Here is a 144,179-nt window from a genome sequence, read left to right as displayed (position 1 = left end):
TGTGTGACTCAGGGGGCTCAAACCCGTGCTCTGTGATGACCTGGGGGTGGGGGGTTGGGATGGGAGGTGGGAGGGAGAGTCAAGAGGGAGGGGACATATGGATACATACAGCTGATTCATGTTGATGTATGGAAGAAACCAGTACCATATTGTAAAGCAATTATCCCTCAATTAAAAACAAATAAATTGAAAAGTTTTTTAAAAGGCCCTGTGCTTGATGTAATGCTATTCTGTCATCATCTTGGAATTCTTAATAACTTTTTAACAAGGGCCCCACATTTTCATTTTGTCTTTGGGCCCAACAAATTATGTAGCTGGTCCAGGGTATTAGACTTAGACATAATTTTAAGAATCACATGGAAATGCAGAATTCTATGGCTAATTTTTGTTCATTTGTTTGTCCATAGAGTTGGCCACAAATATTTACTAGGGCCAGGAAATAATCAAGAATAAGACATGTTCCCAGTCTAATGGAGCTTATACTTAAGTGCAGTGTTTTTCAAACCATTTTTGACAGTGACTTAGCACAAATATGTGTGTATATATGTATATAGGCATGGGAGGAGCAAGAGAGACAGAAAGAGAAAGAAACAGTTGCTTCACTTTCACATAATACATGACATTTTAAGTTTATCAATTTGCATATTATATATATACATTTATATTAAATAAACTGAAGAAAAATGAAACATACAGACACCCTTCCTATATGAAATGAGCTTCAATTTTTTTAATTGAACTATATTTGATACAAAGCAGAACTCTGATTTGTGTGTGTGTGTGTGTGTGTGTGTATTATCTTTTTCTTTTAAACAGGACTTCCCTGCTGCTCAATGGTAAAGAATCCAACTGTAAGGCACGAGATGTGAGTTCAATCCTTGGGTCAGGAAGATCCCCTGGAGAAGCAAATGGCAACTCCCTCCAGTATTCTCACCTGGGAACTCCCACAGACAGAGGAGCTGGACAAGCTACAGACCATGAGGTTGCAAAAGAATCAGACATCTCTTAGTGACACAACAATAATAAGAAATTATTTTAAACACTTTTGGTGTAATTTACTAATTTGGTTTTACAACCCACTAATGGGTTGAAAAACTGTTGTACAGGAGTAACTGATGAATAAATGAGCAACTATAATATGTGCACTACGATAAAATGGGGGAAAACTGAGTACCATAGGAACATTGTAAAATGAATATGCAGCCTCTTCTGAGATCAGAATAAGTCAGACACTTAAGCATACAATTAGTATATAAAGTCCCTTGACAGAAATATGCACATAAACTGTGGACTGAATCATGTTAACAGGGAGAAAGAAGTTAGTGGTGGTGTGAGGCTGGTAGGGAGGGGGGAAAAGATTTTGAGCAGATATAGCATTTATTCTAAGTCTTGGGTAAGAAACCATGTTCTCAAGCAACTTTAAGTAATTCAGTAGTGCCTGGTAATTCTGTGTGGGAGGGTGGGCAAAGCAGTAAAAAATTGTGGGGGAGAGGTGGGGCTTTTGCTGTTAACTGAGGTCCTTGCATTCTATGTTCACGTTTTTCTGAAGGGCATTGATGAGCCATGTAAGTATTTAGTAAGCATTTTGGAAAGATTACACTGATGGAAATATGGAATTTTCACTTTAAGGCAGCAATCCTGGAGGTTTAACATTATGTACATAGTTGGAAGTCACTGAAGAGTCTATAAACATCTAAAAACATATTGGAAATGACAGAGCCAAAAAGCAAATTGCATTCATTCCTGTAGAGATAATGACAAATCCAGTGTGACTGTCAACCACAATTAAGGAAAAAGTTATAAAGAAATGAACAGGAGGAGCTCAAGAAGCCATTGGAAGTAGATCACTATCTTTATGCTTAACATCTGTAGAAGTCAGCCTTCTAAGATGCCACAGCAATCCTCAAATCCTGATATTCACATCTTTGTGTAATCTCCTCCCCTTGAGAGTAGTCTGGACCTAATGACTGCTTTCTAACAAACAGCATGTGACAAAAGTAATGAGATATCACTTCTAAGATTAAGTTACAAAAGACGGTGGTTTCTGTCTTGCTGGAATTCTCTCTTGCCTCTTAGCATGTTAGCACTGAAGAAGGAAATCATCATGGTATGAGCCATCCTCTAAATAAAGAGGTCCATTTGGCAGGAAACTAAGGACAGCCTTTAGCCAATAGCAAGCAAGGAACGAAGCCTGTCCAATAGCTGGGAGAAACTGAATCCAGCCAACAGCCACATGAATGAGCTTACAAGATCTGTCCCCAGACGAGCCTTGAGATAACCTAGCACTTTGACTAAAGACTGGGAGCCCTAGAACCAGAGCACCCAGCTAAACCTCACCAGATAACTGACCAGAAACTGTGAGATAAGACCCAGATATTGGTTTAAGTCACAAAAATTTGTGGCTAAATTTAAAACAGCAATAGATAACTCACATAGCATCTAAGCCCATAATTTCTATCCCTTCTCCTAGCAGTATTATAATGTATTGATGCTTGAAAGCTTTTGTTTTTTTGCAACACAGATCTTTCTACCTCCCCAAATGTATACAACATATATTCTTTTTTTTTAAGATAAATAAAAATAATTTCATCTTGATGCAGTGTTGGAAATTTAACCACATCTTTTGAAGTAGTTAGAGAAATTCTGTAGTATCTTAAACTCAGGGTCTATAATTTTGAAAACTAAAATGGACTAAACAGACTGTCTCTTCTTTTTCAAAGATGTCTAACTAACTAGAACATTGAGTCCAAAATTGACACTTGCAAATTGCTAGTTCTTAATTGAAAATCAAAATGTAGTAAGGATATTCCTACAAGTTACCATAGACCTAAAGAGTTCAGAATTGTAAATAAGGAGGGTGTGGGTCCTTAGTATCTTACCAGGATAATTCTTTAATTCAGAAAATACATATTTATAAATACGCAATTTTTTTTTAAAAAAGAAAACATTCTTAAACTCTGGTAAACTGGGTCATAGCCCTGCCAAAATGGTCACATCTAATCCTTGGAAATTGCAAATAGTGAAAGGAACTTTACATAGTAAAAGTGTGAACGGCAACTTTAAGCTCATTAGTGGTTAGGGTATATTTTTAATGAGACTTTTACAATCATGAGACTTTTATAATTAGTGAGACATTTTTTAAACCTAGGATCTGAACTTCTCCAACAGTCACAGACTTCCTTATCGTCATCTTTCTCTGGTGAGTGAACTTGGATGCAAGAAAGCATCACAAGGGGAAGCTGATTACAATCCAGTGATGGTAAAACATACTTCAAGGGGACAGTGAATAGATACAGTGGTACCAGAGTCACAGTGGAGAGGGGATTGCATTACTCTCCCAGGGCTACCATAACAAAGTACCACAAACTGGTTGGCTGAAACAACCAAAATGTATTGTCTCACAGCTTTGGGGCTTCAAGTACAAAATCAAGGGCCATGCTCCCTCTGAAGTCTGGAGGGAAGGATCTCTTCCAGGCCTCTCTTCTAGCATCTGCTAATTCCTTGTTATGGCAGCATCATTCCAGTCTTTACAGGGTGTTCTCCCTGTCTGTGTGTGTTTCCAAACTTACCCTCTTTAGGAAGATACCAGTCATTTTGGCTGAGGGGCCCTTTCTACTTCAGCGTGACCTCACCTTAACTCATGACATTTGGCATATTTCCTAATAAGTCTTCGTTCCGAGCTACTAGAGGGCTTCCCAGGTAATGCTAGTGGTAAAGAATCTGCCTGCCAGTGCGAGTTAGACGTAAGAGACTCTGGTTTGATCCCTGGGATGGGAAGGTCCCCTGAAGGGGGGCACTGCAACCCACCCCAGTATTTTTGCCTGGAGAATCCCATGGACAGAGGAGCCTGGCAGGCTACAGTCTATAGGGTTGCACAGGGTTGGACATGAGTGAAGTGACTGAGCGTGACACACACTGAGCAGTTGGAGGTTAGGACTTCAGCATATGAATTTCGAATTTCTGAAGGACAAAATTCAACCCACGATAGGGATGTTAGTCCCGGGAGACTAGAAACAAGGCTTATCAAGGAGGTGGGCAGAGCAGTGATAACAGCTAGCTTCTCAGGTGGCTCAGATGGTTAAGAAACTGCGTGCAGTGCAGGAGACCCAGGTTCGATCCCTGGGTTAGGCAGATCCCCTGGAGAAGCGGATGGCCACCCACTCCATATTCCTGCCTGGAGAATCCTCATGGACAGAGGAGCCTCTGTCCATGGGGTCACGAAGAGTCGGACACAACTAAGTGACTAACACTTTCCATTCTCACAGGTACTCTCTGAGGTTGGTGTCTGGTTCAGCTTCAGAGATGAGGAAACAGGCTGAGAGGGGCTAGGCAGTTTCTCTGAGTTCACACAGTTGGTAGGGCCAGAACTGGGTGTGTACCCAGGTTTGTCGGGCTCCAAAGCCCAAGCTTTTCATCACTTTGCTCTGCCATCTCCAAGAATAGTTGAAAGGTCAGAAGAGCCAGATTCTAGGCTCAGTGGGTTCCCTGTTAGCTCAGTTGGTAAAGAATCCTCGTTTCATGCAGGAGACCCTGGTTCAATTCCTGGTTATGGAAGATCCCCTGGTGAAAGGATAGGCTACCTACTCCAGTATTCTTGGTCTTCCCTTGTGGCTCAGCTGGTAAAGAGTCCTCCTGCAATGTTGGAGATCTGGGCTCAATCCTGGGTTGGGAAGATCCCCTGAAGAAGGGAAAATGTTACCTACTCCAGTATTCTGGCCTGGAGAATTCCATAGACTACAGTCCATGGGGTCACAAAGAGTCCGACACAACTGAGCGACTTGCACTTTATTCACTGCCATATAATAAACATGAGACAGCCAATAAATCATTTAATTTCTCTAGGGCTTAGTTTTCTTTCCAGTAAAATGAGCCTAATAATAATATCTGGGCAAGTACAAGTACTTCATAAACTGTAGAGCATTCTGCCACTGAAATAAATGTTATTAAGAGCAGCATCAGCATAAGAGAAAGACAATTAACATGTTCTCAGTGGAGAATGATGATATATTTATGTCCCCTAGGTTTTTAGTGTTTATGTTTATTTTATGACTATCCACTCTCCCTACATGGGCCCTCCAACAGTCCATATATACCTATCTTCTGATCTCCCCACCAGTTCAGACCACCTGCCTTTAGTGATGATGATGATGACAGTTAGTTGCTCACTCATGTCCGATTCTTTGTGACCCTGTGGACTGTAACCCACCAGTCTCCTCTGTCCATGGAATTCTTGGGCAAGAATACTGGAGTGGGTTGCCATTCCCTTCTCCAGGGGATTTTCCTGACCCAGGAATTGAACTCCTGCCTTGAGCAGGCAACTGAATTCCATTCAGTATTTAACTGAATACTTAAAAAAGTTTCCTATGTTAAAATTAGTGTTTTATTGAGACAGTTCTTCCGGCAATTGTGAAAAAATACAGTATCTTAGTTCAAGCTGCTAAAAGTACCTTAAGTGAATGTCGTTCAGTCATGTCCAACTCTTTGGGACCCCTTGAACTATACAGTCCACGGAATTCTCCAGGCCAGAATACTGGAGTGGGTAGTTGCTCCCTTCTCCAGGGGAATCTTCCCAACCCAGGGATCAAACCCAGGTCTCCTGCATTGCAGGCAGATTTTTTACCATCTGAACCACCAGGGAAGGTGGCTTAAAACAACAGACATTTATTTCTCAACATTCTGTAGCCTGGGAAGTCCAAGATCAAGGCATCAGCAGACTAGATGTCTGGTGAAGGCCTACTTCCTGGTTGACAGACTTTCCACTGTGTTCTACATGGCAGAAAGATTAAGAGAGCTCTGAGTTTGTTTTTATTTTTTTTTTAAATATAGGCAACTAAACCCATTCATAAAAGTTTCACTCTCATGACCAAGTCACCTCCTAAAGACCCCACTTCCAAATACCACTACTTTCAGGCTTAGGATTTCCACCGATGAGTTTTAAAGGGACACAAACATTCTGTCTATAGTGAACAGAGAATGAAGTGTAGTTCTCTTTAGAAGTTTGTTAAAGATGTTCCTGTCCTTTGCAAGTTGAAGATCTATTACCAAGCTGCTAAAAGCAAACAAAACACAACTAACTAAAATACAACCAAACAAAAGATCAATTAACCCACTGGACAATAAATAAAATTTTCACATACATCTTTTTTATAATTTAGCTTTTGTCTAAATTTCTGATGTTGGCTAAAGTACATGTTCATTATAAATGATTAGAAGATATACAATAATTAGAAAGAAAAACCTCAACAATAAACCCATATCCCATATCCCATATTTATTTCCAAGAGAAAATGACTGTCTACATTTTGATTATTTACAAAGAGTTGGATTTTCACCAAACATTTTGCTTTTTAACTAGTATTATAAGTACTATTTTTACATCTTGTAAAATTCTTTAAGAACATGATTTTTAATTACTACATAATATTACTACATAACACTTCAGATGTGTTATTACCCATTTAACTAGTTCCTTATGGTAGAACATTTGGATCTGTGTTTTTGCTAATCTGAACAGGGCTTAGAAGAATATCCTTTTATCTAAATATGCACATTTCTTGTTATTTATGGGATATGTCCTGAGAAGTAAAATTACTAGATTGGAGAGCTTTCTTTATGTATTACTATACAAATCAAGCAGCAGAAAGCACTGCAGGAATTTAGGTACTGGTCAGCCCACAAATTGGTCAGGAAAGCTACACTGTGAAGCTTAGCTAACAGGCAGGAGTGGACAAAGTCTGTGCAACCAGAGCCCCGGCAAAGCCTTCGCACAGAGCCAGTGAGGCAGGACTCCTCAGCGTCACCATTGAGGCGGTAGGGAGCCTTCACTGGTTTTGCTGCCACTGCTGGCACCGGGCCAGGACACAGGACGCTGGACATCAGACACCACGCTGGCACCTCTGCCCCAGCAACTCCTGGAAACTGAACGTTGCTGCTGCAGCCAGGAGTTCTGTTCTCACCCAGGTTCTCAGCATCACGAGCAAGTGACACATAATCTTGGGTCATCACATCCGAGTGCCCCAGCCTAGGGGATGGGGATGAGAGTATCTGGTGTTTGCACCTTTCATAGAGAGATGAGCCTTGTCTGCCACCAGGATTTGCAAGGTGAGTCCACTCACTGCCAGCTTTATGGCAGTGAGAATTAGCACTAAGAATAGCACTTAGAATATGGCCCTAAGAATTAGCACCTTAGTCCTACTTTAATTTTATTTGTTTGCTAGAGAGGATGGACATTTTGAATCAAACTGTTGGTAGTCTGTGATACCTTTTTCATTGACTGCTTAATCATAGCCTTTGATGACTTTTCAATTGGAGCATAAAAGTGAAAGTGAAAGTGTTAAGTCTCTTCCAACTCTTTGTGACCCCATGGGCTGAAGCCCTTCAGTCTCCTCTGTCCATGGAATTCTCCAGGCAAGAATACTGGAGTGAACAGTCATTCCCTTCTCCAGGGATCAAACCTGGGTCTCTTGCATTGCAGGCTGATTCTTGACCGTCTGAGCCACTAGGGAAGCCCACTAAGAAAAAAATATCCTTTTTGTGAGGGGCTCTTTAACAGTAAGACTGTCAGACTCGTGGACAGCCATATATGCTTCATCTTTTCTCCAATTTGACCTTTAACTTTGTTTAGGACTTTTTAATTTTAGCCTTCAGAAGTTTACCTATTTTATAAAGTTAGGTCTATAACCTTTTTCCATTATGTTTTCTTACTTTACATTCAAACTTACGCCTTCCCTAATCAGATGTCAAATAAATATTCGTCTACATTTTCTAGCTAATCCGAATAAATATAATTTATAAATCTTCAGATGAATTGGTTAAGCTGCAGAAGGGAGATCTACATCTTAGAATGTGTTTTCACTAGAATCCTAGAAAGTGAATCCACTAAAATTCAGTAGAGGCAACACAGGAAGGAAGTCTTTTCTCTTTTGCTGCTCCTGATGGCTGTCAAAACCCCCTGCAGAAACCTCACACCAGAACCAGATTGATAAGTCAATAACGCATTCTATTAGGACTATACTTTAGTCAACTTCAGTGTTGCAAGAAAGTGAAAAAATAAGTGGCTTCTTACTCAGGGTAGTTTTTTTTTTTTTTTTTTTTTTTTTTTTTTTAAGGCATACTGCTATATAACTGTCTGACATTTGAGTCTGCATGGCAAAAACTCCCTTCACTCTCAGGAGATGTGTAGGTGACCCTCAGGATGGTGGAGTGGATGTAGTAAAATATTAAAGAGGGTTTGGAGAACACTAATGTTGCCAGAGAAAGAAAGGAAAATACTCAAATATTATTTTGTGTAGACCTGGAAGAGGTTGCTTCTGAATTTTGCCCACATTATTGGTGGTGTTGTAAGAATTGGTAACGTGCTGAGTGTGAAGAAATGAAGGTGGGGAAATAGGGGAAAAAGCAGCCCATAGCCCTCCAGAGGGGCCGCAAGAGGAGTGAAAAATCTGCAGGAAGAGTTGCAGCTTAGGAGTGCTGAGAAAGGGCACAGAACAACTTTACAAGATCCATTTCAGGAGTGGTATGGGCATAGCTGTTTTAATCACTCTCCTTTCACCCCATCAGTGAGGGAGGGATTCCCACCCTGGGATTATGCAGATGGCTGAACACCTGACACCCCACACTGAACAGATGAGATCAACCTCAGTTTATTAGTCATTTACAGTAAGTCCCCTACATACAGACGAGTTCTGTTACAAGCACGCACTTATAAATCCAAAGTATTTGTAAGTCCAACAAAGATACCCTAGGTGCCCAAATAACACTGGCTATATAGTAGCGTATTGTAATAGGTTCATAATACTTCTCACACAAATAATACATAAAAAACAAAAAATAAAGAAAACATTTGTAATCTTATAGTACAGGATCTCAAAAAGTATAGTAGTACAGTATAGCAGCTGACGTACAGGGGCTGACCTTGAATGAACAGGCAAGACGAGTTACTGACTGGGGGAGGGATAGGAGGTGAGCGATGGTAGAGTTGAAGGATCTTTAGCGAGAGGAGACAGGGCAAGCTGCAATTTCACTCACTCCCGATGTGATTGGACATGTGAACACACGTTGGCATCTTTGATGAAAGTTTGCAACTTGAAGGGGCGTACAGAGGGGACTTACTGTGTACTGAAAGCCTGGGGGAGGAGAACATTGCTTGCCATGTAGGGCCACATGGGGATTGCACTTGAGGACATGTGAACACAGACACAGAGTGTCTGTGAGAAACAGGTATCAAGTGGGTGTGGTGCCTCTGGATTCCCGCAGAAAGATGTGATTGGCTTGTTGGGATAATTCCGTGAGCTGGCGGGAATGGAAACCTGCTACCCAGGGATAACCATGCACTGTGCTTGGTCCCTTTGATAAGGAGTGTTGCTTGGCTAGGCGACCTTGTCCCCACGATTAGCGTAGGGAGGGGAGCTTGTAGTTAAGCTATCTGAGAACCCCTGGATTTTACAAGATATCAAGGCAGCATATAACATTGAGCCTTAATTTCAAGACTTACACCACAACAGCACTTCAGGACATTAGTTGATGGTGGGCTTCAGTGGTTAGAAGGAGAGAAAATCCCAAGAAACTTGAGTCTTGGCCAGAAGTCAATTTTTACCTTCAGAAATCAGAGGTCTCAAAACAAAATGGCAGAGGCAAGACAAATTATTAAGACAAGTTGGGAGATGGGTAGAGTGTGGGCAAAATGGGTGAAGGTGGTTAAAATGTACAAACTTCTCATCATAAAGTAAACAAGTCTTAGGGATGTAATGTACAGCATGGTGACTGTTGTTAATAAAACTGTATTGCATATTTGAAAGTTACTAAAGGAGTTGATCTTAAAAGTTCTCATAAAAAGAAAAAGAATTGTAACTATGTATAGTATGTAGGCATAACTGGATGGATGGATAAGTGTAAACTTCAGATGTTCCTTGTCTTACAAGGGGTTATGTCCCAATATACCCACCATACATTGAAAATACCACAAGTCAAAAAATGCATTTAGTACACCTAACCTAAGAAACACCATAACTTAGCCTAGCCTAACTTAAATGTGTTCAGAACACTTAGCTTAGTTGGGCAAAGTCATCTAACATAAAGTCTGTTTCATAACAGAGTGTTAGATATCTCATGTAATTTATTGAATACAGAAAGCAGAATGGCTGCAGGGTATAGAATAGTTGTAGGCTGGTGGGTTGTTTACCTTCATGATCACGTGACTGATTGGGAGCTGAGGCTCAAGGCTGCTGCCCAGCATCGAGAAGATCGTACCGCCTACTAGTAGTTTGAGAAAAGATCAAAGTTCCAAGTACAGTTTCTACTGAATTTGTGATACTTTCTCACCATTGTAAAGTCAAAAAATTGTAACCTGAACTGTCACAACTCAGAGACTGTCTGTAGACTTCATGTGATGATCTTTTTGAATCTGTTTACCTCAGATTGGGACTCGAACCCACATGGCTGGGACTTGAACCCAGTCAAAACCTAGTTTGGGACTTAAACCCACATGGTTGGGACTCAAATCCAGCCAAAACTCTTCTTGGGACTTGAACACAGGTGGCTAGGACTTGAACCCAGCCAAAAAACCCTGCCCGGGACTTGAACACACGTGGCTGGGACTCGTACCCAGCCAAAACCCCACAGTACCTGGTTTCAGGACTTAATGAAGCTCAGATTCTTGATGTCTCATTACAGAAAGAATTCAGTGAGAGACAAAGTGATTGGTAAGAAGTGGACTTATTCAGATAGAGAGAAGCGCACTCCACAGACAGAGCATGGACCATCGCAGAGGGCACATGCAGCCTCGAAATTTGGTGTGGTTAGTTTTTATAGGCTGGGTAATTTCATATGCTAATGAGTGGGAGGATTATTCCAACTATTTTGGGGAAGGGGTGGAGATTTCCTGGATTTAGGCCACTGCTTGCTGCTTGGTCTTTTAACAGTGCCTTGGAACTGTCAAGGGCTTCCCTAGTGGCTCAGCTGGTAAAGAATCTGCCTGCAATGCAGGAGACCTGGGTTTGACCCCTGGGTTGGGAAGATCCCCTGGAGAAGGGAACAACTACCCACTCCAGTATTCTGGCCTGGAGAATTCCACGGACTGTATAGTACATGGGGTCGCAAAGAGTCGGACACAACTGAGCCACTTTCACTTTGGAACTGTCAGGGCACCTCTGGGTGTGTCATTTCACTTGTTGATTGAGGATTAAGGTCTAGTCTTGTCTCATCTTGGTTTAATTCTAATTGCTTGTGTCCTTGGGCTATGCCATTCTTTCAAAAGTTGCGCCCTGCCCCTTTCCCTCCTGTTACAATTTCACAATATATGCAAATATTAAATCATTAGGTTGTATATCTGAAACAAATATAATGTTGTATGTCAATTATATGTCGATTAAAAAGCAAGAGAAGAAAGGGGGAAAAGTGGGTTTGAAGCCAGATGATTAAGATGATTCCCACGCATGGTAGCAGACAGGAGGCTGCTTATGGCCCCAAACCCACACCCAGTGAACTGAGTAGTGGAGACAGTGTCTGTCTGCAACCTAACCTGCCTTCTACAAGAAGGAGTCAACAATGTACATGCTGCACTGTGAGGAAAGAGGAAGAGAAAATTAATCCCATCAGTCTGGCCTTTAGAGACCCACGTATCCTGTCACTTAGGTGATGGCTTCAATAGAAAGCAAACAGAGAAATTTCTGGGGGCTTCCCAGGGATATTTTGTCATAGTTTGACGTAAGGTGCTGGGTGGTACTTTCCAAGGCAGCCCTATCGTGGACACATGGCTAGCAGCATAAAGCACAAGGTACCACATTATTCAATATTTCATCAAGTATTTGATGAGCCCCTACCACATACCCAGAATTCCGTATAGGACAGAATTCCTTTCCTCAAGGAGTTCCTAATCTTCTTGGAAAAGTAACATAATTTTATAGGAAAAAGAAACTTCAAGTATGTAAATATTTTCCAAGATGAAGCACATGGAAAATATAGTATATTTTTCTTATAATTACAATAGGCCCTTTGTATTGCCAGCTCCACATCCACAGATTTAACAAACCACAAATTGAAAACAATCAGAAATAAAAATTACAAAAAGTTTTGAAAAGTGACTCTTGAATTTGCCATACAATGGCAACTATTTACATAATATACATTGTATTTACAACTATGTTTACATAGCATTTATATTGTATTTAGAACTACTGACACAGTATTTATATTATGTTAAGTATTGTAAATAAACTAGAGATATTTAAAGTATACAGAATGATATTTATAGGTTATTTGCAAATATTATGTCAGTTTATATATGGGACTTAAGCATTCACAGATTTTAGTATCCACAGAGGTCCTGAAACCAAAGCTCTGAGAATGCCAAAGGACGACTGTATATTGCTTACATTCTACACCTCAAATAACTTATTATCCAAGGCACATTATGTGGCAAGACACTTTCTCGACCTATAAGCTGAGTCTCTCATGTCCCCACAACCAATCGTAGCTAAAGTTTCCTGTTGCTTTAACATGTGTCCATTTTAGTTCAAGCACGTACAGGCGCAGTTAGGGCGGGCAGAGCACAGAAGCCTCCTCACTCAGTTCTCACTTTGCTCTGCATAGACTGCTTGACAGTTCCTGAGCCTGGGGCTGTTCAGTCTCTCCAGTCTATCAGCCAAACCCGCTTGGCCATTCTCCTTGATCTCTCCCACCCCCACCCCAACACCCTTCAGAGATACCTGGGGGCAACCATTAGAGGAATAAATTGACTTTGGGTCATTTGGAGGATAATGCAGTTAAATCTAGAAGGTCTAATCCATTAGGGGACTTTCCTCATATAACTTTTCCAACTTCAGACAAACTCCTGTCCAAGGGTATGGTTTGGGTAGGTTTTTGTCCTTGTCATCCACAGAACATGGTCACATCAATGTTAGCCCCAGAGTGCTCTGCTGTAACTCCAGGTTGGTCTTGGTCCCTAGATCAGTGGTGGACAGTCTCCAGAGGAGGTTTTACCTGTACAAGCCCCGTTGCTGTCCCTGCAATTGCTGATTAAGGAGTCTGAGGCTGGTCCAGCAAAATCTCTATGTGTCAGAGTTGAGATGAAGCACAGGCATCCACTTAATATAAAGAGAAACTTCAAGCAATTATAACTGATCAATAATGTAATCTTTTCTGTCAACTCATTGTTACTGGAAGTTTTCCAGCAGAGGCCGAATTTATGAACAGTTACTCCTTTTCCTTCATCATAAAACATAACTATACCCTAAAACATCTTTCTACATTTCCTCATTAATCTGCACACATGTCCTATGGGATAGATATCATTATTATTCTCATTTTGCAAATGAGAGAAGTGAGATGCAGGGAGTGTAAATGATTTGCCTAAGATCAAATAACCAGAAAAGATGAAGGCAGGACTAACTAACCTAAGGATTATTCCTGATCTACTACTCCATGTGGCCTCAAATCTGAAGACATGCATTGGCCCAGGAAGGTGGCTGACAGCCTAGGCCCACTTGTCAGTTTATTCAGAGACCCTTAAGTCTAATTGGAGGGCAGAGGGTGAAGGGCTGGGGTCACCACAACCAGAGATACTGATGCAGTCTTTCTTTGCTAGACCTTCCTGCTTATCTACCTCAGGCCCTTCACCTCTTGGTAGTCATTGACAAAATGATTGCTGTTGTTTATTAAGGACTTACTTTCCATGTGCTTTGCGATCTGATTTATGTGATGTCACTTAATCATTACAACAATGCCAGCAGGAAGGTATTAGATCCACTTTATTTATTTATTTTGTTTTTTGTTTTTTTTAGATCCAGTTTATAGACATAGAAACTGAGGCTGAACATCTTATCCACAGTCAGAGAGCAAAGCCATGGATCAAAGTCAGATGTATGCACGTTCAAAGGCTGTACCCTACAGAAGAGTTGCCTCTGGGGGCAATGATGCTCTAAAGAACAGGTAGGGTGGAAAGGAATTAGTTGCACCCTTGAGGTCTCCCACCACCTCCCTGTGTAGGCTAGTGGGTATTTGCATGGTTAGCCCAAGGGAGCACCCTGAGGACTGTTTCAGCCCCAAAGATGACATCTCATTGGGGCGTCTCCAACCAGAATCGGTACCAGATATAAAAGCCTCCAGGATTCCTGGAACTCAACTGACTGAGGCTTCAGCAGGCACAATATACACTGTGCCGAGATGGAAAGCAGTGTGTGTCGTGTGTGTGTGTGTACTCATACACACGCACACACATGCACACAATTGTCCAGGGTAGAGGATGTCAGGACACTGGGTTCTGGCCCTGCCCACCACTCTACGTTTAAGTCCAGAGAGGAATTAATGCTCTTTGAGGACCTGCTTTTACTCCCCAGATGAAGCAGGCCACAGGACTCTGAGATCTTCTAAAAAGCCTGGAAACCAACACCCCTCTTCTCAGCCTCCAGTAGCAAACACACTTTGGCAGCTAAGAATCCCCTCAGGCCACATCCATATCACCAATCTCTGTCTCCGTAGGCGGTGGAGGCTCACAGAGAGGGTCTGGGGTCTGCTGTGCTGGCGTGAAGGCCACAGGCTTATACTCCTGGGGTGTTTAAAAGCCTTTCCGGACTCAGAACCATAGGGAAATCAAGACCTCGAAAGGGCACTGGGCTTCCCTTTTCCGGTTGGTAGTCCAGCCTAGTCTATGGCATGAAGTGGAAAATTGTGTCTGTTTCGGGGGGACTTAGAATTGTACGTCGAGTCCTGAAGGGTGGCTTTTGCTGTCCTCCTCCCGTGCTTCCTGACGCTGAATGTGGCATCTGTGCTGGGCATTCTCCAGCCACGACTCCCCCAGGGCACAGAACCTTCAGGAGCCTGGTGCGCTGGGAGGGAACGCGTAGTGTCACAGGCTTTGTGGGCAGGCAGCTGTCTTCAGGACTGTGTTACTTTGGTGCATGGTTTTGGATTCACACAGACTTTGAGTTTAAATCCTGATTCTGCCCCCGAGTTGCTCCTGGGAAGGTCACTTGCGTCTCTGACCTTTGTTTCCTTTCCTGGAAAATGGGGCACTAAGGCCTGCTATGCAGCCTGGGATCTGGCAAACGCTCAAGACAGAGGTGGTGTGATTTCAGCAGCAGTGAGAGGGGCCCTGGGGCCAAAACAAACCCTTCCCCAGCCAGCTTCCTGACACGTCTGGCCTCTACCCACCTCCTCAGCCTCCACCAGGAAGAAGGCTCTCACTCTTTCTTGAATTAGCACCGTGCTTTCTCCTCTTGCTCAATATCTGTCCCTGTGGCCCCTCTTTCTAGAACGTTGTTCTCTTCAAACCTCCTCCCCATTCATCTGGTTAACACCTGCCTTCAGGTGTCCTCGGTCATCCGGAAGAGACTCAGGGCCACCCTGGTTCAGTGATACCCTTGCTGGTGTGATTATTTTATTAATGTTTATCAGTGACTTATGTAATTAACTATACAACAAATGTAGGGGAGATAAGCTAATTAAAGAATATAAGCTTCATGAAGGTGATTATTTTACTCATCAGCGCTTGGCACATACTAGGCCTCAGTAGCCATGTGTTGAAAGAATGAATGAATAAGAGATACATTCGTTTTACTTGCAGAAACAGGTTTGCCACAGAGCTAGCACCCCCTGAAAATGTTAAGTTATTCTAAAGAAACAAAGCTGGGGTAAAACACTCAGGGTGAAACAAAGTTAGACAGGTTCCTTCTGTGTGGGGCTTCTAATCCTAATGTGGATTGTGAATTTCCAGGAGGATGGTCAAAACCCAACAAGCAAACACGTTTATCACTTATGCCTCATTGGGAGTGAGTTTAATCAAAACCTGACCCAGAGAGTGAGTAATGGGGGCATAGAGATTGTGGGCTCTGAACATAAGGAACTCTGCTTATCGCCAGCCTGCCCTGGAGCCCCTGGACTCCTGGGAGCAAAATCAAGTCAAGTCTCATATAACTGAATCAGGTGGGCTGTTCACGTCTCACCCACAAATCCCCCAACAGTAGAATCTTGGCCCAGTAAATCTCAGCCTGGACCCTAGTTCTCTTTACTACTATTCTTACCAAGAGACGTCTAACATCAGCGATGAAGGGATTTTATCTGTTTGTCATCTTCAATAAAAAGTGACGCTGGCAACAGTGTAAGGTTGATGTGTCCTAAAGAAACAGACCTGGTCTCTGTCTGGTTTTGTTTTCTTTTATTGCTTTTGAAATCCAGCATTCCTCTTCTTGTTGCTGGCTACAGGGCAATACTGGTTTTGCTCAAGTGGAATATCCATTTGGAGATGATTGAAAAAACAAAACTGGCTAAAAGAAGGGTCAGACCAGGCGTAGAGATAATTACAGTAGAAACAAAAGGGTGACACATAGACTGGATGGGTATCCAAAACCTGATTGGTTTCTGTATTTCAAATACTGGCTTCTGAGAAGCTGTGTTTGAATGTGAGCATGGGGCAACGCCTGAGATCTCACAATGGATGCAGCGTGTAAATGAGGTTAAATAGAACGGAGCTGAAATGCTGGCTCTGAATCCCTGGTGCTTCCAAGATGTCCCCGCAGTATCAGGAGAGTGTTTACAGACAGCACAAAACTGACAAGTAGGAAGAGTTTGTCTTCAGGGCCTCTTTCCCACATTCAGCTGGGGAACTCAGCCTACCCCCTCACTAAAGAGGTGGGAGCTGTTTCCCACCTTAGCCTGCCTTAGCAGCTAACTTCTTTCCATCCCCTTCATTCAAGGTCCTGACTGCTTTTAAAACTAGTGGTTTGAACATGTGACTTTCTCCTCCGTAAAATATTTGGATTTTAACAAGAGTCTTCTGGCTGAAACCAGGCGAGTCACTCTAGAGGCAAGTCAGGCAATAGAATAGATACTTCACAGCAGACTGTGCTTCAGTACCCCTCAGGCCCTACCCAGAGCAGCTGTCTGCTCTGGCTTGTAGGACTGGCTCAGCTTCAGCTCTTTGCTGTGCCGTAAAGGTATGTTAAAGGGCAACAGGGCGCCAAAGGCAATGAGAATAGAAAACAGCACATGGAAATGGTATTTTGTCCATGGATTGGGGATTACTATCCTAAGAAGCCAGAATTTTTCCAATAGAGTTTTATACAATAAAATAAATGTGCTCTACACTTTTAGTGTTTAAATAAACATAGAGGATTTATTTCCAGCCATAATGTAAATTGGTGATGTGGAAAGTTACAAAAAGAGAAGGCATGCTAAAACTTCAGACCTCCTGGTTTCTGTCACTGCTCTGTGTACTTAAACAACACTGATTTCTACATAAATAACTGACCTCTTATACAATATTTGTAAGATGTTTTTCTCTAAGAATTATCCCCTTTCTCAAAAGGTACTGTTAGTATGAACTGAAGTTTATGGAAACTAACATGAGTAAACTAAGGGCAAAGTGTAGTATATGTATAGATTTATTTCATTTTTCCCCCACTGAAGCTCTTGATTTCCTAGATTTGTGCTTAAAACTACAATAGAACACTGTGACCCAAGATATCGCTTCCTAAAATATACCCTGAAGTAGTAGACTTCCAATCTTTTTGACTTTGACCTGTAGTAATAAACCTATTTTACTTTATGATCCCCCCAACACACCTGAAATCAAAGTTTCATAAAACAAAGCTTATTCTTGTTACATGTTGTATACTCTAGTATTTTCTATTGTATTCACTTCTATTTATTTTACTTTATTATTTTTCTTAAAAAAAAATTGACATTACTAACCACAGGCAACTTGGGACCCACAGTTTCAAAAACACTGCCTTAGAGAAACTCTTGTAACATATATAAAAACATTCTTAGCAACACTATTAGAAAAAGCAAAAAAAAAAAAAAAAAGAAGTGGGAAAGTGCATATGGCAAATTATCAACATTGTGTATAGAACCCTGGCAGGGGTTGATATTAGGAAAGGGCTTTCTGAGGAAATGACATTTAAATTCAGACTAGAAGACAAAGCTTGGCAAAGAGTATTGTACACTGATCAGGACTTGAATAAGCAAAGAACTTGGTACCCTCAAGGAATGGAAGGAGGCTAATGTGGTTGGGTCAAGGAGAGAGACATCTGATGAGATTGGGATGGTAGGTTGGAGAGAGATAAATTATGCAATGTTTCAAAGGCAATTTTAAAGATAGTGGATTTTTATCCAAGTGCAATGGGTAGCCACTGACGCACTTAAACTGGGAATGGCATGCTCAAGTTATCTTTACAACCATTACCCAGTTCTTTAGTGAAGAACGGGTCAGAGAGTGGATAGAGGAAAATCTGTCAAGAAGCTGTTGTAAAAGCCTTTGGTGGCTTGGACTGGAGTTAGATAGAAGCAGAGAGAAGTAGAGTGACACAGGGAATATTTTAGAGGTATAGTCTATAGGACTTAGGGATACCTTATTTGGGATTTAAGTTGAGGTTGAAGGAGGGAGATGAGATTGAAGATAAGGGCTATGTCAAGTATGACCCATCCACTCTTCTAGCAAGAACATCTGAGTAGATGAAGGTGAAACTTACTGATACAGAAGACCAAAGGGGGAGCACATCCGAGTGAGTCAAAATGAAGAGTTTGGTTTTGTAAATCTTAAGTCTGAGATGCTTGTGAGCTGTTCAAATAGAAAAATCAAGTTAGTAATTATCTGTGCAAAGCTAGAGCTTGGCAAGCAGATCAGACTGGACATATACATTTGAGAGTTAGCAGCCTGTACAGATGAGATCATTCTGGGATGACAGAGGAGAGCACAAGAAGAGAGCCCAGATGGAACCATGAGGAGCCCTGATATTCAGAACCAGCTTGAGAAGGAGGAATCAGAAGGAGTCTGTGGAACCATGGCCACGGATAATAAACCAGGAGTGTGTGGTCTTATAGGAGACAAATAAAGAGAATGACTTAAGAACTGGTCGGTAATCAACAGTGTCAAATGTCGCTAAGAAGTTAGATATGATGAAACTGAGGAGCATCTGTTAGATTTAGTAACACAAATGTCACAGTGACCTTATCAAGAGCTGTTTTTTCTAGATTGGTGGGGTAGAAGAAAGAAAGGAAGGAGAGGAAGTAGAGACAGTGGGTGTAGACAACTCCTGTGAACATTGGCTGGGAAGGAGAGAAGAGCAATGGGAATACTGGCAGAGAAGAACGTATAATCAAGGGAGGTATTTTTGTTGGTTGGTTGGTTGAGGTTGGAAGGTCTAAGAGGATGTTTGAATGCTCTTTGGAAGGTCTGGGTGGAGAATAAGAAGCTAAAGATGCAAAACAGAGGAAGAAACCACAGCAACGTCCTCAGACGGAAGGCAAACATGGGTGGCTGAATAGCTTTGGATCAGAGGAGGGATATTCTTCTCCATTGTGGCAAAAGGAAAGAGAGAGTGTGTGTGGGTCCAAGAAATTCTGTGGAATTGATGGTGGGCAGTTACTGTTGGATGAATGCAAAGTGAGTCAGTTTTGCATGGTTTGGCTGCAAGAAAGAGAATACCCAACCCAAAGCAGCCCAAGAAACACAAAGGTTTATTTTTCTCCCTTAATATAAAGTCCAGTACCGAGCAGTTTAATTGCTACAATTGTTAAAATTGAATATCTTCATCTGAAATGATGCAGCCAGCTTCATACCCTAGGCTGAATTTATTGTCCTATGCAAGCATATAGGTAGAAATTCTACTTTTCAGAGTGCAGTTGAATGTACTTTGTGAATAGTTACAGGAAGTAACAGAGAAAGAGGGGTGGGAGATAGAGGGCTCTTGTAAATTCAGTCTTACAAAAGAATCATTAATGATTGTTGCTAACAAGGCTGCCTAGGAGGCTGTGTAGTGTTGCAGCATTAGTTGTTAGGTGCATAGTAGAATCAGCTACAAAGTCCTGTGGAGATAGTTCAACCCAGGGAAGAGGACGGTAGGTATAAATAAATTAAGCAAGAAGTGTTGCTGGTAGGTATAAATAAATTAAGCAAGAAGTGTTGCTGACAGCCAGTAGGAGATGTTCCTTTAAGGAAAAATGAATGTGGATTTAAAATATCCAATAATCTGTATAAATTTTTTCCTACCAGTCTGAATAAAAAAAAAATACACACATTAACTTTGACCCACATTCCTTTTACTCTAAGCTGTCTTGTTTACCTGTGGGATGTCAGCATGGAATTTGTCACCTCTTCCTCCTTGAAATCCAACAAAAGATGCTACTGAGACACAATCATAGACACAGATTAAGGGAAATGTTCATCTGACATTTTCTCACTGGTGTGAATGGTGAAGATTCAGAGACTAGCTCTGATGAAGCTTAGTGTCTGCTAGCACGCTCTTTGCAGTCTTGACTACACAGATTCCAAGACATGAATACTGGAGCTTTGTCATTTAATGATATGGAAGAAATACTGAAGATGGTATACCTTATTTTGTCCATGGCAAAGCTACAGGATTTCTGTCTTGGAATTCATATAGACACATCAATATAGGCCAAATGCCCCATTTCTAAAACGATGCTTCATTCTCTTGAAACTTGTACTTTACCATTTGTAAAATAGATAGCCCATGGACATTTGCTCTATGATTCAGGGAGCTCAAACCCAGTGCTCTGTAACAACCTAGAGGGGTGGGATGGGATGGGAGGTGGAAGGGAGATTCAAGAGGGAAGAAACGTATATATAACTATGGCTGATGCATGTTGATGTATGGCAGAAACCAACACATTATTGTAAAGCAAAGTATCCTCCAGTTTAAAAAAAAATGAAACATCATTTTGAAGGATAAATACTTTGCTGTTTCTAGAGACTGGTGCTATAGATAATTAAAGTTTTGATCATTTTGCCTCTTTTATTACTATTCAAAGTAAAATGACTGAAGCAACACACAAAAATAAAACTATGCTTCACTCTTAATGGAAGTGTGTTATAAAGATATGAATCCCATTATGAGTTTATGGTGGCTTAATTAAGGAAAGCTTCTCTGATATCAAGATTTTGAAATATCCCTTAATTAAGCATATCAGAGCTTATATCACTATATAATTTCCCATGTTTAAAAGGTGAAATGTAAAAAAAAAAAAAAAGGTGAAATGTATTCATTTCTTATGCAAAATTAAGGAAGGGTAATCGTGAGACAAGAAGCAGAGACAGAGGACCAATAGAACATTTTTCAGGTGAATTAGTTCAGGAAAATTTACAAAAGGTAATTCCCAATCCATGATGGTATTCGCTTGGAAAGTCTTTGTGTTCTCCTGAAAGTTCACATAATACTGGTTAAAAGCTATAGGCTTAGCCTAAATGTGATTCCCTGTCACTGAAATAAAATTATAGGATTCTGAACAATGGCAAACCTTCGATATCTACAATAGGTGGTTCTTTGGGAGGGAGGGGGAAGGAGTCAGATACATTGTCAAGTCTTCTGGATGGCTCAGCTGGTAAAGAATCCACCTGCAATGCAGGAGACCTGGGTTCGATCCCTGGGTTGAGAAGATCCCCTGGAGAATGGAACGGCCACTCACTCCAGTATTCTGGCCTGAAGAATTCCATGGACTGTATAGTCCGTGGGGTCACAAAGAGTCAGACACGACTGAACAACTTTCACTACTACTACTACTAGAGAACAAAAGTAAGACTGCTGCCATGTAGACCACCCTCTGAAATCTGTAGTGCAGACTTTATTGCAATACCAATCTGGACTGATTTCATGATTTTTATGACACGACTGCAACCCCATGGACTGTGTAGCCTTCTAGGTTCATCTGTCCATGACATGACTGAGCAATTAACACTAACTAATCACTCATCAACAAACATTTATTAAGCATCCAATTTGGACACAGACTACCTTAGCAGCTTTGATCATAGCCTAAAACTGAGATCATTGTCTATAAGCAGAGCTCTATAAACTGTCATTGTGGGTCTGATCTGTAAAGGTAATTTCTGGTATTCCTTAAAGTAAAAAGCACATCTTATTAATATTTGACATTGGATAAGGAGCAGGTGGATGATCACAAAAATGCTCTCAGAGGCAGTATAATATATCTAAGAGCCTAGACTTTGAAGTAAGAAAGATTTAGATTCAAATGGACTTCAGGCAAATCTAATCTCTATGCTCTCCAATTTCCTCATCTATAGATTGAAAATAATACCTATCTCAGAGTTGTTGAAATTCAGTGAGGTGATATCCATATAGTACTTTTAAAAAAGTGCTTATTAGATACCATGATGCCATGGAAAAATCATTATTAAAGTAGAAAGAGATAAGACTGATAGCACTCCATTACTCCTTCCTTGCTTTCTTTACTGTCAAATTCAGTAACACTTTGAAAACAAAGCATATAAAAACACACAAATGCACATACACACAAATTTGTGAATCCACGGGTCAAGTGGAGAGCCCTGACAGCCAGTCAGGTTCATGTAACCTCTCTGACAAAAGGCTTTTTCCATTTTACTAAGGAATGAGCTGTTCAGAACACCAGTAGTATAATTCTGTTAGTCATGTATGGATGTGAGAGTTGGACAGTGAAGAAAGCTGAGTACTGAAGAATTGATGCTTTTGAACTGTGGTGTTGGAGAAGGCTCTTGAGAGTCCCTTGGACTGCAAGGAGATCCAACGAGTCCATCCTAAAGGAGATCAGTCCTGGGTGTTCATTGGAAGGACTGATGTTGAAGCTGAAACTCCAGTACTTTGGCCACCTCATGCGAAGAGCTAACTCATTAGAAAAGACCCTTATGCTGGGAGGGATTGGGGGCAGGAGGAGAAAGGGACAAGAGAGGATGAGATGGCTGGATGGCATCACCGGCTCGATGGACATGGGTTTGAGTAGACTCCGGGAGTTGGTGATGGACAGGGAGACCTGGCGTGCTGCGATACATGGGGTTGCAAAGAGTCAGACACAACTGAGTGACTGAACTGACTGAACAGAATTAGGGTTCTACTGGTGAAAAGCTTTACCTGGACTGAGAAAGCCATGGGTTCACAGTCAATAGTGTCAGAATTCTGCAGTTTTCAGCGGGTAGGTGCTTCAGTGTAAGACGTCCTGGCTTCCACCTGATAATGGTAACAGTGAGTGGAGGTTGTTATTTTCTATGGGTTAACTAGTACATTAACTCTCCCTTGAGCAGAGGCTTTACAAGTTGCCCACACATTGGAATGGCCACAGAGCTGTTAAAAAGTTTGGATGCCAAGTCCCATCTCAAGAAATTCTGACTTTACTGGTCTGGGATACAGCCTGGGCATAAGGATGTTTTAAAGCTGCCCAAGTGATTCTAACAAGCAGCTAAGGTAGAAAACCCCTGCCCTAAGCTCCAGCCTAACTCACAGGAGAGTTCTCATCTATATTGCATGCAGCAGATGGTACCTGACTGCTCACACACACACACACACATACACACTCACTCACTTCAGTCACCTGCTATCCTGCAACCTCACTGAGAAGCCACTGTCTGTGGTTTTGGTTGGTGTTTGGTCAGGAGGGAGGTGGAGTGCAAAGCTGAGGGTTTTCATTTCATTGTTTAGCGTCCAAGGAGCAGAGCTCATGGTGTTATCATTCTCAGATTTTCTCTTGAGCTACAATTACAAAAGTGCCATGAGCAACAGCAGTTGCTCTACTCAGTTCACATGCTCGGTTCAGCATGTGAAAAGCCATCAGAGTCTTTTCACAGGCTACGGTGAAGACAGGGCATATGGACTGTGAGGTCCAGATTAGTGGCAAGGGCTGGACAGAGGAGGTGCCTGTTTGTTTAGGCCATGGGAGCCCTCTTACTTTGCTCAGAGTTAGACATATTTCTTTCTAAGGTTTATAATGGGAAGCTGCTGATCCTCACTGGTGTAAATGATTGCAAGAGTGCAGAGTTCAGACAATTATGAATGTAGAAATCTTCTGGGGGGACTCAATAGAATGCAGATTCCTGAGCCTTCCCCTCTCTTCCCATTCTGATTCTTTAGCTCTGGGACAGGGTCAAAGAGTCTGCATTGTCACAGGTATAATAGGTGGTCTTTATACAGATGATCCAGGATTCACTGATGTTGGAGGGCATTAAGCAAATCAGTTGTCAATGATATATACATACATATATTCTAATATTTTATTTATTTATGAGTTTGCACTGAGTCTTTTTTGTGGGGCATGGACTACAGGCTAAGTTTAAAGGTTCACTGAAGTCAGGGGAGAGGTGATATCTTTGGGGACACCTTAAACAGAGAAATGAAGAGCCAGGGCAGAATGATGGAGAATGATAGAGAAGGAGCAGTGAGAGAGAAAAGAGAATATTCAGAAAGTGTGTGGTCACTAAAGGCAATATAAGAGACATTTCAGGAGGGAGAGGATTTACTTTCAGTTCAGTTCAGTTCAGTGACTCAGTCGTGTCCGACTCTTTGCGACCCCATGAATTGCAGCAAGCCAGGGCTCCCTGTCCATCACAAACTCCCGGAGTTTACTCAAACTCATGCCCATCGAGTTGGTGATGCCATCCAGCCATCTCATCCTCTGTCGTCACCTTCTCCTCCTGCCCCCAATCCCTCCAAGCAGCAGGGTCTTTTCCAATGAGTCAACTCTTCTCATGAGGTGGCCAAAGCATTGGAGTTTCAGCTTCAACATCAGTCCTTCCAATGAACACCCAGGACTTATCTCCTTCAGGATGGACTGGTTGGATCTCCTTGCAGTCCAAGAGACTCTCAAGAGTCTTCTCCAACACCACAGTTAAACTCTGGCAAAGAGCTAAGGGAGGGTACCACAGAGAAGGCGCCTTACCCGGTGATGAGGGCAGGGTTCTTAATGGCAAACAATGTTAGCCAACGTTGGCTAATTTCAGCAGAAAAAGGTGTATTGGAAGAATATTGAATAACTCAAGACAGGAAGAGTGGAGAACTAGGCTGAGAACCTGGTAGGAACCGAAGAAACTTGGAATCATGGAACATGGCTAAGGTCTTGCCCAAGAAATTGTCTGGTGAAGATATCACCACTGGTTCCCCACTCTGGGGGAGTCACTGCATTCACCAGAAACTTCATGGCGCCCTTGATGCTATGACTAATCTCTAATTGAGCTTGTGTTCTTGCTTCCCGCTCTCCAAAAGCAAAGTTCCTTTTGCATTTTTTGGCCAATCCTACTGGCCAAACCTAGATCATGTACTTAAACTCTAACAGAGAGAAAGAAAAGTGTAGTCCTCTTCAACTTTCATAAAAGGCCAAAGGAGTCCACATCCGCACCCACCAATCCACATGAATGGGAGAGTTCTCACACATGAAGCTGTTTCTGTGATGAATATCCTGGAATGGCCATCATATCACTTGGGACATTTGAAACTATGATTTTGGAAAAGGCTCTAGTGACAAAGTCTGGTTAAAGAGTGAATGCATACTAAGGAATTCTTTACCTTGGCATAAACTGTCCCCCAAAAGGGAGGACAAAGTGGAAAGAAGAAATTCTTTAGAATGGTGAAAGCCTGAGACAGTTTGTATGCAAGAGAGAAGGTATTTACAGAGAGAAAGAAGTGATGCAGGTCTCATTTGCCCCTGGATTTGCAGCACTTAGAATAGGAAGACAGCTTCCCAGGTGGCACTAGTGGTAAAGAATCTGCCTGCCAATGAGGAGATGCAAGAGACATGGGCTCAATCCTTGGGTCAGAAAGATCCTCTGGAGTAGGAAATGGCAACCCACTCCAATATTCTTGCCTGGGCGATCCCATGGACAAAGGAGCCTGGCAGGCTACAGTTCACAACATGACTGAGCAGCTAAGCTCACATACAGAACAGGAAGAATGAGGGAGGGAGGAAGAACAAGAAGAGAAAGAAAGAGGGCCGTAAGAAACAAAGATGCGTAGACTTATGAAGTCTACTTGGGAGGAAAGAAGATGCAGTTGATGTTAAGCACATATTTGTTGGATTCCCATTAGCTGAATTTGTGAATTTCCTCAGCAGCCACACCTCAACACTGTCAAGTATGATCAAGCTTTTGGTTGGGATTTTGAAGATTCTCCTACCCTGACTCAGCACATTTTCAAGTCCTTTTTTTCCCCTTCTCCTATCGATTTTACAATAAGTACCATGGCCTGATTCTCAGTCTAGGCCAGTTCAATGGGCAGTTCATGAACTGAGCATAACGAGTTCTGATTTGCTCTGGCCTTATGCTGCTACTCTTCGAGTGGGGTCAGAAAATCTTGCCAGGTGCCATCCATATGATCTTGGTTGAGCTTCTCCCAGTCTCCAGCTTTCATTTATTAAGTTTAGTGGGGTTTAAAGGTATAATAGGAACTGAGGAAGAAAATTCACCTAAGTAGTCCGGGAAAAGATTACACTCAAGACTTTGGGTGCGGCACAAAGGGTCTCAGAAGCTCTGAACCAGATTCAATTATGTGTTTCAAAATAATCAAGTTGAAAAGAGGGATACTTTTCTCCTAACTCATTTTCACCAAAACAGTCTTAGTTCAGTTCAGTCGCTCAGTCGTGTCTGACTCTTTGCAACCCCATGGACTGCAGCACGCCAGGCCAGAGCTTGCTCAAACTCAAGTCCATTGAGTTGGTGATGTGAGTCAACCATCTCATCTTCTGTTGTCCCCTTCTCCTCCTGTCTTTAATCTTTCCCAGCTTCAGGGTCTTTTCCAAGGAGTCAGTTCTTCGCATCAGGTGGCCAAAATATTGGAGTTTCAGCTTCAGCATCAGTCCTTCCAGTGAACATTCAGGACTGATTTCCTTTAGGATGGACTGGTTGGATCTCCTTGCAGTCCAAGGGGCTCTCAAGAGTCTTCTCCAATACCACAGTTCAAAAACATCAATTCTTTGGCTCTCTGCTTACTTTATAGTCCAACTCTCACATCCATACATGACTACTGGAAACATTCTTGAGAAAGATTTAATTATAAGACAACAAACTCCAAACACCTAGAGCTTCACTCCTTTGTTGTGGTAGTCCTTTCATGTACACTTCTCACGTGCCAGAACTTGTTATCCGATCTCCTAGAAAGACTTCCTTAAGAGATAAAGAAAATTTGAAAATCTCTTGAGTTCCCTATTAACTTAACAAATGTTCCACACATTGAGTGATGCAATCAAGAGCAATAGGAGAAGTTTAAAATGCTTCCTGATAAAAGCTGAACACCACCAAAAGTCATGGCAAAAGATATAAATAAGGATGGGAGATATAAAAACATATAGTAAAATTTAATATGTGTATGATTTGGCTTAGCAAGTATTTTCTAAGGAAATTAATAATCACTTCTCGGCCTTTTGGCTAAGATCAAGTGTAGGAAATTAATGTTTTGGGAGCAATCAGTTCAAGAATAATGTATAATAGAAAGAAATTGTAATGACCTAAATACCCATCACCTGGGTCTGTTGAATAAATTATGGTACAGAAAATATAGTGGAATACTATGGAACCACTAATAAAGATGATGAGTGCTACATTTATTGAGACAAAGAGGTGTCCACAGTATTATGTTAAGTAAAAATGCTGATGAAAGAACAGTGTGATACAGTTTTGAAAAATCTAGAAGAGACCCACTACAATGTGGTAGGATAAGAAGAGAACTTCACTTTCTTCTTTTCTATGTCATTGATTTTTTTACAATAATCATTCATTGCTCTGACAGTCAGCAGAACCACTTAAATTTTTCCACTCACAACCCCCATAACATAAAAGAAATGAAAAGGGTCTGTGTGAGTTAGTAAGCATTTACATGAAAAGTGAGTTATGCCTTTTATCCCTGATATTGGAATCCAAGGTCTGCACCACTGTGGCAGTGACAAATGGGGGAAGGCTTGGTAAAGACATGATGATCTGAGAAGTTTGTTTAAGAAATTCACACGCCTGAGATTCTAAGGAAAGTCTAAAATGCTGTCGCCTTTTATGGTGCTATGTGTGTATGTTTCATGCCCTTAGACATAGGTTCTCATGCATGTTTTCCAGTGAACCTCAAAGCCTCTGGGTGAAGTCAAGGGTGTGGACTCTTTTCACATTCCCTCCCTCCCTCCCTGATCCCAGAGGAGGTCCTCCTTTTAGAATACTCAGCTACACTCAGCATTAGTCCTGGGAAAAGCTGGAGTAGAGGAGGCTCTCCCCACATCCTCTCCACAGACCCTCTTCCTCCTCCCAATCTCCTCTCTCGCCACCCTCTGTCACCTAAGGCTATGGTCAAATTGCCTGCTTTTGCCAGCTGTGGTCTCCCACCCCACGTACCTTCCTCTAAGAGCCCCACCTTCTCCCCAGGCTCCAAAGTAGCAGTGCCTTCTATTCCTATCTCCCTGTGGGACAAAAGCACCTCCTATTATCTCAGGGCTAGTTTCCTGGTTAGGAAGAACTGAAGTCACACTAGTGTAGATAATCAATACCCTGGCAAGTATTATGTCACTAGGTTTAGTTTCGATTAGAGAGTTAACCTGGAGTAATCAATCTCGAATAGTGAAATTTTAACCAGAGTTACAGACTAATTGAAAAGATATTTTTTTTTAGGCTGGGAGGTGCTAGTTAGCAACAAAACAAGTATTAGAAGCCTCGTTTCCCTGTTGCCCAGTCCAAGACGCCCCTCCCGGTAATAGTTCACTGCCTCTTGTTTTCTCATTTTTTAAGATTCAGCACTCTCAGCACTATTTTATAATTTAAAGAAAAGTGCATCTTTCATCACTTTAAAGGGATACAATATATTGTCATAGAATATGCATACAAAGCTGATTTGAACAGTGTTTTTAGTCATCGTGGTGTCTCAAAGTTTCATCACATTATACTAGTATTTCCAATTTAAAGCAAAAAAATTCTAGATAATGTTAATCCCTGCTAAAGTGACAGATAGTGAGCTCTGGAGCCAAAATGCCTAGATTTGGTTGAGTGACAGCTAGCTGAGCCACAGGCCAGCTTTGTGACCTTGGGAAAGTTTACTTCACCACTCTATACTTCTATTTCCTCTTCCATAAAACACAAACAGTAAAAGTACCAGGGTCACTGCTAAGCACGGAATGATCTGATGTAATAAAAACACTTAGAACGGTGCCTGGCACAAAGTACTCAGTAGATATTCCCTACATAATCAGCAGCTGAAAAAATAGTGCTCAAACTACCGCACAACTGCACTCATCTCACACGCTAGTAAAGTAACGCTCAAAATTCTCCAAGCCAGCCTTCAGCAATACGTGAACTGTGAACTTACAGATGTTCAAGCTTGTTTTAGAAAAGGCAGAGGAACCAGGGATCCCATTGCCAACATTCGCAGGATCATCAAAAAAGCAAGAGAATTCCAGAAAAACATCTATTTTTGCTTTATTGACTATGCCAAAGCCTTCGACTGTGTGGATCACAATAAACTGTGGAAAATTCTGAAACAGATGGGAATACCAGACCACCTGACCCACCTCTTGAGAAACCTATATGCAGCTCAGGAAGCAACAGTTAGAACTTGACATGGAACAACAGACTGGTTCCAAAGAGGAAAAGGAATACGTCAAGGCTGTATATTGTCACCCTGCTTATTTAACTTATCTGCAGAGTACATCATGAGGAATGCTGGGCTGGATGAAGCACAAGCTGGAATCAAGACTTCCAGGAGAAATATCAATAACCTCAGATATGCGGATGACACCACCCTTATGGCAGAAAGTGAAGAGGAACTAAAAAGCCTCTTGATGAAAGTGAAAGAGGAGAGTGAAGAAGTTGGCTTAAAGCTCAACATTCAGAAAACTAAGATCATGGCATCTGGTCCCATCACTTCATGGCAAATAGATGGGGAAATAGTGGAAAGAGTGTCAGACTTTATTTTTTGGGGTTCTAAAATCACTGCAGATGGTGATTGCAGCCATGAAATTAAAAGATGCTTACTGCTTGGAAGGAAGGTTATGACCAACCTAGACATCATATTAAAAAGCAGAGACATTCCTTTGTCAACAAAAGTTCACCTAGTCAAGGCTATGATTTTTCCAGTAATCATGTATGGATATGAGAGTTCGACTATAAAGAAAGCTGAGCACTGAAGAATTGATGCTTTTGAAGTGTGGTGTTGGAGAAGACTCTTGAGAGTCCCTTGGACTGCAAGGAGATCCAAACAGTCCACCCTAATGGAGATCAGTCCTGGGTGTTCATTGAAAGGACTGATGCTGAAGCTGAAATTCCAATATGTTGACCACCTGATGCAAAGAGCTGACTCATTTGAAAAGACCCTGATGCTGGGAAAGATTGAAGGCAGGAGGAGAAGGCAACAACAGAAGATGAGATGGTTGGATGGCATCACCGACTCAATGGACATGAGTTTGTGTAAACTCTGGGAGTTGCTGATGGACAGGGAGGCCTGGCGTGCAGCAGTTCATAGTCGGACATGACTGAGTGACTGAACTGAACTGAAAGAAATCGAAGCATAGATTATATCTACATATGCATTTAGTTGGATGCTTGAGTCAGCAAAAAAAATCTGTGAAAATATTGGCAAATATATTCAATATATAAAAGGCAAAAATAGTCAGGAGAACTTTAAAATGAACCATAAAAAAAAGAAGGATTGAATTTCCAGGCAATGTAGGATATACTATATATAATTATATATTATAATATATAAATAAATTCATCAATACAATCAATGAAAGTGAGACCACTGCAACAGTAAACAGAACAATGGAACAGAATAGAGATCTTTGAAAGCAATCCCCAAACACACAAGAATTTAGTGTCTGAGAAAATCAACATTTAAAGTTTGGTAAGAAACACTTAACTTCCCCCAAAATAGTGGTGAGACAAATAGTAAACAATAAGAAAAGTTGTCAGATCTATTCTTTACAATTTACACCAAATCCAGATGGATTAGAGAGCTAAATGTAAAAACATGAAAGTATAAAATTATGAAAAACAAATATGAATGACAAAGTTAAACTATTATTAAGCCATTGGGATGAGAAAGGACTTAATAACCTTGAAACAAAAGGAAGAAGCTACAAAAAATAGTTTAATTTGAATACACAAAGATGTATTTATACATTCAAATTTTTTAATTAAATAAAGATTTGCCTGAAGTAGGAAATGGCAACTCATTCCAGTATTCTTGCCTGGGAAATCCCATGGGCTGAGCAGGCATGCAATGTATAATATATAATTTTCACAGTAGTATTAAAAAAATAAAGATCTTTCACAAAATATTTTAACTTAAAATTAAAAAAATAAAGATTTGGAAAAAATGTTGCATATGGGATTAAGAGCCTTAATACATAAAGCTCATTTACAAATCAATAGGAAAAGACAGTGCACAGTTCAGTTCTGTCGCTCAGTCGTGTCTGACTCTGCGACCCCATGAATCGTAGCACGCCAGGCCTCCCTGTCCATCAGCAACTCCCAGAGTTTACACAAACTCATGTCCATCGAGTTGGTGATGCCATCCAGCCATCTCATGCTCTGTTGTCCCCTTCTTCTCCTGCCCCCAATCCCTCCCACATCAGGGTCTTTTCCAATGAGTCAACTCTTCACGTGAGGTGGCCAAAGTACTGGAGTTTCAGCTTCAACGTCAGTCCTTTCAATGAACACCCAGGACTGATCTCCTTTAGGATGGACTGTTTGGATCTCTTTGCAGTCCAAGGGACTCTCAAGAGTCTTCTCCAACACCACACTTCAAAAGCATCAATTCTTCGGCGCTCAGCTTTCTTCACAGTTCAACTCTCACATCCTTACATGACCACTGGAAAAACCATAACCTTGACTGGATGGACTTTTGTTGACAAAGGAATGTCTCTGCTTTTTAATGCGATGTCTAGGTTGGTCATAACTTTCCTTCCAAGCAGTAAGCATCTTTTAATTTCATGGCTGCAATCACCATCTGCAGTGATTTTAGAACCCCAAAAAATAAAGTCTGACACTCTTTCCACTATTTCCCCATCTATTTGCCATGAAGTGATGGGACCAGATGCCATGATCTTAGTTTTCTGAATGTTGAGCTTTAAGCCAACTTCTTCACTCTCCTCTTTCACTTTCATCAAGAGGCTTTTTAGTTCCTCTTCACTTTCTGCCATAAGGGTGGTGTCATCCGCATATCTGAGGTTATTGATATTTCTCCTGGAAGTCTTGATTCCAGCTTGTGCTTCATCCAGCCCAGCATTCCTCATGATGTACTCTGCAGATAAGTTAAATAAGCAGGGTGACAATATACAGCCTTGACGTATTCCTTTTCCTCTTTGGAACCAGTCTGTTGTTCCATGTCAAGTTCTAACTGTTGCTTCCTGAGCTGCATATAGGTTTCTCAAGAGGTGGGTCAGGTGGTCTGGTATTCCCATCTGTTTCAGAATTTTCCACAGTTTATTGTGATCCACACAGTCGAAGACTTTGGCATAGTCAATGCACAATGAAACAAACAAACAAAAAATGGTTAAAGGACATGCATGTGTGCTAAGTCACTTCAGTGGTGTTATTTTGGCTGAAATGTTAGTTGAGATAGTTATATTCTTGCAGCATCTTGGTTTCCCAACCAGTGAGCAAATCTAGGCTCTGGTAGTGAAAGCACCAAGTCCTAGCCACAGGACCACCAGGAAGTCTTATTCTGTTGTACTCATTTGCATGTATGTGTTTTGTGCTAAGTCATATCTGACTCTTTGCAACTTATGGACTACAGCCCGCCAGGCTCCTCTGTCCATGGGATTCTCCAGACAAGAGTGGATTGCCATATCCTCCTCCATGTTATGTTTAGTTCTATATAATTTATCACATTTGTAATTTCACGCATCCACCATCGCAAGCAAAATACAGAACAGTTTCTTTACTGTAAGAAATATCCCTCCTATCTTTTATGTTTGTCTGTTTTTATTTTTGGCTCTGCTGGGTCTTCTTTGCTGCTCTGACTTTTCTCTAGTTACAGTAAGAGGGGGCTCCTCTCTAGTTGCTGAATGTTACCACCCATCCTTCTGATCTCTAACCCCGAAAATCACTCATCTGTTCTCTATTCCTAAAATGTTATATTAAATAAGTTAAATAAATGTTTAGGTTTGTTTAAGAATATAAAACATGGAAGCTTAAATAAATAGAATGTTAAAAGTTCATAATGTTAAAATATATATATTAAATATCAACATGTTAAATGCTAACATTTCAATGTTAAATAAATAGAATCAAACTGTATGTAATCATTTAGGACTGGCTTTTTTCTTTCCCACTCAGCATAATTCCCTAGAGATTAATCCAAATTGTCACATGTATCAGTAGCTTTCTCTTTCTTTTTGGCTGAGTAGTATTTCATGGTAAGGCTATGTCAGTTTGTTGAACTATCAGCTGCTGAAGGACCTCTGGACTGTTTCCAGTTTGGGGCTATTATGAACTCAAATGTTATGGGTACACAAATGCTATGAACCCCTGTGAACATTTGTGTATAGGTTTTCGTTTAGACAAAAGTTTTCATTTCTCTGGGGTAAATGCCCAAGAATAGAATTGCTACATCTTATGGTATTTGTGTGTTTAGTTTTCTGAAAATCTACTAACCTGTTTTCCAGAGGGTTGTGCCATTTTACTTTCTCACCACCAATGTAAGAGTAACTCAGCTTCTCTGCATTCCTCACCAGTATTTAGTGTTGCCACTAATTTTTATTTTCACCATTCTGATGGGTGTATAGTAGTATCTTATTGTGATTTATTTTAATTTCTCCAGTAGCTAATGATGCTGAACATCTTTTGATGTCCTTATTTACCATCTCCAGTGAAATATATGTTTATGACTTTGACCTATTTTCTAGTTGGATTATTTGGGTGACTTTTTTGTGTTGAATTTTTATTTTTATATGTATTTAAGATATGAGTCTTTGCTGGATATGTGGTTTGCTAAAATTCTCTCTCACTTTGTAGCTTGTTTAACCGATTCACATGGTCTGTCATGAAGCTTCCTTTTATTTTTCCATAGGAATTTGATAGCTCAGCTGGTAACGAATCTGCCTGCAAAACAGGAGACCCTGGTTTGATTCCTGGGTCAGGAAGATCTGCTGGAGAAGGGATAGGCTACCCACTCCAGTATTCTTGGACTTCTCTCCTGGCTCACCTGCAGTGCGGGAGACCTGGGTTCGGTCCCTGGGTTGGGAAGATCTCCTGGAGAAGGGAAGGGCTACTCAGTCCAGGATTATGGTCTGGAGAATCCCATGGACAGTATAGATCAGGGAGTCGCAGAGTGGGACATGACTGAATGACTTTCACTTTCACTTCCGATTTATTTAAAAATTGTCCAAAGAGCATTTGAGACTTTCCAGGTGGGGCAGTGTTAAAGAATCAGCCTGCCAATGCAGGAGACACAAGTGACACAGGTTCAATCCCCAGGTTGGGAAGATCCCCTGGAGGAGGAAATGGCAACCCATTCCAGTATTCTTGCCTGGAAAATTCCATGGAGAGAGGAACCTGGCAGGCTATAGTCCGTGGGGTTGCAGAGTCAGACATGACTGAGCAACTGAGCACAAAAAGCATTTAAGAAACTAGGTATTTTTTGACAATGCTAGTGTAAAATTGCCGGGTTATATACAAAACTTGTTAATGTCCAAAAGGCCATACCATAACCTCTGGGATTATCTTTTCCACCAGATGGAACTTATTTGCATCTCCACCAGATAAGAATGTATAAATTCACCTCCACTCCTACAGTTTTGTAGGTAACCCATACAATAGATTTCAAATGCACAGGTAACCAATACAAACTTAGGGTTCTTGGTAGATTGTTTAGTTTAGGGCAGACCATCCACTTGATGACCTATCAACAAGCAAATTGCTAAGCATTTGCTTTCCAAGTCAGTTTGAGGAGGATTCAATAGACTTCCCTTAAATTTTCCAGGGCATAAATTTATAAGCAGGGCAGTGAGTCAGGTATCCTCACTGGTCATGGCAAGATGTAGTGACAACTCTCTTCTCCTCACTGTTCTGTCATTCTAGGTTCCATTTAAAATTGTTGGTATCCTGCCTTCAGGCTAGCAGTCCCTGAGACCATTTTTTCCTTCATCTTAGATCAATTTCATGGGCCACCAAGCCCTACAGGGATTGTTCAGTTAACACACATGCCTGCATCCATGACAGTGATGGACAACCCAACCCTAACTCGGATCCAGAGGCTGCAACATCAACTTCTCTGTTGTCCAGAGAAGGCTGTGGCCGGAACTAAAAGAGGTGTCCTTCTCCTGGGGCACCAGCCTCCAGGACCTGCAGGGGGCTCTCATTTCCACTGCCTGGAGCTTTTCAAAGGCACAGTTCCTGGGGGTCCATCTAATACTCTGCTTTGGGGAATTCAAAAACTTACATTTATTCATTAAATAGTGTTTCTGAATCATACTCCTAGATAAACAGATCCTGGGGGTGGCTCCATTTCATTAATCCAGGTCTCAACAAATTCCTCCACCCTCCAACTTCTACTTAGAAGAATTGAAAGTGGTTTCTGTTTCTTGAAGAAATGTCTTCTTAACCGCCTTACTGACACACGAGTGTCTCCTTTCTTTTTTCAAAACATAAACTATCCTGTACACAAAGAAAGAAGTGCAAAACACAAATGTACCACTGTTTAATGTGAAATTAAGGAGTGAAAAATCTGCCAAACACCGCTAATCAAGGAAGAACACTGCTAGGCCAGAAGCCCCACTATGCCTCTTTCCAAACACAACTCCTTGCCCTCCCCAGAGGGAACCACTATCTTGACATTTGAGTCCATCATTTCCTTACTTTACTTTAGAGTTTTACCAATTTTGTAAGCATCCCTAAATAGCATAGTGTAATTTTGCCTACTTTTTAAACTTTTTATGAACAGTCATACCACATATCTTGTTTATGAGCTTCATTCATTTTGTTGAGTCTAAATGTAGTTTGTATACATTCATTGCTATATAGTATCATGTGATGACACCATGCATTTACTCATTTTTTACCCATTCTACTGTTGATGAACACTGGCATTTTTTTCAGTTTTAATGAAGAGGAATATAAACTATAAAGATTATTGTACACATTTGCTGCTGCAAATGTGCCAATAGTTCTTCCAAGGTAAATACCTAGGAGCAAAATTTCTTGGTCACAGTGTAAGGATAGCTCTGACTTTAGTAGATAATGCCAAAGAGGTTTGCCAGTTTCCTCTCTCACCAGCAGTCCCCATAATTTTATGTGAGTAGTTATATTTTTAGAGCTCTGATGGAAAAGACTATGTGGCTAGTGATTTTCTAGAGTGATGCCTTTTTTCTTTGCTCCTATGGATCCATGAGCATCAAATGTAGCCAGGTTCCCCAGAGCCCAGATTGAATCTAACTATGCCAAACGACAATAGGTGTCAAAAAGTCATCCTCACTGAGCAGTTGATGGTACTGCCACAATATCAAGGACACGTGGTCAAAGAAAAGATATTATTTTAACACTTAGAAGATAATTTTGTAAAGCATAAAAATATTTGTTGCATTAAATGGCCTTCACAGAAAATAAGAACAAAATATTTATTGACAATTCTATCACTCAATGAATCATACTGTCTTTCTGTGCTTCCTCCCAGACCTGGCTCAATTTACTATTATCATTTTTTTACATAACTGTAGTCACAACATAGATATAATTTTGTGCTTTGCTTTATTCCCTTAACAAGATACCATGAGCATTTTTTCATACTTTGCTACATAAGCTTCCTAACAATTATTTTATTCACTGTGCAATATCTGCCAAAAGTGGCAGCTCTGGAGGAGATAATTGAGGTAGGTTTTAGTGCTACCCACTCCAGTATTCTTGCCTGGAGAATCCCTGTGGACAGAGGAGCCTGGCAGGCTACAGTACATGAGGTTGCAAAGAGTCGGACATGACAGCAACTGAGCACAAAAAGTACAATCTCATTCTTCATTTCCCACAGAAAGCCTCAAATAAATATTCAAAGGAAAAAGAGTGCACACTCTATCTAAATGGAGCTTTGAGTCCTCTGACCTCCCGCCGACAAAATTGTGTATCACAAGCCCTTCCAATGCAGCAATGCTGCGATTCTACTGACTACCAAGGGTAGGCTGTAACTCAATTGTCCCCTGTTGCTGAGCATTCAGATTGTTCCTAATCCTTTGAAATTTAAAATCATGTCCATTCACAGGGCCATTTTCCTTCTTTTGGGCTATTTCCTTACCATAAGTCTTAGAAGAGGGTTAATGAGTCAGAGATGAATGTTTTTAATGGATCTTGATACCTGATATTCAATACTACGGCACTTTACAAAAGGGGCATTGCAATTTACATTTGCATGAAGGATGTATGAATGTGCACGCTATGTTAACCAAGGTCTATAGTTGCAAACTAAAGAACTTACTGGCCCTTCCAGAGGTTCAGTGAATATGTCTTGGAGGCTCCACAGCCATAAAGGATGCCTACACCACATTATGCGTCAGTTCCAGAGAAGGTTCTGTTGTCATCAGGAGACACTGCTGCGGCCTACCTGCTGAGTCGGAGTACTGGTTGATGATAGAAACTCTGCTGTCATCTCCATCAGAAAGTGAATTCTGTGAAAATGAATCATGTCTCAGGTGGTGTTTTTTGAACAAGACAGACTTTACCTTGACATTTTTGTCCCATCTCCATCATGGATTGGTGAATATATGAATACACATTTGCTCTTCTATATCAAATTCTTAATTGGATGCATTTGTAAGTTACATGTCTATATCCTTGTTGCAAAGGAGCTTGGGGAAGTGAGTTCTGTATTTTTCCTTAAGAGGTAGGATTTAGAACTTGACAACTTCCCCTAATGTACAAAGATAGTTCAAAAGATGCTGGTGGCCACAGACAAAATATGTCTCACCTTCCATAACTACCAGCATTAGATAATTAAATTGCTTTTGGTAATCAGTTATAAAATAGTTCTTTTTTCATTTATTGGATTACTTATTAAATTTCCTTTCAAGTTTCCATATACCAATTTTATATCCATTCACATAAACTATCTATGCACCTTCATCTTTTAGAACCTGTGAATATATTTATTAATATATTTGTCATGGATGTGTAGGAACTTTCATAGGCAATAGTGATTAACCCTTCTTGTCAGTGTTTTCATCTTTCTTTTTTTTTTTGTTTTCATCTTTCAACATCTAAATATCTCAATCACTTCTATGCAGGGTGAAGGGCAGGTAGACTCAACTTATTTGGCCTCTGTGCCTTTTTATTGCCATGATATTTAGTCTAATAAACAGCTAGTCTCTTGATACATGTCCAGAGAATTCCAAGTAACTCTAGAAAGAGAAGAAAAAATGAATAAAAAAATCACAAGTATTTGTTTTAAGCCTTTGTACATTTCATGGATCTAGTTATTCTAGGAGGGATGAGAACACTGTGCGTTTAAGTAACTGAGATGGATTCTAATCATGTCTCGGGTGGTATTTTTTGAACAAAACAGACTTTACCTTAACATTTTTCTCTCATCTTCATCACGGATTGATGAAACAAAGGAAATTATATTTATATTTGTTCTTTATGTCTCATCTTTCATCCAAAGGATCATTAGTTTACAAACATTGAGCTCAAGTTGAACCCAAGCTCTAATTCTACACTCTATAAGTAATCATTTTACATATGGGAGGAACAGCTAAATCATTTTATTAAGCTTATAAACACTTTATCAACAGAGGCAGAAATTGTCTCTTTCTCAATTTTGATCCCTTACTATTACTATCTCATATGACCTTTATACAGAATTATACAACAGCCAAATCACATCCTCAAGAGCTAGGGCATTCATTACACAGCATTCTTTGGGGCCCTGGAACATTATCTTTTCTCCTCTATCAGTAAAAGTACAAAAGGTGCAGTTTACCTCATAGACCACTGGACAAATGCCTAAATCTTTCTGGGTTAGACCTGCCCATGTTTTCTGACACATGTGGACTTGGCCCTACTAGTGCTGCCCATGATTGGGAATGTCTCTGGAAGGACTTTGTCGGATGAATGGCATTTTCCACTCTGTGGTGAACTGTGTGCTCCCATGGATAGTAAAAGTAAATCCAGCCAACGGGACTGCATTTCAGAGAAGGGTGATAGAGGGACGAGCAACCAACCACAAATATCTAAAGTACCAAATTCCATTGCAAAGGAGACATCTTGCACATCCTTGGTTCTGCTTCCATGGTAGTGAGGGTTGCTTAGAATATTCAAACGCAATTTAAATGCATTTAGGCCACAGCTTACAAGAGGATCAGCTTAGGAAAATCAGAAGTGAGTAAACATTAACTGCTAGTAAAAATAAGCAGTATGAAAAACACACTCATCTTGCTTTTTCTTTAGTAAAAAATAAAAACCATTTTCAACATCTGGAAACTTATGTTTGCTTCTAACTTGGGTTTAGGATGACTCATTTCAGACAGTACCACAATTGCCATATGCTGGAATACAGAAATTTGAGGCTGCTTATTTTTTAAATTTAATTTTTAAGCACAGAACTATTAACTTACATTACCATTTGCCCCAGGGCCAGCCTCAGGAGTGCACAGACCAGATACAGGAAATATCTCCTGTACTGAAAATACAACTCCTCACTGATATGTCGGTGTCAGAGCTTCATTTCTTTAAGCTCTGATAACTTCTTAGCCTCTCATAGTCTCTGTAGAATTCAAAGATCTCTCTGAGAAGAAGCTTAGACTGGCACCTTCAAACATTACCAGTTGTCATCTGCTAACACCCTGGTAGGAAGCTGGAAAGGGGGCTCAAGATGAACATGGAAAAAGGAAGAAGGGATTGAAAGAAGGAAGTGCAGTAGGAGAGACAAAAAGCCTATTTCTGAATTTTTCCTGTAGGGCATTGCCTGATTGTAATAATGGAACCAAAGCCTCATGTTGCCTTGTTTATTTTATAATTTTTTCTAACAAATATTTTCATAGCACTTGAAGATGTAAGACACTATTCTTTACACTATGCACTTTACAAATATTTGCTCATTTATTTCTCATAACCACTTTAGGAAACAGGCATTTTTATGATCTCAGTTGGAGAGATGAGGAAACAGACACACACAGGCTGAGGTGAGGGTACAAGGGTCTTCCAGAGCCAGGAAGTGGCAGAACTGAGCTTCTGGATCCAGGTCCAGATCTGGCTCCAGCATCCCTGCTCTTGACTGTTCCACTCTGCTCGTATACAAACTATGAATGGTTTCAACTTGGTAAGGGATGAAGATGAGGAGAGAGGTCAGGTTAATGGTGACAGCTAACTCCCAGAATTCTGCTCCCAGGTGGAGGAAATACAATAATGTCCAGGTGGAGACTATATAATAATGTCTACAGAGGACTCGGGAGATCTAAGTCCTGGAATTTGATTCCTTCCTCTGCTTTGTGTAACGTTTTGAGAGCAACCCACTGCCTCTGTATTCATCAGTGAATGGAGATTTTTGACATTGATTGGATAAGAATTTTAATATTCATATAAAAGAGAGGGTGAACCCTCCCCAGGGGGCAGTTGGGCATTAGCATGAGGACCTGTGAAGGAAACTTCACTTTTCATTCCTTTGAAAGCAGAGAATAGTGGAATATGGGACTCAGAGTATTTTGTGGAATCTGAAACTCTTCTCTGGGACTGGGTATCATGGGAATTTTCTTGGCCTGTGCTGTAAAGGTAGCATGATCCTCTCTCTATGAAGGATGTGGGTTATTCACTATTTTCAATGGTACAATTGCTTCATTATGCCCACACCCACGTTTTTCTGTTTACAGCCAAAGAAAAGGCCCATTGTTGATGCCAAATCAGCACCTGAAAACAAATGTATCATAATTCGCCTAAAACCTCTTAGACTCTTCTGTGGAACAGTATATTTTATTTGAAACTGAAAAACCATTTTCAATCATCTCTTATTTAAGAAAATGGTGTTAAATCTTTCCAGGGTATTAAAATACCTAGATCTTTAAAGGTATTCAAGCTTTAAAGATATTGCAAACAATCGTCCACTACCCTCAAAATTCTGTTTTCCTTTAATAATGTTATGTGTTTTTGCATATTAGTAGTTTATCCACAGAAGCCTGGGTGTCTAGCATTTGAGAGCTGCAGAGGGCTGAAGTGGTTGTCAGCCATCATTCAGAGACAATTGAATTCCAAAGCCTCGGTGAAGAGTGGTTTTGGTCCCTCAGGGGACATTTCCGTGGCTGTAAACGGAAAACTGGTGCTCAGATGCTGTTTCCGGCATCTAGTGGGCTGAGGCCAGAGATGCTGCTAAATATGAACAGTTCCCTGAACAGCTGAGGAATGCCCTGAGAAGCTCCCCTACAAAAAGAATTATACAGACCCAAATGTTGATCGTGCAGGGATGAAGAAATCCTGCAATAAAGATGTTCAAAACATTATTTGTAGGACTTTTTACATATGCCCTCCATTCTATGCTGCTTGCCTTACAAACCTCCTTTATACATAGACAGTCAGTCCATCTTGGAGCTTATCAGCTCATAAGGGTGCCCACAGACCTCTGTGTTCACAGAGGATCAGAGAAGGTCTATTTCAGGGCTTCAGGTTCCAAATAAGATTAAAAACAGTTCTGTAAGCTTGTCCAAGAATCTAACCTTCATTTATAACTTAGAAAAAGTATTTGTTAAGTCCTAGTCTTGAAATGAACTTTTAGAAGGTACCTGTTTGAAAACTGGGTGCTGCCTCGATGGCATTCCTTGGTTCAGGTCGTTGGGAAAATAGAAGTGTCTGCATTGTTTAGCTTCATGCGCTTTAGCTCCTGGAATTACTAGGAATGAGTCTCTGCTAGTAAGATCTCTGAAGGTGAAGAATCATGGGGGTGGGGGGGGCGGGGTAAGATGGTGGACTTTGGAACCAGTGTCATCACTTTGGGATATGTGGTCTTCCTGGCTCTAATCCTCAGGATACTCACCTGAAGGTACCAATTTTTACAGACTTGCTTTTTTGTTTTTCCTCTTTATTGTTTATTTGGCTGCACTGGGTCTTAGTTGTGGCATATGAACTGTTACTTGAGGCATGGGGGATCTAGTTTCCTGACCAGGGATGGAACCTGGGCCCCCTGCATCGGGAAGATGGAGTCTTAGCCACTGGACCACCAGGGAAGTCCTTTACAGACTTGCTTGAACATGAAATGATTTATCCAAATCATGCTCTCCAATATCTGGCACATAGCAGATGTTCATTTAATGCTAATTCTCTTCTCCCCACCTATTTTTCTTAGGGAGAACTCTTCCCTTCCTCTCCTCACTCGTAAAAAAATGAGACATCCATGCTTTTGGAAGCAGTGAGTAGGGAGTTTCCAGCCTTTCTTCCATCTGTTAACATCTTCTCCAAGGGAGGGGAAAAGATGCATCTGATTGGCGAGATTTGAGGAAAGGATATATAATAGGGTCCCATGAGTCCACATGGAGCTTTTGTGCAAATGAGACCAAGGTTCCACTCTGGATGGACACAGCCATCTAAACAAAGGGCTCACCAAGCAGATGGCATCTTTATTCAACACAGATTCAAGCTAGCATGCCCAGCTTAGCTAGCAGAATGTGAGCTGGATTTCAGCATCACTGCCTTCCTCAGCTGGCACCAACAACTTGCACTAATACATGCATTCTCAGTTTTAGAACTGGCCTCCCTGCAAAAAGCATACATTTCCCTCTGCCCTGGATTCTATGGGAAAGCACCTGGGTCAAGGCCAATGGACAAGCTTCCGGAAGCAGATTCCCTTTACTCTGCATGTGATAGACATGAGGCAGATGACCATTTCCCCTGTGGGATGATGTCTGCTCTTGTCTGACTTCCAGGGTCTAGAAATCTAAACTTGGGGGAGGAATAGGAAGCCTGATCCTGGCTTGTGGGTTCCCGTGACATTCTCCATCTGACTCCTAACTCTGCTGCTCCATAAGGGAAAGAGGTACCATTCTGGCAGCCCCAAGAACATATTCATTAATCCTTACCTCTATTCATTTATTCCACAAATGCTTTTTGGCATATTTACGTGGCGAGTACAATGTTAGTACCTGGGAGTAAAACTTTGAATGACACAATCTCTACTCTAAGAGTACTCACAGCCCAGTGGAAAAGAGAAACAAGTCACAACATATTAAAATCTATTCTCTAATAGACATATCTATGGGAACATGGGACCAGATCAAGAACTTAACTTAGCTTGAGAGGATCAGAGAAATCCAGGCTTTTCCCAGGAGAGGTAACATCTACTGAGTCTTGAAGGCAGAGGATATTTTTTTAATGTATATTTATTTGTGTATTTTTGGCTGTGCAGAGTCTTCGCTGTTGCATGGGCTTGTCTCTAGTTGCAGAGAGCCTGGGATACTCTAATTGTGGTGCTCAGGCTTCTCATTGCGGCAGCTTCTCTCACTGCGGTGGGCTCTAGGGCATGTGGGCTTCAGTAGTTGCGGCACATGGCTTCCGGGGTCTAGAGCACAGGCTCAATGCGTGTAGCATGTGGGCCTAGCTGTTCAGTGGCATATGGAATATTCCTGGACCAGGGATGGAATTTGTGTCTCCTGCATTGGCAGGCAGATTCTTTACCACTGAGCCTCCCGAGAAACTGGCAGAGGAGTTTTATAATACACACGTGTAAGTGAGCAAGAATATAGCACCTAGGGTGATGTTCAGGTGTTTGATTTGGACAACTAGGTGAATAGCAGTAGCAGTAATAAGGGAAGAAGACATAGAGGGAGAAGAATTTTAGACATTTTGCTTTGAAGTGATGACCTGTGTATCACCTAGAGTTGTCTAGTAACCTAGTTACTAAAAGAATCTGGAGGAAGAGGAACAAGGGAAAACCATAGTTTTATTGAAAACCAAATATATGCCAGATACTAAGTGATTTACATGCTTTATTTCATTTAAATTTCCTCACACTCTATGATTTATGTCTTATTATCTCCACCTTGCAGATAAGGAAATCAAGGTCTTTCTCAAAGCCACATAATGGCAGAGCTGGAATTTGAATCCAGGTTTTTTAGGCTAAAGCGATGATCCTTCCAGGATTTGAGACTGCTTATGGGAGAGATGATGGGGGTCAGGGTTGTAGGGTCTCGTTTGGGATCTTTAATCCAGAAATGATAGCTTATTCTGGTTTCCATTTGTCTTATTAAGGCTGTATCCAGATGTTCTTGTTGGGATAATTTAGGCATATATTGTAATTTACATTAGGTATTCTTTTCTTTTTCCTTTTTTCCCCCTTCTAAGAACTATTCATGTGGTAGCATCTTTTAATTACTATTTTTTTATAGGTCTGAATTTGGACTCGGTATCAGTTGTTTTTCATGCTGTTACTATGTTGGATACAGCAGTTTACTGGTTGACTCCCAATCAACCATAATTTAATTTTGTTTTGGTAGAAGTGTAACATTTTCACAACAGGAAAACTGATCATTATAGTTGACCAAGCTCACAACTTAAATTTTGTCTCAAGAAGATACAAAGTTAATCTCATGAGCTAGAATTAGTGTACACATTATAAGAACTGCAGCTGATGATGTCACAAAGAAAGCATTTACTTGAGTTTATTTTTGAGAAATAGATGGGGATACAGTGGAAACAGTGTCAGACTTTATTTTTTTGGGCTCCAAAATCACTGCAGATGGTGATTGCAGCCATGAAATTAAAAGACGCTGACTCCTTGGGAGGAAAGTTATGACCAACCTAGACGGCATATTAAAAAGCAGAGACATTACTTTGCCAACAAAGGTCCATCTAGTCAAGGCTATGATTTTTCCAGTAATCATGTATGGATGTGAGAGTTGGACTGTGAAGAAAGCTGAGTGCCAAAAAATTGATGTTTTTGAACTGTGGTGTTAGAGAAGACTCTTGAGAGTCCCTTGGACTGCAAGGAGATCCAACCAGTCCATCCTAAAGGTGATCAGTCCTGGATGTTCATTGGAAGGACTGATGCTGAAGCTGAAACTCCAGTACTTTGGCCACCTCATGCGAAGAGTTGACTCATTGGAAAAGACCCTGATGCTGGGAGGGATTGGGGGCAGGAGGAGGAGGGGACGACAGAGGATGAGATGGCTGGATGGCATCACCGACTCGATGGGCATGAGTTTGAGTCAACTCCGGGAACTGGTGATAGACAGGGAGGCTTGGCGTGCTGCAATTCATGGGGTCGCAAAGAGTCGGACACGACTGAGCGACTGAACTGAACTGAACTGAAAGTAGGAAACCAATACTCGTTTACTCTGATGAGAACTGGCTCTCATTCTCTGGCACTCTATCTGTCTCTGTCTCCCTGTCTCTCTCTGTTTCTCTCCCTCATCTCTACCTCTGTCTTTCTGTCTGATTCTTTCTCTTTGATGTTAATGCATTGGAATTCATTTTCTAAACTTTCAATTCTCAAAATTAGAAAAGGAAGCCCCCCTTTTGAGAAACATATTATCTGACCATATTAATAAGCATGGAGGAATATCCAGACAGCCTGAACATCTTGGTTTCCATGCATCTTTCTCTGAAATTCAGTGGGGGGTGGGGGGGCGGGGGAAAGAAATCAAAAGATTCTACTTAAACCAATCCACCTGCAATGCGGGAGATCTGGGTTCCATCCCTGGATTGGGAATATCCCCTGGAGGAGGGCATGGCAACCCACTCCAGTGTTCTTGCATGAAGAATCTCCATGGACAGAAGAGCCTGGTGAGCTACAGTCCATGAGGTCGCAGAGTCAGACACGACTGAGCAAGTAAGCAGAGGATACAGTTGAGTAGTAAACACAGATTATCCAGTAGAGGGCGGTGCCGACTTATTCATGGATACCTTCAACAGAAGACACTAAATGTAATAATGAAAGCCTTTTTTTTTTTTTTTTTTTTAAAGGAATTCCCTGATAGACTGTAGGTAATTTTACCTTAGATGCTGAAAGTTTGTTGCTGAATCACACAAAGACGCCGGGATTCTTGGCCTCCAGAGAAGAAGAATTCAATCTGGGGCCAGAGACGAGGCTTGATCTCTCAGAGTTTTTGTGTAATAAAGGCTTATTAAAATATAAAGGAGATAGAGAAAGCTTCTGACACAGACATCAGAAGAGGGTAAAAAGAGTATGCCCCCCCAAAAAAGAAAGAGTACCCCCTTGCTAGTGTTAGCAATGGAGTTTTATATACTCTCCAATGAATTCAAAGAATGTCTGGAGGTTGTAAAGACCTCACCAGACCTACTCCCATAATTTACATTTTAACATAACGGGATTAGCCAGAAGTTTTAATCCAGAGACTGTCCTCAGGCAGGACACATTATTGTTATATAATCCTAAGGAATGTAGAGGAAAGAAAAATAAAGTTAGTCCTCCCTTCCTCCTTGAATATTCCAGACCCTTCTCTCCTTGGGCACCCCTAGATTTCTTATCAACCTGCCTAGGAAATGACTCTCTCAATGCACTGAATTCAGCAAAAATGCTTCTGTTGGAAAGAAAAAGTGTGGTCATCAGCTTTACCCTCTGAATACCCTGGTTTCTGGGCTACCTCAGCCCAGGTTTGCTTTGACCAGTGCATTCTCTTGGCAAAACTCTGTTAGCCTTTGGCCTACTTCGTTTTGTAGTCCAAGGCCAAATTTGCCTGTTACTCCAGGTATCTCTTGACCTCCTACTTTTGCATTCCAGTCCCCTCTAAAGAAAAGGATATCTTTTTTTGGTGTTAGTTCTAGAAGGTCTTGTAGGTCTTCATAGAACTGTTGAAATTCAGCTTCTGCAGCATTACTGGTTGGGGCATAGACTTGGATTACTGTGATATTGAATGGTTTGCTTTGGAAACGAACAGAGATCATTCTGTCATTTTTGAGATTGCATCCAAGTACTGCATGTCAGACTCTTTTGTTGACTATGATGGCTACTCCATTTCTTCTAAGGGATTTTTGCCCACAGTAGTAGATACAATGGTCATCTGAGTTAAATTCACCCATTCCAGTTCATTATAGTTCCCTGATTCCTAAAATGTCGATGTTCACTCTTGCCATCTCCTGTTTGACCACTTCCAATTTGCCTTGATTCATGAACCTAACATCCAGGTTCCTATGCAATACTGTTCTTCACAGCATTGGGCTTTACTACCATCACCAGTCACATCCACAACTGGGTATTGTTTTTGTTGTGGATCTGTCTCTTCATTCTTTCTGGAGTTATTTCTCCACTGATCTCCAGTAGCATATTGGGCACCTACCAACCTGGGAAGTTCATCTTTCAGTGTCTAATCTGTTTGCCTTTTCATGGGGTTCTCAAGGCAAGAATATTGAAGTGGTTTGCCATTCCCTTCTTCAGTGGACCGCATTTTGTCAGAACTCTCCACCATGACTCATCTGTCTCTGGTGGCCCACATGGCATGGCTCATAGTTTCATTGAGTTAGGCAAGGCTGTCATCCATGTGATCAGTTTGATTAGTTTTCTATGACTGTGGTTTTCATTCTGTTGGCCCTCCGCGGAGAAGGATAAGAAGCTTATGGAAGCTTCCTGATGGGAGAGACTGCCTGAGGGGGAAACTGGGTCTTATTCTGATGGGCTGGGCCATGCTCAGCAAATCTTTAATCCAATTTTCTGTTGATGGGTGGGGCTGTGTTCCTTCCCTGTTGTTTGACCCAATGCCAAATTATGGTGGAGGTAATGAAGATAATGGCAACCTCCTTCAGAAGATCCCATGCACTACTGCACTGAGTGCCCCCGACCCTGCAGGAGGCCACCGCTGACCCACGCCTCTGCTGGAGACTCCTGGACACTCAGGGGCAAGTCTGGGTCAGTCTCTTGTGGGGTCACTGCTCCTTTCTCCTGGGTCCTGGTGTGCACAAGGTTTTGTTTGTGCCCTCCAAGAGTCTGTTTCCCCAATCCTGTGTAAGTTCTGGCAGTTCTATTGTGGGGTTAATGGTAACCTCCTCCAAAAGGGCTTATGCCACATCCAGGTCTACTGCAGCCAGAGCCCCTGCTCCTGCAGCAGACCACTGCTGACCTGCACCTCCACTGGAGCTACTCAGATACAGTTCTGGCTTAGTCTCTGTGGGGTCTCTGGGTCCTGGTGTGCACAAGGCTTCCTTAAGCCCTCCAGGTGCCTCTGGCGGGAACAGGTTTTGATTCTAAACGTGATTTCACCCCTCCTACCATCTTGCTGGGGCTTCTTCTTTGCCCTTGGATGTGGGGTATCTTTATTTGGTGGGATCCAACATTCTCCTGTTATGGTTGTTCAGCAGCAAGTTGTAATTTTGGAGTTCTCACAGGAGAAGATGAGCACACGTCCTTCTATACCACCATCCTCATTCAGTGTACATTTACATACATTTGTAAATGACTCTTTAAAAATTTCCAGCTACATTGTGTTTTAAGAATCATGCCTAATATATACGGACACAGGATGGCTTGCCAATACCCTAGCATGGAGGATCGCTCCTGCCCGTGAACACCCTCTTTCAACAACACAAGAGAAGACTCTACACACAGACATGACCAGGTGGTCAGTACTGAAATCAGACTGATCATACTCTTTGCAGCCAAAGATGGAGAAGTTCTATACAGTCAGCAAAAAACAAGACTGGGAGCTGAGTGTGGCTCGATTCATGAACTCCTTATTGCCAAATTCAGACTTAAATTGAAGAAAGTAGGGAAAACAGCTAGACCATTCAGGTATGACCTAAATCAAATCCCTGATGATTACACAGTGGAAGTGACAAGTAGATTCAAGGGATTAGATCTGATAGAGTGCCTGAAGAACTATGGACGAAGGTTCATGACACTGTACAGGAGGCAGTGATCAAGAACATCCCCAAGAAAAGGAAATGGAAAAGGGCAAAATGGTTGTCTGAGGAGGCCTTACAAATAGCTGTGAAGAGAAGAGAAGCTAAAAGCAAAGGAGAAAAGGAAAGATATATTCATCTGAATGCAGAGTTCCAAAGAATAGCAAGGAGAGATAAGAAAGCCTTTCTCAGTGATTAATGCAAAGAGATAGAGGAAAACAATAGAATGGGAAAGACTAGAGATCTCTTCAAGAAAATTTAAGATACCAAGGGAATATTTCACACTAAGATGGGCACAATAAAGGACAGAAATGGTATGGACTTAACAGAAGCAGAAGATATTAAGAAAAGGTGGCAAGAATACACAGAAGAACTATACAAAAAGTATCTTCACGACCCAGATAACCATGATGGTGTGATCACTCACCTAGAGCCAGACATCCTGGAATGCAAAGTCAAGTGGGCCTTAGGAAGCATCACTATGAACAAAGCTAGTGGAGGTGATGGAATTCTAGTTTCCTGAATTTCAAATCCTGAAAGATGATGCTGTGAAAGTGCTGCCTTCAATATGACAGCAAATTTGGAAAAATCAGCAGCAGCCATTGGACTGGAAAAGGTCAGTTTTCATTTCAATGCCTAAGAAAGGCAATACCAAAGAATGTTCAAACTACCACACAATTGCACTCATCTCACATGCTACCAAAATAATGCTCAAAATTCTCCAATCCAGGCTTCAGCATTATGTGAACTGTGAACTTCTAGATGTTCAAGCTAGATTTAGAAAAGGCAGAGGAACCAGAGATCAAATTGCCAACATCCATTGGATCATCAAAAAAGCAAGAGAGTTCCAGAAAAACATCTACTTCTGCTTTGTTGACTACACCAAAGCTTTTGACTGTGTGGATCACAACAAGCTGTGGAAAATTCTGAAAGACATGGGAATACCAGACCACCTGACCTGACTCCTGAGAAATCTGTATTCAGGTCAAGAAGCAACAGTTAGAACTGGACATGGAACAACAGACTGGTTCCAAATAGGAAAAGGAGTACATCAAGGCTGTATATTGTCACCCTGCTTATTTAACTTATATGCAGAGTACATTATGTGAAATGTCAGGCTGGATGAAGCATAAGCTGGAATCAAGATTGCTGGGAGAAATATCAATAACCTTAGATATGCAGATGACACCACACTTATGGCAGAAAGCAAAGAACTAAAGAGCCTCTTGATGAAAGTGAAAGAGGAGAGTGAATCAGTAGGTTTAAAACTCAACATTCAGAAAACTAAGATCATGGCATTTGGTCCCATCACTTCATGGGGAAACAATGGAAACAGTGAGAGACTTTATATTTGGGGGCTCCAAAATCACTGCAGATGGTGATTGCAGCCATGAAATTAAAAGACGCTTGCTCCTTGGAAAAAAAGCTATGACCAACCTAGTCAGCATATTAAAAAACAGAGACATCACTTTGCCAACAAAGGCCCATCTAGTCAAAGCTATGGTTTTTCCAGTAGTCATGTATGGATGTAAGAGTTGGACTATAAAGAAAGCTGAGCACCGAAGAACAGATGCTTTTGAAGTGTGGTGTTGGAGAAGACTCTTGAGAATCCTTTAGACTGCAAGGAGATCCAACCAGTCCATCCTAAAGGAAATCAGTCCTGAATAATCATTGGAACGACTGATGCTGAAGCTGAAACTCCAATACTTTGGCCACCTGATGGGAAGAACTGACTCATTGAAAAAGACCCTGATGTTGGGACAGATTGAAGGCGGGAGGAGAAGGGGATGACAGAGGATGAGATGGTTGGCTGGCATCACTGACTTGATGGACATGAGTTTGAGTATGAACAGGGAAGCCTGGCATGCTGCAGTCCATGGGGTCACAACGTGCTGGACACAGCTGAGTGACTGAATTGAACTGAACTCAGCCCAGGTACTAATGAAAAAGTACATTTTGACTGTTGAGCCTAGACTAATGTGGTGTAGACACCGTGTTTCCCCATCCCTGACCCCACCCCAGTCCCAGCCCCCAATAGTGTCCCTTCATAGACTTTGGCTGAGGACCTGTGCTGGGCAAGATGATTCAGGGAAGCAATGGTACCTGCTGTCTTTAACTGGTCCTCAGGCTAGATTCCAGTTTCTATGGAGAGAAGGATTTGAGGCTGATAGGATCTGGCAGACTTAAAGGCTAGCTTTGTGAGACTGAGCACAGAGAACAGTACATAAGGCATGGGGGAGGGAGGAAATGTTTTCCTTCCTTCTTCAGGAAACCAGGGAGAGTATTGCAACCTACAGATAGAAACCTTGGAAACAGAAGCCTGGATACCAAACTTGATGTTCTTGTAATGGTGAATGGAAGCACTGAGGTTTCTACAATTCATCCTGCAAGCATCATTTAAGGACAAGTGGGAATAGAGGTAAAAGATTAGGGCAGATTAGTGGTGGTTGTGCTGACACTCTGCTTTGTGGGTCCATGTGAATCTCTTTCTTTGGGACACCCAACTATAGGTGAGAGATACCTTCTTTTGGGGGATTAGTGTGTCATCATATTTTTAACAAGTTGAGATATAATTATATTAGTTTCAGATGTTGTTGTTCAGACGCTAAGTCATGTGCAACTCTTTGTGATCCCATGGACTGCAGGATGCTGGGCTCCCCTGCCCTTCACTATCTCCTGGAGCTGGCTCAAACTCACGTCTATTGAGTCAGTGATGCTATCTAACCATCTCATACTCTGCTCCCCTCTTCTTTTGCTTTCAGTCTTTCCTGCATCACGGTCTTTTCCAATGAGTCGACTGTTTGCATCAAGTGGCCAAAGTATTGGAGCTGGAGCTTCAGCTTCATCATCAGTCCTTCCAATAAATATTCAGGGTTGGTTTCCTTTAGGATTGACTGGTTTGATCTCCTTGCTGTCCAACAGACACTCAAGGTCTTCTCCAGGACTGCAACTCAAAAGCATCAATTCTTCAGCACTCAGCCTTCTTTATGGTTCACTTCTATAAGTTAATATTTGTATATATTGCAAAATGATCACCACAATAAATCTACATACATCCATCACCACACAATTACAATTTTTCTTCTTATGACAAGAGCTTTAAAGATCAATGGTCTTAGCAACTTATAAATACACAAATATAACAGTATTACTAACTATAGTCTCCATACAGTACACTCCATCATCATGACTTATTTATTTTATAAGTGGAAGTTTCTATTTTTGACTATTTACTGCCTGCTTCTGGTGACTACCAATCAGCTCTCTGTATCTGAGTTTGCTTCTTGTCTTCTTTTTATTTTAGATTCCACGTATAAGTGAGATCATAGAGTATTTGTCTTTCTTTATCTGATTGGTTTCACTTATCATAACACCTTTAAGTTCCATCCATATTATTGCAAATGGCAGGATTTCCTTCTTTTGTATGGCTGAATAATGTTCAATTGTATTCCATCTATATATATATGTATACACACACACACACACACACACACACACACACATATATATACTGCTGCTGCTAAGTCACTTCAGTCGTGTCTGACTCTGTGCGACCCCATAGACAGCAGCCCACCAGTCTCTGCCGTCCCTGGGATTTCCCAGGCAAGAACACTGGAGTGGGTTGCCATTTCCTTCTCCAGTGCATGAAAGTTAAAAGTGAAAGTGAAGTCTCTCAGTCATGTCTGACTCTTCGCAATCCCATGGACTGCAGCCTACCAGGCTCCTCTGTCCATGGGATTCTCCAGGCAAGAGTACTGGAGTGGGCTGCCATTGCCTTCTCTGATATATATATATATATATATGCTAAACAACAACAAGGGCATTTGCCATCTGCCTTCTCAGAGATTTAATCCTGTGTTGCTGCAGCTGCTGACCTTCAGCCACTGAGGGGAATGTGGGGTGGAGAGTGAGGCAGTCTGTGCTCCAGAGAAACTGGTGGAATAGGACTGCTGCTGTATGTAATAGTTTGCATCTGCTAATCCCAAACTCCCACACTTTCCCTGCCCTGCCCTTGGCAACCACAAGTCTGCTCTCTGTGTCTGTGAATCTGTTTCTGTTTCATAGATATGTTCATTTGTTTTGTAGTTTAGAGTCACATGTAAGTGATATCATATGGTATTTGTCTTTCTCTTTCTGATTTACTTCACTGACTTTGATTATCTCTAGGTCCCTTCATGTTGTTGCTTCCATTCTTTTTAATGGCTGAGTGATGTTTCATTGAATAAAGAAGATGTGGCATATATACATATATATATATACACACCATATTCTTTATTCATTCATCTGTAGATGGACATTCAGGTTGTTTCCTTGTCTTGGCTATTACAAGTAGTGCTGCAGTGAACATAGGGGTGCATGTACCTTTTTAATTATAGTTTTGTCTGGATATATGTCCAGGAGTGGATATGCTGGATCTTATGGCAACTTTATTTTTAGGTTTTTTTTTTTTTTTTCCCCAGAAAACACAGTTTATTCTTCATCTACTCTTGACTGAAAAAGGGCTTGGGATGGGAGCAGGCTGAGGCTGAGGGCTTGAGTGTGTAGCAAGACAACCCAGTGGTCTTTCAGAAAACCAGGAAAATAGTTGTCCCTCTCAGGGGGGAATCAGCAGGAGTATGAGAAAAGTCCTGCTTGTACTTTTGTGAGGCTACAATATATGCCCCTGCTCATTTATTTCCACTGGGATTAATGTGATGAGCAGTTCAGTCATTCAAATTCTTCCACGAAAGTCTTTTTGATTTTGCCCCCAGAATTGTAGAAACGAATCTTGACTTTATTTCAATTGGGTTTACTTAAAAGCCACACTATATGTAAGGCAAAGAAGTCATACCTGATATAATTGGTATGCCAAATTAGGCTCTCTCCTGTCATGTAGCCTATTTCCTCCAATTGAGTTAAAAATGTGTGCACCAGATAACAACATACAGTAGTAATTCTTAGTACATACTAGACAATAAATAACTGCTTGTTCAATGAGTTAATGAATGCAATTTGACAAACTTGCTAAATCCCTAAAATTTAATACTACCCTCCCACCCCTCTTTGAAACTCTGTCATTCCCTTTTCCTCAACAGATGCATTAAGCTTAACAAAATGTCTGCCCTCCCTTGTTACAAGATGTGTGTCAGAATGTCTTCTTTCCTCTGATTCTTCATTCTTTTTTTCTGCTCCATCCAGCTGAGATCTCACTAAGGCGAAGGCTGCTGAGAGCTGGAAGGGCATTTTGTGGCAATTCACACATGGGGAGCTGGACCTTCTTCAGCCTCACACGGAGGTCCTGGAGCTTAAGGTGTCAGTCAATTGGTAGTCTCCATCAACAGTTCACCACCATCTGGCGTCTTGGGCATCTGATCCTGAGGTTCTTGATTCGTTGGGCCATCTTGGAAGTGCTCCACAGGGCTTCCAAAGTGGGGACCTTCCCCTTGGCCCTCGATCCTCTGGTCCCACGGCTGGGCGACCTCTTCCTGGGACACAACTACAGGCCACATAGCAGGTGCATACATCACCCCAGCAGGTATCTGGGGGACCGGGTAGGCTGTTGCTGGGGCAGCGGCTAGTTGGGCTTCTGGGAGTACCCTACGTGGGGGAGGTAGTGGGAATTGGAAGGGCATGGGGCCTGGCATGTGCATGGGGCATGGCATGGGAGCCGGGGGTTGAACAACCTGGGCCCAGGGATCCTGGGCTCCCTGCACACCGCCTGCCGAAGCACTCTGCGCATCCTCCCTCTGGGCCTCCAGCTGCCTGCGCTGCGAGGTAGCGGCCAGCAACTTGTTGCGCTCCTCAGCGGTCAGGGGCCACGTGTCAGCCCGGAGCTGCGGGGATTGAGAGCTGACTACGGCCGCCTGGGACTGCCTCTCGGCCTGCAGCAGCTGCCCGCGCAGGGCCTTGCGCTCGCTCAGCGCCTGCTGCAGGTCTTGGCACGTGTGGCGCAACTGTATGATCATCTGCTTCCGCTCTTCGCGCAGACGCTGCAGCTGCGAGGCCAAGGCCCAAGCAGCCGTCTCGCGCTCCTCCACCTGCTCCTGCAGCCGCTGGATGCGGCGGCCTGCTGCTCTTGCTGCCTCGTGGCCACCCGCACGCCCAAGGCCAGCGCGCTCCAGGCACAGGCCCTCTTGAGGTTGCGAGGCACATGCATGTCGGCCAAGACGGACTGCAGCTCGTCCTCGATCTCATTCCAGGGCCGCGAGCGGTAGCTCACATAGAAATCTGAGCCGCCGCCATTTCTGAGTACTTCTTGGTTGATGAACGTAACTACGTCGCTGTGGCGAAAACCGCTCTTGGGATCTCCGAGGTCCAAGGCCATGACCTCCGCGGCCTAGTCTGCAGAGACGCTGCAGCTGTGGTGAGCGACGGCTGCTAAACCGATCCGCCTCTCGGCTCCTCAGCCCTCCTTCAGCCCTAGCTCAGTCCTGGGGTTCGCCTCCTTGCCCTCACACTCACGAGTCCCCTAACGAAGACTGAGGTGACCCGCTCCTCACCCCGCGTGGTGCATCAGAGCTGTGGGCTCTGAATGAGGCTGCAAGGCCAGATGGGAGCCCCGTCCTCGGCCTGGCGCCCCCTGTGTGGTGGCAAGTGGAGCGCCTGCCCCTGGATCCAGCGGGGACGCCCTTTCCTTGGAGCACCGCCTCCTACAGGGCGGGCTAGCTAGTGATCACAGTGCGCCGCATGGTGAATTCGCGTTCCCAAAAGATTCTGAAGCACCTGGATACTAAAGAATTTCGAATCCGGGAGTCAGTTGAGTGGGCGGGGTGCGGGGGTGGGGGTGGGGTCTTTTGGTTCAGCGCCCTCTGGCTTTACCGTCAGCCGCTCTCTCACATTTTCTATGTGGTTTCAACTTGTCTGTACCCTTCCCTAATCCTAAAGCAGACAGCCTTGGAGTTCGGCTCGTCAAGAAAATCAAGTGGTTGAGCCATGAAGCCCCTTGGTTTTCCTTGCTGAACCCTGTCTTCAAGCTCTAGATCCCAGTTCCTCCTATTCCTTTTTTTCAGGGACTTCACTACATCTTCCCACCCCCACCTCGCCCCCTATTTTTAGTTTCTTTTTAGGAACATCCAAACTGTTCTCCACAGTGGCTGTATCAATTTACATTCCCGTGAACTGTGTATGAAGGTTCCCTTTTCTCTGAATCTTCTCCAGAATTTATTGTTTATGAATTGTTTGATGATAGCTATTCTGACTGGTGGGAGGTGATATCATAGTTTTTGATTTGCATTCCTCTAATAATTAGTGATGTTGAACATTTTTTCCTGTGACTCTTGGCCATCTGCATGTTTTCTTTGGAGAAATGTCCATATAGGTCTTCTCTCCATTTTTTGGATTGGGTTGCTTGTTTTGATGATATTAAGCCACAAGACCTTTTTGTAAATTTTGGAGACTAATCTTTTGTCAGTCACATTGTTTGCAAATATTTTCTCCCATTCTATGGATTGTCTTTTTGTTGTGTTTATGGTTTTCTTGGCTGTGCAAAAGTTTTTGAGTTTAATTAGGTCCCATTTGTTTACCTTTGCTTTTATTTCCATTACTCTGGGAGACAGATTGAAAAAGATCTACTTTCTTTTGATCTCTAGTTCCGTGGAATACCCTTTTCCATCCCCCCACTTTCAGTTTGTATGTGTCCCTAGGTTTGAAGTGGGTCTTCTGTAGACAGTATATATACAGGTCTTGCTTTTGTATCCATTCAAATAGTCTATGTTGTTTGGTTGGAGAATTTAATCCATTTACACTTAAGGTAACTATCATTATGCATGGTCCTATTGTCATTTTCTTAATTGTTTTGGATTTATTTTGTATATTTTTGATATACAAATTCTTAACTGGTTTGGATTTGTTTTGTATATTTTAACCTCTTATCAGAGATGGGGTTTGTAAATATTCTCTCCCATTCCATAGGTTGACTTTTTATTTTTTCAATGGTTTCCTTTGCCATATAGCCTTTTAGTTTGATGCCATCTCATTTGTCTATATTTGCTTTTGTTTCCTATACTTTTGGTGTCATATCTAAAAAAAATTGTCAAATTCATCCTTTTACTTTTAATCTACTGTATCTTTAAATTTAGTGAGTTTTTTATAGATGACATTTAACTGATTCTTGTTTTTTGATCTCCTCTGACAATCTGTGACTTTAAAAAAATTTATTTTTAATTGGAGGATAATTGCTTTATAATATTGTGTTGGTTTCTGCCATGCATCAACATGAATCAGCCATAGGTATACATATGTCCCTTCCTGTAAGCCTCCCTCCCATCTTCCACACCATCCTACCCCTCTAAGTAGTCACAGGGCACCCGATTTGAGCTCCCTGCATCATACAGCAAATTCCCCCTAGCTATCTATTTTACACATGGAAGTGTATACCAAAAGCAGATATAGATGCCACAAAGAAAGAGAATTACAGAGCAGTATCATTAACAAACATAGATGCAAATATCCTCAATCTGTGACTTTTAATTTTTGTTTTTAGACCACTGAAAGTGCTTACTGATATAATTGGATTAATATACACCATATCTGTTCCTGTTTATTGTCTTACTTATTGTTAGTAACAAAAACTTGTACTTTCCCCCTAATTTTGTCTTCCACACCATTTCTGCCTTTTTTAACTAAGTATTTTATATGAGTCTTTTTTCCCTCTGTGACAGTTAATTTTATGTATCAACTTTACTGGGTTAAAGGGCATGTCCACATAGCTCATAAAACATTATTTCTAGGTGTGTCTGTAAGGGTGTTTCTGGAAGAGATTGCATTTGAATAAGTAGACTTAGTAAGGATCACTCTCTCCAATATGAGTAGGCATCATCCAATCCATTGAAGGCCTAAACAGAACAAAGAAGTAGAGGAAGGGTGAATTTGCTCTCTGCTTGAGCTGAGACATCCATCTTCTCCTGTTCTCAGATATCAGTGCTCTTGGGCATTTGGACTTGGATGCGGACTTACACCATCTGCTCCTCTGGTTTTCAGGCCTCTGGCGAAGACTGAATTATACCACTGGCTTTCATGGTTCTCCAGTTTGCAGCTGGCAGATCATGGGAATTCTTGGTTTCCATTTGCATGAGCCAACTCTCATAATAAATTTCCTGTTACACACACACATCTCGTTGGCTTTGTTTCTCTGGAGAACTGCCTAATTCCCTCTCCTTTATTAGCATGTCAATTATATGACTTAAAAAAAAACTTTTTAACGTAGTTGCCCTAGAATTTGCAATACACATTTATAATCAATCCAAGTCTACTTTCAAATAACACTGTACTGTAGGGCAAACACCTTATGACTACAAAATATTCCTACTTTGCTTTAAAGTGATTATAGATTCATAGGAAGTTGAAAAAAATGAAACAGACAGGTTCTGTATATAACCCTTCATCAACCCGTTTTTCCCTACTGGTAACATTTTATGTAATTTCAGAACAATAACTGAGCCAGGAAACTGATATTTGTACAATCCAGGGACCTTATTCAGATTTCACCAGCTTAACATGTATGCAAGTGTGTATATCTGTTCAGGCATGCATATGTAGTTCTATATAATTTTACTACATGTGTATATTTGAGTAACCAGCACCACTGACTAAATCATTTACTGAGATATGTAAAAAGAAGTTTGAAATGAGGCATCCAATGAGAGAGAGAGAGTGAAAGAGAAAGAGAAACAGAGAGAGAGGGAACCAACCATATGGTGAACTTTTCATGTTTCAGAGACTCAAGATAATGTTGAAATCAGCTAACCTAAAGAAACAGTTAGTGCACTGATATGCAGAACAACACATGGCCAGCAATGCAGTGAGAAGTTCTTATTGAGGAATCCCATGAGATTATTAAAGAGAAGGAGGCAACTTATATAAGAGATGCAAGACTCTTCAGGTAAGATGTTGTCTGCCTGTAGAATATAAGGATCCTGAACAGTACCCAATGCTTGTACATGCAATCTTTAATCCAATTTTCTGTTGATGGGAGGGGCTGTTTTCCCTCCCTGTTATTTGACCTGAGGCCAAACTATGGTGGAGATAATGAAGATAATGGCAACTTCCTTCAAAAGGTCCCATGCACACACTGCTGCACTCAGTGCCCCAATCCTGCAGCAGGCAACCACCAACCCACACCTCCACCAGAGACTCCTGGACACTCACAGGGAAGTCTGGGTCAGTCTCTTGTGGGGTCACTGCTCCTTTCTCCTGGATCCTGGTGTGCACAGGTTTGTTTGAGCCCTCTGAGTGTCTCTGGCAGGTATGGGATTTGAATCTAAAACCAATTTTGTCCCTCCTACCAGCTTGCTGGGGCTTCTTCTTTGCCCTTGGACATGGGGTATCTTCAAGAAAATTAGAGAAACCAGGGGAACATTTCATGCAAAGATGGGCACAATAAAGGACAGAAATGGTATGGACCTAACAGAAGCAGAAGACATTAAGAAGAGGTGGTAAGAATACACAGAACTGTACAAAAAGGATCTTCATGACCCAGATAATCATAACGGTATGATCCTTCACCTAGAGCCCGTCATCCTGGAATGCAAAGTCAAGTGGGCCTTAGGAAGCATCACTATGAACAAAGCTAGTAGAGGTGATGGAATTCCAGTTGAGCTACATCAAATCCTAAAAGATGATGCTGTGAAAGTGCTACCCTCAATATGACAGCAAATTTGGAAAAATCAGCAGCAGCCATTGGACTGGAAAAGGTCAGTTTTCATTCCAATCCCTAAGGAAGGCAATGCCAAAGAATGATCAAACTACCACACAATTGCACTCATCTCACATGCTACCAAAGTAATGCTCAAAATTCTCCAAACCAGGCTTCAACAGAATGTGAACCGTGAACTTCTAGATGTTCAAGCTGGATTTAGAAAAGGCAGAGGAACCAGAGATCAAATTGCCAACATCCATTGGATCACTGAAAAAGCAAGAGAGTTCCAGAAAAACATCTACTTCTGCTTTGTTGACTACACCAAAGCTTTTGACTGTGTGGATCACAACAAACTGTGGAAAATTCTGAAAGAGATGGGAATACCAGACCACCTGACCTGCCTCCTGAGAAATCTGTATTCAGGTCAAGAAGCAAAAGTTAGAACTGGATATGGAACAACAGACTGGTTCCAAATTGGGAAAGGAATATATCAAGGCTGTATATTGTCACCCTGCTTATTTAACTTATATGCACAGTACATCATGTGAAATGCCAGGGATAAAGCACAAGCTGGAATCAAGATTGCTGGGAGAAATATCAATAACCTTAGATATGCAGATGATACCACACTATGGCAGAAAGCGAAGAAGAACTAAAGAGCCTCTTAATGAAAGTGAAAGAGGAGAGTGAACCAGTTGGTTTAAAACTCAACATTCAGAAAACTAAGATCATGGCATCTGGTCCCATCACTTCATGGCAAATAGATGGGGAAACAGTGGTAACAGTGAGAGACTTTATTTTTTGGGGCTTCGGAATCATTGCAGATGGTGACTGTAGTCATGAAATTAAAAGACGCTTGCTCCTTGGAAGAAAAGTTATGAGCAACCTAGACAGTATGTTAAAAAGCAGAGACATTACTTTGCCAACAAAGGTCTGTCTAGTCAAAGCTATGGTTTTCCCAGTAGTCATGTATGGATGTGAGAATTGGACTATAAAGAAATCTGAGTGCCAAAGAATTGATGCTTTTGAACTGTGGTGTTGGAGAAGACTCTTGAGAGTCCCTTGGACTGCAAGGAGATCCAACCAGTCCATCCTAAAGGAAATCAGTCCTGAATAATCATTGGAAGGACTGATACTGAAGCTGAAACTCCAATACTTTGCCCACCTGATGGGAAAAACTGTCTCATTGGAAAAGACTCTGATGCTGGAAAAGATTGAAGGCGGGAGGAGAAGGGAATGACAGAGGATGAGATGGTTGGATGGCATCACTGACTCAATGGACATGAGTTTGAGTAAGCTCTGGGAGTTGGTGATGGACAGGGAAGCCTGGCATGCTGCAGTCCATGGGGTCACAAAGAGTCAGACATGACTGAGCGACTGAACTGAACTGAACTGTACATGCAATATGGCCCCGCAGATGCAGAGAGTGTGGAGGAATCCTTCCCTTAAGCAGGGAATAGACCATGAAACCTCTCTCCACCACAGTCAGACTGTAGTATTTCTGGACAGGCCCTGTGGGCATTTGGGTCCAGACAATTCTTTAGTAGGTTTGCCTTTACATGCTGCCTGGATTTTAGCACACCTGACCCGTGGCCACCAGGCAGTATGAAAGCAAAGCATATCCAGCAAATTTCCCAAAGTATCCAGAGGATTGTAATAATGTCGTTAATCAAAAGCCACAAATCCCTTCTTGTTCTTGAGGAAGAATATTCTCTCCCTAGACTTCCTCAGTCTCTGTTTTCACTCATACTGTCTACCTTTCTTTTCTGTTCCCCTAGAGACTGGCAATCTTGGATGAACTGGATTTTCTAAGTTATTGTTAACATATGCTTTTATTATGAAAGGAGACAATTTTCTTATATGCCACTGCTTCTTTCTTGTCTGATCTATGTTGATTGGTCCTGACCACATACCATCAAAAGTGAATACTAAAAGGAGGGAAGGTTGTGTATCATTCTACCACAGCTGGAGTAAAAACTAAGGTTACAGATTATACAAAAGGCCTGGTTTCAACCTTTATTCAAAGCATTTTAATGACACTCAGGGACCTGAGCTGAAAATTTCATGGAGGTTTAATTTTCAAAGAAAGGAAATTTTAATTCAATTTGGGTTTATCATCTGTTATAATTACACTGAGGTATATATCATAGATCCTTCAAAAGAAACATTGGCTTTGTTACTTTATCTCAAGGAACTTAAAAGTTTAGTTGAGGCAATAGTATATTAACCCTCCAAATAACTTGAGCTATCAGACATAGTCCCCATCAGAAGTAATTGTAAAAAGAACTAAGACTAGGGAGGAGGTGATGTGGCTCCAGATAACCAGAAAAAACTTTCGAGAGGAAGACTGAAGTGGGAGGGGTTGGTGCAGGAGGTCTGCGATGGGTCTGGAAAGTGAGAAGAAAGAGCTGTTTAAGGAAATTTAATTATTACAAGCAACATTCTTAAAAATATTTCAAGAGAAAAGAAAAGGAAGTTTCATAATTGGAAAATGAAACCTTGAGGAGTGAAGCCACAATCTCATTTTTGTGGTTCTTTTAAAGTTATATTTGGCTCCTACCAAAGAACAGCCTTTGATGTCAGAGAATGCAATGCATTGCAGAAGTTAGAGAGAATGGAAGTTCTATTGTATCCATGCCTAGAATATTCTCCATTTGACTATTATCATCACCTATAACCTTGTTTCTGTGCACTAGAACTGGGTCTTCATGAGGCTTGTCAATTGAAAACTCTTTTGCTTTTAAATGCATAAGAATAAGAAAGTTGCTGCTGTTGCTTGTCTAACACTTGTAGGTATCTGGGTGTGTGCATGCTCGCATGCTGAGTCCTGTCCAACTCTTTGGAACCCCACGGACTGAAGCCCACCAGGCTCCTCAGTCCATGGGATTTCCCAGGCAAGAATATTAGAGTGGGTTGCCACTTCCTCCTCCAGGGGATTTTCCCAACCCAGGGATCAAACCCAAGTCTCTTGCATCTCCTCATTGACAGATAGATTCTTTACCACTTGAGCCACCTGGGAAGCGCTATGTAGGTGTTTAGGAAGAAACAATTAAATGCTTTGAAGCATACTCCTAATACAAATTAATCAAGAACAGTGTTTTAATGCTTTGTGCATTAGACAGTGGTATTTTGATTATTTTCTGTTCTCACCACACTGTGTACTCTAGGACATGAATCATGGCTGAAGTAGGGGATGATTTAGTACCAAATAGGATTTATTTGCTGAAACAGATACTTTGACTGAGAGCAAGTTAGTGTTTGCAGAATCATGTTGTAAAGTGCTGAAATATAGTATATGGTTTCACTCTTTTTTTCTTTAATCATGAAAGGCCCCTGACCTACTTGAGGGACCATTGCCTTGGCTCGTGCTTAACACTCAGCAGCACTGTCCTGGCCTCCTAAGCCTATACTGAGACTTGAGAAAAGGAGCAGCCACTGCTCTTCCCAAAGGGGGATGGAAAGGGGTCTGAAGGACAGTAATACTCTCTTTGCATCTTGACAATTGTTTAAGGTGCTCTGTTCATAGAGGAAATAATGCAGTTTAGGTTCCAGTTCAGTTGCTCAGTCGTGTCTGACTCTTTGTGACCCCATGCACTGCAACACACCAGGCTTCCCTGTCCATCACCAACTCCCAGAGCTTGCTCAAACTCAAGTCCATTGAGTTGGTGATGCCATCCAACCATCTCATCCTCTGTCGTCCCCTTCTCTTCCCACCTTCAATCTTTCCCAGCAGCAGGGTTTTTCCAATGAGACAGTTCTTCACATCAGGTGGTCAAATTATTGGAGTTTCAGCTTCAGCATCAGTCCTTCCAATGAACACCCAGGACTGATCTCCTTTAGCATGGACTGGTTGGATCTCCTTGCAGTCCAAGGGACTCTCAAGAGTCTTCTCCAACACCACAGTTCAAAAGCATCAATTCTTCAGTGCTTAGCTTTCTTTATAATCCAACTTTCACATCCGTACACAAATATTGGAAAAACCATAGATTTGACTAGACAGACATTTGTCAGCAGAGTAATGTCTCTGCTTTTTAATATGCTTCTAGTTTGGTCATAGCTTTTCTTCTAAGGAGTAAGCATCTTTTAATTTCATGGCTGCAGTCATCATATGCAGTGATTTTGGAGCCCAGAAAAATAAAGTCAGTCACTGTTTCCCCATCTATTTGCCATGAAGTGATGGGACCAGATGCCATGATCTTAGTTTCTGAATATTGAGTTTTAAGCCAACTTTTTCACTCTCCTCTTTTACTTTCATCAAGAGGTTCTTTATTTCTTCACTTTCTGCCAGAAAGGTGGTGTCATCTGTGTATCTGAGGTTATTGATATTTCTCCCGGCAATCTTGATTCCAGCTTGTGTTTCATCAGCTTATATTTAAATAAGATTTTTAAAAAACACTACTGGAATGTTATATTTCAATGGTTTAAATTTGGTCAGCTCATGGATGGGCTGCTTCAGGAGAGGCCATATTTCCACTGCTCTGACTCTATCCCCTACTGGTCTCAGGAGAACGCCTTCATTTGTTCATCTGTCTTTCATTTGCTTTGAATGCTTTGGCTCCAAGTTTTAAGGTAAATGCTGTGCAATGGGAAGAGGCAACTGGAATGGATATTGTTTATAAGAAGAACTTGCTGAGAATCTTTACTTAGGCAGAAGATTCTAAAAGTGGATTTTTCTCACTGGAGAATAGAACAGATGAAGACATTTTATACTGCAAAGATGTTAGTTATAATAGTTATTTTTTTCTGATAATGGTTAACTGAATCTTTATACATATACTTGAATTCCAAAAATACTTCTGTTTAGGTAAAATAAAATTTCTGATATGGAAATTTTTACATTAATTTGTTGTTTTCATTTTCCAATGCAAGAACTGCTGGTGAGATGACATGATTATGTGGTTTTATTATACCTGTGTGTTAGTTAGGGTTCTCCATAGAAACAGAACCAATAGGAGATACACACATACACATTGGTTTGGCCAAAAATTTTGTTTGCTTTTTTTGGTAAATGGTTATGGAAAAACTCAAATGAACTTTTTGGCCAACCTAGTACATATACATATACCTATGCATATGCAGAGAGACAGACAGACAGAGATTTATTTTAAGGAAATAACTCACAATTGGGGGGACTAGCAAGTATGAAATTTGCAGGGCAGACTGGCAGGCTGGAGACCCAGGGAAGAGTTGACATTGCAACCCAAGTTCAAAGGCAGTCTGGAGTTAGAACTCTCTCTTCTCCGGACCTCTATCTTTTTTCACTTAAGGTTTTTAACTTATTGGAAGAGACGCAGGCATGTTATGGAGGTCAGTCTACTTTACATAAAATGTACCAACAAAAAAATCCCTTCATAGCAACATCTAGCTGAATGCTTAGCCAGAAACTGGGCACCATGGCCTAGCCAAGTCAACACATAAAGTTAACCATTATATCTTGTCAGATAATAAATGTACCTAAGTTTACAAGTACATGCCCTGGAATGAACAAGATATTCACATTAGACCAAATCATCAAATTAAAAACAAAGACATAGGGATAGATTGGGAGTTTGGGATTAACATGCACACACTGTTATATTTAAAAAATGCTCTTCCATGAAAAAGACAAAGACACATTTTTTGAGACTTAGATGTTCAGAGCTCGTGTAGACTTCTTATTCTCCAGGAATGGGCAGAAATTATGTTCTTTGGGCCAGTTTTTCCAATCCTGGGCCTGCTGTCCCAGCTCCCAATCCAATTGCCATTTGCAGATCTATTCCCTTTCACAACCACCCCCACAGCTGGAGTTTGGGATGGAGAATAGAGTGTACCCATCCATGGGATGATCTAGCTGGGGACACTAAGTCTAACTCAAGCCTTTCATTTTGCAGAAGGGGAAAAGTCACAGAGGAAACTTGAATAGAATTTGTTCACAGTAGTGAGACTCAGTGTAGTACTGAAACAGAACAGGACTCTGTGGGGCCCTCCTAGGTACAATAAAGCCTCCATGTTCCCTGTTTCTTACCTGTGCAAAAGCTGTAGTCTCCCCAGCCTCACTGAGTCACAAAAAAGCAGGCTCAAGCAGTTTGTGGTTAGGGCGATAGTGTCACAGAATCTTTAGTTCCTCTCTGAAGGACATAGATAATAGTGCCTGATTTCCATTCCTGAGTTGTTTTTTGCAGGATACTAAAACCACCACCACATAGAAAAAACTAACTGCATAATGACTGGACTATAGCTGTGACATAAGCTTATCCATCTTGCACAATTCCAAGAACTGACTTCAAGGAAAAGGGGACAAACCAACTCTGGAACTGAAGATTAATTGCACTTACAACAATCAAAATGACACTGACCAGACTAACACATGACCAGTTTCAAGAGAATTGTTGGAGTTGACGGCTGTTCCGCACACTAGTGAAACTTCCCCCTTTTCCCTTTAACACTCTTTCCCTCTAACTGACAACTGGGAGATGGTTTGGGGGGTGCTAGTCTACCATATCCCCAGGTTGCTGGCTTCCTGAATAAAGCACCTATTTCCACCAACATTGAGCAAGAGCAGTTGAACCTGAGTTTTGTTCCAGCTCCACCTGGCAATAGTATTTTTAAGCACCTTATTTGAAAAGTCATTTACATTTATCATAAGGAAAAGAACACCTACATTGCAAAGGTGACAAGGCAATAAGGGTAACTCTTGAGCAACATTATTCCAAGTTGTGATTGGGATAAACTATCAGTTAGGGTCAAGGTTTAGCTAAGTAGGGCAGAGCTTCCTCCAGGAACACAGAACAATATAACAATTTCTGATTCACACAGTATAAACATTTTTATGGCTTTCAGATGTAAGGGTGTAACACTATAGGTGCAGGATATAGAGTTTATAAACAAAGCCCCTGCCTTTCATTTGGAGTCTAAGAAATTGATAGCTTACACTGAATGATTCGTAATCTCTAAAGAAGATTTAGCTTCAGGATTCAGGGACCAGGCTCAGGTCTCTTGTGTAGCAGAAGTTTTATTACAGTGAAAATGGACAGAGAAAACTTCTGACACAGACATCAGAAGGGGGGCGGAGAGGGCCCAACTTGCTAGTCTTAGTTTTTCAATTGGTTATTACAGTAAATCAAAAGAATGTCTCAAGGTTGTAAAGGTCTTACCAGAACCACTCCCACAATTTATACTTTAAGATATTAGGATTAGAACTAGCAGTAGAAAGATCTTACTACACCCTCTCCCATAATATACATTTTAAGATAACAGATTAGTCAGAAGGTTCTTGAGATGGAGAAACAAGTTCTCAAGCAGGATACTTTTTGTTGTTATATAAACCTTAGTACAGAGTTTACAGTGGAGAAGGGAATGGCAAACCACTTCAGTATTCTTGCCGTAAGAACTCCATGAATAGTATGAAAAGGCAAAAAGATATGACACTGAAAGATGAACTCCCCAGGTCATTAGGTGCCCAATATGCTACTGGAGAAGAGCAGAGAAATAGCTCAGGAAAGAATGAAGAGGCTGAGCCAAAGTGAAAACAATAGCTCAGGAAAGAATGAAGAGGCTGAGCCAAAGTGAAAACAACATCCAGTTGTGGATGTGCCTGGTGATGGAAGCAAAGTAAGATGCTGTAAAGAACAGTGTTGCATAGGAACCTGGAATGTTAGGTCCATAAATCAAGGTAAATTGGAAGTGGTCAATCAGGAGATCCATTGGATCATCCATTGGATCACAGAAAAAGCAAAAGAATTCCAGAAAAATGTTTAGTTCTGCTTTATTGACTATGCTAAAGGCTTTGATTGTGTGGATCACAACAAACTGGGGACAATTCTGAAAGAGATGGGAATACCAGACCACCTGACCTGCCTCCTGAGAAATCTGTATTCAGGTCAAGAAGCAACAGTTAGAACTGGACATGGAACAACAGACTGGTTCCAAATCAGGAAAGGAGTACATCAAGGCTGTATATTGTCACCCTGCTTATTTAACTTATATGCAGAGTATATCATGCGAAATGCCAGGCTGGATAAAGCACAAACTGGAATCAAGATTGCCAGGAGAAATATCAATAACCTTAGATATGCAGATGACACCACACTTATGGCAGAAAGCAAAGAAGAACTAAAGAGCCTCCTGATGAAAGTAAAAGAGGAGAGTGAAAAAGTTGGCTTAAGCTCAACATTCAGAAAACTAAGATCATAGCATCTGGTCCCATCAGTTCATGACAAATAGATAGGGAAACAATGAGACTTTATTTTTGGGGGCTCCAAAATCACTGCAGCCATGAAATTAAAAGATGCTTGCTCTTTGGAAGAAAAGCTATGACCAACCTAGACAGCGTATTAAAAAGCAGAGACATTACTTTGCTGACAAATGTCAGTCTAGTTAAAGCTATGGTTTTTCCAGTAGTCATGTATGGATGTGAGAGCTGGACCATAAAGAAAGCTGAGAGCCAAAGAATTGATGCTTTTGAACTGTGGTGTTGGAGAAGACTCTTGACAGTCCTTTGGACAGCGAAGAGATCCAACCAGTTCATCCTATAGGAAATCAGTCCTGAATATTCATTGGAAGGACTGATGCTGAAGCGAAACTCCAATACTTTGGTCTCTTATTGCAGAGATCTGACTCATTGGAAAAAGACCCTGATTCTGGGGAGGATTGAAGGCAGGAGAAGAAGGGGATGACAGAGGATGAGATGGTTGGATGGCATCACCAACTTGATGGACATGAGCTTGAGCAGGCTCTGGGAGTTGGTGATGGACAGGGAAGCCTGGCGTGCTGCAGTGCATGGGGTCGCAAAGAGTCAGACAACTGAGCAACTGAACTGAATTGAACAGAGTTTAAAATGAGCTGTTTCGTTGTATAATTATTAGCTCTGGGCTTAAAGGGGAAAAAAAAATGTTTTATGTGACTAAAAGAAAGCAATGTAGAAAAAATGTTTGTCCTTTTCTCCTCGTCAAGAGCCCCAAACCCCTTTCTCCTCCTCGGAGCCCTGGACTTCTTATCAACCTATCTAAGAACTGACTCTCTCAAAATGATATTTATAATAGAAGTAATAAATAGGAAACAGTGGAAACAGTGGTTGACTTTATTTTTCTGGGCTCTAAAATCACTTCAGATGGTGATTGCAGCCATGAAATTAAAAGACACTTACTCCTTGGAAGGTAAGTTATGACCAACCTAGACAGCATATTAAAAAGCAGAGACATTATTTTGTCAACAAAGGTGTGTCTAGTCAAGGCTATGGTTTTTCCATTAGTCATGTATGGATGTGAGTTGGACTATAAAGAAAGCTGAGTGTCGAAGAATTGATACTTTTGAACTGTGGTGTTGGAGAAGACTCTTGAGAGTCTCTTGGACTGCAAAGAGATCCGACCAGTCCATCCTATAGGAAATCAGCCCTGGGTGTTCACTGGAAGGACTGATGTTGAAGCTGAAACTCCAATACTTCAGCCACCTGATGCAAAGAGCTGACGTCCTGGAAAAGCCCCTGATGCTGGGAAAGATTGAGGGCAGGAGGAGCAGGGGATGGCAGAGGATAAGATGGTTGGATGGCATCACCATCTCAATGGACATGGGTTTGGGTGGACTCTGGGAGTTGGTGATGGACAGGGAGGCCTGGCATGCAGCAGTTCACGGGGCCGCAAAGAGTCAGACACAACTGAGCGACTTTTAATTTTAATTTTTTTTCATTTATTTATATTAGTTGGAGGCTAATTACTTTACAATATTGTAGTGGTTTTTGCCATACATTGATATGAATCAGCCATGAATTTACATGTGTTCCCCATCCTGAACCCCCCTCCCACCTCCCTCCCCATCCCATCCCTCTGGGTCATCCCAGTGCACCAGCCCTGAGCACTTGTCTCATGCATCAAACCTGGACTGGCGATCTGTTTCACAATTGATAATATACATATTTCAATGCTATTCTCTCAGATCATCCCACCCTCGCCTTCTCCCACAGAGTCCAAAAGTCTGTTCTGTACATCTGTGACTCTTTTTCTGTCTTGCATATAGGGTTATCATTACCATCCTTCTAAATTCCATATATATGGGTTAGTATACTGTACTGGTGTTTTTCTTTCTGGCTCACTTCACTCTGTGTAATGGGCTCCAGTTTCATCCACCTCATTAGAACTGATTCAAATATATTCTTTTTAATAGCTGAGCAATATTCCATTGTGTATATGTACCACAGCTTTCTTATCCATTCATCTGCTGATGGGCATCTAGGTTGCTTCCATGTCCTGGCTATTATAAACAGTGCTGCGATGAACATTGGGGTACATGTGTCTCTTTCAATTCTGGTTTCCTCAGTGTGTATGCCCAGCAGCAGGACTGCTGGGTCATATGGCAGTTCTATTTCCAGTTTTTTAAGGAATCTCCACACTGTTCTCCATAGTGGCTGTACTAGTTTGCATTCCCACCAACAGTGTAAGAGGGTTCCCTTTTCTCCATACCCTCTCCAGCATTTATTGCTTGTAGACTTTTGGATAGCAGCCATTCTGACTGGCATGAAATGGTACCTCATTGTGGTTTTAATTTGCATTTCTCTAATAATGAGTGATGTTGACCATCTTTTCATGTGTTTGTTAGCCATCTGTATGTCTTCTTTGGAGAAATGTCTGTTTATGAACTAAACTAATTCTAACAGCTACAAGAGAAAGAACAAATATTATTACTGTGTATGAGCCACTGTGCCCTTCACAGGCTTTTTTTCCCCCCCTTTCATTTAAATTATATATTCTTCGTGGTTACAGATAAGGAAAAAAATTAGGGTCACTGAGGGCTGAGCTACCTGGACTCCAGCCAAGTTGGAGTTGGCTGAAGTTCTCAGAACATGCTCCTGGCACTAAGCTCAAGGGCAAGTTTGCCCAAGCTGCACTTTGCCATTCAACAAACACACGAGAATCACTTGCAAGGTGCTTTCCAAATGTAGGTGGACACAGGGCCAATCCTACTCATATCTGGGTTAATTTGGTGAGGGAGTGGCGTTAGCGCGGGGTGGACAAAAAACCAAAACGGATGGGCTGTTAGGTCCATGTAGTTAAAGAAAGATAAGAAGGGATAGGAGGAGGCCGAATTCATAGCCTGGAATATTTGTACTATTCTTGAGCTTCGAAAACTATTTGCATCTCAAAATAACTGTAAAAGAATCGGTCTTCAGATTAAAAATGCTGTGAGTACCTCACGAATAGGAATATCTCCAAGTGCTTACGTGACCTGCGCCGTTTGTTCCCACTGCAACCCCTTACTGGGCGCCCAGGCGGACAAAACCTGGGCAGCGATCTCCGGGCTGGGCGCCTCACGCCCATCGGGGACAGAACCGGGGCGGGCTCCCAGCGGGAGGGTTGGGGCGCGCCGTGCGGCTCCTCCCTCCTGCCTGCTCTCTGGGCGGGCCGGGGCGGCGGCGCGGACGCGCGTTAGCTGCCAGGCGCCTAGGCGCAGTTTAGGTGGCGGCGGTCAGTCTATCTTCCTCCCGCGGAGCAGGGCGCCATGAGCTGGGGGCTGCTCCTCTGGTTGCTGGCGCTGTGCGCGCTGCTGGCGCTCGCGGTGCAGCTGCTGCGCTTCGTGCGGGCCGACGCGGACCTGACCCTGCTGTGGGCCGAGTGGCAGGGGCGACGCCCAGGTGAGGACGCGCTGCCGCCTCTCTGCACTGGGAGCCCGGGTTCGGTGGTGCGATCGGATTTCCGCTGCCCCAGCGCCCCTCCGGGTGGCGTGGAGCTTCCGGGCGGCGAGGCTGCGCCTTTCTCAAGGGCTCTGGTTCGGGGTGGAAGGGGCCGGCGCCTTTTGTCTTCTGCCCTGGTACCTACGGACTTTGCCTTTTACTTGCTGAAGTAAAAGAGCCTTGGAATCGGCGGGGCGCCTTCAGGTCTCTGAGTTCTCCGCCTGGCTCCCAGGGATTCTGAAGCAGCGTGGGAGGACAGTACTTGGAGAAACAGTGCGCTTGTCCTTTTGGAGTTACGTCCTGAAGTTGTTTATATGCCATCTCTCACTCTACTTAAGAGCAATGAAACAAAATTTGAGATAATACAGCCACCTACAAAGCTGCCTATCCATTGGGATAAAGGTAGAGAACTGGATTGGGTGTTTTGCCAGAAGGAAGACTGTTATTGGCATACTAAAAGACATTCTGCCCATCTTTTTTCTATGCCCAGCTTAATATTTGATGGTCGTTTACTAAACGCAGTCTATGTGCTAAGCAGTGCACCACACCCTTTTCATTTGTGACTGTTCACCTTTACAATGACTGCTATAAAGTAGGCATTATTAGTCTTATTTTAATAATGCTCAGAGAAGTTCAGTGGGCTGTCCAGAGCTAGGCTTTATGTCTACAAGGGCCGGCGGGAAGTGGGGTTTCCCTGGACCTAGTTTCCTGCATGAAAATATCTAAATCATGTGAGGAGGTTTACTTGGAAGTGATTAAGTGAAAAAGTGAAATTGTTAGTTGCTCAGTCGCTTCCAACTCTTTGGGACCTCATGGACTATAGTCTGTCAGGCTCCTCTGCCCATGGAATTCTCCAGGCAAGAATCCTGGAGTGGGTTGCCCTTCCTTCTCCAGAGTATCTTCCCAACCCAGGGATCAAACTCCTGATCTACACTGCAGGCAGATTCTTTACTGTCTGAGCCACCAGAGAAGCCCTGGAAGTGACAACTTTAAAAATGGAGCCAGAGAGAGAAGGGGAGCCCTATCACTTACATGGGGGTGAAAATTGGTTCTTGGGGACTGAAAAATAATCTTAGATGGTACCATGTTTTATGCCCCTCGAAAGCTCAACCCTAACTGACAAAGTATTATTCCTTAGTATATCATTTTTCTTGTTTCTTTTTTTGGAGGGGGGTGGGTATAGCATGTGTAGCACTTACATTGAGTTCACGGAAAATATGTAAAACATGTGCAAGATCAGGGTTACAAAACTATGGCAAATAGATGGCTGTGATTGGCAGACTTTCTCTTGGTCATTGGCCCATCTCAGCAGATGGAATGCATGTGCCTATGAGCTGCTTTGTGGACTTTAGTGTTTGATTCTATTTGTGCTTAGTGTTAACTTAGACTTTGAGAATTACATAAAAATACTTTACATTTTACTGTTCTACAAGTTACTCAACTGATAATGTCAAGTGCTGAAGAGGAAAAACATTGACAATATTTAGCAGCTAGTGAAATGAAAGTTATTTTCACATATCAAGCAAAAGTTAAGGTGACTAAAGATAACTTTTAAGAAATTCATTTGTTTTTATCAGTGTTTTACTTTTGCTGGAAAAATATCAGGTTTTTTTTTCTTTTTTGTATGTGTAATAAAGTTTTATTAAAGTATAAAGGAGATAGAGAAAGCTTCTGACATAGGCATCAGAAGGGAGCAAAAGAGTACCCCAAAATATCAGTTTTGAAGGATTTTTAAACATTTAATTACTTTGTTATTATTATCATCATGTAGTTATATAATTTGCTGATTTACAAATGTCATATGATACATTGCAATTTATGTAAATACATGTTACTCAGCAAAATAACTTTTGTAAATTTACAGTTGTAAAGTTAAATGTTCATAGCTTTTAAATTTTAATTTAACTTTTAACTTTTCAATTTCACCATGCTTAAACCTGCACTTACTGAAGAATAAACTAAATTTATAGAACTCCTTTTATATCTAAAGCATAGATACATATATGTAAGGGCTTCCCAGGTGGCACTAGTGGTAAAGAACCTGCCAGTCATTGCAAGAGACACAGAGATGCAGGTTCTGTCCCTGGATGGGCAAGATCCGTTGGAGGATGGTATGGCAACCCACTCCAATATTCTTGCCTGGAGAATCCCATGGACAAAGGAGCCTGGCAGGCTACGGTCCATAGGGTCGCAGAGTTGGACATGACTGAAACGACTTGGCACAAAGATATATGAAGATACATAAACAGATATTGCAGTATATTTGTGAAATTGTTATAGGGACGTTATTAGGAAAAATGACTAAAAAGACTTGGCAGAGGAGGATTAGGGAGTGAGAGAGTTGGAAGGGAGGTGAGGGCGATAGTGAAAAAGACTTAAAGGAACATGAAGATAGAGTCAAGTTCCAAAAACAGCTCAAATTGGAAAGATGGGCAGACTCCATTAAGGTTAAAAAAAAAAATTATCCTTTTTTCATCTTTATGTTGTTGTTCAGCTGCAAAGTCATGTCCAACTCTCTACAACCCCTGGACTGCAGCACGCTAGGCTTCCCTGCCTTTCACTATTTCCCTGTGTTTGGTTAAATTCATGTCCATTGAATCAGTGATGCCATCCATCCATCTCATCTTCTGTCACCCCCTTCTCCTCTTCCTCTCAATCTTTCCCAGCATCAGGGTCTTTTCCAATGAATCAGCTCTTCCCATCAGGTGGCCAAAGTATTGGAGCTTTAGCTTCAGCATCAGTTCTTCCAATGTATATTCAGGGTATTCAGGGTTGATATCCTGTAGGATTGACTGGTTTGATCTCTTTGCAGTTCAAGGGACTCTCAAGAGTCTTCTCTAGCACCACAGTTCGAAAGCATTAATTCTATAGCACTCAGCCTTCTTTATGGTCCAACTCTCACACCCAAGCATGACTACTGGGAAAACCATAGCTTTGACTCTGTGGACCTCTACTGGCAAAGTAATGTCTGCTTTTTAATATGCTGTCTAGGTTTGTCATAGCTTTTCTTCCAAGGAGCAAACATCTTAATTTCATGGCTGTAGTCACTGTCCACAGTGATTTTGGAGCCCAAGAAAATAAAATCTGTCACTGTTTCCACTTTTTCCCCATCTATTTGCCATGAAGTGTCACTTTAAAAAGTTGACAACATACTCACATAAGGCAACTTTTAAAAATACAAAAGGATACATGGTGACAAGTAAAGCTCTGTCTCACCCTTGTCTCACCCTTGTCTCGCCAGTGTGCCTCTTTGGAGGCAACCACCATTTCCTGCATTTTATGTATCCGTCTAGAGATACCTTCTGTGTCTCCAAGCATGTATCTCACATGGTAAAATTTCAGAGTGACTAGTTTTAGGTACTGCACATAGATCCAGAAAAATCCATGGCACCAGTCCAGAGTAGCAAAAGTCTCAACAGCAGAACATATGTGAGGAAAACAGCTCTTATTGACAGTGACCTCAGTGAGAGTCAACTGTGCAGTGCCAGAAAAGATTAGGCAACCTTGTGGAGCTGTTTCATGTCTTATGGAACAGACTGCAAACAACAAAAGATGTTTTCTGAATACCTGCTTGTGTTGGCCTCTGTGCTGGGCACTGGGGACGCAGCAGTGACTGAGCCAGCCACTGTCTGGGTCTTCACGGCATGTCCCACCTGAAAGACAAGGGAAGTGGTTTAGTCGAATCACGCTACTTGGAGCTGTTTAGACCCCTGGGAATCCTGTATCCTGCCCTGGCCAACTCCTTTCAATAGAACATTGGCCAGTTGGAGCTTGTCCTGAGGGTGTGGGAGAAGGGTGAGGAAACCAGATGCCATGTCATCTGAGGGCAAGTAGCAGAAATTGGGTGTGTTTATTTAGCCTTAGAGAAGCAAGAGACGAAAGGACTTAGGGAGGACACAGCAGCCGTCTTCAGACAGATGAGACACTGTCGTGTGCCAGACAGGCCTGATTTATCCTTCCTGACACCACAAGGCAGACCTGCCGCCAGCTGCTGCTGGTCTGTAGAAGTTAAAGTTATCCATATAAGAAAATTCCTGAAGCCCTGAATGATTGTGCTCAGCGCTCAGTCACTTCAGTCATGCCTGACTCTGTGACCCTATGGACTGTAGCCCGCCAGGCTCCTCTGTCCATGGGATTTTCCAGGCAAGAATACTGGAGTGGGCGGTCATTCCCTCCTCCAGGGGATCTTCCCAACCCAGAGATAGAAACTGGGTTCTATGTGTTCTGGGTTTCCTGTGTCTTCTGCATCACAGGTGGATTCTTTACCCTGAGCCACCCGGGAAACCCATCTTGAATGATTAGACTTACCCCCTCCCAAATGAGCTGGTGCCTCAGAGGTAACTAGATTACTCATCCTGTGAGGAATTAAATGGTCCACAGCTTGAGGGGAGAATTCTTAACCTGGGTTGGGGGTTGAACTCTAAGTTTCTTTTCAACTCTGAGAATCTGCTTTCAGAGACTCTTTAGGAGAGGCCATTACGTATGCCAGATTCTGTCGAATTGGTTTGTTTGGTTGTTTTTGACATTTTATTTATTTATTTTATTATTTTTTAAAGTCTTTATCGATTTTGTTGCAAATATTGCTTTGTTTTATTTTTTTGTTTTTTTCTGGCCCTGAGGCATGTGGGAACATTGCTTCCTGACCAGGGATCAGATCCACACCCTCTGCATTGGAGGTGAAGTCTGAACCCCTGGACTGCCAGGGAAGTCCCTGTAGAATTGTTAAATAATTGGTGCTAAGTTAAAAAGTTTTCTTCTCCAGAGTGGGAGGAAGGGTATCAGAACTGCAGATGTACTAAGGTAAATGTGAGCCTGATAGTTTTCATTGTTGTATTAATATTTGCATACTGGTATACAAATGAAGAGGGCTTCCCAGATGGTTCAGTGTATAAAGAGTCTGCTTGCAGTGTGGTAGACTCAGGTTCAATCCCTTGGTCGGGAGGATTCTGTGAAGGAGGGCATGGCAACTCACTCCAGTATTCTTGCCTGGAGAATCCCATAGACAGAGGAGCCTGGTGGGCTATGGTCCATAGAGTCACAAAGAGTCAGACATGACTGAAGTGACTGAGCATGCATGTGTGCATGCAAAAATGAAATCTTTGTTACTGCTATGCTAGCTAGTAAACAGTTACAAACAGATTATATTCACCTTGGAGTCTTGTATACTACAGAACTTTGGAACAATGAGTAGGAGATCAAACAAGTCAATCCTGAAGAAAATCAACCCTGAATAGTCACTGGAAAGACTGATGTTGAAGCTCCAATATTTTGGCCACCTGATGCAAAGAGCCAACTCATTGGAAAAGACCCAGATGCTGGGAAAGATTGACGGCAAGAGGAGAAGGGGGTGACAGAGGATGAGATGGTTGGATGGCATCACTGACTCAACGGACATGAGTTTGAGCAAACTCAGTGAGATAGTGAAGGACGGGGACACTTGGTGTGCTGCAGTCCATGGACTTGCAAAGAGTTAGAGATAACTTAGCTACTGAACAACAATTTCCCCAAAAATTTGCAAGGTTGCTCATTTGAGCCTTTCCATAAAAGTGCATTAGATTTAGGAGTTCCCTGGTGGTCTAGTGGTTAGGACTCAGAGCTTTGACTGCCGTGACCTGGGTTCAATTTCTGGTCAGGGAACTGAAATCTCGGAAGCCAAAAAACATAGTGCAATAGATGATAGGAAAGCACTGTAACCCAGACATAGTACTTGGGATGTTTTTGTCCTTTGTTTAGATATTTACATGAAATCACTTTTCTGAAGATATTTTCTCAAATGGCTAAGATAGTTGGGTCTACAATATTGATCCTATTAAAATGTGGCAGCTTAGGCTAGAGGTCGGACATACCTCGACAAATATCCTAGCTCTGCCAGGATTCTTGGGTGTTTATTCAACAGTGACTTGTGGAGTCCTTTTTCTAAGCGAGTTTCTGTGCCAGACTCTGAGGACATAGCGATGAATAAAGGAGACAGGGTCCCAGCCTCAAGGAAATTTACAGTCTAGTGGTGTAAATTAATCTCTGTAAACCTCAGTTTCCTCCCTTGTAAAACTGAGATAATTCCTGTTTCATAAAGTTCTTGTGAAGATTTTAATAAGGTAATATGTTTAAGCCCATAGGAAGCAATGGAAAAATGTTAAGCCATTGAAGTTAGTAATCCCATTTCCCCTGGCTGGAGAAATTAGAACATTTAGTGTTTTGCTGCCAAAATCCATTTGTTAAACCATTTTGCAACAGTTAGAGTTGACATTTTATTAAGCACTGAGTCCCCTGGAGGAGGGCATGGCAACCCATTCCAGTATTCTTATCTTGAAAATCCCACAGACAGAGGAGCCTGGCGGGCTACAGTCCATGGATGGCAGAGTTGGACATGACTGAAGCGACTTAGTTCACACACCCACACATGTGTCAGTCACTGTTCTGAGCGCTTTACATGTTTTAACTCATCTCTGTCAACAATTCTATAAAGGAGGTTTTATTATTAATTCAATTTTCCACTTTTGGGAAATGAAGGCACTGAGTTTCCACGTGGGAGCATTTCACAGCTGTGTGTGACACAGCTGGTACTTGAACCCTGGGAGTTAAAGTGCAACCAGAGCACAGACTGATTCACCAACACTTACACTTCAGAGTTGTTTGACTAAAATAGTAAACTGGCTTCCTGATTTTAACTTTTCTGATCCAAAATCAGCAGTGTGTATCTTAAATAATACCTTGTTCTTGATTTTTGACAAATAACACATTTTAATAAGGTACACAGGGGCATTGCACTACCCTGACTTGATGGATTCAGATGGACAGTGGCTATTGTGTGCTGCAGTACAAGGAAGTTTTTCGTTGGAGAATAAACCACTTGTCAGTGCTTTATTTTACATTTTTACAATATTCAACAAGGTGATACCTGGCAAGCAGAGTATAACATTTCATCTCGCTCTCATATGTATTTCATCTTGGGTGAACTACTAGATTCTTCTAAGATGAAGGCTCAGGCATTTGGAAAGCTCTTTTATGAAATGACCTTTAGTTGCTAGGCATCAGATTATGATTGACAAGTGGGGCAAACATGACTTTAAAAATTCAGGGTGATTCTACCATACCATAGAGTAGAACTTGGTATACTCAGATTTATCATCAATACCACCAATGTGAGAAATTAGAATAATAGAATAGAAAACTGGATGGAACTATTAGTGATCATCTTATCTGAAGCCCTCATTTATGAATAAGGAAGGTGAGAAAATAAGTCCAGGTACCTTCTATCTACTTATCCTTACTTTTCATGATCAAATATGCAGATAAATAGAGCCTTAGAGTCAGACCATGGAGTTGTAAGGCTTACCTTGAAGTAAAGTCTGGAAAACTCTCAAAGAGTCTAGAATACACAAAATAATACAGTTAGTAATAAACTGTTACTAATATGATTTCTAACACTAGGTAGGAAGTGTTTCCTTAAGATATTCAATTAAAAAAATTTTAAACCACTTTATTGAGGTATGATTGTCATATAAGAAACCGTCCATATTTAGTGTACACAACTGGATGAGTCTGGGGTAAGTATACACCTGTGAGATCATCACCACAATCAGGGCTGTAAACATAGGATACTTAAAATTTTAAGTTCCACACATTATGTCTTCATATTCAATGATATTGTTTAAAACTATTTTTTTCCTTTGGTCAATCTTTGATTTATGGATGTAACCCATAGCTTATTTTCTCCCCTCAATCCCTACCCTCTTTTCAATAGAATGGGAGCTGACTGATATGGTGGTGTGGGTGACTGGAGCGTCCAGTGGGATTGGAGAGGAACTGGCTTACCAGCTGTCCAAACTAAGAGTTTCTCTTGTGCTGTCAGCCAGAAGAGTACATGAGTTGGAAAGGGTAAAAAGAAAGTGCCTTGGTGAGTATATCTGAAATCGCAGCAGTGCTTCCTAGAAGTAAATCAGAGCCCAGAGTCAAAACTTGGGAATTTTAGGGGGAAGAGGGGGATTTTCATGGGCAGTAGACTCTGGTTCCAAATGCTGAGTGGTTTGATCCAACTCCTTTTCCTTTCGTCACTTCTTAGTTAGCTGGCCTGACCTTTTTCTTCTTTTTCTGCCACCTTTCTACCTTCTTTTTTTTTTTTTTTTCTTTTAAACTAATTCTTAGCATTAGGGATTGATCATCAGTTCTCTCAAATGCTGGTTTGGATTTTTAGTGACCACATAAATGTCTTACATTTTTATCTTAGACAAGGAACAATTTGGTTCTTATGAATGACATACATATACATTACCATAGAAATTTAATTGATATTTTGTTAAAATGTCCGATTTTAAAGTCATATGAAATAATATAAGATTTTTGTTGTAAAGGACAAAAAAACAGGAGTGGAATTAAATTTTTTTTCCAGCCGTGCTGTGCAGCATGTGGGATCTTAGTTCCCTGACCAGGGATTGAACCAGTGCCCCTGCAGTGGAAGTGTGGAGTCTTAACCCCTGGACCACCAGGGAAATCCCAGAGTAGAATTAAGTTTGAGAAGTGCAACTTGATATAATATTTTTCATATATACAGGACAATGGTGTTTTTGTTTATCTGTTTGGGTTTTGGTGTAGTTCACAGTGAAAGCAGTCTCAAGTACTACAGTTATTATTTCTCATAGGAAATTTAATATCTACACTGAAATAATTTTGAATTTTCCAGAAGATCGTTGTTGTTGTTGTTGTTGTTGTTGTTTTGTCATCTACTTGTCATTCTTTACAAATCTTTCTTTCACTTTGCTGATGGAACTAATCACCCAGATATGGAGTTAGCTGCTAAGGCCACAAGCCCTCTTTCATGATATTGCTCTTAAAGGCCTCTTGTGTTTTTGCACTGGGCCACTTCTTTTGACAGTTGCTCCTCTGCTGTTGAGACTTGCATGGGAAGAAATGAACCATAACAGTGTTTCTTAGCTTGAGTAAGATTATTTTCCTTTTATCTGTCATATCATGGGTGCAGACTTTTCTATTGCTTTTTAAAAAGTTAATATTTCATAATTTAATCCTGTGCCCATAAAATTTCACCTCTTCTCTACTTACTTGTTTTTCTTATCAAAACACAACTTTGTTGTACTTCGGGGCTAGAATTCAAGGAAATTAGTTTGAGCTGTTCTTTTGATAACAGAAATAGAGAGGGCCGTTACAGCCCAACGTGTTTCTTGGTTGGGAATTTCAGGATTGTGTCCTTTTCCTTATTCACCTCCTGGAATCCTTAGCCTCTGAAAGGAAGCTTTTCTGTGTCACGTGACTGGAAGACCCAAATTCTCATTGATTTTCAGCATAAATTTTTTAAAATTGTGTTTAAAAATCAAGCAGTGAATCTATCCTATAACAGATGTACAGAAATACCAACTGAGCTGTCAGGGAAGCCTGGTCCAATGTTAGGCTGTTTATATTTAAGTAGAAGAGAGGAATTCTGTTTTCGGTGTACCCAGCCAGCTTTTTGTTCGATAAGATGTTGCCCATATCCCTGTCAATCCGCTTCTTGGTCCTTAAAGAGAACCTCATCCACAGGGCTTCACCCAGAAATGAGTTCATTGCTAAGTGTGGTTGTAGGGTGAATGTTAAATGTAATGTGATTAGCACATGACTGCCATATTAATTTTAAGTGTCTTTATTTAGAGAATGGTAATTTGAAAGAAAAAGATATACTCATTTTGCCCCTTGACCTGACTAACAGAAGTTCCCATGAAATGGCTACCAAAGCAGTTCTCCAGGAGTTTGGCAGAGTAAGTAGCATTTTGAGTGCATGAATCTTGCTCTGAAGTAGCTGCAAAAGAGATTCCTATCTGTGGTACTATCATTCAAAGGGCTATAGGCTAATGGGTTCATGAAGCATCTCACTTCAGCTCAAGGGCCCAGCTGGGTCTCTTAATCTCTGAATCTGTGGCTTTATGTATTAATAATTGGAACTTTTCCTACCTTAATAAATTAACTCCTCCATGTAGAACAAAAGAAGCTAAAGATTCACTGTGCCTATTATTTCTGTTACATTATTTTCCATAAAAAGCCACTTAAGGTGGGAATTTAATTCCATAGGTGAATTTTGCTTTTATGTTTTCTGTTGCTGACCTCTGGAAATATACTGTCCTGTTCCATTGATTTATCAAGTTAACAATATAACTAACCATCCCTAGGAATTCCAACAATCCATCTAAGTCATCCCTAAAGTACCCCCTTTCTGATTTTCTTTACTTAGATCGACATTCTGGTCAACAATGGTGGAGTATCCCAGCGTGCTTTGTGTGTGGACACCAGCCTGGATGTCTTCAAGGAGCTAATAGAGCTTAACTACTTAGGGACGGTGTCCTTGACAAAGTGTGTTCTGCCTCACATGATTGAGAGGAAGCAAGGAAAAATTGTTACTGTGAATAGCATTGTGGGAATTATAGCTGCACCCCTTTCTACTGGATACTGTGCCAGCAAACATGCTCTTCGGGTAAGGCTGTTAAAACTCACCTCTGATAAAACTGACCTGAACGTGTGTATGGAACATTTATTGTAAGAGATCACTGGGACTAGGTAGTGATGTTTGAAGACAGAGACCCAAGAAGATCTTGAGTAGAAGACTTACCCAGAAGATGCTAAAAAGACTTGAGCCTCACATGCCTCTTTCTAATTCTGCAAACATCCAATGAGTACCTACACTGTGTCATACACTGCAACATATCCTGGGAATATAAAGATTATATGATCCCTGCCCTTACAAACTGTATAGTCTAGTTGACACGTTTAATTTGGCTTGTATAACTTATGAGATATGAGTACTAGAAATGAATAAATTTTTAATGTTGGCTTAAGAATGGATAAGAAGAAACTGTAACTATATACACCATAACATGGAGCAAATTAAATTGTAAGGCCAATAGGAGGAAAATGATTAATAGAGACATGTGATATATGATTAATGCCGTTGAAGGTCAGTTTACGTAGAATGTTTCACTGTTGGAATAATAAGATACAATAGCTGAATGGTCATGTTTCATGAAAATTGGAAGCTTTGGTTCCATAGGATCCTCTTTCTGCTGTGAAGAGCAGACAATTGCAGAGAGTGATGAAATGAAATACTGCACTGATGATTTCCTCATATTTGGTAATAAGGTGTCAGTTACTTCCAGCAGGGCAGTTGGGCAACTCTCAGGCAGGCACACGAGGGAAGGTGGCCACCCCATCTGTTTGGTACCCAGTATCCCAGAAGACATGCAGGATGCTTTCAATCAAACACAGTAGAAGCTGTCTGGCCTGCCCTCCAAACTGTTTTGTACTGGATTTGATTGTCTGATACCATGTGTCAAGTTAAGATCTAGTTATACCAGTAGCCGAACACTGAAACCAGGAGTCTCTTTTTGAAGAGCACATTTCCTTCCCTGATACTCAGCAAGCTAGAGAGTGAACTTACTTGTTGAAAAGTTCACACACTATACTAGATGTGATTTCAAGCAAGGAGGAGTTTTAGTGTCTGGAGTATTGGCTTTCATGGTGTCCTCTCCCCTCTTTTGCTATAGAGGGGCAGAAGGTTAAAGTTCATTCATTCATTTACAAAGCCTTTTTTCCTGTCTATTTGAGTCAGGCACTGTATTAGTCTTGAACAGCACAAACCTTCAAAGGCCTTGTGTTTGTTAGGCATCAGCATTAAAGGCTGGTAACTGTTTAATGTTATTGGATCATAAATGATGGCTAAAGCAGCCTATGTTGGCTGCTTAGGCTTTTCAAAGTTAACTCAGTTTATCACAATGTAGTCTTGGAATATTTCCTGATTTAGGAGAAGAGATGAGGAGAAGTAGATGTTTACTTCCTATTTGGTTTAGAAATGGGCAGTATCTTTTAAGTCTGGAGGGTCTACCTTGTTTTTACAAAAGTCATTGAGTAAGCAATCATATTACATTCTTAACTAGCCATGTACTCTCTTACTACACCTAAAATAAAAATTTTTGCTGAAACTAATAGTCTCTTCAGATAGTAATTGAAAAAATGGAACTGTTCCTCTATGATAGTTTCCCTTAAGTACTAATTCCAACTTGCTTCCTGTTGCCCTATCATCTGTACTTTAGGCTACTTTTAGGGATCATCGAAAGAAGTCCAGCCTCAATGATGCTCAGTGAACATGCAACCCTTTCGGAGTGGGGAGCTGGCGACTGGGTATCAGACTCTTAAAGGGTAGTCTCTCACTTATCCAGTGCAAAATCACTGATGGCACAAGCTAAACCAGTGCCATCAGGGGGATGAACCACTCTACCTGAAAAGAGTTAAGAATGCCTATTCTAGATTGCCTGCGGTCTTATCTTTAAAAATGCCTCATCTTGTGTAATTACATTCCCTGTCCTTTACTCGGGCATTTTTTCAGAACACATTTTGATAATATGCTGCTATTGTCCTTCATAAAAAGTTGAAAAAAAGTAATTTTGTACTATTAGTAAACATGATATATGTGTCTGTATTTATTTGTTTTTTGTTTTTGTCTTTTAGGGATTTTTTAATACCCTCCGAACTGAACTTGCCACCTACCCAGGTATAACAATTTCTAACATTTGCCCGGGACCTGTGCAATCAAATATTGTGAAAAATGCCCTAACTGAAGAAGTCACAAAGGTAAAATTTCTAGTTGGTGAATAATTTGAATGCTTTAGTAGCATTACCTCACTATGCCTCAGGGTTTTCATGTTAGAATTCCTTATGAATTATTTACATAACTTAATTCAGCATTAGGAAAATTGTTACAGTTAGCTGATAGTGCTTTGGCATCCAGCTTTAGTAACAGCTAAAGAAATTACTAAGATACTGCTTATAAGTGATCCACTATTATGTGGGCTATCAATATTTTAAAAACCCAGTTTTAATCAATTCACAAATCATAGCAATGTTGAAAGTTCTGTGTGACTGAATTTTAGTAAATTAAATCTTACTGGGATTTTAAAAGGGATTATGGTGAAGGAACTTAGCAAAACCCCCCTTGTTGAGATGTAGTAGTTTTAGGTTGACCTCACCCAGGCTTGTGCTTCCCTCAGCTCACAGATTACACGTAATTAATCTATCAAATGAACAATAAATGTCTCATGAAGAATCCAGTATCACTCCATAATACAAAAAACTCTCTAAAGACCATGAGATTTTCCTTCTTCTCCACTAATATTTCTACTGAGATATAAATCTATATGTTTCCATGTAAATGTTTACATATACAATTTATATTTTGCATTTTCTATGGAGGCACTATAGTAAAATAGAATAAGCACAATGTTACAGGAATCAGGGGACCTGGAATATAGAACTGGTTACTACCAAATGGTCTGTGTGAGCACAGATAAAAGTTACTGCCTTTCTGGGCTTCAGTTTATTGTAAAACGGTAATGGGTTAACTAGAGTAGCAGTTCCAAGTTTTTTCAATATCAAGAAACCACTTTTATCTTCTTTCTCTATTTCATCCTCATGGACTCCATGTTTTATAGAACTTCATTTGCTAAATGTATTAATAATTTGTTTAAAATTATTATTAAAATGACATAGACTTATCATTAAGTACTTTAAGATGGTACAATTCTAACTAAAAGTGAATAACTGTTATCTTTTAGTTAGCCTGCACACTTATCTGGTTAAGTATATGAATTCTATTAGGTTTTCTGAAATATATATCTTATGTGTGTATGTTTAGTCAGGTCTGACTCTGCGACCCCATGGACTGCAGCTCACTAGGCTCCCCTGTTCATTTCCCCATGTTCATTTTCCAGGCAAGATTACTGAAGTGGGCTGTCATTTCCTCCTTCAGGGCATCTTCCAGACCTAGGGATCGAACCTGCATCTCTTGCATCTCTTTCAATGGCAGGAGAGCCCTGTGCCTCCTGGGAAGCCCACAAATAGCTTACAGACACCCCTTAGTGCCTATGTGGACTCCTGAGGGGCATGAGGCCACAGTAAAGGAATCACTCAACTGGATGTCTACTAAAAGTTCTGTGAGATACCCCAGAAATATAGTCATCACTCACGAATTTTTCAAAATTTTCTTAGACTACAGGCAGCACTGCAGATGAGTCCTACAAGATGGCAACCAGTCGTTGTGTGCGGCTGATGTTAGTCACCATGGCCAATGATTTGAAGGAAGTTTGGATCGCTGATCACCCTTTTTTGCTAATGTTCTATTTGTGGCAATATATGCCAACCTTGGCCTGGTGGTTAACCAACAAAGCAGCAAAGAGAAGGATTGAGAACTTCAAGAGTGGTGTGGTAAGTCCAATTTATATATTTCTGAATTCATATCAGTCTTGTAGGAAAGCATGAAATTTTCCAATGCTTAAAAACATTTCTTACTGTCTGCCAATCTCATGATATATTAATAAATACAAAAGATATAAAAAGTTTCCCATCCCCAATGCATATCTGTCGGTTTACTATAAATTACTACTGGTCTTGGAGAAAGTTTTCTACAAGGTAAAAATCAAATCAAAGATTGACATTTTTTTCTTCTACGTTGCTCTTTGGCCAGTGTATGTGCCAAAATGCTTTTTCTCCACCATGTCTCCCCACAGACTCCAACCCATCCTACGAGTCTCTACATTCTGTAAGTGTCACCTCTGTGGGTTGATACCTGGCCTCCCCTCCCATTTCTCCCCAGGACTAGGTGCACGTCAGCCCTCTGTCAAAGCACCTCCACACTATTAAGAGGTGTAGTCTCACCTGTAGTACTGGTTCCTTTGACTTTGTTCCAGAAGGTTGGTTTGCACATCTGAAATGTGCCTATGTCCGTGTTTAGGAAGACTTGTTGATAACTTATTCTTTCAGCACTCATTTTTCCAGAAAAGTGAGGAATGTTAAATGAACTGGTGAAAAATGAAACAAAAAACCAAATACCCAAACAAAATAAAGAGACTTAAAGGTTCTAGAACTTTCAATATGTACTAACATGTTTAGAACTTGAAAAATCACCAAGAGGGCTATTCATTTTATACTAACCAGTTTGTTTTGGGTCAAAACATTTATAAGTGATTTCATAATGTTGCAACTTGGTACTGTGGGGGTGGTTCTAAAGGTAGAGCTTCATCAAATATTGCATCAGAGTCTGAAATTTAGAGGACAGCAAATAAAGTGGCATTGTGCCCAGCGATAGATAAGAGTTGAGGGGGAAAGGCCACCTTACTAAAGAGGTGAACCAACATTCTGGTTAAAAGCATGGAACAAGGTGCTGGGCTACCTAGGCTGAAATCCTAGCTATACCCCATACTCATCCTACAATCCCAGGCAAGTTATTTCTCTATATCTCAATCTTCCCATCTACAATACTTTGGCCACCTGATAAGAAGAACTGACTCATTGGAAAAGACCCTGATGCTGGGAAAGATTGAAGGCAGGAGGAGAAGGGGATGACAGAGGATGAGATGGTTGGATGGCATCACCGACTTGATAGACCTGAGTTTGAGCAAGCTCATGGACAGGGAAGCCTGGTGTGCTGCAGTCCATGGGGTTGAGAAGAGTTGGACACAACTGAGTGAACTGAACTGAACTGAACCATCTACAAAATGAAGATTACTGTTGATAGTAGCACCTAGTCATAGGATTGTTATAGGGATTAAATGAGTTAGTATGTGGAAAGCTCTTAAAACATACCATGGTGTGTTACAGTCATTAAGTATTAGCTGTTACTGCTTTTGTTTTGATGGCAGGAGGATATTTAGCAAACAGACAGTAAAGATTAAAGAATTAAATAATATGGCAGAGGGAGAATGCATTATAGAAATCAGTTTCAGATCAGGAGCCAAGATGGCGGAGGAGTAGGACGGGGAGACCACTTTCTCTCCTAGAAATTCATCAAAAGAATAACTGAACGCAGAGCAAACTTCACAAAACAACTTCTGATCGCTAGCAGAGGTCACCAGGCGCCCAGAAAAGCAGCCTATTGTCTTCGAAAGGAGGTAGGACAAAAGATAAAAGATAAAAAGTGAGACAAAAGAGCTAAGGACGGAGATCCGTCCCGGGAAGAGTCTTAATAGAGGACGTTCCCAGACTCCGGGGAACCCTCGACCTGGCGGGCCTGGGGGAAGTGTTTGAATCTCAGAGGGCAACCTGACTGGGAGAGAAACAATAATAAAACCCACAGATTACGAGCCTAAAAGCAACTCCCAGCAGGAAAGTACCCCAGACACCCGCATCCGCCACCAGCAAGTGGGAGCGGAACGGAGAGGAGCGAGCGGCATTATTTGGGGCAGGGTCCGGGCCTGAGAGCCCTGTGGACAATCGGAGGGAGCTTTTGTGAGTTCCCAGCTTGAACTGTGGGAGAGCAAGAGAGAGAAAATTAACCGGCCAGAACACGCTGCCTGTGGTTCGCAGAGCAAAGGGACCGAGATTCTGGATGGTCGACATCCGCCGGGAGGGTCGCGGCGAGACAAAGGGCACAGGCACCCGACCGGCGCAGGCGGGGACTGGGGCTAGGGACGCGGCGGGCAGAAGGCGCACGCACAGGACTGGCGCCGGCGGAATCTGAGACTGGGACCGCGGAAGGGAGTGGGCGCGCACCCGGGGAGAGTGCGCCCGTCAAGCGTCAAGCCCCTGGCTGCCTGGACCGCTCTGACGGGGAGGGCATAGGGAGCAGGCGCAGATCTCAGTTCCGACCCTTGGCGGAACACCCGAGGGCTGGAACTGCGCGCAGCACCGCTCCATATAACAGCTGGGAGCCTGAGGAGCTCCGGAGCCCGAGCAACTCTAGCCCCTCCCTGCAGCGCGACGGAACTAGCTATCTGAATAAGAGTCCACCTCCACCCGCTTGGGTCAGGGCGGAAATGAGGCCCTGAAGAGCCTGGCAAACAGAAGCCAAACCGCTTCAGAAGGAACTGGTGCAACAGATTAAAATCCCTGTAGGAAACACTGACCACACCACAAGGGTCCTGTAGATATCAAGAAGTGTAAGCTGGAACGAGGAGCTATCTGAAACTGAGCCGAACCCACACTGACCGCAACAGCTCCAGAGAACTTCCTACATATATTTTTACTTTTTTTTTTTTCTTTCTTTCTTTTTTTTTTTTTTTAAGCAGGGAAAAAAAAAGAAATTTTTTTTTTTTAGTTTTATTTTTTCTTTTTAATTTTTTCTCTTTTATTTTCCTTTAAAATTCCCTATTACTCCCCCATTACTCCTTAACATTCATTTTCATAAATTCTTACGATTTTTGTAGTTAGGGAAAATTTTTTTTTCCTCTTTTTTTTCTCTTCTTCTTTTTTTTTTTTCCCTTCTCCTCCTCTATTTTTTATTTTTCTTCTTCTCTTATTTCTTTTAAAGTCCTCTAGTACTACTCTACTACTCCTTAATTATTCATTTTCAATACACTATAACCTTACAAAGAGGAGAGGAAAGGAGGAAAAAAAAAGAAGAGAAGCCTTATTTTTAAACCGAACCTCATATATATTTCTAAAATTTTTTGGGGGGTGTTTTTGTTTTTGTTTTTAATATAGTATTTTTATGAGTCTAACCTATACTCTAGATTTTTAATTTTTGTTCTTCAGTATATGATATAAACTGTAAACATTTAAGAATCCAATATTCAGTTTCCATTTTTATTCAGGAGTGTGGTGATTATTCTCTCTCAATCTTGACCCTCTGTTTTCTACCTCAGAACACCTCTATTTCCTCCTTTCCCCTTCTCTCCCCAATTCAATTCTGTGAATCTTTGCTGGTGTCTGGGCTACGGAGAACACTCTAGGAACAGACGACTGCATAGATCTGTCTCTCTCCTCTTGAGTCCCCCTTTTTCTCCTCCTGCTCATCTCTATTTCCCTCTTCCCTGTCCTCTTCTTCATGTAACTCTGCGAACCTCTCTGGGAGCCCCTAACAGGGGAGAATCTTTTCGCCATTAACCTAGAAGTTTTATTATCAGGGCTGTATAGTTGGAGAAGTCCTGAGACTACAGGAAGAATAAAACTGAAATCCAGAGGCAGGAGATTTAAGCCCAAAACCTGAGAACACCAGAAAACTCCTGACTACATGGAACTTTAAGTAATAAGAGTCCGTCCAAAAGCCTTCATACCTACACTGAAACCAACCACCACCCAGGAGCCAAGAAGTTTTAGAGCAAGACATATCACACAAATTCCCCAGCAACACAGGAACATAGCCCTGAAAGTCAACATACAGACTGCCCAAAGTCACACCTAACACATAGACCCATCTCAAAACTCATTACTGGGCACACCATGGCTCTTCAAAGAGAAGAAATCAAGTTCCATGCTCCAGAACACTGAAACAAGCTTCCCTAACCAGGAAACCTTGACAAGTCAACCGTCCAACCCCACCCACTGGGTAAAAACTCCACAATAAAAAGAAATCACAGACCTCCAGAATACAGAAAACCCACTCCAGACACAGCAATCTAAACAAGATGAAAAGGCAGAGAAATACCCAACAGGTAAAGGAACATGACAAGTGCCCACCAAGTCAAACAAAAGAGGAGGAGATAGGGAATCTATCTGAAAAAGAATTTAGAATAATGATAATAAAAATGATCCAAAATCTTGAAAACAAAATGGAGTTACAGATAAATAGCCTGGAGACAAAGATTGAAAAGATGCAAGAAATGTTTAATAAAGACCTAGAAGAAATAAAAGAGAGTCAATTAAAAATGAATAATGCAATGAATGAGATCAAAAACACTTTGGAGGGAACCAAGAGTAGAATAACGGAGACAGAAGATAGGATAAGTGAGGTAGAAGATAGAATGGTGGAAATAAATGAAGCAGAGAGGAAAAAAGAAAAAAGGATCAAAAGAAATGAGGACAACCTCAGGGACCTCTGGGACAATGTGAAACGCCCCAACATTCGAATCATAGGAGTCCCAGAAGAAGAAGACAAAAAGAAAGGCCACGAGAAAATACTCGAGGAGATAATAGCTGAAAACTTCCCTAAAATGGGGAAGGAAATAGCCACCCAAGTCCAAGAAACCCAGAGAGTCCCAAACAGGATAAACCCAAGGCGAAACACTCCAAGACACATAGTAATCAAATTAACAAAGATCAAACACAAAGAACAAATACTAAAAGCAGCAAGGGAGAAACAACAAATAACACACAAAGGGATTCCCATAAGGATAACAGCTGATCTATCAATAGAAACCCTCCAGGCCAGAAGGGAATGGCAGGACTTAATGAAAGTAATGAAAGAGAATAATCTACAACCTAGATTACTGTACCCAGCAAGGATCTCATTCAGATATGAAGGAGAATTCAAAAGCTTTACAGACAAGCAAAAGCTGAGAGAATTCAGCACCACCAAACCAGCTCTTCAACAAATGCTAAAGGATCTTCTCTAGACAGGAAATGTAGAAAGGTTGTATAAACGTGAACCCAAAACAACAAAGTAAATGGCAACGGGACCACACCTATCAATAATTACCTTAAATGTAAATGGGTTGAATGCCCCAACCAAAAGACAAAGATTGGCTGAATGGATACAAAAACAAGACCCCTATATATGCTGCCTACAAGAGACCCACCTCAAAACCAGAGACACATACAGACTAAAAGTGAAGGGTTGGAAAAAAATATTTCACGCAAATGGAGACCAAAAGAAAGCAGGAGTTGCAATACTCATATCAGATAAAATAGACTTTCAAATAAAGGATGTGAAGAGAGACAAAGAAGGACACTACATAATGATCAAAGGATCAATCCAAGAAGAAGATATAACAATTATAAACATATATGCACCCAACATAGGAGCACCGCAATATGTACGGCAAACGCTAATGAGTATGAAAGAGGAAATTAATAGCAACACAATAATAGTGGGAGACTTTAATACCCCACTCACAACTATGGATAGATCAACTAAACAGAAAATCAACAAGGAAACACAAACCTTAAATGATACAATGGACCAGCTAGACCTAATTGATATCTATAGGACATTTCACCCCAAAACAATCAATTTCGCCTTTTTCTCAAGTGCACACGGAACCTTCTCCAGAATAGATCACATCCTGGGCCATAAATCTGGTCTTGGAAAATTCAGAAAAATTGAAATCATTCCAGTCATCTTTTCTGATCACAGTGCAGTAAGATTAGATCTCAATTCCAGGAAAAAAATTGTTAAAAATTCAAACATATGGAGGCTAAATAACACGCTTCTGAATAACCAACAAATCATAGAAGAAATCAAAAAAGAAATCAAAATATGTATAGAAATGAATGAAAATGAAAACACAACAACCCAAAACCTATGGGACACTGTAAAAGCAGTGCTAAGGGGAAGGTTCATAGCATTACAGGCTTACATCAAGAAACAAGAAAAAAGCCAAATAAATAACCTAACTCTACACCTAAAGCAGTTAGAGAAGGAAGAAATGAAGAACCCCAGGGTCAGCAGAAGGAAAGAAATCTTAAAAATTAGGGCAGAAATAAATGCAAAAGAAACTAAAGAGACCATAGCAAAAATCAACAAAGCTAAAAGCTGTTTTTTTGAAAAAATAAACAAAATTGACAAACCATTAGCAAGACTCATTAAGAAACAAAGAGAGAAGAACCAAATTAACAAAATAAGAAATGAAAAGGGTGAGATCACAACAGACAACACTGAAATACAAAGGATCATAAGAGACTATTACCAGCAGCTCTATGCCAATAAAATGGACAACTTGGATGAAATGGACAAATTCTTAGAAAAGTATAACTTTCCAAAACTGAACCAGGAAGAAATAGAAGATCTTAACAGAACCATCACAAGCAAGGAAATCGAAACTGTAATCAAAAATCTTCCAGGAAACAAAAGCCCAGGACCAGATGGCTTCACAGCTGAATTCTACCAAAAATTTAGAGAAGAGCTAACACCTATCTTACTCAAACTCTTCCAGAAAATTGCAGAAGAAGGTAAGCTTCCAAACTCATTCTATGAGGCCACCATCACCCTAATTCCAAAACCAGACAAAGATGCCACAAAAAAAGAAAACTACAGGCCAATATCACTGATGAACATAGATGCAAAAATCCTTAACAAAATTCTAGCAAACAGAATCCAACAACATATTAAAAAAATCATACACCATGACCAAGTGGGCTTTATCCCAGGAATGCAAGGATTCTTCAATATCCACAAGTCAATCAATGTAATACACCACATTAACAAATTGAAAGATAAAAACCATATGATTATCTCAATAGATGCAGAGAAAGCCTTTGACAAAATTCAACACCCATTTATGATTAAAACTCTCCAGAAAGCAGGAATAGAGGGAACATACCTCAACATAATAAAAACTATATATGACAAACCCACAGCAAGCATCACCCTCAATGGTGAAAAATTAAAAGCATTTCCCCTGAAATCAGGAACAAGACAGGGGTGCCCACTCTCACCACTACTATTCAACATAGTCTTAGAAGTTTTGGCCACAGCAATCAGAGCAGAAAAAGAAGTAAAAGGAATCCAGATAGGAAAAGAAGAAGTGAAACTCTCGCTGTTTGCAGATGACATGATCCTCTACATAGCAAACCCTAAAGACTCTACCAGAAAATTACTAGAGCTAATCAACGAATATAGTAAAGTTGCAGGATATAAAATTAATACACAGAAATCCCTTGCATTTCTATACACTAACAATGAGAAAACAGAAAGAGAAATTAAGGAAACAATACCATTCACCATTGCAACAAAAAGAATAAAATACTTAGGAGTATATCTACCTAAAGAAACAAAAGACCTGTAGATAGAAAACTATAAAACAGTGATGAAAGAAATCAAAGAGGACACAAACAGATGGAGAAACATACCGTGTTCATGGATTGGAAGAATCAATATTGTCAAAATGGCTATTCTACCCAAAGCAATCTATAGATTCAATGCAATCCCTATCAAGCTACCAACGGTATTTTTCACAGAACTAGAACAAATAATTTCACAATTTGTATGGAAATACAGAAAACCACGAATAGCCAAAGTAATCTTGAGAAAGAAGAATGGAACTGGAGGAATCACCCTCCCTGACTCCAGACTCTACTACAAAGCCACAGTCATCAAGACAGTATGGTACTGGCACAAAGACAGAAATATAGATCAATGGAACAGAATAGAAAGCCCAGAGATAAATCCATGAACCTACGGACACCTTATCTTTGACAAAGAATGCAAGGATATACAATGGAAAAAAGACAGCCTCTTTAACAAGTGGTGCTGGGAAAACTGGTCAACCACTTGTAAAAGAATGAAACTAGAACACTTTCTAACACCATACACAAAAATAAACTCAAAATGGATTAAAGATCTAAATGTAAGACCAGAAACTATAAAACTCCTAGAGGAGAACATAGGCAAAACACTCTCTGACATAAATCTCAGCAGGATCCTCTATGACCCACCTCCCAGAATATTGGAAATAAAAGCAAAACTAAACAAATGGGACCTAATGAAACTTAAAAGCTTTTGCACTACAAAGGAAACTATAAGTAAGGTGAAAAGACAGCCCTCAGATTGGGAGAAAATAATAGCAAATGAAGAAACAAAGGATTAATCTCAAAAATATACAAGCAACTCCTGAAGCTCAATTCCAGAAAAATAAATGACCCAATCAAAAAATGGGCCAAAGAACTAAACAGACATTTCTCCAAAGAAGACATACAGATGGCTAACAAACACACGAAAAGATGCTCAACATCACTCATTATTAGAGAAATGCAAATCAAAACCACAGTGAGATACCATTACACGCCAGTCAGGATGGCTGCTATCCAAAAGTCTACAAGCAATAAATGCTGGAGAGGGTGTGGAGAAAAGGGAACCCTCTTACACTGTTGGTGGGAATGCAAACTAGTACAGCCACTATGGAAAACAGTGTGGAGATTTCTTAAAAAACTGGAAATAGAACTGCCATATGACCCAGCAATACCACTTCTGGGCATACACACCGAGGAAACCAGATCTGAAAGAGACACGTGCACCCCAATGTTCATCGCAGCACTGTTTATAATAGCCAGGACATGGAAGCAGCCTAGATGCCCATCCGCAGATGAATGGATAAGGAAGCTGTGGTACATATACACCATGGAATATTACTCAGCCGTTAAAAAGAATTCATTTGAATCAGTTCTAATGAGATGGACGAAACTGGAGCCCATTATACAGAGTGAAGTAAGCCAGAAAGATAAAGAACATTACAGTATACTAACACATATATACGGAATTTAGAAAGATGGTAACGATAACCCTATATGCAAAACAGAAAAAGAAACACAGAAGTACAGAACAGACTTTTGAACTCCGTGGGAGAAGGTGAGGGTGGGATGTTTCAAAAGAACAGCATGTATATTATCTATGGTGAATCAGATCACTAGCCCAGGTGGGATGCATGAGACGAGTGCTCGGGCCTGGTGCACTGGGAGGACCCAGAGGAGTCGGGTGGAGAGGGAGGTGGGAGGGGGGATCGGGATGGGGAATACGTGTAACTCAATGGCTGATTCGTGTCAATGTATGACAAAACCCACTGAAATGTTGTGAAGTAATTGGCCTCCAACTAATAAAATAAAATTAAAAAAAAAAAAAAAAAAAAGAAATCAGTTTCAGAGGGGAAAGAAGGACTAGAGGCTAGAGTTTCAGTCCCATTGTAGCAGTTGTTCATAAGAAGGTTAGTTTGTTGTGTTTACAGAATACTAACAGAATACTTGGGCTTCCCTAGTGCCTCAGTAAAGAATCCACCTGCCAATGTGGGAGATGCAAGTTCGATACCTGGGTCAGGAAGATCCCCTGGAGAAGGGAACGGCAACCCACTCCAGTATTCTTGCCTGGGAAATCCCAAGGACAGGGGAGCCTGACGTGCTATACACCATGGGGTAGCAAAAATGTCAGATACGACTTAGCAACTAAACAACAGCAGTGTAAATAGAGGCATTGCATTACATCTAACATTTGCTATAAATCATGACTTCTCTCTTCCTACCAACATATTTGAATTATTGCTTATTAGGTGGTCTGACTGCCTTATCACTTTATGATAAACTAGGCATCCTTTCATTTCCCCAAATCATTTTAAGATATATCTTATTCTTTACACAAAACCCTAGAAACTTTAAGAAGTTGTTGATTTATTTTTACTTCTCTCATTGCTGTTTCCTCCCTGCTGTTATTTTGTATTCTGTATATTCATCTCCTTATTGACATTTGTTTGTAAGAATCTGTTAACAGAATGCCACAATTATTCCCAAACTAAATGTTGTTGTTGTTATTCAGTCACTAAGTTGTGTCTGACTCTACGATCTCGTGGATTATAGCACCCCAGGCTCTTCTGTCCTTCACTATCTCCTGGAGTTTGCTTATATCCATGTTCATTGAGTCGGTGGTGCTATCTAACCATCTCATCCTCTGTTGACCCCTTTTCCTTTTGCCTTCAATATTTCCCAGCATCAGGGTCTTTCCCAGTGAGTCAGCTCTTTTCATCAGGTGGCCAAAGTATTGGAGCTGCAGCCTTAACATCAGTCCTCCCAATGAATATTAAGGGTTGCTTTCCTTTAGGATTGATTGGATTGATCTCCTTGCAGTCCACAGGACTCTCAAAAGTCTTCTCCAGCACCACGATTTGAAAGCATCAATTCTTTGGTGCTCAGCCTTCTTCATGATTCACCTCTCAAATCCATACATGACTACTGGAAAAACTATGACTTTGATTATACAGACCTTTGTTGGCAAAGTGATGTCTCTGCTTTGTAGTACATTGTCTAGGTTCGTCATAGCTTTCCTTCCAAGGAGCAAGTCTTTTAATTACATGACTGCAGTCACCATCCACAGTAATTTTGGAGTCCAAGAAAAGAAACTCTGTCAGTGCTTCCACTTTTTCCTCTTCTATTTGCCATGAAGTGATGGGACCAGATCCCATGATCTTAGTTCTTTGAATGTTGAGTTTTAAGCCAGCTTCTTCACTCTTCTCTTTCACCTTTACCAAGAGGCTCTTTAGTTCCTTTTTACTTTCTGCCATTAGAGTGGTATGATCTGCATATCTGAGGTTGTTGATATTTCTCCCAGCAGTCTTGATTTCAGTTGGTGATTCTTCCAGCCCAGCATTTTGCATGATGCACTTTGCATAGATGTTAAATAAGCAGGGTGACAATATACAGCCGTGTCATACTCCTTTCCCAATTTGGAACCAACTGTTCAACATCTAGTTCTAACTATTTCTTCTTGACCCATATTCAGGTTTCTCAGGAGACAGGTAAGGTGGTCTCAAAGAATTTTCTGCAGTTTGCTATGATCCACACAAAGGCTTTAGTGTAGTCAGTGAAACAGAAATAGATGTTTTTCTGGAATTCCCTTGCTTTCTCAGTGATCCAACAAATGTTGGCAATTTGATCTCTGGTTCCTCTGCCTCTTTGAAACCCAGCTTGTACATCTGGAAGTTCTTGGTTTGTGTACTGCTGAAGCCTAGCTTGAAGGATTTTCAGCATACCCTTGCTGGCACATGAAATGAGCACAGTTGTACAGTAGTTTGAATAGTTTTTGGCATCGCCAAATGAACCAAGATCATTCTGTCATTTTCTTGTCATCTCCTGTTTGACCACATTCAATTTACCTTGATTCATGGATCTAACATTCCAGGTTCCTATGCAGTATTGTTCTTTACAGCATTAGACTTTACTTTCACCACCAGACACATCCACAACTGAATGTTGTTTCCGCTTTGGCCCAGCCACTTAATTCTTTTTTTTTTTTTCCCTTTACTTTTATTAGTTGGAGGCTAATTACTTTACAATGTTGTAGTGGTTTTTGCCATACATTGACATGAGTCAGCCATGGATTTACATGTGTTCCCCATCCTGAACCCCCCTCCCACCTCCCTCCCCATCCCATCCCTCTGGGTCATCCCAGTGCACCAGCCCTGAGCACTTGTCTCATGCATCCAACCTGGACTGGTGATCTGTTTCATAATTGATAATATACATATTTCAATGCTATTCTCTCAGATCATCCCACCCTCGCCTTCTCCCAGAGAGTCCAAAAGTCTGTTCTATACATTTGTGTCTTTTTCTGTCTTGTATATAGGGTTATCATTACCATCTTTCTAAAGTCCAGATATATGTGTTAGTATACTGTATTGGTATTTATCTTTCTGGCTTACTTCAATCTGTATAATGGGCTCCAGTTTCATCCATCTCATTAGAACTGATTCAAATGTATTCTTTTTAATAGTTGAGCAATATTCCACTGTGTATATGTACCATAGCTTTCTTAGCCATTCGTCTGCTGATGGGCATCTAGGTTGCTTCCATGTCCTGGCTATTATAAACAGTGCTGTGATGAACACTGGGGTACACGTGTCTCTTTCAGTTCTGGTTTCCTCGGTGTGTATGCCCAGGAGTGGGATTGCTGGGTCATATGGCAGTTCTATTTCCAGTTTTTTAAGGAATCTCCACATTGTTTTCCATAGTCCAGCCACTTAATTCTTTATGGAGCTAGTAGTAATTGCCCTTTGCTCTTCCCCAGTAGCATATTGGACACCCTCTGACCTTAGGGGGCCCATTTTCTGGTGTCCTGTCTTTTTGTCTTTTCATATTGTCCATGAGGTTCTCTAGGCAAGAATTTGTTTCTGTTCTTTAGGCTAGGAACAGTATGTCTGGAACCTTGTTTTGATGTATTGCTATTAATTTTAGGCATCAAAAACAATAACATCATTGAATTTTATGTTATAATTTGGTTTTGTCTTATTTAGTGTAAATTCTTGAAACTGGTAAATGGGTATCTCCCCAAATGAAATGTCACTTCTTAGAAATTACTGAATTGCCTTATTTTACTCTTTAAGCAATATACTAAAAGTTCACAAATGATTTTGGAGTTATCTTTCAAGTATTTTAATTCTAAAGACTCTTTGTATTTATTAAAGCAAGCCAGTGTAGGTATGACATGCTGATCAGAAGAGTAATAGAAATTTCAGCATTTATGAAATGGCATACTCAGATGTTAACAAATGACAGGGAAATAATGTTGCTAAGCCCCTTAGAGATATTTTTTGTAGCTCTACAATTTTGGCTTTGATTTTTATTCCTATTTAAGTATTTTTCCAAGGATTTATAAGGATTCTCAACAGTGAATCATAATGATATAGCTTCTCAAAACAGAAGGAATTGTCAAAAACTGGGGTAAAAGAAACTGATTCATGTTTCTGTTATTCTGTTATAGGATGCAGATTCCTCTTATTTTAGAAGCGTGAAAAAAAAACATGACTGAAGGAGTACTTGCATTTCTCAAGCCACTGGAAAGAGAAATGGAAAACACAAAAAACGGCGATCTTCTTACACATTGAAGAATAATTTGTCATTTTATTTCTTAATAGATATAACTTTCTTTTCAATATGTAATAAATAACAAGAATGACAGGAGTCTTGCCATAAATATGTTAATACATATTATATTCCTGGGTAATGTACTCTAGTATATATGCTTAAAATTTAGGTTAGTAGAATGCTAACCAAAGAATTACAGTAAACCACTTCCATAAATTCACGGGCTATTACATGAAGCAGAGTGCTGGACAGCGGGCAGATACAAAGAAGTGTCTGAAAAGGTCCTGCCTCCAAGGTGCTTACACTATCTTGGAAAAGTTCACAGGTACATATGACTGGAATTTGACGCCATAGGTAGGACTCATAGCAGCCATTATTTTTAAAAAACCTGTTATATGTCATTTGCTGTACTGAGGTTGTTTGTAATTAGTTAATTAACTTATTCCTCATAACAGCCCTCTAAGGTAGGTGGTATTATCCACCTTTGTAGATGAAGAAAGAAATGCCCAAAGCAAGCAGATGTTACTTTCCCAGGGTCACAGAGCTAGTAAAGGGTAAAGCCTGGGTTAAACTCAGCTCAGGAAGAGTCCATTGGTGACTTCTTATTTTAGTTATTATTGTCAATTTTACTTTAACCTTTAGTGTCTTACAGTAGAAAACATGCATAGGCTACAAGAGAAAACCAACAAATGTTCCTTGACTATTTACTATCAAGGGAGAACAGGAGAAGAAAAACATGGTTCTCACTGATAAGTGGTTCACATTTTAGTTATAGACAAGGTTCAGTTCAGTTCAGTCACTCACGACCCCACAGACTGCAGCACACCAGGCTTTCCTGTCCATCACCAATTCCCGGAGCTTGTTCAAACTCATGTCCATCAAGTTGGTGATGCCATCCAATGATTTCATCCTGTCAAGCCTTCTCCTCCTGCCCCCAATTCCTCCCAGCATCAGGGTCTTTTCCAATGAGTCAGTTCTTTGCATCAAGAGGCCAAAGTATTGGAGTTTCAGCTTCAGCATCAGTCCTTCCAATGAATACCCAGGACTGATCTCCTTTAGGATGGACTGGTTGGATCTCCTTGCAGTCCAAGGGACTCTTAGGAGTCTTCTCCAACACCACAGTTCAAAAGCATCAATTCTTTGGTGCTCAGCTCTCTTCACAGTCCATCTCTCACATTCATACATGTCCACTGGAAAAACCATAGCCTCGACTAGAGGGACCTTTGTTGGCACAGTAATGTCTCTGCTTTCTAATATGCGGTCTAGGTTGGTCATAACTTTCCTTCCAAGGAGTAGGCATCTTTTAATTTCATGGCTGCAATCACCATCTGCAGTGATTTTGGAGCCCAAAAAAATAAAGTCTGACACTGTTTCCCTACCTATCCTAGAGCATAGTGATGAGTAAAGAAAGCAAATGATGAACTATAACACAATTCTGTTTAGATACACTTAAATTTATGTACATAGAAGATAGTGCTCATTTTGTCCACAGGGGATCCCAGATAATGGGATTAAACACAGGCTGGGAAATTATGTTTGGTATATTTAAAGATTTTGAAACACAAGATGGAGAATTTCAGCAGCAACCTGTGTCCATTGATGGATAAAGAAAATGTAGTATAGAGATACTGATACAGTGCAATAAATCAGCCATTAAAAAAAATCTAGCCACTTGAGACAACATGGATGGATCTAGAGGGGTATTATGCTGAGTGAAATGTGTCAGACAAAGAAAAATACCACATAATCTCACTTGTATGTGTAATCTAAAAAACAAAACAAAAAAAAACAGACACATAGCCATGGACAAGAAACAGGAGATTGGTGGGTGGGGGCAAAATAGGTGAAGGGGATTCAGAGGTACAAACCTCTAATTATAAATCCCTGTGGGTTTGTTCCTATTGTCTTGTTTTTCCTGGATTTTGATCATGTTGTCTTATCTCCTCAGGTGTTTTAGATTTTCCAACATAAATATGAAAAATTATAAAAATAATTAAAAAATCCAGAGAAGATTAATATTTGCTCAGGGTAGCAGCTAGGTACACTACAAATCTAGGATCACCTTAATCCAGTTTTGAAAAGATTTGGGCTTAGTTGTTCAGTTGTGTCTCTTTGCGACCCCATAGACTGCAGCCCACCAGGCTCCTCTGTCCTTGGAATTTTCCAGGCGAGAATACTAGAGTGGGCTGCTATTTCCTTCTCTAGGAGATCTTCCCGATCCAGAATCCAACCAGGGTCTCCTGCATTGCAGGCAGATTCTTTAACAGGTGAGTTACCAGGGAAGCCCCTTGAAAAGATTGAAAAGATTTAAAATTGATCTATTTTTTTTTTACCCTCCTTCTTTGGAGAGCCCTAGACTCAAACTTTAACACTTTAACTTAGTAGGAAGTCTGCCAAAAGTGTTAGTTGTCTTCCCAGCCACCTCCTCCTAAATCGACCAATGTTCCTAGAAGAAAAGCAGCTCAAATGCTGAGCTCAGATCTCGAAGTTTCATTCTGTCTTGGGTCTTGGTGATATAATCCTTCACTGTCTTCTTGATTCACTGATACTTTTGACACAGATTTTAAAATCTTGCACAGCTTCCCTAGTTCTCTGTGAGATGTCTGATGTGAATTACATGTGCACTACTAAAAGTGGATGTCAGAGAAGCTGGTTTTATGGCAAGTTCAATAAGGTCAAGCTATTTTGATTGTATCAGATGGAGATAAATGATTACATATACAGGTGCAGTGCTAAGAGAGGTTAAGTACATGTATTTGAACATCATTAATTTATTGATGATATTTAAGGTTTTGGGAGTGAATGCGATTGTCTATGATGAAATGTAGAGTAAGTAGAGGTGGCCTGAACCACTTATTAAGAAATTCCAAAATTCAGAGGTCAGGCAGAAAAGGAAAAGTGGTAAAGGCAATTGAGGAGTAGTCAGGGAGACAAGAAGAAAATGAAGATCATGTGTTATCAGGGAAGTCCAAAAGAAAAAAAAGGTGACTCAAGCAGTTGTCAGAAGTGTCAAATGCTGCTTAAGAAAGTGAAGTTACTCAGTCGTGTCCGACTCTGCGACCCCATGGACTGTAGCCTACCAGGATCCTCCGTCCATGGGATTTTCCAGGCAAGAATACTGGAGTGCATTCCCAAATAAGACAGGAATATAAAAGTCACTGTAGTGGACCCTTGAACAGTGCTGGGGTTTTAATCTGTATATAATCTATAGTAGGCCCTATGTTTCCATGGAAACAATTTCAGACCGCGTAGCAGCTTAGCATTTACTAATGAAAAAAATCCATGTACAAGTGAACCTGCACAGTTCAAACCTACGTTGTTCAAGGGTCAACTGCAGTTGGTTTGATAATATGCAAGTAAATAATGACTTTAATAAAAACTTTATTTTGGGGGAACAGTAGAAATGGAATCCAAACAGGAACACTTTGACAAGTGAATGAAGATGAGAAAACTTGGCCATGAATGAATGGCAAGACATTGAGGCAGTTTGAGAAGAATCCATGGCAAAGAGAAAGCATGGCATGGCACTATTATAATACTGTAAATCTTTAAACAACTTAAAATGCCCATTATTTGAGGGATAGTCTAATACTCTGTTATTTATATCTATTAAAGTTATATAATCACTAAAACTGATAATTAGCGCGCAAAGAGTCGGACACGACTGAGCGAATGAACTGAACTGAACTGAATGATATGAGAAAATTTCCGTCAGTGACAAAAAAGATATATACATAATATATATGTGTGCGTGTATGTATGTACTGTTGCTGTTTAGTTACTAAGTCGTGTTCAACTCTTGCGACTCCATGGACAGTAGCCCGCCAAACTTCTCTGTCTATATGTGTGTGTATATATATATTTCCAGTTAATACATCTCAGTTACATAAATCATAAGCCTGAGATCCAAACTCAGATGTAACACTAATCCCATTTTAATAACTATACTATATTGCTTCCCCCAAAATGACTAACACACAAATCTTGTGAATTCATTAACTGAAATTAGTCCAAAAAATATCCTTTAACATTGCTGTACTGAACTGTTCCACATAATAAAGGAATAATAGTAATAAAAACCTAATTGGTACATTTCAAATAATTTCAGTCATTACTATAGAGAATGTATTATTGTACTACCAACCCAGGAGGCTATTACAGACTAAATAAAGGGTACTATAGATGAAAACAATAAAGGTAGAATAAAGGCACAATAAAGGACAGAAATGGTATGGACCTAATAGAAGCAGAAGATAGTAAGAAGAGGTGGCATGAATACACAGATGAACTATGCAAAAGATACCTTAATGACCTAGATAACCACAATAGTGTGATCAGTCACCTAGAGCCAGACATTCTGGAATGCAAAGTCAACTGGGCCTTAGGAAGCATCACTACAAAGCTAGTAGATATGATGGAATTCCAGCTGAGCTATTTCAAATCCTAAAAGATGATACTGTGAAAGTACTGCACTGAATATGCCAGCAAATTTGGAAAACTCAGCAGTGGCCCCAGGACTGGAAAAGGTCAGTTTTCATTCCAATCTCAAAGAAAGACAATGCTAAAGAATGTTTAAACTCCTGTACAATTGCATTCATTTCACACACTAGCAAAGTAATGCTCAAAATTCTCCAAGCTAGGCTTCAACAGTACATGAACCAAGAACTTCCTGATGTTCAAGCTGGATTTAAAAATGGCAGAGGAACCAGAGATCAAATTGCCACATCTGTTGGATTACAAAAAAAGCAAGAGAATTTCAGAAAAACATCTGCATCTTTGATTATGCCTTTGACTGTGTGGATCTCAACAAACTGTGGAAAATTCTTGAAGAGATGGGAATACCAGACTGCCTTACTTGCATCCTGAGAAATCTGTATGCAGGTCAAGAAGCAAGAGCTAGAACCAGACATGGAACAATGGACTGGTTCCAAATTGGGAAAGGAATACATCAAGACTGTATATTGTCACCCTGCTTATTCAACTTACATGCAGAGTACATTATGCAAAATGCTGGGCTGGATGAAGCACAGCTGGAATCTAGATTGCCAGGAGAAATATCAATAATCTCAGATATACAGATGACACCACTCTTATGGCAGAAAGTGAAAAGGAACTAAAGAGCCCCTTGATGAAGGTGAAAGATGACAGGTAAAAAGTTGGCTTAAAACTCAACATTCAGAAAACTAAGATCATGGCATCCAGTCCCACCACTTCATGGCAAATAGATAGGGAAACAACTGAAACAGTGACAGACTTTATTTTTATGGGCTCCAAAATCACTGCAGATGGTGACTGCAGCCATGAAATGAAAAGAACTTGCTCCTTGGAAGAAAAGCTATGACCAACATATTAAAAATATGATAGCATATTAAAAAGCAGAGACATTACTTTGTCAACAAAGGTCCATATAGTGAAAGCTATTGTTTTTTCAGAGTTGGATCATAAAGAAGGCTGAGTGCCAAAGAATTGATGCTTTTGAACTGTGGTGTTGGAGAAGACTTTTTTTTTGATGTGTTAATTATTTTTTATGCTATTATAAAATGCACTGTTTCTTCGGAACCATCATATGTGCAAAATCAAAAGATGTTTACAGACAAATGTTAAACATAACAAGAAACATGGGGTGCACCCATTTGGCAAGAGCTGAGCCTCTGTTTTCAGTCTTCATCATCCGGAGGGATAACCAATTCCTCATCTGTCCACTGGGAAGGGTCAGGATAAGGATAGTGACCCAGCACAGCATCTGAGTCGTGTCAGAAGCACCAGAGAATCGAGAACCACATGGTCGCACTGAAGAACTCGGCCTGGATCACCTGGGATCTGGTCAGCTGCAGAAACTGTCTGTACCGGGGCTCAATGTGCGCACCTCCGCCAGCCCACCGGCTCCAGCCGCCCGCGCACAGCGGCCTCTGAAGGGGTGGCCTCCGAAGGGGTGGCCTCCAACGTGAGTGAAAGGCGACAGTCGCTTCAGAGCTGACATGCCAGCCATCGTTAGACCAGCCGTTGCCCAGGTCGCACCGTGGCAGCACCTGGAGAAGACTCTTGAGAGTCCCTTGGACTGCAAGGAGATCCAACCAGTCCATCCTAAAGGAAATCAGTCCTGAATATTCATTGGAAGGACTGGAGCTAAAGCTGAAGCTCCAATACTTCATGATGTGAAGAGCCGACTCATGAGAAAAGACCCTGATGCTGGGAAAGACTGAAGGCAGGAGGAGAGGGGATGACAGAGAATGAGATGGTTGGATGGCATCACCAACTCAATGGACATGAGTTTGAGTAAGCTCTGGGAGTTGGTGATGGACAGGGAAGCCTGGCATGCTGCAGTCCATGGGGTCACAAAGAGTTGAACACAACTGAGAGACTGAACAACAACAACATAGATGAAAACAAAGTAAGGTGTAGAGAAAATTCCTCTCAAATGATTAAGATTCATTATTTAACCTCCTTAAAGTTCCTGTGAAAAGTTCCTAAGCAGCAAAAGAATGAAAATAAAACCCTGATCACATTATGAAAATTTGTCTCCTATCTTTTTTGGCTTGAGTTCAAACAACTTAAGACAACAGTAACTGGTAGTCCTATTGGGCAAGTCATTCTTCAGAATCAGTATATTCAGTGGAAAAGAAATGCACAATGAGCCAGATCTACAGACTGGCCTCTAACAGTCATAATCAGGTTACCTTAATGTTGCTAATCCTGCTGAGTATTCACATGATGAATGGGATGAACCCTTTTCCTTTTAAATATATCAAAAGGCTATCTGGGAAAAAAATAAAAATTTATTTTGGAAGAGATTTTATTAAAAGTTTTTAAGCTTTCTGGATTAAAGTATATGAAAAGAAACTGAATAGATTATATGAAAACATTCAGAGCATGTTAAATGTTAAAATAAACAGCAGAAAGTTTGAAAATACTATAAAATTTAATTATATTTCAAATAAATATATATACACTTTGCAACCTTCAGTAGGATCCATTATTATTACTTAAAAAACACTGATATGCATATCTTTTAAGCATGTAAAATTTACATAGTTTTTGATTTCTCTAAGGCAAGTCACTTATCACACATTAAAGAAAGCATTAAAAAATTAATTTTATAATCTTATACAAATGTTTTATATTTACCAAAGCCTACCACAATCCACAGGGCACAAATACTGGCCAACTAATTCTAACTTTTATATTATACATAAAGTTGTTGTTTTATACCATTAGGATATCTAAGAAAATCAACTTTATAGAGCTTAGCTTTTCTCAGGCATCTGACTTGTAGGAGGAGACAGGTAAGTCCAGTGAAGTTATAAGGAATCACAATGTTAACTTTTCTAGAATGAAAAAATAAACACATCTCATTTGCTCACAATACATTTACAAGTCAAAATGGCCTCTACACCAAATGTATATGGAGAGGTTTTGAAGAATAAATTGGATATCCTAGGGGAGGATTAGCTGCTTGTACTGTAAGGTTTCTTAAAAGTAGTGGATGAGCTTGTATACTATAACGTTCCTCATCATCGTTTGTGGCATAAAGCAATTCCCATGAAAGATTGGCCCACTGACCTCTAACAGCTTCAGCATTTAACTTCCCAACATGGATCAATAATTCTTGAAGGGTAAGTACCCTCCCAGTGTAAACTCCCTGTAAAGAAAGGAGGTTGGAGGGAAAGAAAAAGAAGAGAGATTATATTCAGGCCTTTATTTATAAACTTAGAGAAAAACTCCACTGTAGTTAAGCAAACTTAAACAGAAAGTAATATATCAAAATGTACATGAGTTGCTTGTCTTCAAAATCAAGAATCACTTCTATTTGGCTGCTCTCTGACTAAGCGTGAAATAAAAAATTTCCTGACAGACATTGTACTCACTTCTTCTTTCTTTCTTCTCTATTCCCACTCCATCTGGCCTCAGCAAAACGTAAGTCATAAATATTAACAATCATCCAATTATTGAGGTGTATTTCATATTCCAAATAATTTAATGGCTTTTTAGTATATTCAGATATGTATAACTATCTCCACAATTTTTGGGTATTTTCAGCACCTCAAAAAGAAACTCTGTACTCTTTAGCTATCACCCTCCTATCCCTAATCCCCCCAGTCACAAGCAACCACTAATGGCTGAGTAGTATTCGTGTGTGTGTGTGTGTGTGTGTGTGTGTGTGTGTGTGTGTACATCTTTACCCATTCAGCTGTCAGTGGATATATAGGTTGCTTCCATGTTTTGGCTATTGGTAAACAGTACTGTTATGAACACTAGGGTGCATGGATCTTCTTGATTAGAGTTTTTGTCTTCTTTCAGATATATGTCCAGGAGTGGGATTGTTGGATCATATGGTAACTATTTTTAGCTTTTTAGGGAACTTTCGTAATGCTCTCCATAGTGGCTGTACCTATTTACCTCCCCGCCAAAAGTATAAGAGGGTTCCTTGAATTCTCCACACTCTCTCCAGCATTTATTGTTTTTGGATTTTTTTTTAATATTAGCTATTTTGACTGGTTTGAGGTGATATTTCACTGTAGTTTTGATTTGTGTTTCTCTAATAACTGGCAATACTGAACATTTTTCATGTTCCTTGATACCATGAGTATAATGTTAGCTGTGGGGGTCAATATGTGGCCTTTATTATGTTGAGGTATGTTCCCTCTATACCCCTACCTTCTGCCAAGTATTTTATCTATCATAAATGGATGGTGAATTTTGTCAAAAGCCTTTTCTGCATTTATTGAGATGATCATATATTTTCATTTGTTAATGTGGTGTATCACATTTATTTTTTGTGGATATTAAAGAATTCTTGCATTCCTCAGAAAAATCCCACTTGACTATGGTATATGATCTTCTAAATGTATTGCTGGGATAAGTGGGCTAATATTTCAATGAAAAATTTTACATCTATATTCATCATTGATACTGGCCTGTTTGTAATTAATTTATTTGAAGGCTAATTACTTTACAATATTGTGGTGGTTTTTGCCATACATTCACATGAATCAGCCATGGGTGTACATGTGTTCCCCATCCTGACCCTCCCTCACACCTCCTTCCCCATCCCATTTCTGAGGGTCATCCCAATGCACCAGCCCTGAGCACCCTGCCTCATGCATCAAAGCTGGACTGGCGATCTATCTCACATATGATAATATACATGTTTCAATGCTAGTCTCTCAAATCATCCCACCCTCGCCTTCTCCCACAGAGTCCAACAGTCTGTTCTTTACATCTGTATCTCGCATATAGGGTCATTGTTACCATCTTTCTAAATTCCACATATATGCATTAATATACTGTATTGGTGTTTTTCTTTCTGATTTTGTTCTGTTTAATAGGCTCCAGTTTCATCCACCTCATTAGAACTGATTCAAATGCATTCTTTTTAATAGTTGAGTAATACTCCATTGTGTATATGTACCACAGCTTTCTTTTTTGGTACTACAACTTTCTTATCCATTCATCTGCTGATGCACATCTAGGTTGCTTCCATGTCCTGGCTATTGTAAACAGTGCTGTGATGAACATTGGGGTACACGTGTCTCTTTCAATGCTGGTTTCCTCGGTGTGTGTGCCCAGCAGTGGGATTGCTGGGTCGTATGGCAGTTCTATTTCCATTTTTTTAAGGAATCTCCACAGTTCTTCATAATGGCTGTACTAGTTTGCATTCCCACCAACAGTGTAAGAGGGTTCGTTTTCTCTGCACCCTCTCCAGCATTTATTGTTTGTAGACTTTTTGACAGCAGCCATTCTGTCTGGCGTGAAATGGTACCTCATTGTGGTTTTGATTTGCATTTCTCTGATAATGATTGATGTCTAGCATGTTTTCATGTGTTTGTTAGCCATCTGTATGTCTTCTTTGGAGAAATGTCTGTTTAGTTCTTCAGCCCATTTTTTGATTGGGTCGCGTATTTTTCTGGAATTGAGCTTCAGGAGTCGCTTGTATATTTTTGAGATTAATTCCTTGTCAGTTGCTTCATTTGCTATTATTTTCTTCCATTCTGAAGGCTGTCTTTTCACCTTGCTTATAGTTTCCTTTGTTGTGCAAAAGTTTTTAAGTTTAATTAGGTTCCATTTGCTTATTTTTGCTTTTATTTCCATTACTCTGGAAGGTGGGTCATATAGAATCCTGCTATGATTTATGTCAGAGAGTGTTTTGCCTATGTTTTCCTCTAGGAGTTTTATAGTTTCTGGTCTTACGTTTAGATCTTTAATCCATTTTATTTTTGTGTATGGTGGTAGAAAGTGTTCAGTTTCATTCTTTTACAAGTGGTTGACCAGTTTTCCCAGCACCACCTGTTACAGAGATTGTCTTTTCTCCATTGTAATTTCTCGTCTCCTTGGTCAAAGATAAGGTGTCCATAAGTGCATGGATTTATCTCTGGGCTATTTTGTTCCACTGATCTATGTTTCTGTCTTTGTGCCAGTACCATACTGTCTTGATGACTGCGGCTTTGTAGCAATAGCCTGAAGTCAGGCAGATTGATTCCTCCAGTTCCACTCTTTGTGCTCAAGATTGCTTTGGCTATTCCAGGTTTTTTGTAATTCCACAGAAATTGTGAAATTATTTGTTCTAATTCTCTGAAAAATCCCATTGGCAGCTTGATAGGGATTGCATTGGATCTATAGATTGCTTTGGGTAGTATACTCATTTTCACTATATTGATTCTTTTGATTCATAACATGGTATGTTTCTCCATCTATTTGTGTCATCTTTGATTTCTTTCATCACTGTTTTATAGTTTTCTATATATAGATCTTTTGTTTCTTTAGGTAGATTTATTCCTAAGTATTTTATTCTTTTCATTGCAATGGTGAATGGAAGTGTTTCCTTAATGTCTCTGTTTTCTCATTGTTAGTGTATAGGAATGCAAGGGATTTCTCTGTGTTAATTTTATATCCTGCAACTTTACTGTATTCATTGATTAGCTCTAGTTAATTTTCTGGTGGAGTCTTTAGGATTTTTTAAGTAAAGGATCATGTCATCTGCAAACAGTGACAGTTTTACTTCTTCCTTCTTCTTTTCCAATCTGGATTCCTTTTCTTTTTCTGCTCTGATTGCTGTGGCCAAAACTTCCACAACTATGTTGAATAGTAGTGGTGAGAGTGGGCATCCTTGTCTTGCTCCTGACTTTAGGGGAAATGCTTTCAATTTTTCACCATTGAGGATAATGTTTGCTGTGGGTTTATCATATATGGCTTTTATTATGTTGAGGTATGTTCCTTCTATGCCTGCTTCCTGGAGGGTTTTTTAAAATCATAAATGGATGTTGAATTTTGTCAAAGGCTTTTTTCTCCATCTATTGAGATAATCATATGGTTTTTACCTTTTGTTAATGTGGTGTATCACATTGATTGATTTGTGAACATTGAAGAATCCTTGCATCCCTTGGATAAAGCCCACTTGGTCATGATGTATGATCTTTTTAATATGTTGTTGGATTTTGTTTGCTAGAGTTTTGTTAAGGATTTTTGCATCTATGTTCATCAGTGATATTGGCCTGTAGTTTTTTCTTTCTTTGTGGCATCTTTGTCTGGTTTTGGTATTAGGGTGATGGTGGCCTCATAGAATGAGTTTCGAAGTTTACCTTCCTCTGCAATTTTATGGAAGAGTTTGAGTAAGATATGTGTTAGCTCTTCTCTAAATTTTTGATAAAATTCAGCTGTGAAGTCATCTGGTCCTGGGCTTTTGTTTGTTCGAAGATTTCTGATTACTGTTTCAATTTCTGTGCTTGTGATGGGTCTGTTAAGATTTTCTATTTTTTCCTAGTTGTTTTGGAAAGTTACACTTTTCTAAGAATTTGTCTGTTTCTTCCAAGTTGTCCATTTTATTGGCATATAGTTGCTGATAGTAGTCTCTTATGATCCTTTGTATTTCTGTGTTGTCTGTTGTGATTTCTCTATTTTCATTTCTAATTTTGTTGATTTGATTCTTCTCCCTTTGTTTCTTGACAAGTCTGGCTAACGGTTTGTCTATTTATCTTCTCGAAGAACCAGCTTTTAGCTTTGTTGATTTTTGCTATGGTCTCTTTTTGTTTCTTTTGCATTTATTTCTGCCCTAATTTTTGTGATTTCTTTCCTTCTACTAACCTGGGGTTCTTCATTTCTTCCTTTTCTAGTTGCTTTAGGTGTAAAGTTAGGTTACCTATTTGATTGCTTGCCTGTTTCTTGAGGTGGGCTTGTATTGCTATGAACGTTCCCCTTAGCACTGCTTTTACTGAATCCCATAGGTTTGGGGTTGTTGTGTTTTCATTTTCATTCATTTCTATGCATGTTTTGATTTCTTTTTTTATTTCTTCTGTGATTTGTTGGTTATTCAGAAGTGTGTTGTTTAGCCTCTATGTTTGTATTTTTAATAGTTTTTTTTCCTGTAGTTGACATCTAATCTTACTGCATTGTGATCAGAAAAGATGTATGAGATTATTTCAATTTTTTTGAATTTACCAAGGCTAGATTTATGGCCCAGGATGTGATCTATCCTGGAGAATGTTCTGTGTGCACTTGGGAAGAAAGGTGAAATTCATTGTTTTAGGGTGAAATGTCCTATAGATATCAATTAGGTCTAACTAGTCCATTGTATTATTTAAAGTTTGTGTTTCCTTGCTAATTTTCTGTTTAGTTGATCTATCCATAGGTGTGAGTGGGGTGTTAAAGTCTCCCACTATTATTGTGTTACTGTTAATTTTCCCGTTCATGTTTGTTAGCATTTGCCTTACATACTGCGGTGCTCTATGTTGGGTGCATATATATTTATAATTGTAATATCTTCTTCTGGGATTGATCTTTTGATCATTATGTAGTGTCCTTCTTTGCCTCTTTTCATGGCCTTTATTTCAAAGTCTATTTTATCTGATATGAGTATTGCTACTCCTGCTTTCTTTTGGTCTCCATTTGCATGAAATATCTTTTTCCAGCCCTTCACTTTCAGTCTATGTGTCCCTAGGTTTGAGGTGAGTCTCTTGTAGACAGCATATATACGGTTCTTGTTTTTGTATCCATTCAGCCAGACTTTGTCTTTTAATTGGGGCATTCAACCCATTTACATTTGAGGTAATTATTGATAAGTATGATCCTGTTGTCATTTACTTTGTTGTTTTGGGTTCAAGTTTATAAACATTTTCTGTGTTTCCTGTCTAGAGAAGATGGTTAGCATTTGTTGAAGAGCTGGTTTGGTGGTGCTGAATTCTCTGAGCTTTTGCTTGTCTGTAAAGCTTTTGATTTCTCCTTCATATTTGAATGATATCCTTGCTGGGTACAGTAATCTGGGTTGTAGGTTTTTCTCTTTCATCACTTTAGGTATGTCCTGCCATTCCCTTCAGGTTTGAAGAGTTTCTATTGAACGATCAGCTGTTATCCTTATGGTGGTCCCCTTGTGGGTTATTTGTTGTTTTTCCCTTGCTGCTTTTAATATTTGTTGTGTTTGATCTTCATTAATTTGATTAATATGTCTTGGGGTGTTCTGCCTTGGGTTTATCCTGTTTGGGACTCTCTGGGTTTCTTGGACTTGGGTGGTTATTTCCTTCCCCATTTTAGGGACGTTTTCAACTATTCTCTCAAGTATTTTCTCATGGCTTTTTTGTCTTCTTCTTCTGGGATTCCTATGATTTGAATGTTGGGGTGTTTAACATTGTCCCAGAGGTCTCTGAGGTTGTCCTCATTTCTTTTTTCCTCTCTGCTTCATTTATTTCTACCATTCTATCTTCCACCTCACTTATCCTATCTTCTGCCTCAGTTATTCTACTATTGGTTCCCTCCAGAGTGCTTTTGATCTCAGTTATTGCATTATTCATTATTGATCAACTATTTTTTATTTCTTCTAGGTTCTTGTTAAACTTTTCTTGCATCTTTTCAATCCTTGTCTCCAGACTATTTATCTGTAACTCCATTTGGTTTTCAAAATTTTGGATCATTTTTACTATCATTATTCTGAAATTCTTTTTCAGTTAGACTCCCTATCTCTGCCTCTTTTGTTTGGTTTGGTGGGATTTTATCATGTTCCTTTACCTGCTGAATATTTCTCTGCCTTTTCATCTTTAGGTTGCTGTGTTTGGGGTGGTCTTTCTGTATGCTGGAAGTTTGTGGTTCCTCTTTATTGTGGAGGTTCCTCCCTGTTAAGGTGTCCCAGTCATTAATCACTGGAAGAGGGAGAATCTTGTTGAAGACACTTGTACTTCTGGGTGAGGTCTGGGAGGTTCTGCAGAACTCTATGGAGTCAGGGTGCCTTATCCTTCCAGTGCAATGATGAGGTCACCAACCAGGAATCTAGAGTATTTATTCTGGCCTGTTTTCTTTTATGGTATCTTTGTCTGGTTTTGGTATCAGGTGGTGGTTTCATAGAATGAGCTTACCGTGTTCCTTCCTCTGCAATTTTCTGGAAGAGTTTCAGATGCAGAGGTGTGACCTCTTCTCTACATGTTTGACAGAATTTACCTGTGAAGGTATTCGGTCTTGGACTTTTGTTTCTTGGGCATTTTAAAATCACAGTTTCAATCTCAGTTCAAAGTTTGTATTTCTGGTTCAGTCTTGGGAGACTGTACCTTTCTAAGAATCTGCCCTTTCTTCTAGGCTGTTCATTATTTACTTTTTAAATTTTTGGCTGTACTGTGTGGCATGTGGGATTTTAGTTCCCCAACCAGAGTCGAACCTGTGCTGCCTGCATTGGAAGCAAGCAGGTTTAACCACTGGACCACCAGGGAAGTCCCAATATAATTGATATATTTATACCTAGAATGTTATCTCTATTACTGAGGTTAAATACTTTATAACTGATTTCTATTCTTTAAGGTTTATATTAAAAAAATGTTTAGGAACACATTTTTAACCTTACCATATTAGGATCATATCCCAGAGAAAACAAGTATGGTTTTTCTTGTAAAACTGCTTCCTTCCACTTTTCATCAGATACCAAACCAATGTACCAGTCACTTTCATATTCTTCAAGGCAGTTAATCAACCCTTTAAAGTCTTCTACTGGACCTAAACTTGCTTTATCGATCATTAGTTTCAGAGTGTACCTTAAAAAATGGAGAAACAATGAATTTTAAGTTCGATCAATATTTTTAAGACATTAAATTAAAATCATACATATTTCAGAGAAAAAGAGAAATGATAAGAGTTAAAAGAAAAAAATCCAGAAAGCCATATAAAATAGATACTCCACATAAAAAAAAGAAGTACAAACTTAAGTGTATTCCGGATATAATCATAGTACATATGAAGCATTTTTTTTTCAATTGTAGGAAAGTGATCATTTTTTAAAATTAAAAATCAAAGAGCATCTCCTTCTAAGTTGTTGTTGTTTTTTTTTTTAAATCAACACTTTCCCGCCAATATTAAAACTTGTATGTAATAAAAATAAATTACCTGAAAGCTTTTAGGGCTAGTTGGAACAGGTCTGGTTTTTCTGTGAGCCAATCCAAGGCAAGAGACCAAGGCAAAACACCACTGTAAACTCTCAATATATGACCAGGACTAGGAATCATATTGTCTACCCCAAACAAACTAAAGTAACAAGTCATTACTGTACGAACATACAAGTCTTTTAGAACTCTGTCCTTTGCAATTTCTTCCCCTACATTTGAGGCATTTTCTTTTGAAGGAAAACATTCCAACTGCATTAAAATAAACTGGTACCAGTCTTCTGGAAATAATGAACTCATCTCCTTCATTTTAGAATTAGGTAAACAGTTAGACATCCACTCTTCAGGTAAGCTTAATAAGTGAGAATGAGAACAACTGAACTCCATGAGAGGGATATATGCCATGGCTTCTTGTTTTCCTTTGTCAATGGCAGGGTATCCAAGTGCAACTGCTTGGTAAAGACTCTCTTCAGTAACTGTGTTTGTAGAATGACTACCAACGTTCTGTGATTCTACTGATCCGGGAATAGGCAAATTTATACCTGGTAATACTTTCAACTGATCTTTCTCATCTTTTCCTTTTTTGATAGTTGGCTCTTCACCAAAAACATCATCAAACCAGTCATCCAAATTTTCTGAATTTAAACTATCTGTGTCTTCTGGGGATTCAGTTTGTGGTTCAGTATTCAAAGCAGGCAGGATTATTAGAGATGCTTTCCCTTTATTTTCAGTTTTGTGAGTATTCTCCAGCATGCTAGACCTTCTAGAACAGTACTGAACAAGTATCCACAGAAGTACTTTAACAAGGTCACCTTTAAATTCTTTCAAGTTATCATGAGAATCAATTATGCCAGACAGGACATTCCTGGCATCAGAATAGAGTTTCACAGGCAAAACAGTACAGGGTGTCAAAACATTTCCAAAGTGTTCATTAATGGAACATAATTTTACATATTCTTCTTGTTCAAAGGCACTTGCAAAAACTTCGTCAACTCTTCGAGCTTCAGCAGTGTGACAGGATGTCTCTTGCAATTCTAACCCCTAAAGAGGAAATTAAAAGTACTTGAGCTTATGATCACTTATTACAAAAAGAAAAGTAACCAGTTTTGTAACTGTTCATGGGTTGCATTCTCATAATAAAAATATGTAAAATGAAACAAAAATTATTTAACCTAAGAGCAAATCTTAATTCAAACTTAATGATACATTTTTATGTTGGATATGGAAATGAAAAATAATGCTGCATTTTTAAAGACATTATAGAAATTTCAATAGAAATTGGCAAAACAATTTTAATGAGTATGACCATAATTTTAAGACTGTAGGTCAAGATTAAATCACACTTATTAAGAACTTTTTTAAATTATAAAAATTTGGGAAGGAGTAAAATTGGAAATATATAGTATGCACATAATTTTGTATCCTTTCCGTTCTACTTTATATACTAGCATTATTCTACTGTATAGATATGTCATAATTTATTTAACCAGTATCCTGTTCAAGTTTTTAAAAATTATAATAACATAAAAATAATGTTTATGTATTTGATTATTTTCTATCTCCTCCAACTACAATATAAACTCCATCAATCAGCTCTCTTTCGGTTACTCCTATATCCTCAGTGCCTAAAGCAGTGTCTGACACACAGTAGGTATGCAACAAATATATACTGAAAGAATGCTTTGAATATATTCCTATATAAATTTTAAACACATTTTGATTACTTCCCTAAAATGAATCACCTGAAGAGGATACATCAGCTCACTGTTTACTATTATTATTATTGTAATTATTGCTTACTTATTTATACATTTTCTCAAAACTACCAGTGTTTTTAATAAAAGGCAATGATGTTAGGTTGTACTGTGATCCAGGGAAAGAACACGGAATGTGACATTAGAAACTGCTTTTAAATAATGGCTCTGCTCAGATGCTAGTACACAATCCTGAGTACATCACTAACCCTCTGAGATTCCTTTGCTTCTCTTTCAAAGAAAAATAGCCCTGGCATATAGGACTGTGAAGATTAAAGTAAGTAATGAAAGTGATTTGTCAAATTTTTAAAGTGTTACATGGAGCACAAAAGATTATAAAAGGACCTGCATTATTAGGTATTTTAAAACCATACCATTTAAAAAATAGAACTAAACTAAGCAATGAAAATATCCTCCATATTTTGCATGATTTTTTGCCTTCTCCTACTTGTACATGTTAGACTAGAACACTAGTTCTCAAACTCTAGGTAAGTCAGAAACACTGGGAGGCCTGTTAAAACCGACTGCTGGGCACTGCCCCAGAGTTTCTGATTCAGTAGGTCTGGGTTGAGGCCTCAAAATTTCATTTCTAATAAGTTCCCAGGAGATGTTAAAATTACTAATCTGAAGAACTGGATTTTGAGAACCACTGGACTAAAGGAACAGTTTCTAATCATAGAAATTTTATCCAATCTATGCTAAGACAAAAAAATTCATTCATTCACTATTCATTCAACAAATACTTAGTAAGGGCCTACTATGTGCCAGGCACTGTTCCAGGGGCTTAGGATACAGTCTCTAAATAAAAACAAAGATCCCTGCTCTTGTGACTTTTATGTTAGAAAAGTGGGCGGACACAGGTAATCAGCAATAAAATTAATAAGTAAATTACATAGTTTGTTAGAAGGTACAGAGCTATAAAAACAGAGAAAAAGTAAAGCAAGCCAGGAGGATTGGAAGTGCAGTCAGGAAGGGAGTGGGTATGCAATTTTAAATAGAATAGTCATAGTAGACCTTACTGAGGTGACATCTGAGCAAAGCCTTAAAGCTGGTGAGAGAGTTAGCTGTGTGGTTACCTGAAAAGAAGGGTGTTTCAGCAGGAGGAACAGCCAGTATGCTGGAGTGGAGTGAGACAGTTAAAGCGGCAGATGAGACAAAATAGAAAACTGGGAGCTTGACCATTTACAGCCTTGGCTTTTACTCTAAGAAGAAATCCTCTGTAGAATTTTGAGTAGAGAAGTGGCATGATCTGACTTAGATTTTAAAGATCATTTGGGGGGTAATAGGCTAGTTGTGGGATCAGAAGTAGAAGCAGAGACCAATTAGGAAGCAATTGCAGTTACCCATAAAAAGGATGAAAGGGGTTGAGGGCAGGGCTGTGAGAAGTGGTGGGATACAGGATGACAATGGTGGAGCCATTAAGATTTCTTACTGGATTGGATGTGGAGTATAGAAGTAAACAAGGAATCAAATATCACTAGACTAAAGCTCAAATGTTTTTGAGCTGAGCTACCAGAAGGATGAAGTTGTCAGCAAGAACTGGGCCAGTCTGATATTAAGAGGTTAAGGAAGAGAGAAGGAACCATCCGAGGAGACTCTCAAGGATTAATCTGTGAAATAAGTGAAGAGATCAACTGTGTCAAAGGCTTCTGACAGGTCAAATAAGACCAGGTGTAAGAACTGATCATTGGATTAAGCAATCGTCAGTCACTGGAGACCCTGACATTAGGTTTTTCAGTAGCATAATAGACAGGGTCAAAAACTAGGGTAAGTTGAAGAAAAAATGGGAGAAATGAAAATTGGAGACATGATGATAAGCAATTCTAATAAAGCATTTTGCTCTGAAAGGAGAAAAACAAAGAGTGTTAGCAGGTAAGGGAAGTGGGGTCAAAAGAAGGTTTTTATTAAGTTGAGAATGCTTATATGATATAGGAGTGAAGAAAATATTACTCAGTCACCTTTTTGAGATGCTCAACCAGATAAGGATAAAAAGATAAAAAAGGGGCAAGTGTACTTTGTTATTATGCTCTATCATATAGTCAACACTAGTCTATCAATATGTGCATATTGAAATATACTTTAAAAATCCTAGGTGTTTTCACAAGTAATTAAAAGATACTCTTTCAAGGTGAGCTATTAAGTCTCTGATGTGTGCTTAACAAAATTTTAACTTGTACAAGAGAGATTTCAAATGCACAATGACCTTAATGTTAACACAGCAATAAGTATAGCCACATTCTAGAATCATTATCCATATTAAACGATCCTGAAAACGGCCCAAGTAATGAGACCCAGGTAAGAGGAGACCTAAAACAAATTAGAAAAAAAAGTAAGTAATTGTTCAAGCTTGTTTTATTTTGCCATGTGAATTTTTAAAAAATCAATAAAACACTTGGAACTAATTCATAACTCTTTCTACCCTCTTTTTATGTCAAAAATACAAACGACTATCCATTGCGTATCAGGAGAAACTAAGCTTTTTACAGGAACAGTTGGAAAAGAAAACTATAGGTGATAATAAGAATTTAAGAATATATTTTGCATAAAAACAACAAATGAGAACCTCTTACATAAAATTCTAAATACATGCTAAATATATTAGGAAAACAAATATATTTTGGACATTTTTATATACATGCCTATAAAAATGATTTGTGCTGTTAAAAACTTACATAAAATGCTACCTACCAGACTATAATACAAATGCTCTTAAAACTTAGTTTTTCTCTTAACATTATATCTCTGAGATATTTTATTGACTACAAAGCTCATTCACTGTAACTGCACTGAGAATTCATTGTATCAGTTCACTTCAGTTCAGTCACTCAGTCGTGTTCGACTCTTTGTGACCCCATGAATCGCAGCAGGACAGGCCTCCCTGTCCATCACAAACTCCTGGAGTCTACTCAAACCCATGTCCATCGAGACGGTGATGCCATCCAACCATCTCATCATCTGTCGTCCCCTTCTCCTCCCGCCCCCAATCCCTCCCAGCATCATGGTCTTTTCCAGTGAGTCAACTCTTCGCATCAGGTGGCCAAAGTATTGGAGTTTCAGCTTCAGCATCAGTCCTTCCAATGAACACCCAGGACTGAACACTCCTTTAGGATGGACTGGTTGTATGAATGTAGTTAAATTTAAATGTTCACTTCCCTGTTAATAAACACTTCACGTTTTTCCAATTTTTCGTTATTATAAATAATGTTGCATAAATTACTTTGTACAAATCTGTTTGTACTGCTATCCAATAAAATGTCTGCTTACAAAGTTGGCCCTTGGCTGGAAACTTGTATTTCACTACCCTAACTGATAAACAGTCTCTCTTTGGGCCTAAACTGTTTGTGCAAAGAATACAGTTTACACTGAACACTTGCTTTCCTTTTGGGAGGCTGGAATTTTGGCATGTGGTAGACAGAGGGGCCTACATGACCAGCCCTCAATATAAGGTTTAGGCACTGAGTCTCAAATAAGCTTCCCCAGTAGTCAACACACCACACATACTGTCACAAGAAGTTGCTGGGAAATTAAACACGTTTTGTGTAACCCCCCTGGGAGAGGAGGCCTGGAAGCTTTCACCCAGTCTTTTCACCCCATGTGGTTTTCCTTTGCTGTACTTGTTTAGCATCCTTTTGCTATATTAAATCTTAGCTATGAGCACAACTGTATGCTGAGTCCTATGTGTCCTAAAAAATCATCAAACCTGGGACCCCCAAAACACATACGCAAGAGTTTCTCTAGAACTGGAATCACTGGACCATAAAATCTAAAACTGGAATCCTTAGGTCATGAGATATGTATATCATTACTACAGATTATCAAATTTACTCTTCAAGGTAGCTGTATGAATTTACACAGTCTCTTCCAGCAAGGTTTGAGAGTTCCTATTTCCATTCCCTAGCTAACACTTGTTAATATCAGACTTTTTTTTACATTTTGCCAATCAGATGTGTGTGAAATGTTACCTCACTGTTGTTTGTTTGCTTTTTCTCCAGGAAATACTTAAAACACACTTACCGGATGAATGTAATTGATTTGATAACAAGGTATTTATTATTTCAGATGTGAGTTTAACCTTACAGGTATTTTAAAAAGTGGCACTGCACTAAATAATAAAAATTAATTGGAACTGGATAAAAGTATTAAAAGTGTAGAATATTTCCTATAAAAAAGGAAAATGACCACTCATGAAAAATCTGCATTACAAAAAGTTTTTACTAAATTATCTCACTTAATAGATAATTTAAAAAACTCAATCCAAGTAAACATTAAAATTCCAATTTTCAATTGCTATTCTCTGCCAGTGGAGTCAGTGTGCTAGGAAGTCACTGGCCATATCTAAACCAAATATGGGGCTAAAGTATACAGCAGAAGACAACGAACTATTGTCATCAGTTTGTACTTTCTCTAAAGCCAATCTTTAGAAATATAAAATAGTTGAACTTACATAGTGTATGATGAAATTAAAAAGCTATCACAAAATTATAATATTAGTCCATTCTCATCAAAAATCTTGCTAATATTCATACAGCACTTCATTTTGGAAGGCTATGGATCACAGCCAAAGCTTTTATGTTACCTTGCCTCTAGCCTTGTCAGATTGCTGAAATTGGTAGATAATAACTAGTAAGACACAAGCACACTTCTTTAAGTTCTTCAATTTGATATATAATACTGGTTTTCATTCTATGGGCTTAAGCTGTTACTTCTACCTGACATGAACTCATCATAAATTCATAAAAATTTTGGAAAATAAGGTGTTATCATGCTTCATGGTGGGACTATAACCCAATCTGAGTCAAGAAAATGTTTCTTAAAAATTGTCAAAATTAACGTGTTAATGAAATTTTCACTTAGTATTTTTATGACTTTATTTACTTCAAAACAAGAAGATATACTTCTTCATATTTAGTCTGTCTGCCTGCACATCAAAGTATTAGAATCTGTATAATAGCTGGATCAAAACACTGTTTTTCTGTGTGTTCATTTTCCTATACTTCAAATATATTAGTGAGGATGTTGTAAACACAACCCATTCACTTACCTAAACTCCCAGCTGCCACTGCAGACTGCAGTGCAGTGATTAAACCCGGGACCATCTGGCAATAGTACACTGTATCTGCACACACACAGGCTGTGGTGCCCACCACTCCTGGCCAACTCTGAACAGGTCGGGGAAACCCCACCAAGAACAAAGGAAGGGTAAAGAGGGGGAGTAAGGGGGAAGAGAGTAGTGTAGAAAAAACTATGACGACCAACACGAATGGAGAGAAGACGATGTTGAGTACACCCAAAGTGGTGGTTGATTTTCTACGTTTTTTCTCTGTCCATGATGCCACAAGCACAGTCACAGCAAACTGCAATTTAGCGATGAACTGAATCAGACGATCACGCATGATACCAACCTGGAGAGACATAAAAATGACTTTGTTATTCTTAAATACTTTTCATGAATTTTCAAGATCAAAAAAGAAAAACAATGTAATTTTATCATTGCCCCAAGATTTTTGAGGAAATTGCCCTTATGTAAGATTCTCTGATATAATTTTCTTGATTCCCACAATTAGCAAATGAGACTATATTTTTAAAAGTTTAGGCTCTCTTAAAAACAAGCAGTACTAAAGAGAAATGACAGAGTGCTATGTCTTATGGTTGATTAAGTTCTGTGTTACATGCTTGTTAAGAACTAGAAGTAATAGTTAAGCAACTATACTTAATTTATCCTTATTTTAGAGAATACTTTACAGATTAAGAAATCTTAATCTTAATTATACATCATGCCATAAGATAAATATCAACTGACTGAAATCATTCTACATATATTTATACAATCATGAAAAATATGTTCTTCAATCAAAAGTGAATTAAATCAACAAAAGAATGAAATGTGGAAATTAAAAGACATATTCTTAAATAACCAACAGGTCAAAGGAGAAATCACAAGATAAATAAGAAAACATTTTCAGATGAATGAAACACAAATCAAAACTTGTGACACAGCAAAAACAATCGTCAGAGAGAAATTTATAGTTACAACTGTATATATCAAAAGAACAGAAGTATCTTAAACCAGTTACCTAATCTTCCATTTTAGGAAACTAGAGAAGAGCAACTAAATTTCAAGTAAGCAGAGGTAAAGAAATAATAAAGATTAGAGTAGAAATTAATAAAATAGAGGATAGAAAAATAATAGATAAAACCAATGAAACCAAAAGCTGGTGTGTTTTTTTTTTGAGGAGATCAACAAAACTGACAAACCTTTAGCCAGACTAACCAAGAAAAATACATAGAAGATGTAAATTACTAAAATCAGGAGTGAAACAGATAACATTACCAGCAACCTTACAGAAAAAGACATAAAGAATTATAAAAGTATATTATGAAAAACTGTACACCAACAAATTAGGTCACTTAGATGAAACTGACAACTTCTAAGAAAAAGACATAAATTACCAAAACTAATTCAAGAAGAAAAACTCTGAATTCACACATAACAAGTAGAGAAACTGAATTAGTAATTTAAAAGCTTCCCAAAGAGAAAAGCTGATAGCTTCAATAATACAAAATACTACACAGTGCAAAATATTTTAAGATACATACTGAATACTATAAACATTTAAGAATTATTAATATAGTCAAACAATCTTGAAAAACAACAACAAAGTCATAAGATTCACAGTTCCCAATTTTAAAACTACTACAAAGCTAGTATTGTAATCAAGACAGTGTTGTACTGGCATAAGGACAGATATATAGACGAATGGAAAAGAGAATGAGTGTCCAGAAATGAACCCTTATATTTGTTGCTTGACTTTCGACAAGGTGTCAAGAAAAGGGAAAAATAGTTTTTTGAATAAATGAGACTGAAACCACCATACATCCATATACAAAAGAATGGATTTGGAAATTTACCTCATAAAATATGCAAAAATTAATTCCAAGTAGATCACAGAATCAAGTGTTAAGAACTAGAAGACACAGTAAATCTTTGTGATCTTGAAAGCAGTGTTTATTAGATATGACACCAGAGAATACAAGCAACAAAAGAAATAAACAGAACTTCATAAAAATTAACTTTTTTGCCTCAAAGGACATTATCAAGTAAGCTTAAGAAAACATACAGGATGGGAGAAAATTTTTTCTGATCATATATCTGTCAAGGAACTTATGCAGAATATATGAAGAACTGTTTTAAACTTAACAACAACAACAAAAAACTTAACAGTAAAAAGGCAAATAACCTGGGTAAAAATGGGCAAAGAATTTGAACAGACATTTCCTTCAAAAACATACATAAAATGGCCAATAAATATACATAAAGATGAACCATTAGCATTCAGAGAAATGCACTATTAAAATCACAAAAAGAGAGTTCACATTCATAAAAATCCTATACTGAAAAAGTAAGACAACTGTCAGTGTCTTCTGCGAAATGCAAAAGACAACATACTAGATAATTTTGATCATGTGAAATGTCCAGAACTGGAAAGTCCTTGGAGGCAGAAAGTAGATTAATAGTTGCTGGGGCTGGAATAGTAGAATGGATGGAGAGTGGAATGGAAAGGACTATTAATGCGTATGAGGTTTCTTTCTGGGATGTTGAAAATGATCTAAAATTAGATTGTGGTGATGGCTGCAAAGTTCTGAATATATACCACAGAACTTCAGACTTTAAGTGAATGATTTTATGGTATATGAAATACATCTCATTCAAGATATTAAAAAACATATTCACCAGTAAGAGTCTGATTCCTGTGTCCAGGCTTCTGCTCCACCACATGTCTGCACTGGAGCTCAGCAAGTGCACTGCTGCTACAATGACTGTCTCCAATAAAGCAGTCTCTGTATTCTGCCACACCTGCAGCACACAAATTAACCATTACTAGGCAGAATCTGATCATTTAAGCAAGCTGCTAAACAAAATCATAATTTGGGAACAGGAACATACTATTAAGTGCATGTTAGTATTACCATTCTAAAAGCTCTTGTGAATCCAATGGAGACAGATACAGAGTGAAGACTCTGCAAGGAACTGTCCAATGAAAGAAATGCTATCATAGCAAAAGGTGACACTAAGACAAAAAACAGACAAATTTAATGAAGGCAAAATAATCTTTTACCATACTTAATTTTGGCCTGTATTTTTATGAGCACATTCAAGCAATTAATTAAGGAAGAATAAGCAAACAAACCAAAACATAAAAGAATATCTATAGCAATATAACATTATACAAATGACAGGAATTTTGTAATATTTTTGTATACTTCCTAGATATAATGCAAGTTTATAATGTTTTATCTGCCTACCTAGATTTATTAAAATCCGTCTGACAACACCAATCTTCATAAGCTTTGTCTGCTTCTCTAGGAATAAAGTCACAGTTTGCACATCCTTTGGATAGAAAGGGTTCCGGAAAATTCCAAAGATATAGACACTTTGAATTTCTTTAAGTATCCACAGTATTATAAATAATATCATCAAAGTATAGCCAACAACAGCCTGAGGACTGTTTTTGGAAATCTGTGAGAAACTAGCAAAGTGATGCAACAAACCAGTTTCTAAGAGGGCCAAGACTAATACAATGCTGTAGAAAAGGTATTCCCTCCAAGTAAACCGGATTTCTGAACCACTGGATAAAGCATTAGATTTGGTTCCAACTCTGTGTCTGGTCACTCTGTGTTTGAAGACAAGAACCATCTCACTTAGGTTAAGACTCAGTAAGAACCCAAGTCCAGTCATGAAAAGAACCACACCAACAGTGCTGGGAATGAAATAAGATGCTACAGCTGTTCCAGCAGAAATGATGAACATTATTAACAACCTGCAGAGGGGGGGGAAAAAAAAAAAAAGATCTGCTTGAAAAGAAAAAAAATGTTCCTTGAGAATAAATTACACTATCACTTTAATACTGAAAATAATTACCGTAGGTGAGTTGACATAGATGAGCCTCCAAGGCCGAACTCTAAAACCTGCTCCACTGCCCATAAGAAAAGTGCATCAGGTGGGGGTAGGGTCCCAAGTGCCCAGAAAAAGGGTAAAAATATAAACAAGATGTGTAAAATCTGATTCATCTGTTCTAGAGCTGGTATATTTACCATAAACCTACAATAAAAAGAAAGTATTTAAATCATACAAAACAATAAATAGAAGATTTTTCCAGGAAAAACAAAATATATACATTTTCCTGTACACCCCACCTCCACCCTGAAACAAGAAATACATTTACAAAAAGGTCCTAGTCCCAAACTGCAAAAGATCAAAAACACAAAACTGTGATCACAGTCCTTCTCCTATACCAGCAAGTAGTCAATTGTATACAAGTGTAGTACTTAGAATATATATGTATTCAAGTGTGAAAAGAAGGACTAAATAATTAACTAAATAATACTGAGTTTAGGGATTTGTAAAACGAAACTGAGCCCATGGCAAAAATACCTCTCCCTTAAATGTTTAAACATGGCTCCAATTACATTGGCTGCAATTCCACTAATTCCAGTTGTATAAAGTTTAAAATTTTTAAATTTAAAATTGCAGGCAACTCTAGAAAAGGCAAAGACTTCCTAGGGTTCATAAATTAGCAGCTAGCAAAGAGAGAAAGCTCTTCATTTCCTCCTACTCTCTCCTGTACTGTATTGCTCCCAGGTCCTAGAATTTCAAGTCAGTACATTCAATATAATCTCTGTGGTTTAACCTGGGAACTTAACCAGCATATACTATTTCTATTTTGAATAAACAGTGGTACAAATTTGGGAACAGAAACTTGTACAGCACAATCTCATTAATGAGTGGAGTCTTCTATCTCAAGTGGAGAAACTGGTTTTTGGTACAGCACTTACCAGTTAAACATCATCAAATTGCTTCAAATAATTTGATAAAAACTTTAAAGCACAGAAGAATAAACATTTTCTATATTTTGCTAAGTTTTTGGAATAAGGTTAACCAAACACCTTGCCTGGAAACCAACAATGCTGTAGTACTTACAGAGTTTCAAAGACAATTTTCAGAAAAGAAAACTAAATCTCAAAACTTATAGCACAGTAATTGTACTTGAATATCTGAGCTGCTAGGAATCAAAGTCAAGCAGAAAGGCAACTTCAGTAATTATCCACTTTAGTGTAAATTAACAGCCCAGAAGCAAATGCATAGCAACTACGAATATAATAATGGTATAAATGTGCTTCCTCACACAGATACCAGGATGATGCAAGCTAATGTACTCTGCTTCATAATGTACGTCTTTCAAATTTTTATAAGCAGAGAGAATTAATGAACACAATTAATTAACAATGTGATGCTACATTAGAGGATAATACTTGCTGTAGTATAGTTTTAAAATAAAATTCATTTCATTCTGAGAAGAAAACACTCCAGTAACTAAAAAGAAAATCAAACCACACACAATATGCCGTAGAAGGTCAAGGAAAATGTGTAGATTTGTACAGCTATTTTTGTTCTTTTTTTAAAAATACAACAGTTCCCTTGCTAACACAGTCAAAGAAAGGGTAATTTGTGTAAAAATAATGCATACTCAGGAAATATTTACCTAAGTTCTATTCCTGCCCCTCCAATCTGTTTTTGTCCTTAAGGTAAACAAGCAATAGTACAGAAAAGTATAAATATATCACAAATAAATAAGAACACATAATTGAAGTAACCAAACATTGTGATTTCTTTCCTATGTGTATGATTCAGGATAATCAAACAGATAATTACTGTGGTTCTTTTATACAGAAAAATGTTTAAATCTTAAAGTTCCTGATAACGTACAGGAATTTTCTAGAGCAGAAAAAAAAAAAAAAAAGAAAGAAATCCAAGCCTGCAAGAAAAAAACATGTTTTTCTAACAACCATAAAAATATTTCAAGTTCTGTACACTCACTCACAATCCACATACCTAGAAAAAGATGTTCTTAATTCATAGTAAATAAAATGATATAAATATGCATCATTCATTCATACAGTTCCTGAGTCTATGAATTAAGAATTATAGGTTTAACACTTGTCTTTAATAAAAATGTACACAATAAATCATTTAAAAATTATTAATATACAACTATACTAGGTAGAATAAAGGATGAAGAAAGAGAAATTTACTACACTGTATGGCTTATCTCTTAAACTTTAATATTCTCTGAAAGGAAATTAAAATACAACTTGACATATCTGACAACTCTCCAAATTTGAATACACATTTCATATTTATCTGCAGTTATCTCACCTACAGTGAGATAGTAAGTCAATAATTTACATTCTGAAAACAATAATCTTATAAACTTAAATCTTTCAAAAAGTGTCAAATGTATAAACACACATTTAAACTCGATTTTGTTAACTTCTCAAAATCAAGCATTTAACGTAATATGTTTTATAGTTAGAAATTCTAGTGGTACTAAGAAATCAACTATAACAGAATTTCCATAGATTCTCTCTTTACATATCTGATTAGCTGAATAACTACAAAGGTGTTATAGTGTCCTCTGGTCCATAAATGTAGCACAATTAGAAAAGATTGAGAGCTAAGGAACATCAGACATCTAAGAATCAGTCAGTTTCAGTACACAAAGTGGCTACACATTTTTAAATGCCTTGTTTTCTTTTAGACTAGCATAACAAAGCAGGATAGACTAGATGGCTCAAACAATAGAAACTTATTTCTCACAGTTCTGGTACATAACAAAGTATCCTAAGACAAGGGAGCTCAAACAATAGAAATTTATTTATCACAGTCTGAGATCAGAATGCCATTATGATTGGGTTCTAATGAGAACTCTCTTTCTAGCTTGCAGGAAGCCAATTTCCCACTGCATCTTCACCTGGTGGAGAGAGAGGAAACTCTCTAGGGTCTCCACAGGGGCACCAATTCCATTAGGGACTAGGGCTACCCCAATGACCTAATTACCTCCCAAAGACCCTCATAAAAAATCACTACACTGTGTGTGTGTGTGTGGGGGGGTGATTAGGGCTTCAACATTTGGGTTTTGAAGAGACATATACATTCAGTCCATAACATTCCACCATAGACTCCCAAATTCATGTTCTTCTCATCTGAAAAATACATTCATTCCTTCCCGACAGCCACAAAATCCTTAACTCATTCCAGCATCAACTCTAAAGTCCAAAGTTATATATAAATATCATCTACATCATACCCAGGTAAGACTTGAGATATGACTTATCCTGAGGCAAAATCCTCTCCAGCTGTGAACCTATGAAACCAGACAAGTCATGTGCTTCCAAAACCTAGTGGTGGGACAGGCAAAAGATGGACATTCCCATTCCAAAAGGGAGAAACAGGAAAGAAAGAAGGGGTGTTAGGTCCCAAAGAAGTCCAACATCTGGCAAGGCAAATTTCATTAGATTTAAAGGTTGCAAAATAATCCTCCTTGGTTTCATACTCTGCTCTCTAGGTCCCCAGAGTGGCATGTTACCCAAAGAGTCCAAGGCGTGGGTCCTACACACCATAGCTCTACAGAGCAGTACCAGACCCAACACTTTCAGCAGAGACCTTCTAGCCTGCTGAAGCCTGATAAACTCAGAATCACTTTTGAGGTCACTATTCTCTCTTCTTAAAGATAAACACATGTTCACAGCCAAATAACTCTAATATCCCTGTCCTGTCAAATTTAAGAAGCTGAACAGCCTTTGTTCATTACATCTTTATTTCAAACTAGACGTGTTTCTACTTATATAATCCCAGAAACTCATTAAATTCAATGAGTGACAGTCTGGCCACACCTTTGGTGTTCCCTTAAGAATATGCTTTCTCTTTTTTTGCAATATGGATAGACTGATGGTTTCGTAAATCTTCAACCTCTGGTTCCATTTTGCTGAGCAACTCCTACTTCAATTCATTTCTCTCCTTTATATTTTACTATAAGCAGTCAAGAGAAATCAAGCTGTTCATTCAACACTTTGCTTAGAAATCTCCTCGGCTATATGTCCTAATTTATTACGTTCAAGTTCTACCTTCCACAAAACTTCAGAAAATGGTTCAGTTAAGTTATTTACCACTTTATAAGTTCTTCGTGACTTTCTAACAAGGATTGCCCTTTCCTCTGGTTTCCAATAACCTGTTCTCACTTCTGTCTTAAGAGCTCACCAGAATTGCCTTTCATGTCCATATTTCTAGCACTCACTTCAAAACTCTTCCAGCCTCTACCCATTATCCAGGTCCAAAGCTGCTTCTATACTTTTAGGTATTTGTTATGGGAGTACCCCATTTTCTAAAAGCATCCCTGGTGGCTCAGATGGTAAAGAATCTGCCCACATTGCAGGGAACCCAGGTTCAATCCCTGGGTCGGAAAGGTCCCTGGAGAAGGAAATGACAATTCACTCCAGTATTCTTGCCTGGAGAATTCCACGGACAGAGGAGTCTGTCAGGCTACAGTCCATGAGATCACAAAGAGTCGGACATGACTGAGCAACTAACACTTTCCGTTTCACCCCAGCTTCTTGGTATCAAAATCTTAGCCAGCTCCTAAGAAATACTATAGTCTGAGTGGTTTAAACAACTGAAATTTATTTCTCACAGATCTGAAAGTCTGAGATCAGAGTGCCACCATGATCAAGGTATGGTGAAAACTTTTCTGGCTTGCAGGCAGCTGCCTTCTCCCTTTACCTTCATATGTTAAAGGGAGAAATCAGACTCCGGTGTCTCTTCCTATAAGGGTACTAATCCCATCCCACTAGGCCCCCACCCTTATTGTCCTAATCAGCTCCCAAAGACTCCATCTCCAAATACCACCACAATGTGGGCTAGGGACTTAACATAGGAATGTGCTCAGTCACTCAGTTGTGTCTGACTCTGCGACCCCATGAACTGTAGCCCACAAGGCTCCTCTGTCCATGGCATTTTCCAGACAAGAACACTGGAGTCAGTTGCCATTTCCTTCTCCAACATATGAACGGAGGGGCACAAACATTAAGTGATGCCCTAAGTGGTGCCTTTACATTTCTACTGGTGAAAGAGAAAACTGCCAACTATAGAAAGAAATGTCAGATTTAGAAAAGGCAAGCAAAAGAGGTCAAATAATTGTGTTTAAAATTGCTATTTTCTCTTTTTCTTCTACAGTAAATTGATTTTAAACAATTAATTATTTTCTATAGTTACTACAACAAAATTAAGTAAGTTATTCTATCCACCTTAAATCTACTCAATCTATGTATAATATTTATCAGTATCAATTTTAAATTTCTGTTTTCCCCTCACAGGAAAGTTCTGTCTCTTTTCACAGGTTTTAGCCAGGCTATGTTACAGATTCATGGCTTCTTATTTAAAGTAAAACACAGGAATGAAATTTTACTTATAAAGGATTTTCTTCTTACTCTTCAGTAAGATTTAATTACTGCTTTAGAATGAATGTTTAACAAAGATTAGTCCTATGAGATTAATTATCAAAACAATTTATCAAAAAAAAAAAAACAACATCACTCAATGGTTTGGTGACTTAATTCATATTCTTTTTTTTTTTTTTAATACTAAGGAGACTGCTTAAAAATAAAGAACGTTATAAAGTATTTGACAGTTTATTACCTGTGTGCAAGATCTACAGAAATGAAGAAAAAAATATAAACAGGTCTCATAAGAGGAGTGATTTCATAAGCATCCTGGGTTTGGAAAGTTGCAGACTCTGTAGGTGTGTTTACAATTAATGAATATTCTCCTATACACAGCGTCATCCATCCAAAGACAAAGAGTACAACAGTGCCTCCTACACTGCCATATAGCAGGGTTATTCTATTCGGGAGCAAATACCATGTTCCAAGGCCACACAGTAATCCAGCAAGAACAGAATGAAAAACTATGTTGGCTGTATGTTTTTTGCCAGGAATTAGAAATTTGATGGTCTCAGCACCAGCACAATCTGTAAACTCATGCTCATCTTCCTCTGCTAAGATGTCTGTGGTCAGCATTCTCTCCACCGTTACCGATTTGTTTCTGGCGTATGAACTTGTGAACTGGATGACAAATGCGGTGAAAAGCATTAGTCCCCCTGAAAGTGCTGCTGCGTGATAGTCTTCCAGGATGCCTAATTGGTACAAAAGTGTTCCTATTCCACCTAAAACCCATGGCATCAAAAAAAGGACAATCTGATTAACATATATGTAAGGAGGGGCACAATAGCCCAATTTGAGTCGAGGGCCTCCAAGAACAGTCTGTGGAAAGCGCTTCAGGAAGAAGTCCTGTTTGTAATCGTTCAGCAGAGGCATGTCTGGACTCATCCTTCTCACTCAGATTATTCTGAGAGTCACTTTCTTTTCTGTAACACAGCAGTCACTAAGAAAAAGAAAAAAATCACTATTTGAAAACGTCATACTTAAAACATGAGGGAAAAAATTCACATTTCCATTAGTTAGCTCCTTAGGGCAGGATCTGTATCTTCACTTTAGCTCCTTTCCATTGCCTGACACACACTTGGCACAAAACAAATAGTTGCCAAGTGCTTTTTAAGTGAATATGAGAAAAAAAGTTCATTATTAATTTAAACAGAACTTAGATAAACTCAGAATTTCTTGAGTAACTCACATTTTCAGATTCTAAGGTCAAAGAAAAGTTCAAAAAGCCAGTACTCTCAACTCAAATCTGCTAGTGGTTTAACTGATCATTTCCCTGAGTTTCTGTTGTTTGTTCTTTTAAACTTTTCTATTACAAGGGTGAGCAAAGTTTTTCTATAAAGGGTCAAATAGTAAAGATTTTAGGCTTTGTGGACCATATGGTCTCTGTTTCAGCGACTCAACCTGGCTGTTGTTGCAGAAATGCAACCATAGATAATATATACATAAGTGGATATTAGTAGTCATGTTTCAATGTAACTTTACAGTCTTTACCCAAACAGGCTGTGGGCCAGATGAGCCTGTGGGCCACAATTTGCCAACCTCTGCTCTATAAAATAAGGATATTCTCTGTAATTCCCTTGAACTGAAATGGAAATAGAGGTGGAAAAGACAGATACTAAGTGTTAGTAGTCACATCTCCTAACAATTACAGTAAATTTAGGTTTTCTGCTAATTTAAAAACTCAAATTCTGCTAAAATAGTAGCATTTCAATAAAAAGCCATTGGCAACTCAACATGTAGTAGGAAGAACAACTGGAAACGAAAGACTCTAAGAGTCAGATTACATGCTTATTATTAACTAGGTTACCACATGCTAACTACTTCATGACCCAATTCATGGCACAACAATGTGAACATACTGAGTACCACTGAACTGTACACTTAGAAATGGTAAAGATGGTAAATTTTATGTTCTATGTATTTTACCACACACAAAAAACTTAAAGTCATCTTAAAGTAACTTTTCTTCCCATCAGTTTAAGAGATTCTTTCTGAAAGTTACTCCTACCCGATCAGTATCAGCCCTGGAGAAAGCTTTTGGGTCACCATTAATTACTACCTTACAGCACATCTTGGGAAGTTGGTAAGTTCTTTATCCTATAAACACTTATCGTCTTATATCTTCCAGCTACTGGTCTTAGTTCTGCACTGAAAGTCATAGCTTTTAATCATATCATAGCCCTGTAGGTACTCACGAAATAACAGAACAGGAGGGCCAGATGGAACCTTATTGGTCGACAGTTTAATCTCAGAAAATGAAGATTGCCTCCTTTCCCTCTGAATGAGCGTATCTCCTATATACTGATGTCAGTGTACTGTGTTCTGATATGCTTGCTCAGTAGAAGCATGGGTAGGTGGGTAAAGATTCTAATTTTAATTACCTAAGGATGATGTTCTCAGATAGGAAAACGAGCTTGGCTGACTGGCTTGGGCATTTAAAAGCTGACCCCTCCTTCTCCACTAAGGCAAGTCAAGAACAATGTGAGATGACTTGCTGGGGAAGGAAGCCAGAAATTGAAAATACCTTATAAACTAGATTATCTAGCTGCATGTTACTGCCCATATTCAATTACCTTTTAGTACTTTTGAGTCTTCTGTAAATTTAGTTTAAATGTTCTTGCCATTTGACTGAATATTCTGTTATTATATTCCAAAAAGTGGAATAGTCTAAAGAAGATATACTGTTGATTTGGAAACTTGGAAAGATGCCTACAATATATTGCAAAGTAGAATAAACACACTGATGATCCCATTTGTATTAGAAAAAAAAAGTATGCATACTTTCAGGTATACAGGGTTATTCCACATGTGTAAGTATACAAACACTAGGCTTCATTTGTATTTCACATATAACATTTTGACACCTCTTCAAATTAGCAAATATCCTATAGGACTCTCAACCCATGCTCTGCAAACACATCCTGTGGCCTCTAACTGGCTATGCTCATACCCTCTCCTTTGCACAGGTTATCTTCTCTTACCTTTCATAGTAATCTTAGTCAACTTTCAAGATTCCGTCTAATCCTTTCGGAAATTCTGCAGAGCACTTAGACCAAACTGTGCCTCTCTCCTCTCTGTATACTCAAAACATTGCTTATTTATAATATACTCATCTTGTAACATGTATCAACTGGGGGCATTTCTTCTATTATTCACCTCTTTACATGTTATCTTTTCACATTTTTTTTCTCTACTAATAAATTATTTGTGGGTAAGGGCCAAATCTTGAGATACTTCTGATTCTCTATAATATTTAGTAAAATACCCTGGCACAGAAAGGCATGTACTACATTAATGGCATAGCTTAACTAAGATGATTAAAGTTGAAGAAAATTAAATATTGCTGTTTGAAAGGGAAGTTGGATGTTGTTTATTGTTTCTGAAAACTTCTTCCAGCATATCCTGCCCCATTCAAAATAGTAAACCCATAAACTCTTTATTTCTGGTTTTTAAATGTTTGCAAAGTATCTTCATTTACTTCTCTTATGGACTAAATAATGGCATCTAATGACAGTAATACCAGCTCAGAGAAGATCTTGCCTAGAGCAGTATAGTATCCCAGTAATATTGGAGCAGAATGAGCCTGAAGGAGAAATATGGCTGGGTTTCTTCCATGGAGAAGGGACTGGCCAGAGAATTTTAACATATCAGAAGTTCAATTTTAATTCGCTACATGTCTAATAATATACTTTAATCTCCTTCACTATCAGGAAAGAGGAGTTAGTTCTTACTGAGAGAGAAAAACGGAGGAAGAACAGCAGGCACAAGAGACAAAATAAGGCAGGAGTGATGTTGAAGTGAGGACAGACCAAAAAGTATGAAGAGTACAAGTTCCCTCAAGAAGCCTTAGAAGCATGGGGGAGGACACTGGGATGGTGATTTATTTTAAAGGGATATATAAAAAGAAAGGCTGAAAGATACAGGACTATTTGCCCTACAGAATGTTTCTTAAACAGATGTCTATGGTTAAAGAAGTTTGAGAAACTATATACCAGACTGTCATCTTGAAGAGTCACAATGGATATCAGCAGACCAAAGATTCTGAGACATCTTCAGGGTAAAAACAAAACAAAACAAAACACCATTTCAAATACGCTTAAAATATATCATTTAAGTTTTCCAAACTTATTTGACCTTGGAACCTATTTTCCCCTCGAAATCTAATAATGGATCATGTGTGCAGTGATTTATGGAAATTTCTTTCAGAAATACTGGCCTGGGCTTCAGTTGGAACCTTAAATATTTAGCCCGGGGGAGTTAAAAAAGATATACCATTTAAAGAAGAATGTCATGAAGGTACACAAAAAAAATAAATAAATAGAAATTTCATAGGCAGCAAGTACATCAGGTTGTTTTTTTCTCATACCGTAAGGATAAAAGAAGATTACATGACAAATGCTGTAAATTCATTTAGGCAAAAATTATGATAAATTAGTACTGTTTGGCTTTTACTTTAATACAGATCCTGGAATACTTTAAAAACATCTTCTTTGTATGAAACAACAGTTACATTTATATAGACAGATTTTCTAAATCCTAATCTGGATTACTAGCATGAAAAATAAAATCAGATTAAAACTAACTCCCTGAATGAAAATTTGGCACATTCTGAGAGACTGTTAAAGACAGACTGATGCATTTATATGACTGCTACTTACAACATGTTAAAATGAATAATGGCTTAAGGCTTTGGGAAAAAAAAAGTAAAAGCTGTTTAAAGAGAAGGGATAAAGATGGTTGCCACAACAATGATTTAAGCCGTATGCTTTCTTCATATTCGACTCTGAAAGCAGGCTGACAAAACAACCATAAATAGGTTGCTTTATTTGGAATCTGAGTTGCATTTTTTACCCGTTATCCAATAGGAAACAGAGATCAATTTGGCAATGATACAGATGGAAGTACTTAATTTCCAAAATCTTAACTTCTGTAATCATGCAAGATATCAGCCTGAAAATCCCTTAAACAAAGAAAGAGATAACAAAAAGTGGCAGTTTGGGGGAATTATTTTGAATTTATAGTTCTCTATATTTGGCAAAAAGAATTCCTAGAAATAGAAGTTTTAGCAATTGCCTGATTTTGGTTAGCAAAGGTTACTTAAAAAAAAAATCTAGCATACTGTTTTTATTGTTGGTTTCATTCACTGAATCCACACATTTATTTTCTATTAGATTAGAATTTTTTCAATGAAAAAGATACTAACATAAGATCTACCCTCTCAGATTTTTAAGTGTACAATGCAGCATTGCTAACTAGCAACATAATGCTGTACAGTAAGTCTCTAGAACTTATTCATCTTGTGTAACTAAAACTTGCTAAATAGTTAACTTTCCATTTATTCCTCCCCCAAGTGCCTGGCACATCATTCTACTCCCTGTTTCTAGGACTTTGATTATTTTAGATACCTTATGTAAGTGGAATCATGTAGTATTTGCCTTTCTGTGATTTGCTTATTTAATTTATCGTGTCTTCAAGGCTCATCCATGTTGTCACATCTGGCAGGATTTCTTTTTGAGGGCTTATAAATATTCCATTTTATGTACATACCACATGCTTTTTATCCATTCATCAGATGATGGACACTTGGTTTGCCTCCACTTTTTGACTATTATGAATAATACTTCAGTAAACATGAAAGTGCAAATACACTGAAAGACCCTGCTTTCAATTCATTTGGATATACACCCAGAAATGGCATTGCTCAATCACATGGCAGGTCCATTTTTAATTTTTTGAGGACTCTTCATAATGTTTTCAATAGCACTGTACTACTTTTGTGCAATGTGCCATTTTGTATTCCCACTAACAGTGGGAAGGTTCCAATTTCTCCACATCCTCCCCAACACTTGCTATCTTTTTTTTTTTTAACAGCTATCCTAACAGGTATGAGGTGATATCCAAGGAGCACTTGTGCACTGTACCTCTACTAAAGTTTTGCTGTACTTTGATGAACATCAAGTTTCAGTAAATCTTTGCTCTCCTATTTTTAACTTCTAAAAGCATTTTTTCATCCCTAAATGTTGCTTTTTATAGAATCCTATCATTATTTTATGAATATGCTCTATCTCTCTGATAATATCCATTACATATATGTATAAGTGCTGTGTGTGTAGATAAATGTCATTTATTTTTTGTAACTGCCTCATGTCCTTGGCCTCTTTTCTACTGAAGTATTCACTTTTCTTATTTTAAAAAACTTTTTATATATGAAGGATATCAACTGTGACTTATGTTACAACCCTTTCCCCCCACTATGTTAACTTGCTCTTGAAGCACTGTTAGAAGATGCTGCAAGGATTAACCATTACATTTTAATAGTTGTTAAAACAGACTAAATTCTTCCTTTCACAGAGAAACAGCTAAATAATAAATTAGTACTTTCCACAAATGTAAACACTGGAATAACTTTTGATGATCTACAATGTGTTAGGTGATGGTAGAAAGGCTGCCTCTGACTCAAAGGAGTTTACAACCAAGTAGAAGAGAGATAATCTTCCTCCCAAATAATTGTTACTGTTAAAAGCAACTCTGGAATTATTTTAATTTTCATTATCAAGAACACAGAGTAAGCAAGGAACAGAAAGTTAGTTTACAAGTTAAAATTATTAAGCAAAGTTAAATTTGTCAAGAAGAAGAAATTCCTGCTATATTTAAAAATGCCAACACAAACTCTGTCAGTAATGAACAGAATGTGCACATCCATGTTCCAAAAAAGTATTTTTTTTGAAATTTGAAAGGAGGGGCTTCCCTAGTGACTCAGTGGTGAAGAATCCACCTGCCAATGAAGGAGATACAGGTTCAAATCTGGTCTGGAAAGATCCCATATGCCGTGAAGCAACTAAACCTGTATGCCTCAACTATTCAGTCTGTGCTCCAGAGCCCAGAAGCCACAACTACTAAGCCCATATGTGGCAACTACTAAAACCTGGGCACCCTAGAGCTTGTGCTCCACAACAAGAGAAGTCACTGCAATGAGAAGCCTGTGCACAACTTGAGAGATGCCTGAACTCTCTGCAACTAGAGAAAAGCCTGGGCAGCAAGAAAGACCCTTCACAGCCAAAATAAATAAACTATTTTTAAAATATGAAAGGAAATATACAGAAGGTTCCACTTTTCCAAGCATAATCACCTTTACTAATTCGGAAAACAAAAAACTTAATGTTAGGAAGAACTGTACACAGAAAATTATAAGACACTAATGAAATAAATCAAAGACAACATAAGCAGATGGAGAGGTATTTCATGTTCCTGGGTACAAAAAATCAATTTTATGAAAACGACTATACTACCAAACTCGATCTACAGAGTCAATGCAATCCCTATCAAATTACCAATGGTATTTTTCACAGAACTAGAACAAAAAATATCACAATTCATATGGAAACACAAAAGACCCCAAATAGCCAAAGAAGTCTTGAGAAAGAAGAATGCAGCTGGAGGAATCCACCTTCCTGAGTTCAGATTATACTACAAAGCTACAGTCATCAAGACAGTATGGTACTGGCACAAAAACAAAAATATAGACCAATGGAACAAGATAGAAAGCCCAGAAATAAACACATGCACTCATGGGTACCTTATTTTTGACAAAGGAGGCAAGAAGATACAATGGGGTGAAGACAGCCTCTTAAGTAAATGGTGCTGGAAAAACTGGACAGCTACATGTAAAAGGATGAAATTAGAACACTTCCTAACACCATACACAAACATAAACTCAAAATGGATTAATGACCTAAATACAAGGCCAGAAACTATAAAACTCTTAAGAGGAAAACATAAGCAGAACACTTGATGACATAAATCAAAGCAAGATTCTCTTTGACCCACCTCCTAAAGTAATGGAAAAAAAAACAAAAGTAAACAAGTGGGACCTGATTAAACATAAAAGGCTTTTGCACAGCAAAGGAAACTATAAGCAAGGTGAAAAGACAACCCTTGGAATGGGATAAAATAATAGCAAATGAAACAACTGACAAAGGATTAATTTCCAAAATACACAAGCATAAGTCAACACCAGAAAAGCAAACAAGTCAATCAATAAGTGGGAAAAAGACCTAAACAGATATTTCTCCAAAGAAGACATACAGATGGCTAACAGACACATGAAAAGATGCTCAGCATCGCTCATTATTAGAGAAAAGCAAATCAAAACCACAATGAGATATCATCTCACACCAGTCAGAATGGCCATCATCAAAAAGTCTACAAACAATAAATGCTAGAGAGGGTGTGGAGAAAAGGGAATGCTCTTGCACTGTTGGTTGGAATGTAAACTGATACAGCAACTATGGAAGACAGCATGGAGATTCCTTAAAAACTAGAAATAAAATCACCATATGACCCAGCAATCCCACTTCTAGGCATATAATCTGAGGAAACCAAAATTGAAAAAGACACATGTATCCCATTGTTCACTGCAGCACTATTTACAACAGCTAGAACATGGAAGCAACCTAGATGCCTATTGACAGATGAATGGATGAAGAAGTTGTGGTACATACACACAATGGAATATTACTCAGTCATAAAAAGGAACGCATAAAAAGGAACAATTCTGATGAGGTGGATGAACCTAGAACCTATTATACAGAATGAAGTGAGTGAGAAAGAGAAAGATAAATATTGTATTCTAACACACATATACAGAATCTAGAAAAATGGTTCTGAAGAATTTATTTACAGGGCAACAATGGAGAAACAGACATAGAGAATAGACTTATGGACATGGGGAGAAGGGAGGAGAGGGTGAGATGTATGGAAAGAGTAACATGGAAACTTACTTTACCATATGTAAAATAGACAGCCAACAGGAATTTGCTATATGGCTCAGGAAACTCAAACAGGGGCTCAGGGGCTCTGTATCAACCTGGTGAGGGGGAGGGAGATGGGAGGGAAGTTGAAAAGGGAGGGGATATATGTATACCCACAGCTGATTCATGTTGAGGTTTGACAGAAAACAACAAAATTCTGTAAAGCAATTATCCTTCAAAAACAAAACAAAACACTTCATGTTAGGAAAAGAAACAAAATGGCCTATATCCACGAGTTTTTCAATCACACCAAACTACTGACATATGAAATGGAAGTTTTTGGGTTTTTTGTGTGTGAACTGAGAAACAGAAGGATAAATCTGGAAAAGGGGTTTTCAGAGAAGGGTGGGCCTGAGAGAAATCAACAAATGTCAAAATAGGAAGCTTTTGTTACCTAAGCCAGCACGGCAATGGCAGGTAGACAAACACATACAAGAGGGGAAGGTGTCTAAAAGTAATGGTTCTCACCATCAAGAAAGTGAAAAGAAGGCAGGGGTGGGGATAGGATGAATTGGGAGACTGTGATTCATATATATACACTACTATATATAAAGCAGGTAACAAATGAGAACCCTCTGTATGACACAGGGAACTCTGCTCTGTGTTCTGTGGTGACCTAAATGGGAAGGAAATCAAAAAAACAGGAGGCATATGTATGGAAGATGCATGTTGCTATACAGCAGAAATTGACACAGCAGTATAAACCAACTATAACTCTATTAAAAAAAAAAAGTAAAATAAAAAGCAAAAGGTAATGGAAAAAATGCAAAAACCATTCACAGGATGGGAGAAAATTTCTGCAAATTATCTATTCGTTATGGGACTTGTAATGACAATATAGAAAAATGTCTTACAACTTAATAAAAATACAAATAATTTAAAACTGGCCAAAAGATCTGAATAGACATTTCTCCAAAGATAATATACAAATGGCCAACATAAGCATACAAAATGATGTTCAACAACATTACTCATTGGGGAAGTGCAAACCAAAACCACAATGGGATATCTTCAAATCCAGTTGATTGGCTATCTAAAACACAAGTACTGCCAAAGTTATAGAGAAATCAGAACCCTCAAGTGATAATGTAAAATGGTGCAGCTGCTTTGGAAACAGTCTGGCAGTTCCTTAAAAGGCTGAACATACAGTTATCATATTCCACTCCAGTATTCTTGCCTGGAGAATTCCATGGAAAGAGAAGCCTGGCAGATCACAGTCCATGAGGTCTCCATGAGTCGGACATAACTGAGTGACTAACACACACACACACACACAACATATGACCTAGCAGTTTCATTCCTAGGTACTTACCCATGAGAAACGAAAACATTAGTCTACACAAGTATTTGTACATGAACATTCATAGAAGAAATATTATTAATTACCCCAAATGGAAACAACATAAATGGCCATCAACAGATTAAATAAAACGAGATATATCCATAGGTGCATGCCCAGTCGCTTCAGTCATGTCCAACTTCCTGAGACCCCATGGACTGCAGGCTGCCAGGCTCCTCTGTCCATGGGATCTCCAGGCAAGAACACTGGAGTGGGTTGCCATTTCCTTCTCCAGATATATCCATACACTGGAATATTAATAGCCTACAAACAACTGATGCACGCTATTAATATAACATGAATGAACCCTGAAAACAGAATGCTAAGTGGAAGAAGACAATCACAAAAGGCCACATACTGTACAATTTCATTTATATGAAACGTCCAGGATGATCAAATCTATAAGGAGAGAAAATAGATTAGGGTTTGCCTAGGGCTGGTGGGGACAGTGAACATTGGCGGGAAGGGAGAATGGCTGCTAAAGGATACAGAGCTTTTGGGGGCATGATGAAAATGTTTTAAATTTGAATTGTATGGAATGTGAATTTTAATCTCAATAAAGTTCTTACAAAAGAAAAAGAAACAGAAAAGGTCCCCCACCTGGTACTTTCTGTGGCAGCTAATAACTAGTAGGCAGTTCTTTAATTCGGAAATTAAATAAAGTGATGGTCAGGTGTCCAAACAATTAAAGGACTAAAATGGCAACATCTGAACTGGCTTTGGATGCTATGATAAAGATGTGGAGATTTGGCATGGGTGATGGTAGACATCCAACAATATAAAGGATGGGCTCTGCCCTAATGGCGGGAATGAGACAAAATCCATCTAAGATTATACAGCTGAATAAGAGAAAAAAGCAATTCAGAGGCCTGATAGGCAACTTCTGGTGAAGCAGACTTCACTGAAGTAAATGTTGGTCCTTAATAAACACAGAATTGTGGAGAGAGAATGCAGATCGGTGGGGAAAGAGTTGTTCCTGTTCAGGAGTCCATGATTTGCCTGATTTAGGGCAAAAGTGGAGAAAAGGAGAAAACTGATACAGTAGTAAGGGCCATAGTTCATAATCTTTGTTTGGATAACAAGCCCATTCCTAAACCAAGACTGAAAGGGCCATTTTCCCTTTCGCAAGTGTCTCTTAGAAATAAAATAACTAAAATTCAACAGTCTAAAGAAGCCTTACGAAATAAAGTTAAAAGCACACCAGACTGATGAACTCTAGAGACAGAGCTCATCGCATGTCTTAAAAAATGCAATCATCACTCTGCACAGGCTTGGGAATTAAGGCGGCCAAGAAGTGCCCAGGTGGTTATCAGGGATCTAACGTACCTGGAGTCACCTGAGGGAAGAGGCGAAGCGAAAGCATCCCGGTGACGGCATTTTTGCAGGTATACTCGGGGTGCGCGCTTCCGCCGAAAGGCTGCCTGCGGTCCGAACGCCGAGGCAGAGGAATTGTGGCGGCCACGGCAACCAGCTCACCGCGGTGGCGTCGCGACCCGCACCTCGTTTCCAAGGCTAACGTCAACTCCAGCAGGCGCCCCAGGGCGTGGAACGGACCTCGGGGGCGGGCCGCGCGCTAGGCTCGTCCCGCCCCTCGCCCTGAGGTTACGCCTCAGCCTGACCAGGCAAGGCCGAGTGCGGGGAGAGGCGCGCTCGGATCGCTCCAGGTCTGGGCCAACGCTCGCGTGACCCGGGACTGTGGGACTTGCGTGGGCTCGGGCCTCGCCTAAGGACCAGAAGCGGCGGTGGCGGATCTGCGCTCTAGCACTGAACTTTCACCCGCGTCGCGCCTCTACGCAAGAGCGTCGTTGCCCTGGTGACGCGAAGTTCCTCCGGAGAGTAGAGCGCTCAGGCTGATAGAGAGATTTTGAGAGCCGGCGCCATTTTGAGAGCGTGTAGCGCTCAGTGATCTGACTGACGAGTCTGGGTGTAGTGAGACTCCAACCGCTCAGGGTTCCGCGACCTACGTTAACCACAGCTGCACTTTGGCCGTCGCCACCCAATACACTGACGGTAATAAATGCGTTTAAGTGATACTTCATGCATATACGTGTTCGCTGTCGCCCCTTTATTGCATTTCCCCCCCAAGAGTGGATTTGTGACTGCATTTTAAATACTAGGAACCAAAATACCCATAAGTGAAACATGCCACCAAGGTATTTATTAATAAAGTCAGTCAAAGTTGCCGTCTTCCATCTTTTAAAAAAAGCTATTTTTTAAATAATGGCGGACTATTATTAGTGGTAGTAATTTTTGGCCCGGGAGTATTTACAGGTGGCCTTGAAGTCCCCAGTTTTGGTAGTTTGAAAGTTAAAACATGCTCATCACGACTGCCTACATATTCCACCAAGTTTCATTGCTTCCCTAAGTTTTGGACACCTTCCAAGTTGCAAGCTAAGAGCTCTTTAAATTGGTCTCTTAAGAATTTAGAGGTGAACTTAAAGCCAATTTGTAGGTAGCTAAGTAGCCATGTCTCCTCTCCTTCCTCCCATGCCCGCATTGATAATCAGTTTTGCATACACAGAGACTCCTGATTGGCTTAAGGACTGTCCGTTTGGATCTCCTTATCTCAGAACTGTGAATGCATCCTTTTTTGTTTCTTTCCTGGTTTTACTGAAAGTAATGGCTTAGTTCTTAAGTACTTAGGATTTCGGACCATAATGAGGGAAACCTTTTGGTGTTAATTAAAAGAAAGCCACCTGACTCATTGGAAAACACCCTGATGCTGGGAAAGATTGAAGGCAGGAGGAGGAGAGGACAGAAGACGAGGTGTTTGGATAACATCACCAACTCCGCGGATATGAGTTTGAACAAGCTGGGGAATTGGTAATGGATGGGGAAGCCTGGCATGCTACATACAGTCCATGGAGTGGCAAAGTCGGACAGGACTGAGCGACTGAACTGAGCTGAAAAGAAAGCCAAGGCTAATAAAAAAAGAAGATACAAATCTATCCAGAGGAAAAGTGTAGTTTATTGAAAGCATGTGGAAGAAAACCCTTTGCACAATCGACAGTAATAATGAGGTAGAAATTACTAGTCAGTGTAGAACTCTGAGACCTCTGGACTTTTTATCAATAAACATCCCCTCCATTGCCCTAAATTTCTGGAATGTGTCTTTGGTCTGATCAAGATCCAGGGAAAGTGAAAGTCACTCAGTCCTGTTGGACTCTTTGCAACCCCATGGAGTATACCGTCCATGGAATTCTCCAGGCCAGAATACTGCAGTGGGTAGCCAGTTCCCTTCTCCAGGGATCAGAACCCAGGTCTCCCACATTGCAGGCCGATTCTTTATTGCTAAGTCACAAAGGAGGGCAGTAATTAACTTCTGTTCCCTATGCCTGAGGGAAAGACAACTGGTGATTATTAATCTTAAACCCATACATCTAGTCCATTGTAAAATGGTCAGGGGGCATGAAAAAGAGTGGTGACTTAATCCAAGGATCAGTTAAGTTTCTCAGTCCTGTATGACTCTTTGCCTCTCTATGGATTGCAGCACACCAGGCTTCCCGGTCTCACGAACTTTCAGAGCTTGCTCAAATTCATGTCCATTGAGTCGGTGATGTCATCCAACCATCTCATCCTCTGTTGTATCTTTCCCCTCCTGCTTTAAATCTTTCCCAGCATCAGGGTGTTTTCCAATGAGTCAGTTCTTCTCATCAGGTGGCCAAAGTATTGGAGTTGCAGCTTCAGCATCAGTCCTTCCAATGATTATTCAGGACTGGTTTCCTTTAGGACTGACTGGTTGGATCTCCTTGCAGTCCAAGGGACTCTCAAGAGTCTTCTCCAACACCACAGCTCAAAAACATCAGTTCTTTGGTGCTCAGCTTTCTTTATGGTCCAACTTTTATATCCATACATGACTACTGGAAAAACCATAGCTTTGACTATAGGACCTTTGTAGATGAAGTAATGTCTCTGCTTTTTAATATGCTGCGTAAGTTAGTCATAGCTTTTCTTCCAAGAAGTAAGCATCTTTTAGTTTCATGGTTGCAGTCACCATCTGCAGTGATTTTGGAGCCCCCCAAAATAAAGTCTGTCACTGTTTCCATTGTTTTCCCATTGAAGGATAAAGAGAAGTCACAAAGTTGTTAAGTATCTTGACCTTTAAATTGATTGGTTGGAAATAACATGATTTAAGGAAGGGTATAAAAACTTCTCTAAGTCTGGCCTTGTGGGGGACTCTTTACCCCATCTCAATGTCTATGCCGAGAGCTTTGTACTTTATTTCTCTTTAAAAAATCCTGATCACTGGCTACTGTGAGTGTTTGTGGATTCCATTTTTCAGATCTGAGGGCAAGAACTTGGATTCCCATTTCAATAACATACATACATACTTGCTTTCAAAGATATAATTTGCAAATAGAATTTTTCCTAGTTTGTTGTGAAAAGAAAGTGTGTATTAGGTTCATCCCTAATCTTTTCCAATCCTTTGGGGAAGATATAACCTCAGTCATTATGGGTAATAGTACCACATTAAGGATATTTGAAGCACATCAGCTACTCCTAGGAAGTCACTATAGAGTAGTAAAGAGTAGATGCTCTGGGATCCAGAAACCTGAGTTAAAACTACTTGGACCTTGGGCAGGCCACTTCAAAATATGCCTCAGAGTCA

At 39.8% G+C, this 144,179-nt stretch overlaps 2 protein-coding genes and 2 pseudogenes across 4 annotated transcripts; 2 read left to right on the top strand and 2 right to left on the bottom strand.

Moving 5' to 3' along the window:
• The first annotated feature begins 27,113 nt into the window (after nucleotides 1-27,113).
• Nucleotides 27,114-27,250, top strand: LOC136172818 (U2 spliceosomal RNA; annotated as a pseudogene).
• Nucleotides 27,251-70,373: 43,123 nt separating this feature from the next.
• On the top strand, nucleotides 70,374-98,648 carry DHRS7 (dehydrogenase/reductase 7). Its single transcript, XM_065941857.1, has 7 exons — nucleotides 70,374-70,704; nucleotides 78,488-78,640; nucleotides 80,383-80,489; nucleotides 80,960-81,199; nucleotides 83,227-83,349; nucleotides 84,763-84,978; nucleotides 97,883-98,648. The coding sequence occupies exons 1-7, from the start codon at nucleotides 70,572-70,574 to the stop codon at nucleotides 97,928-97,930; spliced, it is 1,020 nt and encodes a 339-aa protein (XP_065797929.1). The 5' UTR covers nucleotides 70,374-70,571; the 3' UTR covers nucleotides 97,931-98,648.
• A 4,995-nt stretch (nucleotides 98,649-103,643) lies between these two features.
• On the bottom strand, nucleotides 103,644-103,975 carry LOC136172648 (NADH dehydrogenase [ubiquinone] 1 beta subcomplex subunit 2, mitochondrial pseudogene; annotated as a pseudogene).
• A 309-nt stretch (nucleotides 103,976-104,284) lies between these two features.
• PCNX4 (pecanex 4) lies at nucleotides 104,285-141,326 on the bottom strand. Of its 3 annotated transcripts, XM_065941853.1 has the most exons (11): nucleotides 140,897-141,326; nucleotides 129,618-130,361; nucleotides 124,008-124,187; nucleotides 123,392-123,906; nucleotides 123,056-123,156; nucleotides 122,820-122,942; nucleotides 120,129-120,489; nucleotides 117,291-117,394; nucleotides 113,338-114,374; nucleotides 112,802-112,988; nucleotides 104,285-105,625 (listed from the first exon to the last, which is right to left on the bottom strand). In XM_065941853.1, the coding sequence occupies exons 2-11, from the start codon at nucleotides 130,304-130,306 to the stop codon at nucleotides 105,374-105,376; spliced, it is 3,549 nt and encodes a 1,182-aa protein (XP_065797925.1). In that variant the 5' UTR covers nucleotides 130,307-130,361; nucleotides 140,897-141,326; the 3' UTR covers nucleotides 104,285-105,373. The 3 variants fall into 3 exon arrangements, with proteins under 3 accessions (XP_065797925.1, XP_065797927.1, XP_065797926.1); XM_065941855.1 differs by lacking the exons at nucleotides 117,291-117,394; nucleotides 120,129-120,489; XM_065941854.1 differs by lacking the exons at nucleotides 120,129-120,489; nucleotides 123,056-123,156.
• Between the last annotated feature and the right edge of the window lie 2,853 nt (nucleotides 141,327-144,179).

Source organism: Muntiacus reevesi, chromosome 7, assembly GCF_963930625.1.
Source record: "Muntiacus reevesi chromosome 7, mMunRee1.1, whole genome shotgun sequence".
Classification (NCBI taxonomy): Eukaryota; Metazoa; Chordata; class Mammalia; order Artiodactyla; family Cervidae; genus Muntiacus; species Muntiacus reevesi.
Note: the sequence above shows the minus strand (reverse complement) of the source record. Positions and strands in the feature narration are given on the sequence as shown.

What these genes read in the sequence shown, in the direction of transcription:
- DHRS7 (XM_065941857.1), top strand. Translation starts at nt 70,572, where the DNA reads ATGAGCTGGGGGCTGCTCCTCTGGTTGCTGGCGCTGTGCGCGCTGCTG. An exon ending in GTGGCAGGGGCGACGCCCAG is followed by an intron (nt 70,705 to 78,487) that starts GTGAGGACGCGC and finishes TCTTTTCAATAG; the next exon opens with AATGGGAGCTGACTGATATG. An exon ending in GGTAAAAAGAAAGTGCCTTG is followed by an intron (nt 78,641 to 80,382) that starts GTGAGTATATCT and finishes GTCTTTATTTAG; the next exon opens with AGAATGGTAATTTGAAAGAA.
- PCNX4 (XM_065941853.1), bottom strand. Translation starts at nt 130,306, where the DNA reads ATGAGTCCAGACATGCCTCTGCTGAACGATTACAAACAGGACTTCTTC. An exon ending in TCTGTAGATCTTGCACACAG is followed by an intron (nt 124,188 to 129,617) that starts GTAATAAACTGT and finishes TTTTTATTGTAG; the next exon opens with GTTTATGGTAAATATACCAG. An exon ending in TGGGATATGATCCTAATATG is followed by an intron (nt 105,626 to 112,801) that starts GTAAGGTTAAAA and finishes CTTTCTTTACAG; the next exon opens with GGAGTTTACACTGGGAGGGT.